Source organism: Phalacrocorax carbo (genome assembly GCF_963921805.1).
Source record: "Phalacrocorax carbo chromosome W unlocalized genomic scaffold, bPhaCar2.1 SUPER_W_unloc_8, whole genome shotgun sequence".
Classification (NCBI taxonomy): Eukaryota; Metazoa; Chordata; class Aves; order Suliformes; family Phalacrocoracidae; genus Phalacrocorax; species Phalacrocorax carbo.
Genome location: NW_026990259.1, coordinates 282,653 through 426,831, shown reverse-complemented (window position 1 = coordinate 426,831; position 144,179 = coordinate 282,653). Strand labels below are relative to the sequence as shown.

Sequence of the window (144,179 nt, the reverse complement as noted above, 5' to 3'; positions counted from 1 at the left end):
TCTTCCAGCTTCAATAAACTAAAGATCAGCTCCAGAGAAGCACTATGCATATGAAGAACAGATATTTTTATCTATATCTAGATAATTAAAAATATTTTTTTGAACTAAAAGATGAAAAGTTGTCAACTCATGCTAAATGCATACACGGAGGAGACTGAGCAAATATTGCAACAGCTCTCTCAAAACTGAGCATCTAAATGCATGCCAAGCAGAAGAGTAGCACTGCATAAACATGTGAATGGAACTCCAGATGGAAGCGTGACAAGTCTCATTATCACTCATATCACATAAATGCATATGAGAATATGTCATGCTTATTAGAGCAAGCCTCTTCACAAAGCTAAGAGAATTAACAGCCAGCCCTTGCATGTTACGATAGAACTTGAAAATAAAGGAATCTGCCTCACAACCATTCTCAAAAATCTACAGGTAATACCAGCAATTAAAAAGATAAAATAAAAAGAATTAATGAAAACCAATTTAAACTCACATTTTTATATCCCTGAACTTCCAGACTTACTATGCACAGCATTACAGAGACGCGTTTCAGCTATACACAGAACTTCCAACAGTTGAATTAAATTGATTTAAAACAATTAACAAATATATACTGACTGACTTAGAAGTGGCTTATTTTGGTTGACCCAAAACAGTTTAATAGACTCACAATTAACAAGAGTATCACCTGCATCAGGCAGTTTAAAAATCAAGCTTATGTCAAAGCTTATACAACACTCTAGTAGTACTAAGATTTAAGTAAGTCAATGATAACAAATACTTTTTATTCTACTGTACCAGTATGAACGTAATCAAAGTGACAAAACCTAGCTACCTATAATGGAAATAACTTACAAGAACACTTTAATGTTTCAGACCAGCTACGGTCACAATTAAAACAAGTTTCATTTCATGCAAGGTTCAGTAATCCAAATCCAGATTTTAAATCTTTCTCCATGTATAACTACTCAATTAAAAATATTTATATCTGCACAGAGATGACTGACAAATTACATTTCTAAATCAAACTGGGAGAGTCTGTTGTTTCTCTAGCTGGCTGCTGTTCAGGTTGTACCTTCTATCATGCAGACAGAAATGAGCTGTCAGTACAAAAACATGAAGTTCTGAAATGCAGTTTTGCTTTTGCATGATACAACTGTAAGTTGTTACAATTAGTACCATTCCCCCAAACCACCGCATTGTATGGGAGGCTTAACGAAAAGAGATCAGACTGTAGTAGAAGCCCCATCTACGCACCGCAGTGGCTGCGAGAGCAAGACCCCCTAGCAAAAGGTCTCCCGCTCGTATCTGCACATCCCTTGGCTCAGCAAACCCTCTCCTCCATCGTTTCTCCCTAACAGACCACTGAGCGAGGCAGGGGCAGTGCGCTTCCCCCACGGCCCGGCCCGGCCCGGCCCTGCAAAGGCGAGGCGAGCCGCGACAGGCACAGGAGGCCGCCGCAGGAGGCATAGAGTGCCGCGGAGGGGACGGCGGCCACCATCCTTCCGTCGCGCTCCCCACGGCAAGGCCCAAGCCCAGTCACCAGGGTGGCATAAGAGTCAAGGCTGCTCCCGCGGAGAGTATGCCGGCTGCTCTGCGCTGCACTGCACTGCACCGCACTGCGCCCTGCCCGCCCCACCCGTGACACGGAGGAACCGGCCCGCGGCACTTCCCTACCCAGAAGTTTTCCACGAAGTACGCCATCATCGTCCCGGCCCTCAGCGAGCCCGAGCCCGAGCCCGAGCCCGAGCCCGAGCCTGAGCCTGAGCCTGAGCCTGAGCCTGAGCCTGAGCCTGAGCCTGAGCCTGAGCCTGAGCCTGAGCCCGAGCCCGAGCCTGAGCCTGAGCCTGAGCCTGAGCCCGGCCGCCTCAGCCACCGAAACACAACGGAGGAAACAAGCACCGCCACGACACGTTACCCTCCCAGTTACGACCCAACCACCTCCTTCCACACAGCTTGACCACCCCCCGTTCTGCGCATGTACCCAGCGGACGCCAGGCGCCGCAGCTCCTGCACAGGCGCGTCGCATTCCCCCCGCCCCGGGCGGAGGAGCGGCGCACGCACGCCCAGAGCGCCGGCCCCACCGCGGCTAAGTGCAATCTCAGAAGTGAAGAAACCCTGATCTCTATAGAAATATTAATATACTTGCAGAAGCCAGACTCAGAAATCTTGAGAAAAATCCCCTTTAAAATATTCAGTAACCACTAAGGACTGACTATACTGAAGGCTAGAAAGCATGCAAATTATTTGACAGACAGGAGAACAGATTCGTGCTCTTTGAAGTGGCTTCATAAACAAGCATCCTTCCAGCCACATAGGATAGGACCCTTTAAGGCAGCTGATGACTACTAGGCACTTTATTAACAAAGTGTAGCTTACCCTCTCCTGTACTTCCTCTTACAGGGTTTTACAGTTTCAGTGACAGGCTGTTTTTAGGAAAAACAATACATTTCTAAAGTCAAAGAGGCTGGAAAAACTGTTTATTTCAAACCTTTATCTTCTTCAATGATAGTTCAGTTTTCCAGACCCTTCTTTTGCTTAATGTAGATTATTAGCCAGTTGGGATCATTTTTATTGCTGGACCAGAATACAGATCCACTGAATTTCTGTCTGGGGCCAGTCTGTACCTGGACTGCTGCTTTTCAGTAACAATATCTTTAGATATTCTTCATTGCAGAGTCAGCACCACTGGTCTCTTTCTGGGACCCCAAAAAGTTCCTATTCTACCTTAATGAGATGATTCGCTGTTCAAGACAGCAGTTAGCTTTTCATTATTGACTAAAAATAGAGGACCAGGTCTAAGCAATGATGTGAGGGGCTGCAGCTTGCAGTCCTATGCACACAAGTGGTTAAGTGCTTTATCCAAATTTTATCTATGATTTTGTCAGCACAACACCAAATTAGTATTTATATCAATATGTCAGCATGACTCATTCAATAATAATAATAAAAAACAAAAATTCCTATTGCATATTATTAGCAGCTTTCATGGAACATTCAAGTAGCTTTCTAGATTACTAATTTTTTAGTAGAGTTAAAAAATTCCTTTCCCATTTTTGCCATCTACACAAGTATGAGGTTAAAGAACCACAACAATATACCTCACAGTAAGGGTATGAAGAACTAAAGAGACTTCTTGGCTATACTAGTTAACAGTTATATTTAATGAATACAATTCTCATTTTGAAGTGATGCCATTTGACATTAATATGGGTTCCATATGTGTGAAAGGAGGTATTTAGCTCAGAGTTCACCTCTCAGAAAAGCATCCCTGATTGCACAGTTTGCTCTCTGCATATCCATTTAACCATCCTTCAAGAAGGAAATCTTGCAGGTGCAGGAGCAGGCTGTCCCATGTGCTGCTAGACAAACCAGCAGGGAAGACAACCAGCCTGGCTGAACAGAGAGCTTTTGCTGGCACTCAGGAAAACAAGGAGAGATTACCAGTTTTGGAAGAAGGGGCAGGCAACACAAGAAGAGTATGGGGATCTCCTTAAGTCATGCAGAGAGAAAATTACAAAGGCAAAAGCCCAGCTAGAACTCAACCTGGCCACTGTTGTAAGGGATAACAAAAAATGTTTTTACAAATATGATAACAACAAAAAAAGAACCAAGGAGAATCTCCATCCTCTATCAGACATGGAGGGGAACATTGCCACCGAGGATGAGAAGGCTGAGGTACTAAATGCCTTCTTTGCCTCAGTCTTTAATAGTCAGACCACTTACCCCCAGGGTATTCAGCCCCCTGAACTGGAAGGCAGGGATGGAGACCACAATAAACCCCCATAATCCAGGAGGAAGCAATTTACGACCTGCTGAGCTACCTGGACACTCACAAGTCTATGGGGCTGGATGGGATCCACCCAAGAGTACTGAGGGAGCTGGCGGAGAAGCTTGACAAGCCACTCTCGATCATTTATCAGCAGTCCTGGTTAACAAGGGAGGTCCCAGATGACTGGGAGCTTGCCAATGTAACACCCATCTACAAGAAGGGCCAGAAGGAGGATCCAGGGACCTACAGGCCTGTCAGCCTGACCTTGGTACCGGGGAAGATTATGGAGTGGTTCATCTTGAGTGCACTGTCCTGGTTTCAGCTGGGATAGAGTTACATTTCTTCGTAGTAGCTAGTATGGGGCTATGTTTTGGATTTGGTCTGGAAACAGTGGTGATAATGCAGAGGTGTTTTAGTTGTTGCTAAGTAGTGCTTACATTGGTCAAGGACTTTTTCAGCTCCCCATGCTCTGCCGGGTGCACAAGAAGCTGGGAGGGGACACAGCCAGGACCGCTGACCCCAACTGACCAACGGGATATTCCATACCATGTGACATCATGCTCAGTATATGAAGCTGGGGGAAGAAGAAGGAAGGGGGGGATGGTCAGAGTGATGGCATTTGTCTTCCCAAGTAACTGTTATGCGTGATGGAGCCCTGCTTTCCTGGAGATGGCTGAACACCTGCCAGCTGATGGGAAGTGGTGAATTAATTCCTTGTTTTGTTTTGCTTCTGTGCGCAGCTTTTGCTTTATGTAGCTGTACGCTTCTACGGGAGAACTTATCTTGGGCCGCATACCTCCGGGACACAGGGCTCTACCCACCCTGGGGACAGTGATGCACAGACATCAATATGATGGATACAAAATGTCCGTTTATTTAGCTGCGTCACACGCTTATATAGCTCTTGCGCTTCCTGTTCCTGCCACTCCTATGGGGAGGAGTCTATCTTTCCGTCACATCCCGTAATCTTCCGGTCACTGATCCCTGTCTATTCCCCTACAGCTTTATCTATTAAACTGCTTTTATCTCAACTCATGAGTTGCCTCACTTCTACTCTTCCGATTCTCTCCCCTGTCCCACCAGGAGGGAGGGAGTGATCGGCTGTGTGGTGCTTGGTTGTTGACTGGGGCTAAACCACGAGAGCACTCACCAGGGACGTGCAGGACAACCAGGGGATCAGGCATGACCAACCTGATCTTCTATGACCAGGTGACCCGCCTAGTGGATGAGGGAAAGGCTGTGGATGTTGTCTACCTGGACATTAGTAAAGCCTTTGATAGTGTCTCCCACAGCATTCTCCTAGAGAAGCTGGCGGCTCATGGCTTAGACAGGCATACTCTTACTGGGTAAAAAACTGGCTGGATGGCCAAGTCCAGAGAGTTGTGGTGAATGGAGCTAAATCCAGTTGGCAGATGGTCACAAGCAGTGTCCCCCAGGGCTCAGTTTTGGGGCCAGTCTTGTTTAATATCTATCAGTGATCTGGATGAGGGGATCGAGTGCACCCTTAGTAAGTTTGCAGACAACACCAAGTTGGGCAGGAGTGTTGATGTGCTTGAGGGTAGGAAGGCTCTACAGAGGAATCTGGACAGGCTGGATTGATGGGCCGAGGCCAACTGTATGAGGTTCAGCAAGGCCAAGTGCTAGGTCCTGCACTTGTTTCACAACAACCCCATGCAACGCTACAGGCTTGGGGAGGAGTGGCTGGAAAGCTGCCCGGCAGAAAAGGACCTGGGGATGCTGGCTGACAGTCGGCTGAACATGAGCCAGCAGTGTGCTCAGGTGGCCAAGAAGGCCAACAGCATCCTGGCTTGTATCAGGAATAGTGTGGCCAGCAGGAGTAGGGAAGTGATCGTGCCCCTGTACTTGGCACTGGTGAGGCCGCACCTCAAGTACTGTGTGCAGTTTTGGGCCCCTCAGTACAAGGACACTGAGGTGCTGGAGCGTGTCCAGAAAAGGACAACGAAGCTGGTGAAGGCTCTGGAGAGCAGTTCTTATGAGGAGAGGTTGAGTAAGCTGGGGTGGTTTAGCCTGGAGAAAAGGAGCCTGAGGGGAGACTTTATCGCTCTCTACAACTACCTGAACGGAGGTTGTAGTGAGGTGGGTGTTGGTCTCTTCTCCCAAGTTACTAGCGATAGGATGAGAGGAAATGGCCTCAAGCTGCATCAGGGGAAGTTTAGGTTGGGTATTAGGAAAAATTTATTCACTGAAAGAGTGGTCGGGCATTGGAACAGGCTGCCCAGAGAGGTGGTAGAGTCACCATCCCTGGAGGTATTTAAAAGATGTGTAGATGTGGCACTTCAGGGCATGGTTTAGGAGACATGGTAGTGTTGGGTTGATGGTTGGACTTGATGATCCTAGAGGTCTTTTCCAACCTTAATGATTCTGTGATTCTATGATCCTCCAATATTTTCAGCTTCTGGTTTTATAAGTGTTAATACTAACTTATTTTCAGCAATCAGTTATCTAAAAGGGTATAGGTCATCTGAGATGTATCATTATATATGCTAAGTTGCTACATGAAAGAACTTGTCAGATATGATACTAAAGATACAGTACATCTAGACTACAGACATTAATACAAATGAAATATAAAGATTGTGTATTGTATTTTTACCTACAGTAATTAACTTAATACGCCCTATGTCTAAGCTATTTGAAAATGGATTATGAGCTCTGGGTAAAATACATGAACCTACAACTGAACACAGTGATATTTTAAGATGAAAATAGAATGAAGATAAAGTATCCAAATAATCTGAAATATATTTGGAATTACATTATTTCATATCATAATGAACTGCCAAAGAGCCAGTTGATATTTAAAGATCTCTAGAAGCTACAAAATTAGTAAGAAACCAATTCAGGTAAAATATATAATCTAACACTGTACTTTAAAGAGAACCTGAAGAAGCAGATGGAGGTAAAGCCATTTTATATACCAGGTTGAGGATATGCCTTGAAAAATGCATTTTCTTTACTGTCCTTGTTAAAAGAACTACACAAAGAATCTTGATAGGTAAACAGGTATTTATACTACCAGTTGAGATAGGTTCCAAAAGATTATGAGCACCTGAAGAAGATATAAAAAAACCAGAGCTGTTTACCACTGTGGTGGAAAACAGAAGATGGGGAAAGAAGATGACAAAGTGAATTGTTAGGTAAATCCCTTTCAAGAGTCATTTAACTTTGCTAAGTACTGTCAGGTTATGTTGTAGGATTTCAACAACATCAGGAGTATGTTCTAAACAAATAATTGTACCTGAATACTTGCAGACATTACCCAGAAGTTTCATAATTCACTTGCTTAAGACCTACACATTACCTTCATGACTAGAGATTTATTGCAGCCTTTTTTTCATACAAAAAGTGTAATGAAATCCCATAGACAAAAGTTAAAGCTAGAAAAGCTTAGGAAAAAGATGTCTAGAGTAAGATTGTAAAGTTAGCAGTGAATACAGCTAATTTGAAATAATTTATTCAAAGTGTATTGGGAATTCTCTAACAATCTTTAGACAGGCTATGCCCTTTTCTGAAATATATACACAAACTGAAATTATGGCCTGATGAGAGATCACTGATGAGATGATGGCCTACAATACAGTTCTGGGTAGGATGAATGTTTTAAACATTTTTTTTCTGAATTTAAGATAAACAAAAATAGTTGTGCACACAGTTATAGATAGCCACATTTATTACATAAGTCAGCTGAATTTTTTTTCAGTTTTGTGTAATACCTCATCAAAGTGTTACCTGTAAATTAAAATAACTCCTGAAACAGCCAAAGTATGTTTAGAGAGGAGACATTGTTTTATTCTGCACAGAGTGTAAGGTGGAATATTTCCACAAATCAAGCACGTCTACTGGAGGTCATTTTGACATTTATACATGACAGTTAACACACCACGCCTATCTAATACATAATCATTGACCTGACTGAGCATCCTCTTCTTCCATTGGTCTCTATCTTTTCTGCTTAGTTTTAAAGCTGCACTGTGATTTTAATTCATTGTGTGTAGGGGAATAGACAGGGATCGGCGACCGAAAGATCACGGGATGTGACGGAAAGATAGACTCCTCCCCATAGGAGTGGCAGGAACAGGAACCGCAAGAGCTATATAAGCGTGTGACGCAGCTAAATAGACGGACATTTTGCATCCATCATATTGATGTCTGTGCATCACTGTCCCCAGGGTGGGTAGAGCCCTGTGTCCCGGAGGTATGCGGCCCAAGATAAGTTCTCCCGTAGAAGCGTACAGCTACAAGTGGTGACCCCGACGTGATTAGAGGGGAGGCTTGGCAGGTTCGCCGGGGGGAAAAGAGAGCTTGGGGCAGGCAGGGGCGGGACGGGGAGCCGCAGGTCGGCGGGCGTGCCATGGATTCAGTCGTAAAGGTACTGAAGGGATTGGGGAAGGAATATGGTACTTCGATATCGAAGACGCCTACCTCAAAGGCCATCCGATGGATGATTACGCAGGGGCTCATACGAAGTCCCGCAGACATATTTAATAAGGATAAGTGGGTGAGGATTAAAGAGGAGTTAGCCGAAAGGGCTATGATGGGAAAAACCCAGTACATACAGCTCTGGGGAAAGATACACCGATTACTATTGAAAGCTCGGGATGATCAGGAGACGTGGCGGCAGGCGCGGCTGTGCCTGCACGGTGCTACAGGCGACAGTAGCCCGGAAATAGACCCAGGAGGGGCAGTGGGGACGCAGACAGGGGCAAGCATCGCGGGGGATGGGAAAGAAGGGGAGAGTTCGGACGGAGTAGCCTGGCCAGCGACTCAGTCTGAGGCTCCCAAGGAGGTGGATCGGGAAGCGGCGGTGTTCCCTGTTGAGCCAGCAGGACCCTTGGAATGCCCCCCCCGCCCCGCATACCCCTGGGATGATTTGGCACGGGCGCGGGAGCCCGCGCGCGGGGAGAGTGACGTGGCAGCGGACGCAGCGGGAGTGACGGAGCGGAAGGAGAAAGATGACCAGCGCCGGAAGCAGCGCCGGCAGCGGCACCGCCCTCTGCCTGACCCCCGAGACTGGCTCCCGGGGCAACCCTTGAGATGGGAGTCGGACGAGGAGGGGGATTGGGGTGCCTGGAGGGGAGGACAGGGGGGAGTATAGAACAACTTCGAGTAGCAGCGAATCAGAAGTTGGGGGAGAAACCGATGCCCACATGTGGGAAGAGAGAGCAGCTTGCCTGCGGCGCGCAAAAAAGAGGCACAAAACAGCAGAGACTCGGAGGACCAGTCAGAAGGAGGGAGGAAAGGGACCGCCAAAAGGGGAGGTCCGGGGCGCTGCAGCTCCGGAGGGGTCTGCGGAGGACGTGCTGCGGCAGCTGCAGCAGGCTATGCGCGCACTAGGGGAAGTAACTCGGCAGCAGACAGGACTCTTAACGAAGGGTGCACCCCAGCGACAGTCAGTTGAGTTACCTAACTGGCGGCTGATAGCCAGAGATTGTAGCCTCGATGGAGTAAGGATAGAGATGCCCGGGATCTTCCCTGTCCGATTAGCTCCAGGAGGAGGAGTGGAGTGGACGCCGATAGATGCCAAACTAGTGCGAAGTTTATGGCGAGAAATTAGAGAAAAGGGGCTCGAAGTACCCAAGAGTAGCGTAAAGCTTGGAATATTGTATTAAAACACGGCATTGCTTACAATAGCACAGGGCAGGCAATAGTAGAACGCGCTCATCGCACCTTGAAAGCAAAAATAATACAGCTTGGGGAGGGGGAAGGGTATAAGGAAACTATACCCATAGCAGCTCAGCAAACTATTTTAATGCGTGCATTATATTCGCTTAATCATTTTATACGTGGGCAGGAGCAAGTTACAGCAGTGGAGAAGCACTTTGGCAAAGCTCAAGCAGGCAAGCGCTATCCGCAGGTACGAGTAAGGTTCCCAGGCAGTGAGCAATGGGTGAGAGGATGGAAACTGAGATGCCTGGGGAGGGGCTACGCCGCGGTTGAGAATGAGGGGCGCATAGAATGGGTGCCTGCAAAGTGTGTGAAAGCAGAACTGTGCAAGGATGTACAATGAATAATCCCTTTCTGAGTTGTCTCTTGCAGGGTCTGCTGACATGGATCCTCATGCTAGCCGTACCATTGGGAAAAGAAATGAGCTCCTTGACAAGATCGCAAGCAATATTGCAACGAGAGCAACACTGGAAAGGGTGGCAAAAGAGAGATATAAACTAGAACTGGATAGTAATAATTGGGGGGATCTTGTTGTGTGTAGTAATCATGGTTACTTGTGGGCTGCCATTGTTATGCTGTGTTATAAGACAAATCAAAGAGCGCCTGCGAGCGTTACATGAATATAGACCTGACCGCAATATGTATCCGCTTACGCAAGTAGCTTTGTAGAATTTTAGTAGCATGGGGAGGGGGAGATGTAGGGGAATAGACAGGGATCGGCGACCGGAAGATTACGGGATGTGACGGAAAGATAGACTCCTCCCCATAGGAGTGGCAGGAACAGGAAGCGCAAGAGCTATATAAGCGTGTGACGCAGCTAAATAGACGGACATTTTGTATCCATCATATTGATGTCTGTGCATCACTGTCCCCAGGGTGGGTAGAGCCCTGTGTCCCGGAGGTATGCGGCCCAAGATAAGTTCTCCCGTAGAAGCGTACAGCTACAATTGTGCATGCTCAGAAGGACCATGTGTGGGGAGGGGTAGTCCTTTCGTCCCTCAATTGAGTGGTTGCAATCTTCCCCTGAAGGAATTACCTTTCCCAAAGTTACTGTGCTTCTGCAATTGTCTAATTTTTCAGTGCCTTCTGGGGCAAGATGTTCCCTTTTATCACTGGTGACTTCACATCTGGCCTTCCCTTATCTTCACAACCTTCTTTATATGAGGATGTTTCCACTGTCAGTCCTTGAAGTTCTACTAATTTGTATTCTTTTGAGAAGATTCTCATTAGTGAGGCATACATTGCTAATACCCTCTTATATTTCGTAAGCATTATTTACTACCTTGAATATTCTAAAATTCTCAGCTGTTAGTCTCTACTCCTAACTGTGATCCTTTCTTAACTGCTACTAACTCCTATGCTATTCCATTTTATCCAAGAAGAATATACACATTTGAGGCAACAAAAGTCCTTTCAAAGCTACTAATGATTTTTGTGTTTTATTGAAACATTTACTAGCAAGTTTTAACTGCATTGCTTTCAACATTCTTGGAATGATGTATTCAATTAGGCTGCATCATCTGGCTCACTGTATACTTCAGTGTGCACTTCTACTCATCTAGTCACCAAGCTTGATTGCATCCCATTGTGGTGGGTTGACCTCGTGTAGCTGTACGCTTCTACGGGAGAACTTATCTTGGGCCGCATACCTCCGGGACACAGGGCTCTACCCACCCTGGGGACAGTGACGCACAGACATCAATATGATGGATGCAAAATGTCCGTCTATTTAGCTGCGTCACATGCTTATATAGCTCTTGCGCTTCCTGTTCCTGCCACTCCTATGGGGAGGAGTCTATCTTTCCGTCACATCCCGTAATCTTCCGGTCGCCGATCCCTGTCTATTCCCCTACATCTCCCCCTCCCCATGCTACTAAAATTCTACAAAGCTACTTGCGTAAGCGGATACATATTGCGGTCAGGTCTATATTCATGTAACTCTCGCAGGCGCTCTTTGATTTGTCTTATAACACAGCATAACAATGGTAGCCCACAAGTAACCATGATTACTACACACAACAAGATCCCCCCAATTATTACTATCCAGTTCCAGTTTATATCTCTCTTTTGCCGCCCTCTCCCAGTGTCGCTCTCGTTGCAATATTGCTTGCGATCTTGTGAAGGAGCTCATTTCTTTTCCCAATGGTACGGCTAGCATGAGGATCCATGTCAGCAGACCCTGCAAAGAGACAACTCAGAAAGGGATTATTCATTGTACATCCTTGCACAGTTCTGCTTTCACACACTTTGCAGGCACCCATTCTATGCGCCCCTCATTCTCAACCGCGGCGTAGCCCCTCCCCAGGCATCTCAGTTTCCATCCTCTCGCCCATTGCTCACTGCCTGGGAACCTTACTCGTACCTGCGGATAGCGCTTGCCTGCTTGAGCTTTGCCAAAGTGCTTCTCCACTGCTGTAACTTGCTCCTGCCCGCGTATAAAATGATTAAGCGAATATAATGCACGCATTAAAATAGTTTGCTGAGCTGCTACGGGTATAGCTCCCTTATACCTCTCCCCCTCCCCAAGCTGTATTATTTTTGCTTTCAAGGTGCGATGAGCGCGTTCTACTATAGCCTGCCCTGTGCTATTGTAAGCAATGCCGTGTTTTAATACAATATTCCAAGCTTTACACCATTCTTGGGTACTTCGAGCCCCTTTTCTCTAATTTCTCGCCATAAACTTCGCACTAGTTTGGCATCTATCGGCGTCCACTCCACTCCTCCTCCTGGAGCTAATCGGACAGGGAAGATCCCGGGCATCTCTATCCTTACTCCATCGAGGCTACAATCTCTGGCTATCAGCCGCCAGTTAGGTAACTCGACTGACTGTCGCTGGGGTGCACCCTTCGTTAAAAGTCCTGTCTGCTGCCGAGTTACTTCCCCTAGTGCACGCATAACCTGCTGCAGCTGCCGCAGCACGTCCTCCGCAGACCCCTCCGGAGCTGCAGCACCCTGGACCTCCCCTTTTGACGGTCCCTTTCCTCCCTCCTTCTGACTGGTCCTCCGAGTCTCTGCTGTTTTGTGCCTCTTTTTTGCGCGCCGCAGGCAAGCTGCTCTCTCTTCCCACATATGGGCATCGGTTTCTCCCCCAGTTTCTGATTCGCTGCTACTCGAAGTTGTTCTATACTCCCCCTGTCCTCCCCTCCAGGCACCCCAATCCCCCTCCTCGCCCGACTCCCATCTCAAGGGTTGCCCCGGGAGCCAGTCTCGAGGGTCGGGCAGAGGGCTGTGCCGCTGCCGGCGCTGCTTCCGGCGCTGATCATCTTTCTCCTTCCGCTCCGTCACTCCCGCTGCGTCCGCTGCCACGTCACTCTCCCCGCGCGCAGGTACCCGCGCCCGTGCCAAATCATCCCAGGGGTATGCGGGGCGGGGGGGGCATTCCAAGGGTCCTGCTGGCTCAACAGGGAACACCGCCGCTTCCCGATCCACCTCCTTGGGAGCCTCAGACTGAGTCGCTGGCCAGGCTACTCCGTCCGAACTCTCCCCTTCTTTCCCATCCCCCGCGATGCTTGCCCCTGTCTGCGTCCCCACTGCCCCCCCTGGGTCTCTTTCCGGGCTACTGTCGCCTGTAGCACCGTGCAGGCACAGCCGCGCCTGCCGCCACGTCTCCTGATCATCCCGAGCTTTCAATAGTAATCGGTGTATTTTTCCCCAGAGCTGTATGTACTGGGTTTTTCCCATCATAGCCCTTTCGGCTAACTCCTCTTTAATCCTCACCCACTTATCCTTATTAAATATGTCTGCGGGACTTCGTATGAGCCCCTGCGTAATCATCCATCGGATGGCCTTTGAGGTAGGCGTCTTCGATATCGAAGTACCATATTCCTTCCCCAATCCCTTCAGTACCTTTACGACTGAATCCATGGCGCGCCCGCCGACCTGCGGCTCCCCGTCCCGCCCCTGCCTACCCCAAGCTATCTTTTCCCCCCGGCGAACCTGCCAAGCCTCCCCGCTAATCACGTCGGGGTCACCACTTGTAGCTGTACGCTTCTACGGGAGAACTTATCTTGGGCCGCATACCTCCGGGACACAGGGCTCTACCCACCCTGGGGACAGTGATGCACAGACATCAATATGATGGATACAAAATGTCCGTCTATTTAGCTGCGTCACACGCTTATATAGCTCTTGCGGTTCCTGTTCCTGCCACTCCTATGGGGAGGAGTCTATCTTTCCGTCACATCCCGTAATCTTCCGGTCGCCGATCCCTGTCTATTCCCCTACAACCTTGGCTGGCCACCAGGTGCCCACCAAGCTGCTCTGTCACTCCCCCTCCTCAGCTGGACAGGGGAGAGAAAATATAACAAAAGGCTCATGGATCAAGGTAAGGACAGGGAGATCACTCACAAATTACTGTCACAGGCAAACCAGACTCAACTCAGGGAAATTAATTTAATTTATCATAGAATTATCATAGAATGGTTTGGGTTGGAAGGGACCTTAAAGGTCATATAGTTCCAACGCCCCTACCATGGGCAGGGACACCATCCACTAGACCAGGTTGCTCAAAGCTCCGTCCAACCTGGCCCTTCAACATTTGAGGGGTTGGGGCAATTTATTGCCAATTTACAATAGAGTAGGATAATGAGAAATAAAATCAAATCCTAAAACACCTTCCCCCCACCCCTCCCTTCTTCCCAGGCTCAACTCCTAACTTCTCTACCTCCTCCCCCCAAGTGGCACAGGTGGATGGGAAATGGGGGTTGTGGTCAGTTTGTAATGCTTCATCTCTGCTGTTCCTTCCTCCTCACACTCTTCCCCTGCTCCAGCGTGGGGGCCCTCCCACAGGCTGCAGTCCTTCACAAACTGCTCCAGCATAGACCCTTTCCAAAGGGTGCAGTCCTTCTGGAACAGACTGCTCCAGCGTGGGTACCCCACAGGGTCACAACTTCCTTCAGGGCACATCCACCTGCTCTGGCGTGGGGCCCTCCACAGGCTGCAGGTGGATATCTGCTCCACCGCGGACCTCCATGGGCTGCAGGGGGACAACCTGCCTCACCATGGTCTTCACCCGAGGCTGCAGGGGAATCTCTGCTCTGGCACCCAGAGCACCTCCTCCCCCTCCTTCTTCCCTGTCCTTGGTGTCTGCAGAGTTGTTTCTCCCACATATTCTCACTCCTCGCTCCCAGCTGCTGTTGTGCAGCAGTTTTTCCCCCTTTAATATGTTATCACAGAAGTGCTACCACCATCACTGATGGGCTCAGCTTTGGCCAGCGACGGGTCCATCTCGGAGCTGGCTGGAACTGACTGTTGGACATGGGGGCAGCTTCTGGCATCTTCTCACAGAAGCCACCCCTGTAGCCGCTGCCCGCCCCCACCCTCCCCCCGCTACCAATACTCCACCTTCATCACTCTTCTGCTCTGTTGCTACCAAAAGCATGTTTCATCAAATCAACCATAAATCAAATGGAAGGATTAGAAAGCATTAGTTAACATCAGTAGCTACAAACTGCTACAGTTTACTGGCTGTAAATTCCATTTTGACTCTTTCCAGTCACACTTCAGCCCTGCATGAAAAATCCTTTGCAATTTGTAATATATTCAAGGAGATGCTTTACTACAGATACACCATACTAAGTTTTCTCATCTATATGCTACATAAGAGGGGAAAACAACATGATAAATTATTATGCTGTAATAATATCAAGTACCCATGTACTCCTGCTCAAATTTTGGCTAACAGCTCATGCTAAGGCCTGATGCATGCTGGGAGCGGCACCATTAGGTCAAAGCGAGGACACCAGGTAGGCAGGACAGGGGGCCAGAAAGAGCTAAAGGGCCATGATGCAGCCATTATCACCTGCATATTGGTGTCTCTTGCAGCCATCATGTTTGCATATTAAGTGTTTGGCAGTTTCATCAGAATCTGCTAGCTCATGGAAATGGTATAGACCAAACCTCCAAGCTTACCCAAAAAGCTTTTCCAGTGGATCCAACAGCAGCTGGACTGCTGAAGCTTTCCTGCTTCCCAATGTGATAGAGGGAATGCCTGCACCGTGATGGAGGAGGAAGGATGGGCACTCTCACTCTTGGCTAGGGAACTAATCTTGCTCATAGGTGCACGAGTTAAGAGTTACGGGTTATGAGTTGCAAGTTATGAATTGGAGAACTTGCAAGTGAGAAACCTCATAACTTGAGGGGTGAATAACTTAATTCAGGTGATAGACTAGTCTGGGGAAAGGGGACGGAGCCCTTGTTTGTTGTGTTATATTTCTTAATGAGCTCATAAAATAAAGTTTAATTTACAGAGTATGTTGGCCTATAAATTTGAGAGATCTAAATGGACCGTGACAACCCATTCAATGGCTAGCTGAATTTATACTGTTGATGTATCAATATATTTGATATTGCATACATATGCTTTAGGTACTTACCTTCAAATATGTCAGTTTGAAGCAGCTTATTTGCAGTCAACTAATAAAAAAAAACTAAATGAAGAGACTTAAGTGTTTAAAGGATTTGAATTAAATGAAAAGCAAACAAACGAAGTGTTCAGAAGAGCAAGCTCTGATTGTATAACTTCACCTAGTACCAAAGTGCTCCATAGTACATACTACACAAGCAAAATGTGGTGTCCTGATCACAAAGATCTCCAGTCAGGTTATAATATATAACAGAAACAGAAAAGGTAACTTCTGTCATAAAGGTCTGAAGCTACACTAGTAAGATTACATGGTACCTCAGGAAGGTATTCTTAGTACAGCATAGTGGAATAAATGGTGCTTGTGTTTTTAATTGGACCAAATAGAGCTTTTAAGTTATTACTATACTAACAAAGAGCAAATGCAATGGCTCAGGATTAAGTTTTATGAAAGATAGTAAATGAAATAATGAAGAGATATTAGCCTGGACAGAATTTTTAGCTAAGTAAGAAGCTGCCATTTGAAATGCTGCAAAAGAGGTAAACCAATTTGCTTATACAGGTACTGAAGTAGGATTGCACATTAACAATCAGAATGGCAGTACGGAGAGGATAGGCAGTAAATGGGTCACATTTGGACAGAAGTCATGCTATGTGAAAAGAATTCTAACCTTTGATTCTTCACAACATCCATAGGTGTACATACTAGTGCTTACCAATGGCAGTCGCCAGCTTGAGCAGCTGGAAGACACACATAAACTTCATAGTATCCTTATCACCCTGACAAAAAACTTAAAGCCTAAGTGCTTATGGAGATGACTTGTATTAATAATGATTTAGAGGACCTCCTGCCTCCACACACATTGAGTAACATCCTGTTATTTCTGCCAAATTTGAAATTAAGATAATGAGGTTTTTTTATTTTAATAAATAGTCAAGATGCCCATGATTCTTAATTAGACAAGCAAAGCTCTGAGTTGTACCATTGGGCAATTATTTGACTAAACCCTCTGTTAAACATTGCCATTTTATGGACTGAGAAACAGCGGTGGTCCAAGGTTCCAGTTAGCTTCCATCTGGTTTTGGCCCAAAGACAACAGTTTTGGTGCGTAAGCAAAACTAAAATTAGCTACATTATCTTATAGCAGAGTACTGGAGAACGTGATGCAACTATCTTACTCCCTTATGCTAAGGTATGTAAAGAATTAAAGAAAATGGATACTTGAATTCTTACTTTGTCATGCGATTCATCCGTTCTTCCAAAGTATTTCCAACACTAGAAGGAAAAGGTGCACACATTTACAGGCCTAGGGTTATTTTGGACATGGCTCCAAAAATGTTTATTTGAGCAAGTACATTTCAGAATTAAAAAAAAAATACATACGCAAGACCGTGACCATTATTGTGCTAAGGAGAAAAAAAAATAATATGCAAGATGGCTCAAAGTTTCCTTTTGAGAGATGATCAAGTTAAAGGAAGGCACTGAAAGATGCCTTGTGTCAAGATGCAGTTCTGGGAAGAAAAATACCACTTCAAAATTTAGTTGTAAAATATTTTGCCTTTTTTTGTTGTTGGTTTTAAATCAAATCCCTTTTTCAGTTTTGTGTTGTTTTTTTTTTTTTAATGGCCTCATTTACTGTTTGAGTTTTCAAACTAAGGAACCCTTCAGGTTCTATATTTGCAAGCCACAGAATCCCCTGAGGTAGTCAACATGAATGTAAATCAGAAAGATAACTTGAGAAAACTGCAAATTAAATGTGTCCTACATGTAGGGCATTCTTTGACAATCATTTCAAGGTAAAAGGACTGGCAAATTACATTGCTTCTCATTGCGTACGGTACTTTATCAGAGAAACAAAATTCTATTTGGCATTTGTATTAAGCGCTGGGGGAACAGGGACAATTAAAAAATATTGATATCCGTGATAGTAATACTGCAGTAGTTATGTATCCAAATTAACCTGTATGCTGTAAACCCAGGGGAAGACTAAGTTTCCCTGTATGTTTAATAGAGGAAACATGGCTATCCATTTTGCCAAGGGGCAATAAGAAAAGGAGACATGGGTAAGACTGTCAGTGTAACACTTTGAGAGTTTTACTTTCATATTTTAAATATAAATTAAGATTTGACAAATTATTTATATCTGAAGCTATAAAATAAATACCTCCATTTTTACTTTTAGGATTAAAAAAAAGTCTGGCAAAAAAGTTAGTGACACAAAAAACCCTGAAAAACTGTATTATTCAAAAGTAATTCCTTACATGCCATCACTTTTATATATATGTTAATAAATGTGCAACATACTTGTATCTGTTTTCCTTAAAATGTAGGCTGATTATTGGAAAAATGCTGCTTCTTAAGCCTGCCATTAATCAGGTTAATATTTGTGTGTCTTTGGGGAGGTTTCAATGGTATATATTTCTCATGTTACGCAAAACAAGGGCAAATGCCTCTGAAAGAAGTGCATTTTACATATTAATACTTTATATAATCAGTATGTTTCATTGAGTCATTCAGAGATAACAAAAGCTACCAACACCTCTTCTGTAAGCATTTAACATATATGAGATTAATTTATGCACACAATATTCCTATTGAAATGCTTTATTTTTCATTCAGGTACATCTTTAAATGAGATGCATTTTTTTTCCTGAGAAAAAGTAATAGCATGACATGTCGAAAAGACAATCCTTTGCACTGTTGCAGTCTGACCACAAACTTAAATAAGTGAAATGAATGTTATGATTAAGATGCTAGTACTTACTCTACTCATTTGTATATACAAGTAGTAATTAACCTCAGACTCAAAAGTAAAAGCCGTAGCTTAATATCAGATTCTGAGTCAAGAGGCAGACGCTTTGTTCAAGCCTCCCACTGACAGAATGGGAGTGGGGAGGGCTATTTGAAAGAAGACACCCCACCACCCCCAGTCACTGGTGTACTCATGTCTTATAGCCAACAGGAACTGATCTCTCTTCTAATCAATTTGGTCTCTACACACCTACATTGCTGTCAACAGCTATTCCATGGCCTTCTCTTTCTGGAAGCAGAAATCAAAGTTCTTAGTTAAGCAGACTTTCAGCCAAGTATGCAGCAATTAATTTCTACTATAAATTTTATTATGAATTTACTTAGCAGTTATATAATGACAATGCATTTTATTAATCATTACAATACAGAAGCTACCTGTGCTACACATATGCAATTGTCTAGATTGTCTATGTGTTATTGACCAACTGTTAAATATTGGAAGTGAACATAAAAGATTCAAATCAACATGGGTGGATTTTGTCTAGAGAGCTACTACTGTTTGTTTCATACTTTCATTTTAGAGACTCATGTATCAGGAAGTTATGTAAGTTGAAGAACAGACCTTTAAACAAGATTTGGTTCAAGGTCTTGAATAGTTTTCATTTATTGTTAGTTTATTCCTATGCTTATTCACAAGTAATGAGAATGATTCCCTCCCCCCCCCCCCCCCCCCCCCATTTGGTCAGACTTAGCAAGCATCAGGTGTTCCAAACAAAAAATACAGTTAATGTCGCATTTCTCAGTAGTAGAGCACTTACTGGTATCACCCAAACATTAATTTCAGTTCAGGCAAACCTCCTACGTCTACATTTATCTGCCCCCAAGCAGCATGAAACATCTAAATTGAATTGACCTGAACTTATCTAAAGATCAATTTCATTCAGATAAAATGAAAATCCTCCTCATTCAAGAGATTCCAGAACTGACACGTGAACCAGAAGAGCACCCTACTGAGTCAGGCAAAACATAAACTGAACATGAAGTTTTCATCTTTCATTAACAATTGGAATGAAACATCTATATTTAAACAACTTTATTAACATAGTCAAGCAGTGATTAACATTCACATCTATTATGTCACAGCATACAAATGTAAATACAAAATTACTACAGTACAATATATTTTCTCTGCATGATCCAAAATATTTGGTGGCCCCAAAAACTCTTTAAAATTCAGCAGTTTATAAAAAATTAAGACCATATTCTATTTAAAATCAAGTTCTGTTAGCAAATAGGCAGACTTCAAGAAATATCACTCAGTTTAGTACAGTTTGAGAGGTTGCAGGAGGATGTTTGAAGGAAACATTCCAACATTGTGACAGATACAGAAACATCAGTTTCAAAGCTTTCAAGCAAGACTCATACAATCTAAGTTGTCAGCAGAAAGATCAGTCATCTTTAATTTTAAACTATTTTATATACAACATCCAATAAAAAATTTTAGAAGTGTTTAGTATTAGTAAGTCAGACATACATAGCTAGCTATCTCTTCCCATGAAAAAAGATAGTATTACACTGGAGATTTCAACAGCCAAATAAACCTGCTTATAACCCATCTTTTTTTCTAATCACCATCCCTGTAAAAATCACCCAGGCCTTCTCAGTTTTATTGCTCACCCAAAGTAAGGAATTAGATACCTAAGGTGAAAGTAGCACAATAGAACCAGCTTATAGAAAAGTGATAGTATAAGTGTTGAATTTTTGAGACATGGATTTGGCTTACTTAAAAAGTACACTGTAACACCACACAGGGATTCATCTTTTATAGAGCCATTTTAACTTCCCTCACATAAATACATTCAAGTAAGTATCCATCCTTATTATTTTAGCAGAATATACTCTACAAGGCAAGCAACAGGAATACTCATCTCAGAATTTCCCATTTAAACTAATTATCTAAAACTGGCAAGCTCCAAGCATTAAGTGCAAAGAGCAAGCATCAGCAGCAGACCAAAAAAGTGTCTGTTGGAGAAGAATACTTAGTAGACTGATTGATGCAAGTCATTCTGGCACATGTATAGGTGAGTGAAATACACAGCTACTGATTGAGCTTTATTTACTCAAGATGAGGTTACTGGAAATACATAATACATCACAAATACATATACAAACTACATCAGCATCTATCTGAAATAACTGCAGGATGTTTTGCAGTTTACTGCAGTCATTTCACTGTAGAGCTTAACCTTTATTTAAGATAAAAAGTTACTCTTTAGACCCTATATAGGAGCTTTATGCATTTATCCTCATGAAAGAGATAAAATTGAAGCAATTACTGTTAAGTTGCAACTTCTTTCCTTGATAAAATCCGAAACAAGATTTCCAATACAATGTTACATTTAAAGCATTTTTCAAGAAATGTTTCAGTTGTTTGAATATGGATACATTCTCATCAAGGGAGGAATGTTTTTGCACTTTTATCTATTAATACATTCAATATGAATAAAACAGGTGAAGCAAACGTCATTATTGTCCAACAGTAGAAGGTTAGAGTAAGTTTAAGACAGAGGAGCTGCCTAATATGAAATACATAAACTGATATAATTAAGACACATTTTTATAAGCATGTGTTCTGAACAAAAAGGGTACAAGAGTATTCACCTGAGATAATGTTAGCATTTGAATATTTCTAAGTAGCAATGAGTTTCACTTGAGGAAAGCCACTTGAAGCTTTAATATACATTTTACTATTATACAATATATGCAGTTTAAGTAATTAAGATTGATGCTAAAATAAGAGTCCTAAAAAAAGAAATCACAGTATCAATATTGTTAGTTTCAAAATTTATGCTACTTCATAAGTTTAAATTATAATGATTATAAATTTTAAACCCATTCTTCCAAAACTGATCTTTTGAGCACAGGCTTTAAGGAGCAATAAACTAAAGCATAATAATTAGCTTATTAAAATTTATACATATTCACCAATTTAGAAAATAATCAAGCTTCGGGAAAAATTTACAAAATTCATTATTTTTGCTTGCACTGATTAAAATAATGAACTATTTAATCTTTTCTCCTAAATGAAAAGAGCTGTTTCCTGAATGTGGAATGAAAAAAATTTAGTATTGAACTTCTAATTTAACAGCAAATTAGAACTGCCAAAAAGATGCATTTCATAAGGATTTTAAATACCCTTTCTGTTACCAACTTAGGTTGATCAGCAGCTTTTCTTCACTCTCTGAATCCTTCAAAAAGGGAAGCTCAAAACAGGAAAAAGGCATATATAACAACAGCAAACACTGACCTCCTGAGGTTCCTACAACAAAAATATTCAAGTAGAAAATCTACGCCGTTACTTAACAGCAGCTATTTCTGTAGTTTAGCAGACTAACAGCACTTTATTCAGTGTGTAAGGAATAAAAGAAGCCATGCTTTTAGCATGCTAAGAGGCAGAAACACTGGAATGTAACAAACTCAATTGTACTAGTATAAACATTCAGTCAACATTCAAGAACTGTCAAGAGTACACCACAAGAATTAAAATACTTTTTATCTATCCCATTATCGAATTATAACTGTTAACGTCGATTCAGAACTTTTCTTACCTCAGATTAAACCCTAAATGGCTTCTGCAATCTCTGCGCTATATTATGCATTAGGAATACGGTTTATTTGCTTTAAAATATAGCACAAGAGAACTTACTGATACAAAAGACTATTTTGTCAGTACAGTTTATTTTTGCCTTAATTATTTTCCTTGCTGTTATACCATATCATTTCACATCTGTACAAATACCTATTAAAATACTATGTATAAAAGGGGCATGCTAAGCTAATCTGAGGTGGCGTGGTTTTGTTTGGTTAAAGAGGCTTTCTGAAATTTAAAAAGTTTAACTAAACTCAGATTCTAGCTGTAATGCTACAGTATTGTTTGGGTAAGTTTCCTATTCTACAAATTTTTTAAAATGTAATTTCTCTGAAACTCTTCCCTAATGTTCAAACACGCTGAAAGTTAAAGCAAGTTTGCATCTAAAATAATACCGTATCTTGCTAAATTTTAAAGTTTGGGTTTTTTTTCTCTTCTTTCAGAATTTGGTTCTGAAGTGTTTTTAGTGACTAAAGCTATTATTAATTTACTTCGGCGTTATTAGTTAATGAGGAATTTTGCATTTGCTACCAAAGCAATGTAATTTGAAAGCAAGTTATCACATGCAATTTTGACACCCCCCCCCCCAAAAAAAAAAAAAAGGGTGGTGGTGGTGAGAATGGGTCACATTTAAAACGTGCATGCTATCATGCATTGAAAAAAACCAACACTCTTTAAACAGCATCTATAAGTCCACACTCATACAGCTCAAAATTCAGTGCAATGGCTAAATCATTTAACACTCAGAGAACAGCACCATGCAAATAGCAGCAAGTTCTTAAACAAAAAACACACCCACCCTAAAAAATCCAAAACAACAAAAACCCCAAAACACAAACAACCCCAAACTGTTATCCAATATTCAGTTTGGCAATGCAAAGGTGAGAAACTAAATCTATAAAAAGGCCGTTATGGCTTAGTTTTGTCTTGCAGGTTAATTATGCAGCACTTGAAAATGGAAAGGTGCGGCTTCACCTCTGACCAGCAGAGTTAAAAATCTCTCCATTTTCCTTTATCATCATGGGCTACTCTTTAGGCAGTCTAAATTAATAAAGACTTGCCACTTTCAGATGAACAGAAGGATCAAGTGTACCAGTTAGGATTTCACATTCACAGTACATAAGAAAATACACATGGAAAGAAAAGTAAAGGGTTAACTTAAGGATTTATTCACAGGAATACATGTAAGTAGAGAAAGGAAAAAAACACAAACAAAAACACCCAAACCAAAACATCAACAGAAAAGCTAAACAAATGAAGATGATCCAAATCAACTTTCACTCTGTAGCTTTAAACTTGCACCCATGTGCATTTAACTACATCAAAGGGCCACCAACATGCGCAGATACATTTTAGATACCCTGCATTTCATCCAATAATTTAAACATCTCTAAGATCATGCTGTGAACAAAAAGAAAGCATAAAAGGTAATACATTGAGTGGGAATAAACACAAATATAGCAATCATGTAATTAACTTCTACAATTGTCTTTATGTGCTAACACTTATGCAGCCTTTAATGGGTTTACCACGTAACTAATTTTTAGAGATTCTGCTAAAAATCACTAATATATAACCGTGCAGAAAGCACATTACACTGACAGCACAGAGGCAAATATTTTGCAGTTATATCAGCTTTCCACATTGTGCAGGTTACACACAATACAATATCAATCTGAATCTTAACAGATGCTAAAAAGGTATTTCAAGGCCTAATTGTTAACTACAGCACTTTATATCTATATTCTTAATAAAAATAAGATCCACAGAATCTAAGAAAGGAATTTTAAATGCAGGGCTATATTGAATTGGTAAACTGCAACACAAGACTGGCGCAACATAGGTAAATATATACCAATTTCACTCTATGTGATGCAAAAGCATGCTACTTTTCCACTAATTTAAATGACTTCTGATCACTATGAGCCAGAATTCATGCCTGAACCCTAAACTGCACGTTAAGAATAATGCCTTACTCTAGAAATTAAATCTAATGAAGTATGATAACCAAATCATATCCACTACTTTAATTTTTTTAAAAAATGTAAAAATTAATATGTCAATCTTTCCTTTGAAGTGTCTCTCCCCTTACCCCAAAAATAAAAGGAGTGACTCTTGGCAGCTTGCAGGTTGCTTCATTTTGTTCAAGTTAACCTTTATTAATTTACAACAGGGTTTCTATATTGTACACTGCAAGTGCCTGCTCCTAATACAGACACAAGCTGCATTTTAACTGTACTAACTTAATTTGTTCAGTTATTCATTAACATGCAAATTACCTAGGAAACCCATCAAACAGGATGAAAAAAATGTAGAAAACCGTTACTTAAACATAAAAGAAAAAAAGAGAAAGCATTTTACTGTTTGTGACCCCCATTCTTAGGTTTCCTTTATTGTGTGCAAAATAGTTTTCTTCTTCATGTATCCCTATGGTTCAATTATACGGATCTTATTTTGGTACAATTCCCCACAATAGTCCAGAATGTGCTCTTTTATTAATATTTTTTTCTTCTTCTTCTTCACATCCAGTGCAGAGCTGTAACAGGAGACAGATTTCTACCCACAAAAGCTCCAGATGTTAAAACATTTCCCAACATCGACTTAATACAGTGACAGCAACACCTCCCTCCCACCCCTCCCCAGTAGGGTTGGGATTGTACTGTATTCCCTACTGGTTTACCCTTCCCCCCGTAAAGGGTAACATTTTCCCTGGGTGCAGAGGCTCCCTCATAGTCTCCCAGACTGAGGGACCTGTAAAAGAAAAGACAGAGGTATTAGTTAAATCTTATCTTGAACCTTAACTGACAGATCAGTACGTAAACAGAGAACTTTTTTGCCTTTTTTTAAAGCGGTAGGTGCCAACCTTTAACTTCAAAATGAATTTATGCCTAGATTTTCCCTTTTAGGTCTGTTTATTTAAAGCTACACTGACAGTTCCACTATTGTGGCTAAGCTTATATTTAAGATAAAAGCAGTCATATATTCGAACAAGCTTTTGCCTTTTTCATACAAGGTTATGAGGTAGTTATGACATGGAGAAATAATATTAAACATACCTTCTACTGACCTAACAATTTAACTTTTAGGTGGATTAAACAAGATAGCCATAGCGTCTCCTCAGTACAAACTGAGAATAATTGACAATTTTACCACTTTGGATTCTTCTTCATTAGGATAAAAACCTCCCACTTATTTCAGAACTAAAATCCCCTCATTTATAAATATGTAAATGTTTGAAATTGGTTTATTTTTAATCCATTGTTCAGATCAAATGTAATTAAAACAATTTCTTACGTCACTGACTGACAAATCTTAGGCTGACTTTTTAGAAGTTGTCCATTCAACAATAAAACAGAATTGCATGATTCACTCCCATAATTTCAGTACAAAAATTCTAGAGCAAGTATCAAATTTATATAAAGATTGAATGATTAAATTTAATTTGCCCTCTTTTTTGGGTAGCATAATAATTTCTTCACAGTATCACAGTACTTTACACACAGGAACTTTGCTTTATACAGTGCGCACAAAACAGCATACAAAGCAAGGTGGTATAATAGTACAAGTATTCTAGAATGCACAATCACTGCCCTTTGTTGAAGTTGAATCATTCCCCAGACAGAACTGTAACAATTCTGAATTGGTGCATAAAGTGGAACATGGCAATAATAAACACATCAGCCTCCCCAAAACATCAAGCTCAACAGTCAATAGAGTTACAGATTAGCATAACATCCTTTATTCAGTGCAAAGATCGTCTAAGTATGTGGTTATGAATATATTCGAGTTCTCATGGCTAAAGTGTCTTAACAAACTTGCTTTCCTATCCTAGGGAAGTATTCCTGCTTAGACCACATCTTCCATCTACTAATTCATAAGACATAAGGGAGCCTGTAACTTTAGTAAGACGGCTTGAGGATTTTGCTTATTAAACCTGAACAGGCACTTCTGAACACTTCTACACTTCCAACCTTATCTTGATACGCTACTGTGCGTATTGTACACTCTTTCTCTCTGTAAAAATAAAAGAGTTGGACAAATGCTTTTGCTACAGCTACCACCATTTAGGTACAATATGCTTTTTTCCCCCCCCTTCTTATAGGAAGGAAATATATCTGTTCCAGCATATCTGAAAGATTTTAGTCTAATGAACTAATTATGTTTCATATAATGTAAACAGGGAGTAAGGCTGTTATACAGCTCTGTTTAGCAAGGAAGATTTGTGTGCTTACCTCCAATTATGGGACTGCAGCTACAGTGCATAAGGTTAAACTCCGTAGTAAGCTGCAAGGCGCTCTTTTAAGGGAAGAGGAAACTGGTCAGAGAAACGCCTCCAATTCTCATCCCCAACTTGATTCTTAAATCCATGAAGAATCTACAAATGGGGGGAGGAGAAGTCAAGATAATTATTAATCATTAAACAGTAGATACACGATCATTATTTACTAACAACATATGCAGTAAGCCACAAACTGCTGGATTGTGCATCCGTCCATTTGAATTCCCCAATTTAATGTTACTAAGAAACAAAGGAAGCCTAGTAATGTCTGTCTTAAAAGAAAAAAACCCATAACATTTCAGTTAAGGGTGACATATAGAATACAGCTACACACCAAATTAGTATAAAATATATATTCTATTCTATATAAATATACATCCATGTGTGTATGTATTTTTAATGACTATGGTGACTTACAACCTAGAGTTAGGCCATTTCAGAATGCTAAACATTTTGTCAGTTGACACAGTTTATATGTTAAGATTACTGCATTCATGTTTATTTTTCTTTTAAAGGTATACTATGTTCTGGGAGGAAAGTTGAACCAGAACCACAGCCAACATTTGACAGAATGAATGCCTGTCAATTTCTGGCACAAATACAAAAGCATCCTGAAGGATGTGTTTTTTCCATGGAACATGTAGACAACTATTAATCTAAAAAGGAAGCTTTTAAAGTCTTTTGTGTTTTGAAAGAACAGGGATCCACAGCAGTCAAAAGCCAGCATAGGAGGGGAAGGATGAAAAAAAATTTAAAAAAAAAAAATCACCAAAACAACCTACAGGTTTCAGTCTGGACCCTCCAATGTAATAAATTAACTGAAGACTGCAAAAAAAATTTTGAATGATGCTGTCAAAAACGTCTGTAGTATTTTAGCTTGAAAACAGCAGGTTAAAAGGCAGACATACAAAAGAAAAGCAGATGAAATGGCTCTTCCTAATAAAAAATAATGCAGACAGCCTCTAAAGTTTTGGTTTGTTTTTCTTTTTTAAACTCAAGGATACTGAATCCTGGAACTGTCTGTCATGAAAACATCCTCACAAAAAAGGCAATGTCAAGGTTAAAGCTCATGGTATTGAGTTCACCCTCAACACAACTTTCTCAAGCAGAGCTGTTCTTAAACAGCATGTAGCAATAACAACATTAGTGTCACCAGTTAATTTACTGCTTCCACAGGCAGATTCACCTCTCTTTCCGAACCCAAGGAGTCTGATTAGCCAGCTGCCAAGAAACTGCTGAAAAAAATCTAAGAATGTTCAGGTGCAACAAAAGGAACACTTTTTAAAAATAATCTTCCAGTACAGCAAGTGAGCTTCAGCTACAGTCTTCAGATATCTTGCTTTTATAAAACATGATACAATTCTTAGTGTATGTATCAGATCTCACTGGCAGCTCATCTACCCGTGCTCTTGGAATGGGTATTTTCTCTCAGCTCTAGTGCTCCAAAAGCAATAAATCAACCAACCCACCCACCCCAAAAAACAAACACTGGACAGCCCACTAGCAAGAGAAAGACCTCATGGGACTACAAAAAGTGTTTTTTCCATTGTTCTTAAAAGGCACAATTATTGTTGGAAAAACATGTTACTGGACTACAGTAATCATGTATTCGGCTAGCATAAAAACTCACTCCAATGAGGAAGTAATGTAAAAAAAGTGCATGCTATCACTTGAAGAAAGCTTTGTCTCCTTTCTTGCATGGCAAAAAGCACAAAAGGGTACATTTTAAAAAGCAAGGACATCCTTATGCCAAGTGACCAAGAAACATTGTCTTTAGTTTGAATGCATTGGATCCCACATAGATATCCTGGAAATAATCTGAAAAAAAGATGAGTGTAGCTTATTGAAGCAAGTATTGAATACTGAAGGACCAGAACAGAAACATGTACTGAAATTGCTTTGGACAATCATCACAGACAGCATCCTAGACTTTCTTTTAAGCTTGTATTTACCATTTCCTTCAGCTGATACTCACAGCCATGCATTTCCTGACCCTGATGTTCCTTTGAAGCCTCTCAGATAAATGGTTTCCTAACTAGGACAGCGAGATTTTTGTCTTTGCTCCTTAAGATGGGATTAAAAAGTTCTAGATTCTGTTCTGATGTTCACATGTGGCATTACATGAAGAAAAAAGTGTCAATACTGACCCATGATCCAAGTATGTACTTAAAGCTAAAACAGAGCATATTTCTAAGAGGACCATTAACTTCTGACATACATCCTCCCTAAAAACAGAGATTTCACAGCATACAAGGGGAGCCACACTACTGAACAGTAATGGCATCTGTTTATGAAACTGAAATAAGTATATCTTGTTCTGTTTTTTCAACCTAAGACACCAGGGCCAAAACACAATATATTACTTTCTGGGTGGGGTTGTTTTTTTTGTTTTGTTTATTTTACACAAGGTAAACAGTCCTTTTGCTTAAATTCTATTGACACTTTGTCTAGGGATGCATTCTTGGCTATCACTGTACATTAGTTTCTTGAAGACTTGCTTATCCAAGAGGAATTCTGAGGAGGATTAAGCAACCCCAAAAACTTATTTTCAGCCAAAGCAAGATCAGAATACCACTGGAAGACTTTTCATTTGCAATTTTCTAGATATTTCTCCAAAAAAAGTGTGTGTGTGAGAGGAGTCAGTCTTGAACCACACAGCTCTCATTTTCTAGAAAAGAAAAAAAAACACCACACACAGGAAAAAAAAGTCTTATATGTGGTATAAAAAACCCAAACAAACACCTGTTATCCCAAATGCAGTCAAAACGTAGTAGGCTGGACATTATGAAAAACTTGAAAGGATAATCATCCTCAAGGAGCAAGATCTCAAGTAAGCCTTTCAAGACTGTTAAAAAGAATTTTGGAATAACCTGAAAGCATGTAAGAAGATATAGGTAAATGAACTTCAGATTTCTATGTTTTGTCTGAAAGTTTATGACTTTGCAAGAAAGCCTTCATGACCACACACACAGTAAGTGCTAATAGCAGAAACAGAAAGCAAGAAAGAAACAGAGGATCCAAACCAACCACAGTTCAGATATACTGTCATACTAGAAACATTACCTTACAGAACATGTCTCTGAGATCATCTTTTGGGCTAATCCAGGACGCAACAGCATCACAAAAAAAAATGAAGTCCTATAAGATTAAACAATCACATAGGTTAGAAGCCTCAATTTATAGGTCTGAAAACAATACTTGATGTTTGTTCTATGAATTATGCAGGGTATTTGATCCTAATTCACAACTGCTTTCGGTTTTATGTCTTTATTTTCCCGTTAATTAAGACAATAATGGTAAGTTATTGTATGCTTAAGTGTATGGAAATAGAAATAGCCGAGTGTAGGAATAGCTTTGTTTAATCAGGTTTTTGATTAAATAAAGCCACAGTTAAAAAAAAAAACAAAAACAAACCCAAACCAAAAAAACAACACACACACACACACACACCCCCCCTCCCCTCCCACACCACACTTGTCTAATTCTTTCAGTACACATATTGAGTTTGAGAACCAATCATCTTAATAACAATTGACAAACTCAAGACCACACTCGCAACTCACTCTCACATATTTCCAGTTGGGGAAAAAAAGCTGCTGTATTTCTTTAAGCAGAGCCAGAAGTTGTTTCTGGGATATGCAGAGTGTTTATCATACAGGTTCAAAACTAAGGCCACCCCAAAATCCCTACATTTAGTTCATCTGCTGTCATGCATTACCTCCTACACCATTAAAACATCAGTCTTAATAATTAAGTTGATAATGCATATGGTTTTGGATAGGAACTGAGTATAACAACTACATAGGAGGAGAGCTGGGATAATGAAGAGTCCTTAATTACTCCCTCCCTTTAAGCTGTGTGAAAGAACAAATGGACAGCAGAAGAGGGAAATGTTAAGTACAGAACAAGGGATAAGTGAAACGAACTGAAAAATTCAAAACAAGATAGAGGCTCAATTCTTGTGTTTCAGGGTGAAGGATTCCAGGCAGAGGAGAGGAAAATTCACCTTCATTTTAATCTTCGAAAATATTACATTGGTACAGCTTTACTTTGGAGCTGCAGACACTAAAGAGCAAGCGATATTCTATTCTTGAGATGTACCATTTATTTTAGAGAGATGCATCTTCCTTGTCATAATGACTATTTAAGCAATATATCCAAAGCTGAAACAGAATCTTCCCTACAGAAGTTTTAAGAATGAAGGAGTTGTTATTGATTTTGTTCTGTCTCTTTTTTTAAGAGCCTAGATTGCGTCTGAAAAATAGGTTTTAGTATGTCAGGTTTTGCCTTGTATTTTCATATATGTCCTCAACATAAAAGACTGACAGAAGTATCAAAACACAGTTAATCAAAGTTCATTATTTACATATTCTTTGTATGTAAGAGACAAAAAAAATGAATTTAACAATACTGTCCTTTCCTTTTCATAAGTGATAATTACTGAAGCAGAAATCTTGAAGTATCATGATATGTATCATTTGAAATATAAACATTTTGGCCTCCTTACCATCAAAAAAACAGCTACAGCATGTACTACAGGGAATCAACATCAAGCTAAACTTTTTCATGCTCCATATACAGCTTTCACTAAATTTCACGAGGAAAGAAAAAAAAAGTTAAGATCTATTTATGTATCTTACTTGGACTACTCCACTGGGATTGACAGAGATCATGGTACATATGCCACGGAACGCTGAATCCTTTTCCTCATTGTCTCTTATGTTTCGCAGAGAGGTGCACCTAGTAAGTTGGAGAGCAAAACTTAGCTGATTCTATTACTTTTTCATTCAATCAAGTCAGAACTAGATGACAGTATTTGATGGAATAAGTCACACTGATAAGATTATATGAAACACTATTTTAAATGCTTAGAAAGATACTTGTTGCAAACAGTTTTTATAAGTATATTCCCATTAGGCATTATCTCCGGAATCCTGATTTCCTGTTGCACTATATACAGTTAGAAAGTGTGACCTGTATTCCATTAAATACAAAAGAAACATGTATATGAAATATTTATAGAAACTATCATTGTTAGAAGCAGAACATATAACACTACGACAGTATGAATTATGTCAGATACCACTTACAGAACAGTTATTTAACTTTTATAGCAAGCAAGCTATTTTATACATAACATAAGTCTAGAAACATATTTCTTACAGCAATTCAAGCTTCAGACTGAATTTTAAGTAAAGTAATGCAGTTTAAATTTTACAGAATTCACATGCATTGTATCATCATTCTGGTGGATTTCAAAATGCTCTTTTGTAGTCAAGCTTTAACACGCAAGCATGTGACAATCTTATCCCATGCATAAATTAGTCGTTAGCCACAACATAAAGAATAAACGATGGTGCTACTAAAAGCTCACAAACCTGATAAGACAAGATTAGTCACATGGTTGGCAATGATTAAGGATTGAGATTTTGTAACCAGTGAAAGGGGGGGAGAGAATTAAAACAAGAATTAAAACAAGAATTAAAACAAGAATTAAAACAAGAATTAAAACAAGAATTAAAACAAGAATTAAAACAAGAATTAAAACAAGAATTAAAACAAGAATTAAAACAAGAATTAAAACAAGAATTAAAACAAGAATTAAAACAAGAATTAAAACAAGAATTAAAACAAGAATTAAAACAAAAGATTGAATAATACACACCAGGGTCTTATAAACTGCTGTAGCATGGGGGCCACCTCTTGAGGACAAACGTAACCAAGACGACCAATTGTTATTGCTAAGGTAACGCAATCACGGTTATACACCACCAAACGCCAACCAAGACATGAGCAAATGAGGGGGAAGGAGAAAAAAATAAAGAAAAAACAACAAATAACTCAGAAACAGAAGCCAACAGAATCTGTGTATGATAGTAAACATAAGATTTCACCAGTGCTGTTTATTACCACCCCCTAAATAAGAGGCAGCAACATATATGAAGAAAATGAGAGAACACCGAAAAACACAATTTAAAATCCAAAGGCTTTCTGATGTAAGCAGTCATTCTGCCCTCTTCAGAATCATCTCTTACAGTAAATTTACCTACCATACACTTCAAAGTTTTTATTAAAAAGTACTATTATGGATACTCTTGACAGAAAGGAATTAACCATTTTCAGTTTTAGTATCGAGTAGTTCTAAACATTTTATTTTTTTCAATATTTTGAATGCAGGATTTTAATAGGCTTACTATCTATCAGTAAAAATACATTAATAAATACATAGCATTTATTGGATAGACCACAAGATAAACACTTCTCAGAGAGCACCAAATATTTGTTTTCTTCATAATCTTGTAGAGAATTTAAAGTGGTTGCTAACTCACAGCAACTGACTACAGAAAATTAATTATTTAATTGCAATATTTCTCCTGTTCAGAAAAGGTTTCTTCATAAAAGTTGTATAAGAATCTGACTTCTGATACAAAAACATAAGGACATATGAAAAGCAAACTCGCTTCTTTGGGTTACTATTAGGCAGTGTAGTCCTTTGTTCTGAGGGACAGACTGAAGAAAATATCATAATGCAAGTGTGTTTTAATGGTGTTTACTCAACTCAGGAAAGATTAATCTTTAGAAAAAGGAAAAGGTGGGGAATAACATATCAGGATTACTTGAAGCAAAATATGTGAATATTGCTGAAATCCAGTGGGTCTATATGAAACAGATAAAGGAAACCTATGTTCAAGGGACATACTATGCAACACTAACAGGCATTTGTGAACAGCTTCATGAAACATGCAATCAAGCAGATGATGCTTTCTCCAATAAAAGTTTAGTGTAGGATATACTAGCAGTTTGAAACATACTCATTCCATGAAAGCTACGGCTCACAGGTAACATACTATTTTGCCAAGACATTACTCAATTTCAATATGCAGCATCTCAAATTTTCAGCAGATCTAACTTATAAAACTGCATTTCAAGTGCTACTTTCAAATGAAAATACAGTTACAGTCTGTACAAGGCATAGTAACTTCTGTCAAAGCTTAACTTTTTGGCATGTACTCGTTATTTTCTATGCAACTACTTTTACTTAAGGTGGTCTTGTACCCTCTTGTACTCCTTGTACCACAGGAGAAGTGTTTTCACAGCTAATTACATAACAACCTAAAGCAAAAAGCAGTAATGCTCTTGCACATACCAATGGCATGCAGCACAATATCCCACAACAAACTTATTTTAAGTACAGCACACTCAACATTTGTTTGCAGTTATTCATCCACATTTAAAGTAACTATTAAGATACAAAAAAAAAAGGTCAGTGTTTGGATGCTTCAAAAAATTCTCTAGCTGTGATGGAAGCAAGCATTTAAGTACTGGATGCTTCTCAGTTCCAGGTATTACACATCCATCAGTGCAGATGAAGGGGGTTGGGGCAGGGGGAAAAGAAAATTTGTATTGCTATACTATTCCATGGTGTATTTCATAACAAGCAGTTATTTGCTCCAAAAATACTTTTTCAAAAAGCAGTACCTATAATATGCCAAACAGCTAGGCAATTTTTCCTTAAAGTTCACCTTCCATATTAAATGAGGGGGTGGGGTGGAGAGAATACTGGAGGAAAAATATGCATTAAAAATATATCTCCAATTTATCTCATACTTGCTCAAAAAAAAAAGTAACTGTAGCACTGAATTTGCATCATTTTCAATTATGTCAGGTATAATAACTAAACTATAATTTTTCTTACAAGACAGTTTTCAAACAGAAAAAAGTCAAAAGATTCTCAATTAGTAAAATAGTAAACCAGAACCCTGTTAAATTAGTAATAAAATTTTGCTGAAGCATGGAAGGTGCTCTTCATACCAGAACATGCCCTCTATAAATGTGAAAGAAACAAGCCTCAAGAATTCAATTTCAATATGGCATTGGGACTGCTCCCAATTTGGAAGGCAAAGCTGCTGGCCAGAACATAGAAACGTGCATGCCACTGTTAGATGACTTTTCAGAAATTTGTTATTAAGTGACCAGGTAATAGAAGTTATATGTAATTTTAGTTATGCTGTGGTAAAACTGCCATCACAGATCTAGATTTTTTAGCATATTAATACAAATTTATCTCAAAAAAAAGTGAATTTCTTTCAATTTATAAGAGTTCATTATTTGTTTTATATATGCCAGTTACATTTGTTTCAAACACTAGAGATACATATATACACACACAGTACACATGTAAGGACATGCATATATTAAAATCCCTGTAAAGCCATTAAGTCTTTAAGTGTTACTGCATACATTTGTCATATTGTATACATAAACAAAGCCAGAAGAATACTTAAAATAGATGATAAATATAAAATGTTATAAAGGTGAGAAAGCAATAACTTTACTAATCTAGATATATGATAGATGTTTTGCTGCAAGACAGACTTGTAAGAGCTTCTGCAAAACAGTTGTGTGTGCTTATAAAAGCCAAATACATAGCAATAAAATAAGTTCTATGTAATTTTGTAAATCATTATTAAAAAAAACCCTCTAATTCCCTTCACCATGAATGGTTGGTTTTGGGTACCTGTGTTTTCTAACAATGTCTTTGGTGTGTTGGGTCTGTTAATTATTTCTACAAGCTGGTGCAACACCATTGGAATATAAGGCTGCATCTCTATACCTGAAACAGCCAAAAAGAAACACTCAGAAGAAAGTTACCATTAATATACATAATCTATTTAGAACTGGTACATTGAACTTACTGTCAAGGACAATATAAAATTTAGTTTAAATTTTAACATGAAAGTATCACTAAAAAAACCCAAACAACCCCCCCCCCCAAGAACCACCAAAACCACACCCCAACCCCAGACAAACCATTCTAAATGTGCAAAGATTTAAAAACAAAAACAAACCACAAAAGAACCAAAACCACCAAAACAAAAAACAAAAGCAAGCAAACAAACCAACCAACCAACCACATAAAATTTAAAAGTTTTACCCATCTGGATGGAGATTTCTCCAATTGCCCAGGTGGCATTGTTACACACAGAAATGAATTCAGGGTTTAGGTTGGTTCCCAAAACAGGCATGAAATCAGCTAGAAAGAACAACATTTTAAAATCTCATTGCACAATACAACCATCTTCTTCCATTACTGTAAGATCACAAGGGGGTGGTGGTGGTGGTGAGTTTTCAAAAAAATTGTGTAAGCATATTTAAATTATTGTAAAACATTACACCTGAATTAACGAGAGCTGTATTCCTGCTATATATCAGATTATCCTGGACTTTACAACCTAAGCAGATCAATGCAAATCTTTTCAAACTATGATTTAAAAATATTTCTAATAGGCTTTACCTTTATGTAACTCTAGAAACCTTTTTTCTCCCCTTTCCAGGGATGGGAAAGAAAACACACACCTAGATAGCTATGTATTCAGCTGTGCTAAAAAATCCAAACAACCCCCCCCCCCCAAACAGCCAACAATAAAGCCTAGAAGGCAAATCACAGCCTTGATTAAATTTTAATAAAATATTAGTCACAAAGTTAGATTATAACATCTGCCAAATAAATTTTAGATTCCAAGCCTATCCAGGCACGTTCATTTGTCAAGTTAAGTGTATCTCAAGTACCTGAGGGAAGAGACAGTGAATATCATGGAAGTGTATAACTAAGGCTACTTCCCTACTGAAATTAAAAACAAAACCAAACCACACCACCCAAAACCTACCCTCTAAACAAGTTTTCCAATTTCAATATATATAAGTTATATGTAAACAACAGATTCTAGTAGAACAAAAAATAAAGCTACAAATTCAAGAATTTATCAGAGAAAGCAACTGTTCTAATTGAAGTCTAAGTACATCTGTTTTACTGTATTCCAGCACAACAGGAAGCATAATACTTTATAAAAATGAAGCAGCAAAATGAACTTTTGCACTGTCTGCAAAAAGAACATGTCTTAAACACACAGTTCAAAGGAGAAAAGACTACAGACCCTTGCTGATACAGGAAAATGAAACCTTACAACACCATGACAAAGCAGTCACAGAAAATAGAATTTAACAATGCCTAAACCAATCTCTTATCAGTTTGTAAAACGTGTTAATTATTTAATATGTAAAAGAAACATACCGATGCAAGGCTTAACATGCTGAAAACACGCCTTTGTCAGATCACCTAACAATGCAAAAGAACTCTGCCGTACCTCAGGCATTTTATCCTAAAGAGAGGAAGAAAAAAACCCTGACAATTCTAGAAGTGTTTCCGATTCTCTTAAGAACAAAAAAATCCTTGGATTTGTGGCAAGTTGATCTTGGCTGGATGCCAGGTGTCCACCAAGCTACTCTATCACCCCCTTCCTCAGCAAGGGGTGTGGGGGGAGAGAAAATAAGATTAAAAAACTCGTGGGTCAAGATAAAGGCAGTTTAGTAAAGAAAAGCAAAGGCTGCGTGTAGAAGCAAAGGAAAACAAAATTATTTATTCTCTACTTCCCATCAGCAGGCGACATCCAGCCACTTCCTGGGAAGCAGAGCCTCGGTATGTGTAGAGGTTGCTCCAGAAGTCAAACACCTTAATAACAAATGCCCGCCCCCCTTAGCTTTTATGGCTGAGCATGATGGTATGGAATACCCCTTTGGTCAGTTTGGGTCAGCTGTCCTGGCTCTGTCCCCTCCCAACCTCTTACCCACCCCCCGCCTACTGGCCTTTGTGGCAGGAGGGTTGGAGAGACAGCCTTGATGCTGTGGGAGCACTTCTCCCAGTATCCAAAACACTGGTGTGTTATCAACACCTTTCTAGCTACCAATACAAAGCACAGCACTATGAGGGCTGCTATGGGGAAAGTCAACTCCATCCCAACCAGACCCAATACAGGATTAAACAGGTTACTCATCTCACCTGCATGCATTGGTACATTAGTGTCAGGATATTGCTGTGAGCCACTAGCTGTTCAATGTTGCCTCCAAGTCCTTCAGCTAAACCACTGAGTAAATCAAGAGCCACAATCATGAAATCTTTATCTGGAGCCTCATATTGGTCTGGCTGAGCATTGTGCAACTGCAACAAATAAGTATGCACTTTCAAAATAAATATTAGATTTTCTCAGGGGTATGCATAAAACCAAACAAAAAATTAGTTTCAGAACTGCAGCTTCATTTAAATATTAAATGGTTAATACTACAAATCTCTCTGCAAACCCATAACTTTACATAGTTTATACATTGGTTTAAGGATATATTCTGAAAACATTGGAATAGCAATAGAAAATTACCATGGCTTGTGCAAGAGTCTTCTGCACCAGATTTACACAACGCTGGTACACAGGTTCACAGTATGGAAGAAAGCCAGATTGCAAGGCAGTAGCAACTGATGACAGGCACTGGAATAAAATAAAAATAAAACAAACAAACAAACAAAAAGCAGAGAGAGTGAGAGAGTGAGAGAGTGAGAGAGTGAGAGAGTGAGAGAGTGAGAGAGTGAGAGAGTGAGAGAGTGAGAGAGTGAGAGAGTGAGAGAGTGAGAGAGTGAGAGAGTGAGAGAGTGAGAGAGTGAGAGAGTGAGAGAGTGAGAGAGTGAGAGAGTGAGAGAGTGAGAGAGTGAGAGAGTGAGAGAGTGAGAGAGTGAGAGAGTGAGTCACATGCACTCACGCTCTCTCTCTCACTTTCCTCACCTCCCCAAAGTGCCTTTTACTTGGGAGAGGTAAATTAAAAGCATTTAAAGTATAACCCAGAAGTAACTGATTAAGTAAAAACAACCTAGAAAGCTGGTACCAATTAGCTGAGCCAAGGCAACTGTCAGCTAATTGTTACTCTCTCCTACATATGTCAGCTGAAAAAATTTCTTAGAAGCAGCAGCATCTTAGAAGTGGCCAAGAAAGTTCATATGAAGAGTTACTATAATTCAGCTAGCACTTACACTAAACTTCAGTATCTTGACCACATACAAGCATTATGAAATTCATTTCTCTAGAAGTGTTTTCCTGCTTCACACTTGGAAAGTGGAGAGAATAGACTACGTGGTCTGGTTCATACCTTCAGCCTGTCTGATAATAGTTTTAATAGAGGAATGAAGGGAGAGCAAGTAGAGAGAGAAGACAAGAACAGGGGGATGGAACAATTAAAAAAAAGAAAAAAAGAATCCCAAAAGAAAATACTCAAGAATGGTAGAAAAAAAAATCTAAAAGATTTCTGCTAAACCTAATGACATTTCCTCAGTCACAATATTTTCTCACTACAGTCATATTATTTTCTCCATAATAGGAAATACCTAGCACTGTCAGCTTTTATAGTCATGCTTCCTAGTAGGAGCATCTTTAGTAACATATTCAAATTTTAACATTTACCTCTAATAAAGGGAAGAGATCTTTATCTTCATCCTTCAACATGTTCCACTTCTGGATTAATGGAGGCATTAGCATCTGAATATATTCCTGTTTAGGATGAAAATGCATCAGCTACTGAAACACTTCATCGCATACTAGTTTATTTCAAAGCTAGAAAATTGATATATTAAGAATTTATATATTCTACTTTTTCAGTATTCACTCACAATTCATTGTTGCAATATGTAGAAGTAGTTTAATACTAGATTTTACAATTTATGTCTTAAAATTTTTTTGCTGAGGCATTTAAGTACCTTTGCAGAATGAATCTTTTCCTCCAGGTTTGGCTTCATTCTAGCAACTTTTAATAGTTGTCTGGGTTGTTACAATTCTATAGGATTGCTCCAGGGCCTACAGAAAATGTTTCTACCAGCAATGCAATCTGGCTGCACATCTCCCACTACCCTGATGCTACAACCCTATCCCCCCAAGTTCCTGAAACCTCTACCTCAAGCCATGAAGAAAATAATTTTCTATCCCTCCAGCAGGGCGCACTTACCAATTCTGTATAAAGATGTTACATCTTCCCTGCCACTGCTGTCACAAGGACATTAAGCAAGGCATCCCTGTAGCACTGTTGCTCCCAGAAAGCATCCAAAGAGCCAACAGATGCTGCCAGCTAATGCTATGTCCAAAGATACAATATTCTAAGTGACTGAAGAAAGTCCCACCATCACCAGGAGCTCCCATTCAGCTTCCTCCTGGTGCTGTCAAATGTCAAGCTGGCCAGGGCCAGAGAGAGATAGAAAAAGATATCCTTTGATGGTGTGGAGTCTTGGACAGCAAGTAAAATGCTATGGCAACGCCCCAAACTTTTATTCTAGTGTGTCTATGTCATGTGAAGCACTATAGATAAATAAAGCAAATTTCAATAGCCATAAGATGCACGATGCACACATATCCTATTAATGAACATATGTACACTACAAGAAACCCACTATATTTGCCTATGTGTTATCTATGCTTTGTCCAAATGATTCTGTGTTTTTATATATGAAATGCACATCTGGCTTACTCTCTGATAAAGCAATTTCTAATGATGATGTGCTCCAATACACTGGAAAGACACAGAGTAAGTAGCTTAGCTATACTGAAAGCAGTTAAAAAAAATAAATTAGTCATTAGAAATTAGCACACACATTCCACCAATTTATCTAAAGTCCCATTTCATATCTATATTGATATATGTATCTCCTCTGAGCTGAAAAATTCTGAGAATGAGATAAAAATAAGTAATGATAATGAGAAGCACATTTCACAAGCCACCACATACACAATTGTTTATTCAAAATGGGGAATACTTGTGTAGTGGGAAAATTACATGCAGTCTATATATTTTACATGTAAATATTTATTATTATTGAAGCCTACACAGAAAGGTCAGCATTTCTGTTTTATAACACGTAAAGCACACTACAAAAACCACCGAACCAGTATTTCAATACATATGACAAGTACTTCTACAGAACATAAGGTATACTCACTGGTTTATTTAGATGATGTCCTACAGAATCTGCTAGAGTTCCTATAGCATCATAAAGAATGAGCAGGTTTTTATGCTGGTATTTACTAAATGCGAAGACCAAAGTGTCAAGTATATATGCAAGATAAGGAACAAGCTCTGTACAAGCCTCCTCTTCTAGAGTAGCAAAGGCACTGAACAACAAAAAACCCACCCCAAACAGGTCAGTCAGTATATTGGAAAAAAACAAAACAAGACCACCCCAAAATGCCCCACACTACCCATTTCTGTTTAAACATAAAACTGTATTTAGTCCTCAAATTCATCCAAGCTATGTTTTAAAAATGGTATTACTGAGATAAACTCAATCTAAACTCAGCTCTTACATTGTGATGAGCAAAATTTACAAATATTCCTGTAAAATCTGTTATGTATGCATATTACAGATCTAATTCTGCTTTATGAAGAAGCTTTCTTGGTAGTCTGCTGTGTACACTCTTGCCCCACACAAACTGACACATAAAAGCTTTATTTGCTGAGCTTCCTGCACAAGAGGTGTATCCATTCCATTAATTTTTAATATCATCAGACAAAGGGAAGAAGGGAACCTTACCTCCAAGGATCTCCTTTCAAAGGAAAGAAAGTATCCCTTGAAATAACTGTAACCCAAATGTTTTGGTAATCCTGAGCTAAATATAAACATCATCACTAATGCAAAGATAGGATAGCTTTCATTTGTCATCAGTATTGACCTTATTCATAGGCCTATAAAAGCCATATTTCTGGTCAGTGAAACTTCAAACAATCAAAATAAACAGGTGTCACATACAGATAATTTCTTTTATTGCAATAGATTGTTTTGTTTGGTGATTCATATACTCTGAAAACAAACTGGACAAGTTAAATACAAATTAACTTCTTAATTTTATTACAACTCTGAGTAATTTGTGGCTACTTCAGAAGAAGCTGGACCTACTCCAATTTAAAAGGAAAAAATAAAAGACATTAAGAGCTAGAAATGGAATCATACATTAATTGATAAAGGCATTAAAACAGTTTCCCATGAAAAAGCAGCGTCATGGATGGTGTTTTTTTTTAAGCTTTGGCTTACCTGCAAGCAGCTTCTTGTACTCTTTTGTTGCTATCCAGAATACGCTTTAGCAATTCGGTCATTAACGGCTTCAAGTGTGTGTCTGGGGGCTGACTAACTACCCAGTGTGCATAGCGACTAAGAGTCCAGCATGTAATGGAGCGCACAAGAGCCTTTTTGTTAGAGAGGCACTGAATAAGGTGAGGGATCAGCTCAGGAAGATATGGAATCATACCCTGCATGCAGCCTAGAAGGAAAAATATAGCTATTACGGTACAAGAATTAGAAAAAGTAATAGAACTATTTGTTATTTCCTAGAAGGGACATATTTTCATCCTCTATCATGTAAGTAATACATTTTAACAATACACAAATGAAGCCTACCTAATTTAAGTCCTAAAAAGAAACCTCACCATAAACAATAATTAAAATCCCCAATCAAATTTACATTAATTTCAACTATGTTTCTACTTCAGTGCTTCCCCAATCCCTAGAAGTTCTGCTTTATTAAAGGGAGTATAGCAAGAACATTCAAATAAAACTAGTTTATTGTCATCGTTTCACCCCAGCTGGCAACTAAGCCCCACACACCCACTCGCTCACTTCCCCCTGGTAGGATGGAGGAGAGAATCAGAATAGTGAGAAAACTTGTGGGTTGAGATAAAGACAGTTTAATAGGGAAAGCAAAAGCTGCGTGCAGAAGCAAAGCAAAACAAGGAATGACATTCCTTCCCATGGGCAGGCAGGTGTTCAGCCATCTCCAGGAAAGCAGGGCTCCATCACGTGTAACGGTTACTTGGGAAGACAAACGCCAGCACTGAACATGCGTCCCCCCCTTCCTTCTTCTTCCCCCAGATCTATATGCTGAGCATGACATCATGTGGTATGGAATATCCCTTGGGTCAGTTGGGGTCAGCTGTCCCAGCTGTGTCCCCTCCCAGCTTCTTGTGCACCCCCAGCCCACTTGGTGGTGGGGTGATGTGAGAAGCAGAAAAGTCCTTGACTGTGTAAGCACTGCTCAGCAATAATGAAAACATCGCTGTGTTATCAAGACTGTTTTCAGCAGAAATCCAAAACATAGCTCCATACTAGCTACTGTGCTATCTCAGCCAAAACCAGCACATTTATAAAGCTTGGAAGTCTTATGCCAGTCTACTCAGAGTGACCAAGACAACAAACAGAGAAAGATTAGGCCTTGATAACAAGTCATCATATCATTAAAAAGGATTCCTTAAGAAATTTAATTTTCTTCTTGTTTTCTCCTAATATCATACAAATATTGACCAGCAATAAAAGCTACACACTTCAAGTCAGCAAGGGCAGTAATACACTGAGATTTGCCAGAAGTACTAACTTTTACCTTGCTTGACTTGAAAACAAAAAAGTTTTCTAGCAACAAAGAAAATGTTTACTAGGCACTGTAGGAAAAGATAGATAATCCAGGCATGGCCCCAAACATATTCCTTCAGTTTGCAAAATGGACCAAGATGCTGGAAATACAGGCAAAAAGCCAAGGTTGTGAGTAAATACAAAGAAATAGAAGTCATCACATTTAAATCAGAGAACCATCCACAAAAAGCAGCTCAGGGCACTGAAGTTACAGGACCAGTCTTCTCCATTTCTGAAAACACTGAATGAAATGTAAGGCTCAAATTCCTCTTGTATCAAATCAAGGTAGTACTTCATAAGAGACCAATAAATATATGCTGCAGAGTTAAGAAAGGAAGGAATAAAAGAAATTATCCAAGTTATTTAGCCTCCAAAACATGCATAGATTTGAAAATGAAAAATTAAACCAATTAGTAGATGTAGAGATTAATCACTAAAACCAAATCAGCTAAGGACATATACTTGTTTGCACAAGTAAATTCACCTAGAAGGAATCAGAGAGCTGCTTTAGAACCAATCAAAAATTCAACCTGATATGCACTGCTGCCTTACCTTCAGCAATTGCTCCAAGAACAAGGATACCAGATTCTTTAACTATCCATTCAGAATGGAAGAGCAATTCCTTTAAAAGGGGCAAGATGTGTGGCAGAAGTTCATCACGAAATACATTAGCCAGGACATCTAGAGCAGCAGCAGAACATTTCCCTGAGGGGGATTAAACAGTGTTAATCTCTGCTTATTATACAAGCAGTTGTAGTTAGACAGTATAATACTCATTTTAACTTTGAGCTGCCAGGGCATTAGGAGGAAAGATATTTCCATTTCATCACAATACACAGGGGTCTGTTGTGCTCTGGTACAAAGCCGCAGCTCTTAGAAAGCCAGTTTTGTGGCATTTTTATAGCCACCAAAAGGACTTGTACACGGGGGATATTAAAACACTCACTGACAGGAACACCACCATTATACTGCAACATTATACACACTACATAATTTCAGGATGGTGTAACACTACAGAACAGGGAAGGTGACATGAATGTAACATACTGGAGAAACTAAGGAGAAATAGCCTAAAAATATTAGGAATTGATTAAGACGACCATGGTCAAACATGACCCATGTCTCAAAAAGGCAAAATCAGCAATCTCTAGAGACTGAAAGAAATTCGCTGGCCTCTGCTCTGAGCTTTTATATCTTACTCTCTTACTCCTAATTCTGTGATGCACCAATACAAAGAATACCACCTCAAAATTAGTTTTGAAGCTTTTAATCTCATAAGTGCACAAAAGCTCATAAAAGAACAACTTCAAAACATGATTCATAAATCCTTACTCTGGTTTTCTGCTGTGGTGTTGTCATGTCTAGAAAAATAATACTAAGATGGATTTATAAAGAACTCTCATATTACAGAATTTATACTGCACTTTTTTTTGCTTATTATGATCTCAGTTTCTTCTTAATCTGTCAGAAATGATCCAACTGGGACAAAAATATATACAAGACAGGTAATCAGGCAAAATATACATAGCAAATGTAACATGCAAAAATCCTAAACTGGACCTAAACTGCTAGTGGGCCCAAACAGGACACAGATTTTTCAGCTGGGAGGTAGCAACTACTAGAATAGATAAATACAAAACTTTTTCTGCTCTTCTCCTAGATGATGTCCAACAGGTTTGAATAAAACAAAACATGAGCCCTCAACTCAGAGCAGATCTCTACTGCAAAGCAATAATAAACAGCACAGACTCCCCAAGACCAGCACCTGCTGCTTTCAGCTAAGACTATTTCAGTTTTCTACTAGAGGAAAAAGAGGCAGGCTCCCATATTTAATTACCAGGTCTCATTAGTAAGCAATGCTGCTAATTGTCAGGCTGTGCTAGTTTCCTCTGTTCAAATTGGAAGTCAAATATATAACACTGGATAAGAAATAGGGCACACAATTCTGAATTTCAGATAATCCAAATTCTCTCAAGTCCAGATGACATACATCAAAACAGATTTCTTAACTGTTCTGTTCTGTTCTCTTTCCTAGTCAGCTTTAGCTTCCTCACCATCTTAACTGAAACAGTGGACCACAGGGTGCCCTACGTAATTTCAGCTATGTTTTTCAGAAAAATTGTATTTAATTCTGCAATCTCTACACACAGTCACGACTACAAGAACAGCATTATGAATTTAAAACTATAAAAAAGATACTTTACAAAAGCAAGCATACTTGTGCTTATTTTCTTCTAAAATACTAATAGTCATTTTAAAAGTTTAGATATGTCTCAAAGTTCTTTGATCCATAAGCTTCAAGGTACATTCATCTGTACTGCTGTACTACATCTGAACTACTGGTAGTGGCTCTTAGTAGTAGCATGTTCAAATGGAGGGGGGGAGGGGAAATCAAACACACAATCCAGATTTAGAGGAAAGACTGAAGTAAAAGAAAGCATTATTAAGCTTCTTCAAGCGAAGAACAATGTGTAAGACTTTTTTGTTTGTTGTTTTTTTTAATAAACAGGTGATTCATGATTTGTATTATCTTGTAGAATGAAAACTCAAAATCCAAAGTTTCTGTTGAATTGCATCCAGTAGGTGTTTGCAGCTCTACCAGCCATATTCGAAATAAGAAATAAGCTTACAGATGGCTAGCTTTTGTCAATACAGTTACATAGCCAAAACATCACCTGAAAGACTCCCCACTTTGCCCCAACCACCAATTATATCAGCAGATAGTTCTTTTCCTATTCAAAAGCAATGCCTCAATATACACAAACCCCTCTTTTTACTGTGGTTCTTGTATTATGCAAGTAGCTATAGCTATATTTTAAAACATTTTACACATTACTTTGACATACTTAAATTCCAGTCAGAAATAGTATCATCATCATCAAGATCATCGTTGTCATCATCATCATCTTCAATACCATCTTCTTCATGTTGCTGAGCTACCGTCCGTGAACGATGAAAACGAGGTCTTATGTCCTGTTCGCTATCTGGAATAGCTTCATCTTCTTCAACATCCCCCTATCATCAAAATGCTTTATCAGATAAACTAGTGCAACTATATTGCTCAAGGAAGTTAAGAATGTAGTGTAAATTTTAGTTCAAGATTTTATAAGCATATGAAAGATTCACATCCCACTTGTGCTGCCCAGCTAACTAAAAATGCCATTGTTCCTGCATTCTGCTACAATATTTGCCAGAAAAACAACAGGAAAATAGAAGCAAGAGAGGTAAGCTCACACAAAAGCACAAAGTATACTTCTTATTAAGAAATTACTCTTGATGTGAACGAATTAAAAGGAAGAGATAGAGAAATTCTAGTATACAGACACATTCCAAAATGTTGTGATGGAAAAAGCTGTCTCGTTCAAGCTAGAAGGGCATTAGAATTAATTCTGAACATTTTTTAGGATGCATTGCTGCAGTAGTTCATGGGTAAAAGTATCCCAGCTCTGCCAAAGTTGGGTGGGAGGGGACGGGGGAAAAGCAGGAAAGCCCACATATTATTTTCCAACAAATATGGCAGCAGTTGCATTTAGTTTTTGGAACAGCACACCTTGCCCCAGAAAACTAAATCTCCATTGAACAGGTGGCAGATCAGACCTGGCCTACCAGCTCAATCATTCTGATTTACAAGTCAGAAGCTAAACAGATATTCTTACTGAGTATAAAAGAAATCAATGCTTACCTTCAACAGAATAATATCGATCTCTGAATATTTCATACCATTTACCAGCACAGGTATCAGTCTACAAAGAAATATTGGTATATGTCAAGAAGGAAGACCCTGGTAATTACAGGCCTGTTTGTTTCAATTCAGTGCCTGGCAAAATTATGGAGAAGGCATTTCTGGGAGTTATTGAAAACCACTTGAGGGACAATGCAGTCATTGGTCATAGCCAGCATGGGTTCATGAGGGGAAAGTCCTGCTTAACCAACTTAATTTCCTTTTAAGACAAGGTCACCATCTAGTTGACCAAGGGAAGCCAGTACATGTGGGGTTTTTGGATTTTAGCAAAAGTTTTTGATACGGTCTCTCACAGTATCCTTCTGGACAAGATGTCCAGCACACAGCTAGACAAGTCCATAATATGTTGGGTGAACAATTAGCTGACGTGTCAGGCTCAAAGAGTTATAGTAAATGGGGTTACATCAGGCTGGTAGCCAGTCACCAATGGGGGTCCCCAGGGCTCAATTTTAGGGCCAGTGCTCTTTGATGTTTTCATAAGTGACCTGGACGCAGGAATCAAATGCACATTAAGTTTGCCGACGATACTAAACTAGGAGGAGCTGTAGCCTCCCTTGAGGGTAGAGAGGCCTCAGAGAGCAATCTGGATAGACTAGAGAGCTGGCCAATCACCAAGTGTATGAAACTCAACAGGAACAAGTGCCAGATTCTCCACCTGGGACGGGGTAATCCTGGGTATACATATGAATTGGGGGATGTGCAGCTGGAGAGCAGCCCTGTGGAAAGAGATCTGAGTGTTTGGGTTGATGGCAAGTTGAATATGAGTCAACAGTGTACCCTGGCAGCCAAAAGGGCCAACCGTGTCCTGGGGTGCATGAAGCACAGCATAGCCAGCTGGTCAAGGGAGGTGATTGTCCCACTCTACTGGTGCGGCCCCACCTCAAATACTGTGTGCAGTTTTGGGCACCTCAATATAAGAAGGACCTCAAACTATTAGAGTGTGTCCAGAGGAGGGCGGCCAAGATGGTGAAAGGTCTCGAGGGCAAGACTTAGAAGGAGCAGTTGAGGTCACTTGGCTTGTTCAGCTTGGAGAAGAGAAGGCTGAGGGGTGACCTCATCACAGTCTACAATTTCCTCAAGGGGGGGCAGCGGAGGGGGAGGTGCTGATCTCTTCTTTGGTGATCAGCAATAGAACACAAGGAAATCAAATGAAGCTGCATCAGGGGAAGTTCATACTGGACATTAGGAAAAGGTTCTTCACTGAGAGGGTGGTTGGTCACTGGAATGGGCTCCCCAGGGAAGTTGTCATGGCACCAGGACTATCAGAGTTCAAGGAGCATCTGGACGATACTCTTGGTCATATGGTTTAGTGTTAGGTAGTCCTGTGAGGAGCAGGGCATTGGACTCAATGATCCTTATGGGGCCCTTCCAACTCAAGATATTCTGTGATTCTATGTCAAAATAACACATAAAGCAAGCAAGCTGGTTTTCAGTTACCTGGGCCATAATTTAGGTTGTAACCACCTCCCCCCCCCCCAAACCAACTACCACACAAAACCAAACATTAACTTAGCCTGATAAGAAAAGCTAGTACCTTAACTATACTTCATTTCATGAGGTTCATCAATACTTTGTAATCTGAAAAAGTGTTAATTTCTAAATAGAGGTAGCCAAATGGCACAACCAAATTTTACGCTTTAAAAACAGGATATTCTTCCATACAGTGAAATTTATTCTGAAGCACCTTTCAGAAACTAAGTCTAAAGCTTTTCAGTAAGAATTCAAACTCCCAAAACATGCTTGATAAACAAATTAAGTTGACTCTCACGAATAGTATTTGTTACTTTATTTACCTGTGGCTGAAGGCTCTACCTCACTACTGTTAAGGATGGAAGTCTAACTACATTAAGCCTTCCTATCCTTTTGTGATTACTTCAAGTATCACCCCTTTAATACAAGTCCTCAACATTGCAGAGATCTTGACATTAGTCAAGTCATTAGTCTATATTAGACCTTTACTTAGTTATTAAACTGGTTATGGCTACAGGACTCCAACGGTACTGATGTATGGCAAAAACAAAGGGGGGGGAGTCAAATACTTCACATAAAAAACACATTCACTACAAAAATAAATCTATAGAAATAAAAATATGCATTACAAGCCAAATCAAGCTAATACTGAAATCACCATGGACTGACCCAGCACCAGTGACAGACTCAATCCCTGTATATTCTGCAGCGAAGAAGTACTGTCTCTGAAGGTACTCAGGCCAGCAATAATATACACACATCTCAATAGCACATTAACTTCTGAACTTTTAATGAAAGAATAGTAAATATTTGGATTAACACCCATTCATTGGCATTTCAGCAGCATACCTCATGAAGTATGTAGGAGCTATATATTTTATAAGAAAGCCTACAGGAGCAAAATGGAGCAAGATATTCAACAAACAGGTTTTTAGATTAAGTGGGACAAGAACTTCTAATATAAAAAAAAAAATCTAAGATTATCATCAAGTATTGGCAAATTTATATAGCTCCCTAGTCAAAAAAGGACTCACCAACAAACAAGTTGTTTTCAACAAATAGGACACTGAAAGATGATATATGTAGTGTTACTCTTACCCGTTTTTCTAAAAATTTAAAAGCTTCTTAAAAAAAACCCAAACAAAAACCAAACAAACAAAACAAAACAAAAATCAAACAAAAGAAAAACCCACAAAACCAAACCAAACCCAACCCACAGCTGAGGATGAAGCTGTTGCAATGTCAATGTTCATGTAGGCCAGAAGAGGTTTAAGTTTTATACTGAGGCGACCAATATTAATTTGTGTTGGAAAGGGAGTAGGTAGAATCAAGAACTGTGCTATCATTCTTCTGAGCTATAAGTGTAGGAGTTAAGTAAAAACATTTTAAAACTTAAAAATAATTTCTCATAACATTGGTTCTCCTGTTTTCAACTCCTATTCTTGTACTGCTACAGTAGGTGTTTTAATATCAATTCTCTGCTTTCTAATTGCTTACGAACACTGAAATTTTGACACACACCCCCTTTTTTTTTTTTAATTGCTTTACATCTAAAATGGTCATATTTGCTGAAAAGTATGCATCTCTCCTCTCAACATCTTGACCAGAAGAACAGAATTACAGGCAGAACTACTCTAGTATTTTAAAAAAACTTCCATGCATATGTCAAAAACAGAGTCTCCATTTACTGGGAACACTGAAATATTGGTTCCCTATTGCAAAAGTCTTCAGATTAGTCTGGGAAAAAGTTACGAGCACTGTTGCAGACATGCAGTTGTTTAAATCTCAAACATGGATATTAATTCCCGTTCAATCAAGGATCTATATTTTAAGGCTTAGGATAACTTTCTGAAAAACTTAAATCTAAATGATCTTGTCATTTTCTTATGTTCTTCAAAAAGATGGGAAACCCTTGGCATGACTATGCACATAGAAGCATTGCATAGAGATGCTCACAATAGCAGTTGTCAAGACAACATATTCATGGTACACCAGATATTACAGGTAACGTCACATGGTGATGTTTAAGCTTTAAGTGCACATTAGTATATCCTTGCATCCATCTGATGCTTAACAGGCTGTTAAGCTCAAGTTAAAACACCAGTGACACAGCCTAGGTTGCTTCTGGAGCTGAGTCTGAAATACTCAAGTCTTTTCAGGGACCTCTGTGCTACAGCCATTTTTAATATGCACAAGAACTAGCTACAGGAAACTCCTAAGCATACAGCAATCTAGATACAGTCTCTATAAGAGTAACCAGGAACAAGTAAACTGAAGTTTAAAGATGGCTATTTCAAAATAACTAGGAGTTGTAATTCTTAATACTTACTTAGTAAGATGCTGACATAATACATCTTTACAAATTGGCTGTTCAGCCAAAGTCAGCCAAAACTCACAAGCTTCCAAAGCCACATTTTCATCTTGGTCCTGGGTCCTTTGAAGCATATACTACACAATATTAAAAAAAAAATAATTACTTGTGTAAGTTTTAAGTGCCCAGAAGCAGCTGAGCATTGAAAAGTGCATTTGCAAAAACAGACTATGCTACCAGAGTAATTTTGGTTGTTTGGGGCGAGGGGAAGAAACAGATATGAGAGACTACTTAAGGCTATGGTGAGAATAAGCCAAGAGACTTGGTAGACTTTGGTAGGCAAGTCTGCACTAATCTAGGATGATAAAGGAACTTATCAAGTGACACATCTCTACAGCTGAATGCAATGACAGGCAGCTTCGTTAGTAGCTCAAAGAGCATCTCAGCTATATAAAATAACATTCTTTATCCTTGTTGCGGTCAAAAGATGACAGAAGGTGACAGCTTCGATGTGTAAACTGTAGCAGTATCAGCCCTAGAACTAAGATTTTTAATGTGATCTTCTCACTTGTGGTCAGGCAATGCCTGGCTGCTCCATGGTATAGCTGATCCCGGCCATTTCAGGATCAATTACCTTAATGAAGAACGAACAACTGCCATATGCCTTGTCTGTCAAATACAATGTCAAGTTGGCAATTAACTAAAAAGAAGCTTTTGCAACCTCAGTCTTGAAGGAAAATTAAGAGTAGGCAAGTGCAAGAGTAACGTACCTGTTCTATGAATGCTTTTAATTTGTTATTATTTCTGCAACCCCAAACATATTTCAGCATGCAATCTGGGAAATGAGACTCACCTCAACTATACTAATCATATGAGGAAGCAGGCGATCCATTCGAACTTCCAGCAACATTACCAGAGCACGGCAAACATTTTTGCGTACTTCAGGCTCCTCATCACCAGCCAGTGCAAAAAGATTCTGTTGGAATGTAATATCAGTTGAAAAGCCTCAATTCATCTAGTTCAACTTGTATTTAAATTGACATCACTGGCAAACTAAAGTATGCAAACATGTACTTCTGTACCCTCCCCCACCCCACCCCTCAGAATACCATATTATTTCTTAAAGACATACAGTTTAGCAAATTAATTCTTCAGACTCTCAACGTGTACTGTTACCCAGTGTTTTGGTCATGTGTACATTAGGTACAGGAATATTATTTCTTGAATTATTCCCCCCCCAAACATTAATGATGTTCTGAAGCTAGAAACTCCTTCAGTACATAGCAGCAACAAATAAAATACTCTAGATAACTCAAAATATCACCCTTCTAATCCACATTCAGTAGTAGTATTCAGAGAGACCCATCATCCAGACTCAGTGACTTGATCCCCATACTGAACTCTCCATCACAGGTAAGTAACAGACTGCTGCCAGTACCTTTATGCAACAAGAGTTTCCTCTATTTATGAAAAGGAAGCATCTTTCAAAATACTATTTCTTGGGCTCAGAGAGTGCTTAGACTAATCTGAGCATAAGCATACAGAATGAACTTCAATCCATGGGGACTGAAGCTAAGAATGGGAAGCCAGCAATGTGGAGTTTGGGGGTAGTGGTCGTTGAAAAACATTATTCAAAGCTCTTGGTAAGTCAGATATGTAATTTGACTTAACCCCCCCAACCAAGAATGCATACTCACCTCAATAAAAGTATCTATGTGCAACATAAGAGCTTCAGTTCTGCTGATGATAAATTGATTGACGCATGCAACAGCATGAGACCTACAAATGGAACAGTTAAAATACACAGTTTTCATGACTTAAACATTTTCTAAACCATACGTAGGCATCAAAAACATTAGGAAGCAAATCACATTGTCCAAGCATCTTCTAGAGGCAAAAGGCAACAAATCTGCACATCTACATTGTTACCAAGAGAAATTACTAAACCACATTTTTAAGTACCACCTTAAACTCCGATATATCTAATAAATAATTTAAAATAAAGTATTTAGTAAATAAAAACCAGAGCAAGATGACTATACCTGGCACATTTGTTCCAAAGAGTATGTAAGGATGTTCTTTTTCAGTATATTATGATTGTTGACTGTCTCTGATATTAATAATTCCATACAAGTCAACATGGTGAAATTTTAGCACGCCCTTCTTTGTTGCTAAGTATCCAGCTGCCTTTGCAATATTTTTAGTATTTAATAAGACCAATATGCATCAGTAATATAGTTGTAGCTTTGAACAAATACACACTTGCATTAGGATGCATACTAAAACACTTGTTGTAGAAACATACTAAAAATGAAAAATTGGTTCTTCTATCCCACATCATGCAAAGCCACTACTTACAAGTCTTTCATTCTCAGAGGTACAAAAGCCAAATTACATAAGTAACGGCACAAGGCAAAGCTACCTTTAAAAGCCTTTGAAGATCCATTCAAGTATTGTTACTAACGTAACTCCCAACGTCTAGTTTGTTCAGACATTTCTTGGAAGAGTCTCATAAAACAGTGTTTAAAAGTTGTCTCTTGACATATTTAAATATAGAGTATTTTACTGACACTACTAATACTCTTCATACTTCAGCACTATGTACTGAAACCAGGCCACGGGTCAGCAGGGGATCTGCTTTAAAATTGAAACTGGTTTAACTATCTCAAAGCCACAAACATCACAGCATACAAAAAGTGAAAGGCTGTTTAATGTGATAAGGAAAACAGGAGGTTTTTCTCCATTTTCCCAGCTCCAATGAAGTATTAAGCTTATCTTTCCACAAGTGCAATTCATGCTTTGTTATATATTTTTCTTAGTGTGCATCTAATATAGGTGAGTTTCTAAGTCTTATTTAAATCCTATCATGATATATTCCTCGTTATACTCTTCCTTTTAGTCTTCACCATCTACTACTGTTGGCAACAATTGCTGCCTCCAAGTTGTAGAATCTTTCAACATATTTCAATATATTTTTCAAAAACACATTTCACAGAATCACACAGGTTGAGGTTGGAAGGGACCTCTGGAGGTCATCTGGTCCAACCTCCCTGCTCAAGTAGGGCCAACTAGAGCTGGTTGCACAGGACTACATCCCAACGGCTTTTTAATATCTCCAAGGATGGGGGCTCCACCACCTCTCTGGACAACCTGTGCTAGCGCTTGATCACCCTCACAGTAAGAAAAAGTGATTCCTAATGTTAAGGCAGAACCTCCTGTGGTTCAGTTTGTGCCCAGTGCCTCTGGTCCTGTCACTGGGCACCACCAGAATGAGCCTGGATCCATCTTCTTTGCACCCTCCCTTCAGGTATTTATATACATTGATGAAATCCCCCCTGAGCCTTCTCTTTTCCAGGCTGAACAGTCCCAGCTCTCTCAGCCTTTCCATATAGGAGAGAGACTCCAGTCCCTTCAACATCTTAGTGGCCCTTTGCTGCACTCCCTCCAGTAGCTCCATGTCTCTCTTGTACTGGGGAGTCCAGAACTGGACACAATATTCCAGGTGTGGCCTCACCTGGAGGGTGAGGGGAAGGATCACCTCCCATGCTGGCAACACTCCAGGCCAGGATACCTTCTTTGTGGCAAGGGCACATTGCTGGCTCATTTCAGGGTAAAAGCTACTGTTCTTATTGATAAATATTAGCAATTACAAATTAATTCTGGAATTTTTCTTTTATCCTATACTTATGTTACTTTGGAGAGATTGATACTGTAAAAAGATATTGAACCCATTTAATTTGATCCTGTTGAAAGATAAAGAGGCTTTCTAAGTTTTGGTGCAGTTAAAGCAGAAGACTATTTTGCTGATAAATATTTTTCTGCAAGAACTCAAACTATTTTTACTCTCCCATTGCTGCAGTCATTACAAAATGAATGCAAGATAGCTTTTTCTAATGAGAATATGAAATTCTAAACACAGCATTGAAATGTTCATAATAAGATACAAAAATCTTAAAAAGAAAGTTTGATTTTCAGTCAGACAGATTCTAGATTTGGAAGATGTATAAAGAGGTGAGGCTGATCTATTAAATAAGCAGATAAGCGTGAAAATTACTGATGCATGAAATATCTGTGCCTTCTCACATTTGCACATGCAGGACTCATTTTAAAAAAGTGCATGTTTTAAACTGATCTACAAAATATTAACCTCGCTGCTCATGTAAATAAATTTTTAACTGGTAACTTTAGGACAACACCTAAACCTACCTTATTTTTGGACTGCTGTGCTTGAAGAACTGCAAGAATTTAGGTATCATGATATTGAGTGGTCGGTCCAATACATCGCTATCTAAAATTTCAGCAGAATCTTCACATATCTTCTGAAGAGCGCCAAATGCACCCTGTTAAAAAAAAAAAAATCTGTTCCTTTATATTTTGAAGAAAGCAACATTTCAGGTTTTCTACAGAACAGGTAATTTTAGCACACCACCACAGTAAATGTGGCTAATTAACAAAGTAAATGTAGTTAACTAAATATGGAGTTCAATTAAAATAAAAAGCCTTTAAGGATGTTTAAGCACTTTATACTGTCATCTGTGAGCTATCAAGCTGGATAAGTCTATAAGAGAAAAGTAGTAATTTTAATTTTAGCATTCAATGCTCATTTATTCAATCATATTTGTAAAAATGCTTAAAAGCAAGATCTTATTTGAAAAAATAAATTACAAATTGCAGAAGCATCAAATTTAACTTTATATACAATTTTATTTCCTTTAATGGTTTGTTATAGAGGAAAACAGAACTCTGGACATGATGGTCAATTTGTTTTTCAAGTATGGGTTTTTTGGTTGGTTTTTTTTTTGTAAGAAAACACTAACACACTACATAACAGCATGACATCTTGGACCACTGTCATTTCTAAAGATTATTTTATACAAAATGCTTCACACACTTATGGAGACAGCATTAAATAATTAAAATTGTGTGATCACAGATTTTTCGTTTTTAAAATCAGACAAGACTTTTTTTTTCCTCCTCATAGCTTAAAACAGTTGAGTTGGTATTTATTTTCCTTCATAAACACCAAGCAAAAAAATTCATTTCACACTAGCCTGATACAGCAGTGACAGATCACATCTCCAGATTAAGTTTTAAGAAGAATGAACAACACTACTATTAAGTAAGAGAAAATTCAGGGTCAACTTGACAATGCCTAAAAGACTGGGCATCACAAAGTAGTAACTTTAGGACACTTCTCAACTGAGATGCTATGACTACCCATCTACAGTCTTATTATGCTTTTATGCAAAGAAAACAAATTCATTTGAATGAACACTAAGAACATGGAATGCAGGTAGAATAAGTAGTATCAAATCTGAGCCGCTGTTCTCTGAAGAGATTATATACATGTGTATACACACACACACAAAAAATACTATATATAGATATATGAAGAGAGACAAAAAATAATCAAATTTAGATGATAAACCATTTCAAAAAAAGTCTCCTTACCTCACAGGTATTGTAATCTTCAGAATCCAACAGGATGCAAAGCTTTGGTAAGAGTTCGGGCCAATTCTGTAATTCCCCTTTTGAAGCAATGGTTGTTATCAGAATGCCTAAGTGAATCAGATGAATAAAGGAAACGAAATGTCATATCTTCAGAGGTTTCACACTAATTTTTCTCATTTTACTCCTCTCAAAGATCTAAGGAGTTAAGAAATCTCTTGTTTTATTAAGAACTGGGAAGGATTAAAAAAATTACAAATATTATTTGAAGGGCTTTGAAATGCAAAGGCAGGTTGTTCCTTCCTGCTACCATGAAGGGCTCAGATGTGAGAAGTCAAGCACAAAGTAATTGCAGTTAACGAAATAAGTAATGCCCAAATAGCGCAGAGCAGTTTCTGCTCTAAGTTTACTAAAACACAAATCTTGACCTCCAGTAGAGAGAATATCCACCTCAGGTCACCTCCTCTTTATTATGATACAAAAGGATGAACATAGGAAGCTATCATTCAATAAATTTATAACCCAAAGGTAAATTATGCGTTCACAACTTTGTTTACACAAAACATTAAAGACACATTCTAAGACTAAGATACCTACTAAGAGGTTACATACTATAGCAGGTCATCCAGTGATCAGCTGTAGGGGTTGGCTGATTCAGATCCAGAAAACAGATAGGATGGCCCAAAGAGTCACTAATTCCATTTCCAGCACATACAGAAATCGCAGGAAAACCCAATTAGGTGACAGGAATGGGGAAGACTCCTTATAAACTAGGACCAATTATAAGTCCATTTTGCCTCAACTAGTAATTGCCCAAGTGACAACTGATGAAAAAAGTTTTCCTAAGCTAATCACCATATATACTTTTTCTTTGTATCATGGTTTTAGCTGGGATAGAGTTAATTTTTCTTCACTGCAGCTGGCATAGTGCTGTGCTTTGGACTTAGTATGAAAACAATGTTCAGATAACACACAGATGTTTTGGCTGTTGCTGAATAGTGCTTGTACTAGTCAAGGACTTTTCTAGCTTCCCATGCTCTGCCAGGTGCACAAGAAGCCGGGAGGGGAGGGGGCGCAGCTAAGAGAGTGGATTCAAACTGGCCAAAGGGATATTCCATATCATGTAACGTCATGCCCAGTATGTTACCTGGGAGGGGCTGGCCGGGGGAGGGAGGCAGCAATTGCAGCTCCAGGACCAGTAGCATCGGTCAGCGGGTGGTGAGCGGTTATATCATTTGTGTTTCTGGTTTTTTTCCCTTTTACTTTTTATTATATTATCATTATTGTTATTATTATCATAATCAATATTCTCATAATTATTATTTTATTCTAATTATTAAACTGTTCTTATCTCAAGCCACAAGTTGTTTTTGCTCTTCCGATTCTCTCCCGCATCCCACAGGGGTGGGGGGAGTGAGCGAGCGGCTGCGTGGTGTTTAGTTGCTGGCTGGGGCTTTTTGGTGCCCAACATGGGGCTCGAAAGGTTTGAGATAATAACAGTTGCTGGTCACAGCACAGACTCTGTTCTCAATATTAGTTTATCTGATCTGCACCATGCTCTTGTATTTCCTGTGTCTGTTAAAGATTGGTGATGGTTTTTGTGGTCTGCTGTGCTCTGCAGCGATTAGAGATGTTTTGCCTGGGAGAGTTGTTTTAAAAACATTGGCCTTGAGGTTTTTTTGGTATTTGAAGTTTATATTGAAACCGTTACTGTACTTCGGGTACCACATCATGGAGACAATTAGCAATTATATCTCCTCCTCTGAGAGTTGTTTATGGAGGAAATACAGAACAGCATCTTTGCTACCTTCTTCTATGATGTCTCCACCTTCACTGCAACAAAGTTTCTGTATGTTGAACATCCTTGGATAGTTCAGATATATCTGTTGATACTGCTTTGGCAGACTGTTTTCAGCTCTAAGGTTAATGAGCAATTTAAAAATACCATCCAGAGATCTGCCCCAAGGCTCGATAGCTATGCGTGGCAGGGTATGTGGGATAGTATGGGCAAATGCCTAAGACGGTGGGCACCCCCAGTGTTGCGGGACTTCACCCCTGAACAAGTGCAGAATCCTGAAAAATTAGTAGAATATTTGGAGGAAGTATGTTGTCACCCTGGCAATTCCAGAGAGATACAAATCACTGCAATGTGCCGGGGCCTGGCCCATGCCTATCGAGCCCTATTTAACACTATTCAGTACCCGCAAGGGGAAGAGAAGGCCTCTGGATCTGAAAAGACAAAAAAAAAAGAAAGCGAGAAGCACTGCGGCCACTCAAACCCCCACAACAGGCACTGCAGCTGAATCAGAGGATCAACCCATGCCAGTATCAGTCACCCCCACACGCAAGAAGAAATCTTGGAAGGGAAAGTCAGCTTGTTTAGGAGATGATGGCAGAGCAGGACCATCACAAGGAGAGGAGGAGGAAGAGGAAGAACTCGTACAAGAAATGGAAACTACCTGATCGCTATCCCAGAGTGAGCTGGGATATGCAAAAAGATTTTGGCCGTTGTTCAGGTGAGCACATTGTTACCTGGCAGCTCTGATGTTGGGATAAAGGGGCCAGTAGCCTGGAATTAGAGGGAAAAGAAGCCAAACAATTGTGATCCCTCTCTAAGGAAGGGGACATTGACAAAGCAATTGGAAAAGGGACACAAGCCCTCAGCCTCTGGAGACGACTCCTGTCCGGAGTGAAGGAAAGGTATCCCTTCAAGGAAGATGTTACATATCGCCCAGGAAAATGGACAACCATGGAGAAAGGGATTGAGTACCTGAGGGAATTAGCTGTGCTTGAGATGATTTATAACGACCTAGACTATGAACAGTCATCCAAAGATCCAGGTGAAGCCCCGTGCACACAACGCATGTGGCAGAAGCTTGTACAGAGTACACCATCCTCATATACAAACTCATTGGCAGTAATGTCCTGGAAAGATGAAGCAAATCTCTCTTCCTCCCTCGTCTCAGCTGTAGAGAAACTGTCCCAAGAGGTCCAGCAACTCAAAGACGATATATCCTACTCCCCACCTCTACAGAGTAGTGTCTCAGCTGTTAGGAATAAGCCTCCCTTTGCTCAAAGGAGAGGATACACACCACAGGCCACCCTATGGTTCTACCTGTGTGACCATGGAAAGGACATGAGGAGGTGGGATGGCAAGCCTACCTCGACCCTAGAGGCACGGAGAGCTGCAAGGAAAAACAGTCACTCAGGGGGGTTCCTCCAGGAAAGCTGCTGGTCCAGTTTCCAGTAACCAATTCCCCAGAGAGAGGAGTAGAAGTGATGATATTCTTTCTGATCCTAGTAGAGACACTTGTGATTCATATTTACAAAAAATGAGTAACAAATACTATGATCAGGACTAGAGGAGCCCTGCCTCCAGCCAGGTGGAGAAAAGGGATAACCGGGCTTACTGGACTGTGTGGATCCGATGGCCTGGCACGTCCGACCCACAAGAGTATAAAGCTTTAGTGGACACCGGTGCACAGTGCACCCTAATGCCATCAAACTATATAGGGGCAGAACCCATCAGCATTGCTGGAGTGACAGGGGGATCCCAAGAGCTAACTGTATTGGAGGCCGAAGCGAGCCTAACGGGGAAGGAGTGGCAGAAGCACCCCATTGTGACTGGCCCAGAGGCTCCGTGCATCCTTGTCATAGACTACCTCAGGAGAGGGTATTTCAAGGACCCAAAAGGGTACAAGTGGGCTTTTGGTGTAGCTGCCTTGGAGACGGAGGAAATTAAACAGCTGTCTACCTTGCCTGGCCTCTCAAAGGACCCTTCTGTTGTGGGGTTGCTGAAGGTCGAAGAACAACATGTGCCAATCGCCACCACAACAGTGCACCAGCGGCAATATTGCACCAACCAAGACTCCCTGATTCCCATCCATGAGCTCATTCGTCGACTGGAGAGCCAAGGAGTGATCAGTAAGACCCACTCACCCTTTAACAGTCCCATATGGCCAGTGTGGAAGTCTAATGGGGAGCGGAGGCTAACACTAGACTATCGTGGCCTGAATGAAGTCACGCCGCCACTGAGTGCTGCTGTGCCAGACATGCTAGAAATTCAGTATGAACTGGAGTCCAAGGCAGCCAAGTGGTATGCCACAACTGATATTGCTAATGCATTCTTCTCAGTCCCTCTGGCAGCAGAGTGCAGGCCACAGTTTGCTTTTACTTGGAGGGGGGTCCAGTATACCTGGAATTGACTGCCCCAGGGGTGGAAACACAGTTCTACCATTTGCCATGGACTGATTCAGACTGTACTGGAACAGGGAGAAGCCCCCGAACACCTACAATACATTGATGACATCATCGTGTGGGGCAACACAGCAGAAGTAGTTTTTGAGAAAGGAGAGAAAATAGTCCAAATCCTTCTGAAAGCTGGTTTTGCCATAAAACAAAGTAAGGTCAAGGGACCCACACAGAAGATCCAGTTCTTGGGAATCAAGTGGCAAGATGGACATCGTTAGATTCCAATGGATGTGTTTACACTTTAGAGTAAAATATTAAAATTCTTATGAAATATATAAGAATACAGGACAAAATTACAAACGAAAGGACATTCTGGGCAAGACACAAAGATATTTTGCATTGTGTTTCCTTTGATGCAATAAGGCCAGAGAACCCAAGACGACAAAGGACAAAAATGAAGACAGGTGAAATTTTACTATTTTTACAGCTCCATAAGTAGTTTGTATCCAGTTGTCTTCATAGTTGCACCTTAATAGAAAAGATTCCCAAAAGCCTATGGATATTTATGGAGTCTTGAAGACTATTTCCCCTGAATATTATGGTCCTGCAAAGAATATCAGATGCATTAAAAGAAAATACATGTTTTATTGTTGCTAGACCATAATGACATGCTTTTATAAAAAAACACCTTAAACTAAATTTCATAAACAGAACAAAATAAATGAATGTAGACAAAGTACTTAAATTGCAAAACCGTCTCCCTGACTTAGATCTGGCACAAGTTTGTAGAATTAACATGAATTGAGAAACAATCTTAAGAATTAAATTCCTGGAACTCCTCTAGACCAACATGTGAGATAAGTCATACGTCTTAAAGGAGTTGGCAGTTTTGGAAGAGTTGCTTTAAAAATATTTTAAAGATCCTAGAAGTTTTCAGAAGATCCAAATGGTCTGGTTGGGTGGTAGTTTTGTTTTGTTTTTTTTTTATTTTTTTTTTTTTTAAGTGATGAAGAGACACTTTGGTGGGGACAAAAATTAAATATCAGACTATCAAGAACTTAAAGAAACAATACATATAGCATTTGAAGCTTTGCAAAAGGTTTTTAGAACAATGAGGGAACAGCTATATAAAATAAAGTTTTTAGGCACTTATGTTCATGTTAAAAAAAATCTACATGGGCTTCTAATGAGCTTCATTCTCCTTTCAAAATGTGAAATATTTTCCACTTGCCTGCTGCTTTACTTAGCCAGCAGGCAACAGTATACACCAGAGATTTGCCTTTGTGTCTTTCTCTGAAACACAGACATCAGAACAATAATCAAAGTAAAGAAATAATCAGTTTAGTAGCTTACAGCTGTCTGACAGGTTTGGGCTAGAGTTGACATTTAAACAAGGCCTTTCCTTCTGACCAACATACTAAGCTGCAAGGTTAGAAATTGGAAACTGAAAATCTTTATAAAGGTGGTCTTTGATGTGTAATGAACTTAATTACAAATCAGTGTTACAGAATCTGTTGATATTTCACTTGACAAATGTGAAAACTAACAAGTACAGCAGTTGAGCTAATTGAGCAGTAAGAGGGCTATCGGAAATTGGTAAAAACAGAATTGTAATTGTCATGACAGCATCTCTTATGTCACTATTAAAATTACAGGCAATCCCAGTTTATAGCATCAACTCTGCAATAATAAATCTGAACATAAAGAAAAAGAAACTATGCTTCAGTATTTCCATGCCAATAACAGGACAGAAGAAAGATTGGGGGTTTTGGGGTGGTGTTTTGCCTCTGTAGCTCTGTCATGGTTTAGCTCCAGTTGGCAACTAAGCCCCACACAGCCACTCGCTCATTCCTCCCACCCCAGTGGGACAGGGGAGAGAATCAGGACGAAAGTAAGGAAACTCATGGTTTGAGATAAAGACAGTGTAATAATTAAAATAAAACAATAATAATAACAATAATAATATAATGAAAAGCAAAATAATGAGGGAGATATGAAACGGGAGGGGGAAGTGGTGCAAAAAAAACGAACAAATGATGCAATCGCTCACCACCCACGGACCAACACCCTGGCCAACTCCCCCCAGTTAATACATGGGGCATGACATTATATGATATGGAATATTCAAGCACACTGATGGTTGCTGGAAAAGCAGCATGGCAAGGCGTGCACAATCCAGGACGTTCCTACAGAGCATCGAGGACAACTTTCTGATGCAAGTAGGGGAGGAGCCAATGAAGCAAGATGTGCTGCTGGACCTTATACTAACAAACAAAGAAGGACTCATTGAGGATGTGAGGGTTGGGCATAGCCTTGGCTGCAGCGACCAAGAGAATGTGGAGTTCAGGATACTGTGTGGTAGAAGCAGGGCAAAAAATAGGATTTACAACCCTGGACTTCAGGAGAGCCAACTTTGGCCTCTTCAAAGACCTGCTTGGAGGAATCCCATGGGCTAGGGCTCTAGAAGGTAGGGGGGGTCCAAGAGAGCCAGACAGTATTCAAGAACCACTTCCTCCAAGCTCAAGATTGGTGCACCCCTATAAGGAAGAAGTCAGGCAAAGGAGCCAGGAGACCATCATGGATGAGCAAAGAGCTTCTAGAGAAACTCAAAAGGAAGAAGGAGGTTCACAGTATGCAGAAAAAGGGACTGGCCACTTGGGAGGAATATAGGAACGTTGTCAGGGTATGCAGAGATGCAACGAGGAAGGCCAAGGCCCACTTGGAACTAAATCTGGCAAGGGATGTCAAGGATAACAAGAAGGGCTTCTTCAAATACATCAGCAGTAAAAGGAAGACTGGGGGTACAGTGGGCCCACTGCTGAACAAGGTGGGTACCCTGGTGACACAGGATGCAGAGAAGACAGAGTTACTGAATGCCTTCTTTGCTTTGGTCTTTATGCTAAGGCTGGCCCTCAGGCATCTCAGCCCCCAGAAGAGAGAGAAAAAAAACCTGCAGAAAGGAAGACTTCCCCTTGGTTGAGGAGGATAGGGTCAGAGGTCACCTAGGCAAACTGGATCCTCGCAAATCCATAGGCCTTGATGGGATACACCCATGAGAGCTGAGGGAGCTGGCGGATGTTCTTGCCGAGCCACTCTCCATCATCTTTGAAAGGTTGTGGAGGACAGGAGAGGTGCCCGAGGACTGGAAGAAAGCAAATGTCACTCCAGTCTTCAAAAAGGGCAAGAAGAAGGACCTGGGGAACTATAGCCCAGTCAGCTTCACCTCCATCCCTGGAAAGGTGATGGAGCAGTTCATCCTGGAGGTCATCTCCAGGCATGTAGAGGAAAAGAAGGTTATCAGAAGTAGTCAACATGGATTCACCAGGGGTAATCATGCTTGACCAAACCTGATAGCATCCTACGATGGCATGACTGGCTGGGTAGATGAAGGGAGAGCAGTAAGTGTTGTTTACCTCAACTTCAGTAAGGCATTCGACACTGCCTCCCATAACATCCTCACAGACAAGCTAAGGAAGTGTGGGTTGGATGAGTGGACAGTGAGGTGGACTGAGAACTGGCTCAACAAGAGAGCTCAGAGGGTTGTGACCAATGGTGCAGGTTGGAGGCCTGTAACTAGCGGTGTTCCCCAGGGGTCTGTACTGGGTCCAGTCAATGACCAGGATGAAGGGATAGAGTGTAACCTCAGCAAGTTCGCTGATGATACCAAGCTGGGAGGAGTGGCTGATACACCAGAAGGCTGTGCTGCCATTCAACGAGACCTGGACAGGCTGGAGAGCTGGGCCAAAGGGAACCTGATGAAATTCAACAAGAGCAAGTGTAGGGTCCTGCACCTGGGTAGGAACAACCCCATACACCAGTACAGGTTGGGGGTTGACCTGCTGGAAAGCAGCTCCGCTGAGAAGGACCTGGGAGTGGTGGTGGACAGCAGGTTGACCCTGAGCCAGCACTGTGCCCTTGCGGCCAAGAAGGGCAACGGTATCCTGGGATGCATTAAAAGGGACCGTGGCCAGCAGGTCAAGGGAGGTTATCCTCCCCCTCTACTCTGCCCTAGTGAGACCACATCTGGAGTGATGTGTCCAGTTCTGGGCCCCCCAGTTCAAGAAGGACAGGAAACTGCTTGAGCAAGTCCAGTGGAGAGCTACCAAGATGATCAGGGGACTGGAGCATCTCCCTTATGAGGAAAGGCTGAGAGACTTGGGGTTGTTTAGCCTGGAGAAGACTGAGGGGCAATCTCATCAATGCTTATAAATATCTGAAGGGTAGGTGTCAAGAGGATGGGGCCGGACTCTTTTCAGTGGTGCCCAGCAACAGGACAAGGGGCAATGGGCACAAGTTGGAACACAGGAAGTTCTACCTGAATATGAGGAAAAACTTCTTTACTGTGAGGGTGACAGAGCAGTGGAACAGGCTGCCTAGAGAGATTGTGGAGTCTCCTTCCCTGGAGACATTCAAACCCCACCTGGACACAGTCCTGTGCCCCCTGCTCTGGGTGTGCCTGCTCAAGCAGACGGGTTGGACAAGATGATCTCCACAGGTCCCTTCCAAACCCCTATCATTCTGTGATTCTGTGAGTATCTCTTTGGCCAGTTTGGATCAGCTGTCTTGGCTATGCCCCCTCCTGGTTTCTTGTGCCCCAGGCAGAGCATGGGAAGCTGAAGTCGTCCTTGACTAGTGTAAGCACTACTTAGCTACAACTAAAACATTGGTGTAATCATCAACATTATTTTCATACTAAATCCAAAACACAACACTATACCAGCTACAGTGAATAAAATTAACTCTATCCCAGCCAAAACCAGGACAAGCTCCTTAAGTTGAATTCTGAACTCTGCAGTTCTAAGTTGAGCTTCATGACAAAATTCCCTCCCTCATAGGGCAATCATTAACTTTCATTTTCCTTCTGCAATGAAGCTTTCCAGTCCTGCCACTACTCTTAAGCAGGGGAAATAGTTTGAGTGTTTAAGAGTCAGACACCTCCTAAATAGATGCATTTATTTCCTGGTAAGTTTGTGGGTCCTCAACACATGCAGCCATCTTTTTTTGAACCTGAATCCATATTTCAATGTTGACACAAAGGTTTTTAAAACCTGTACCACACAGCACAGAGAAGTTCCACACCATTACTCATTTGGGGGTTAAAACGGGGAAAAGCTAAGTAAGGAAACAACAATGTGTATTTACCATTTGGACTCAAATCACAGTTCTAAAATAAATAGACTCTTATTGCCATCTTCACTGTCCTCAGTGAGGTGACTTCTGAGAATGTGATTGCCTCCATCTTGGTTAGAAGGTATCAGCTTTTGTCTGGTTAGCACCAGATGCCAGAGACCAAAGGCTGCATTACTTTTCCCCTGATGCTGTTTTGATGTACTCGCTCATCTTCCTTTCAGAATTCCAGAGATCTTATTTGCAGTTGGCTAATTAAATTGATAGAGCTTGAACATCAAAAACATGTACACGTCTCAAAGACCAGCTATGACTAGTACATGACAACCCACATGCTACCAAGGCAGCCTAGGCAGGTAGCAATATATTTATACCTAGCTGGTATCAAGAGACCAGCAAGTACTGGACCAACTTCACTATTAAGACAGAAGCCTACAAAGATCCGACATTTAATTACTTCACACAGGAGGGTACAAAACACACTATAAATATAGTAACTCTTATTATGCAAGCATACAGTTCATCAGTTGGTACGCATCTTCAGAGTTTATATATGCTTGAATAATCCCTGCAAGGACCACTTAAAGCTCAACAGTGATTGAGCTACTAATCCACAAATGTTTCCTACTAGGAGAAAGCGAAGAATAAACTGCTCAAAACCAAACAACAGCCCACACCCCGTCCCCTCCCCCAGCTGCCGCCACCACTACCCAACCACCCTAAGACAGCAATCCAAACAGAGCTGTAATATATTTCTATATTCTTTAGTCAGCTCCATTGTACTCCATTAACAACTCCTATTAACAAACAAGCAAGCACAACTCTTCTACAACCTAAAATCACAAGAGTGCCTGCCACTAAAAGACTTGTTTCTACTGTCATTAAGGAAATGGGGCATTATTAAAATTCACAGTAAAGCAGCTTCACAAGGGATGAGACAGCAGGAAAAAGCAGAGAGATGGACATTTTTCTCTAGTCCCAAGTCCTTAAACCCAGATGCCTGAAGAAGGAATCCTATAGAAAAAGCCAAGTATTCTAAAGGAGCAATAACTGGTAGATTATTTTATAACAGAAAGCAGCTGATATAAGCTGAATTCCTTTCTGAACTTGCACCCACCCTGGGTGCAAGTTTTAGCTGGGATAGAGTTAATTTTCTTCACTGCAGCTGGCATAGTGCTGTGCTTTGGACTTAGTATGAGAACAATGTTGATAACACACCGATGTTTTAGTTGTTGCTAAGTAGTGCTTACACTAGGCAAGGACTTTTCCAGCCTTTCATGCTCTGCAGGGTGCACAAGATGCTGGGAGGGGAGGGGGTACAGCCAAGACAGCTGATCCAAACTGACCAAAGGGATATTCCATATCATGTAACGTCATGCCCAGTATATTAACTGGGGGGAGTTCACCAGGGGAAGCAGTGATCGCAGCTTGGGGACTGGTGGCGTCGGTTGGCAGGCAGTGAGCAGTTGCATCACTTGTTTAGGGTTTTTTTTCCCTCCTCCTGAGGTTTCACCTCTCTCATTATTTTCCTTTTCATTATATTATTATTACTATTTTATTTTAATTATTAAAAACTCTTCTTATCTCAACCCATGAGTTTTCTTACTTTGGCCCTTCTGATTCTCTCACCCACCCCACAGGGGTGGGGAGAAGCAAGTTAGCAGCTGTGCGGTGCTTAGTTATTGACTGAGGCTAAACCATGACACATCCCCATTTTCTTCTACTGTACTTAAATATACATGTATTTTACTTTTTCCCAGTTTTTGGAGTGGACAAGGAAAATTATTATGATTGAGAATTATTTCCTCCAGTTACTACAAAGAGCAGACAGGAAAGCAACATTACCCAGAAATAAGTAAAAATACCGCAAATGTGCATGTTATGGAAGAAGCATACTAAAACACAGTATTTAGGAAATCAGAAATCCATGCAACAAAGCTGTTTCTAGCTGATGTTCTGACCACCACGCTTTATCTACTGTTTTCTGACAGAAGGTATTTAACCTAATGAGTTTCTGTTTTTTAATGTGTGTCACTGTTGTGGTTTAGCCAGCAACTCAGCCCCACACAGCCGCTCACTCGCTCCCCCACCGGTGGGACGGTGAAGAGAATCAGAAGGGTAACGCTCGTGGGTTGAGATAAGAACATTTAAATAATTAAAATAAAACAACAACAACAAAAATGCAATGGAAAGGGAAACAATGAGACACACGAAACCCGGGGAGGGAAGGGGAATGAACCACTGAAACAAACCACACATGACACAGCCGCCCACCAACCTGACACCGCCAGTCCCCAAGCCGCAACTGACCCCCTCACACCAACTGCCGCCATTAATATACTGGTCATGGCATCACATGGTATGGAATGAATATCCCGTTGGCCAGTTGGGGTCAGCTGCCCTGGCCGTGGCCCCGCCCCTCCCAGCCTCCTGCCCACCTGGCAGAGCATGGGAAGCTGGAAAGGTCCCTGACCACCGCAGGCACTACAGTGAGGAGAATTAACTCCTCCTCAGCCAAAACCGGCACAGTCACACATGGTACAATGATTCCCTGAAGGGGTGTGCATATGGGGGGGAGGCAGGGAAGAAATCATTTAACAGAAGTCTTTCACTGATGCAAGTAGAGTGCTGAAATAGTTCTGAAGTCAGACCTTTACCTTGTTCTTGTTTTTAGGTATAAAAATTGGCAGCAAGCTGAATTTCAGTAGATTCAAGTAAACTTATGTTCAGTGATGTTTCAAGAGATATGAACTGAATTGCTAAATCAGTTTTAAGACAACAGGAAGCAAAAATAAGTGTGACTTTCATATATTCACACTGAAGATTAATATCGGCATCAAAACATGGTGTAGTTGTGACAATTATCAGAAGCAAACAGTTTTAGAAGTTTAATAACTCTCACTAGTGCAGCTTTCACTTATATCACTAACATTTTTAGCATGCAGAAGACAGCAATAAGAGTAAACTTACCTACAGTAGCTCTAATTAAGGGGGAGGAATCACCAATGTTGTTCAGACATTCACTTTTAATGAAGTCAGCTACCCCATTTGGAAAGTTGTGAAAATGCGCTTTTACATTATTCTTCAAGATGAGACCACTCAAGGACCGTGTCGGTTCATCTGCAACAGAAAATAGTTACATTCCAACTTCGATCAGCTCATAGGATAAAGCAGATTTCCAGAACAATGCAACAAGATCAAAGCTTATAGTAAGAGATATTAATCTTTATTACCTTATCTCTCCTTCAAAATATACCCATCAATTCACGCAGCAAAGTTTTTTAGTTTCAGAGTTCACTATTTCTATTTATTTAAAATTAGAATATTGGTATTGCAAATTCTACATTTTAAGAAAGTTTTTTATAGATCTAAGCAAGGAATAGATCTGAACTCATGGGACACAGGAGACTCATGAAAGACATTAGTCAGCCACACACATTCGGACATTCTGATTATACTGACAGACTTGCTGTAACACTATTACTCTATGAAATAGATGACAGCCCAGCTTTCATCAGATAAGACCTACAAATGAGGTAGGGACTATGCAGTAAGTCTGTCACCCCCTACTCCCACAAAAACAGTGTTAAATTTTTCTACAAAAAAAATTGTACTCCCTTCAGATATCAGCTATTCTATTAATCTATTAAATTATTAATTAGAGAAGAAAAAAGGGCTTTAAACAATATTAACAAGTGTATATATAGTATGAACCGTAAGAAAAAAAGCCACCATAATTGAACTAAACAGAGTAATAATTTAAGTTTAGGCAACAGTTTTGAGTTCTCTTCACTGAGCTCTTTTTGCCTGCAAATTCATCTAAATTACTGGGACAAGGGGAGGAATGGAAAAAACAGCCTAGATTTTTCAGTTATACTGGAGCAGAATCATGTTTAGTTCTCCAACAAGGGCATAAGTAACTTGATGTTACTTCAGAAACATGCTGAAAGCAAGATCTGTATGTTCTACATAGAAAGGATTAGTTTATAGTATAAGAAACTTGAAATTTACAGTTTATAGCAATCCTAATCAGCACATGAAGCTAATTTTAATTAGCATTTTAGCCACTTGTTTGAATTTTTTTTTGTATGAAGCTGATGATCTTTAACCCCGGTAGGCAGCTAAACACCATGCAGCTGCTCACTCACTCCCCTCAGAGCGGGATGGGGGTGATAGAGTTAGAACTGTTATGACTAAAACTTGTTGCTTTGGGGGAGTCAGAAAGGCTTCAAGACAAGAAGCGCCTAAACAAAAATTTATGACAACAACATTTGACCTTAGAAAAACAGATGTACAGAACCATAAAGATAAGGAGCTGCAGAGCAAACATTAAACCAGAACAGACTATCCCTCAAGGACAGTATATACGTGAGCTCAGAACTGAGTTTGTGCAAAAGCAAAAGTTAACTAGTGGGCACAGTGAGGAAGAATATATCCTTCATCCAGAGACCCCTGACGACCACCCGGAGACACCAACAGGCATGTGCAGAGGACATTTGCACATGATAATGAGTTCTTGGAACATTAATGAATATGTATATATTTTGTTAGAAAACTAATGAATATGTATGTCGAGCTTGTATAAATTATGCTACTAACCCTGTGCGGGCACGCGCATTAGGAGGAGTGATCCCCTGCACGTCCAGTGCTGCAATAAAGAATACCTGCTTAATAGTCATTCAGACTATTGAGTCCTGATTTCGGCTTTTCACAGCATCAATTTGGCACCCCAGATGGGACCGGCTCTACTCAGCTGCAGGACCTGCTGAGAACAGGACTCCCTAGGGTACCTCCAGGATTTCCCGGAGGGACTCCTCGCCTCAATTGGATCACTGCAGGAGCAGACAAGGACCATCTAAAGAAATAAAGGTATTCTTTAAATAGTTCTGGTTTTCTGTTTTGGAATTTGGGACTGGTCATTTGGGATTCTTGTAAGCCATAGGAGACATCCTACGCAGAGTGCCGTGTATCCAGGCTACTAGTGCCTGAGGGATACATCTGGTGGTGCATGCTCATCGTGGGTAGTGTACTTTGGTTGTTCTGTATTGGGTACAAAACTTTTATAAGTGTTTGTATTTTTGGTTTCATGCACACTCGTCGTGAGTGGTGTACTCTGGTATTTAGTACGTGGGTACAGGCGCGGGTTAGGCTTTGTACTTCTGCAGTAGCATACTTTTGGTATTGGTACAGTTATGCGGGTTACATAAGTATTGTACTCTGGTGGTAGGGATTTATTGATACTGAACTCAGATACTGGCTTGTTGACATTGAATTTGGATATACCCGTCAGGCATTGTAAAATTGATAACTAAGTATGAATGAGCTGAGTTAACTCTGTTGTGACTGGTGAATGAATGAGTGACTGAGACGCAGCATAGCTGCAAAGCAAGTATGGAGTTCTGACCCTCGGTTCCGCCGTCTCGCAAAAGGTATGACCGGAACGAAGCAATTGTTAACTTCATTACGGACCAACATTGTGCTATCTACGTACACATTAACATCCTGTGTGTCTCGTAAATAAGAAAACGGAATGGGGGGGAATCAGAGCAGCAAAATTCCAAAGAAAAGCCCCTAGGATGTATCCTAGCACACTGGAAAGATATAGGGGGACCGCCGGGTGGGAATGTGAACAAGAAAACACTGTATTGCAGCTGATGTTTTTAAGGAAAGAAGGAAAGTGGGATGAGGTTATGTATGCAGATATGTTTTCCACTTTGCGGAATCATCCAAGTGTCAGAGAGATTGCGGTATTAATATCCCACCAGAAGATGCCCTGGTTTTATCTTCAGAAAAAAAAAAAAAAAAGTGAAGTGAAAAGAAGGAGTGGGAGAAAATAAGGAGATGCTGTTCAGCATGTAGTATTGGGCAGAGATGTTTGAAAATAACAAACCCCAGAAAGAAAAGGGAGGAGATAGAGGATCAACCTCAGGATTTGGGATTTCCCCCTCCACCCCTTAATCTGTCTCCCCCTCATCCATCATTGTTATCTGAAACGGATGATAACAGCGAGGAGGAAGGAGCAATAAGTGCTTTTACTCCTGTTACAGCACGGACCAGGAGCAGAACAGAGAAAGCTCCACAACTCCTGGCTCCATTACGAGAGGTAACAGGGGCAGGAGGACTGGCTAGAGTAAAAGTACCCTTTTCCACTACTGATTTAGATGCCTGGGAAGAGGTAGCTAGGGGATGCCAGGATGACCCCTCTCAAGTGGCAAAACAATTTGAATAATAATTTTAAAAACCCAGGACCCTGAGTGGACAGATGTAGATTTGATTTTGGGGGAAGTGACAGAAACAGAAAAACAATTAGTATTAAAAACTGCACAAACTCACGTGCAGGCCCAAATTACTGGGGGAACCTTACAAGGGAATGTGGACAATTACATTCCCCTGACTGACCCACATTGGGACCCCAATGACGGGCGTGATTATAGATTATTAAAAAGATACCAAGATTGGATAAAATTGGAATTAGAAAATGCAATTCCAAAAGCTGTAAATTGGTCAGCATTATATGCTGTCAAACAGGGGCAGAAAGAGACCCCTAGTGAATTTCTGGATCAATTGAGAAATGCCATGCGAAAATACACTACCCTGGATCCCTCCTTGGATGTGGGACAAGAACAACTTGTTTCTCTATTTTTGGGGCAATCATCTACAGATATAAGAAAGAAGCTACAGAAGTTAAAAGAACTGGAAATAAGAGACTTAGAGAAATTGCATGAGGAGGCATGGAGAGTTTAGAGGGATCAGGAGAACGTGGATAGAGGAAAACTGATGAAAGTGATGGCAACAGCTATGGTGGCGGCCTTGGAACAGAGAGGAATGGTAAACAGAGGAGGATTTAGAGGATGAGGAAGGGGAAGGCAGGCCCTTTGGAAATAGAGGGGGACTGGGAAAGAATCAGTGTGCATATTGTCAGGAGAAAGGACATTGGAAAAATGAATGCCCAAAGCTCAAGGAGACCCCACAGACCTTGATAGCTGAAACAGAGTTCGATTGACAGGGACCTAGGGCATCTACCCTAGCGGATCCACTGGTTAAAATAAAGCTAGGGAGACAAGAGAAAAAGGTAGAAATCGAGTAGTACAAGATTTAAGAGGAATAAATAAAATTGTTAAAGATTTACACCCTGTGGTAGCTAATCCTTATACCTTACTTACTAAATTATGGGATAATCAAGTATGGTTTACAGTATTAGATTTAAAAAACGCATTCTTCTGTTTGCCTTTAGCCAAAGAAAGTAAAAATTTATTTGCATTTGAATCGGAAAGCCCTACCACTGGCAGGAAAACCCAGCTTACCTGGACAGTGTTACCCCAAGGTTTTAAAAACAGTCCAACAATCTTTGGAAATCTATTAGGATGAGAACTTCAAACGTGGGATCCTCCCTCCAGGGAAGGAGTCCTTTTACAGTATGTGGACGACTTATTAATAGCAACTGAAACAAAACCTGACTGTATACAATGGACTATCAGTTTGTTGAACTTTTGGGGACTAAATGGGTATCGAGCCTCTCAACAGAAAGCTCAGATGGTGTGGCAACAAGTAACCTACCTTGGATATGAATTATCTGGAGGACAACGGGAATTAGGAACAGAACGAAAAGAAGCCATCTGCAGAACCCCCCTCCCTCAGACGGTAAAAGAACTCAGGACCTTTTTGGGAATGACAGGTTGGTGCCGGTTATGGATTTATAATTATGGAATAATAGTAAAACCTTTGTATGAACTTTTGAAAAACAACCCCACTCGATTGGTCTGGTCCAAAGAAGCTCAAAATGCATTCAAGACACTTAAAAGGACCTAATGAAGGCCCCGGCCCTGGGCCTACCTGATGTGACTAAACCTTCTGGCTGTTTTCCCATGAAAGACAAGGTATAGCTCTGGGAGTCCTAGTTCAGCGGCTAGGACCCTACAGAAGAGCTGTGGCCTGTTTTTCTAAACAGCTTGACAAAGTAAGCAAGGGGCGGCCAGGGTGCCTGTGAGCTGTGGCGGCTGTGGTCCCGAATATTCAGGAAGCCTGGAAATTCACCTCAGGCCAAAAGATCGCAGTACTGGTTTCACACACAGCATCACCTGTGTTGTAAACAGAAAGGGAATCACTGGCTTTCCCCATCCCGATTTCTACAGTACTAGGCCATTTCAATTGAACCAGACAATACTAATAATGAAGTAACTAATGTTATGAACACAGCTTCTTTCCTCAGTGGGGTGACATCTGAGTCATTTACACACGATTGCTTAGAGACCATAGAGACTGTATAGTCTAGCAGATCATATTCGAAAGAACCACCTCTGGAAGATGCACAAGATTCCTGGTTCACAGACGGAAGCAGCTTTGTCCAACAAGGTACTCAAAAGGCCGGATACACGGTGACAACAGCGAACAAAATAATCAAATCTCAATCACTACCTGCTGGAACATCAGCTCAAAAGGCTGAAATTATTGCCCTAATGAGGGCCCTGGAGCTGGCAAAAGGGAAAAAGATAAATATATGGACAGATTCAAAAAACGCCTTTGGAGTTGTCCATGCTCATGGAGCAATTTGGAAAGAATGAGGACTGCTAACTGCACAAGAAAGGCAGATTAAGCATGCTGAGGAAATACTTCGCCTATTAAAGGCAATTCAACTGCCAACCAAAGTCACCATCATGCACTGTCAAGGACACCCAAAGGGTAACACTGAACAGGAAAAAGGTAATAGATTGGCTGACTATGAGGCTAAGCAGGCAGTGGAGAGAACGCAAGAAATTTTAGCCTTATGTGCTGGTTTTGGCTGAGAAGGGGTTAATTCTCTTCACTGTGGTGGTCAGAGACCTTTCCAGCTTCCCGAGCTCTGCCACATCAGCATGAGGCTTGGAGGGGTGGGACCACGGCCAGGGCAGCTGACCCCGACTGGCCAATGGCATGTTCATTCCATACCATGTGACACCATGACCAGTATATTAAGGGGGCAGTTGCAGCTCGGGTAGGTGTGGTGTTGGGTCAGCGGGTGGTGAGCAGCTGCGTTATGTGCGGTTTGTTTTGGTGGTTCATCCCCCTCCCCCTCTGGGTTTCACACCTCTCATTGTTTTCCTTTCCATTGCATTTTTTTGTTTGTGTTTTTTTTATTTATTAATTTTAATAATAAACTGTTCTCATGTCAACCCACGAGCGTTACCCTTCTGATTCTCACCCCCATCCCACCGGTGGGGGAGTGAGCGAGCGACTGTGTGGGGCTGAGCTGCCGCTAAACCACGACAGTCTTTTTGGCGCCCAACGTGGGGCTCAAGGGTTGGAGATAACAACAGCTGCTGGTCACAGCACCATGTTGTCCTTTTTGCAGTTGGTGTTAAAGATTGGTGTTGGTTTGTTGAGTCTGCTGTGTTCTGCTGTGATTAGTAACATTTTGCCTAAGAGATTTGTTATGCAAACACTGGTTATCAGCTTTATCTGGTATTTGGGGTTTTTGCTGAAACCCTTACTGTACTTTGGATACCACCTTGTTGAGGGAATTAGCAATTATACCTCCTCCTCGGAGAGACTTTATATGGATAAATATATAATAGTATCTTTGCAACTTTGTTCTATGATGTCCCTGCCTCTATTACAACAACCTTTTTGTATCCTGAACATCCTTGGGTGGTTAAGGTGCACTTATTGTTAGTTTTTGGGCATGTTGTTTTGGTTTTGACTAAGCAACTTAAGAATATCACCCAGAAATCTGCCCCAAGGCTTGATAGTCACGAGTGGCAAGGCATGTGGGATAGCATGGGCAAATACCTAGGGCAGTGGGCACCCCTAGTGTTTTGGGGTTTCACCCCTGAATAAGTGCAGAATCCTGAAAAAGTAATAGAATATTTGGAGAAAGTATGTTGTTATGCTGGGAACTCCAGAGAGACACAGATAACTGCAACGTGCTAGGGCCTGACCCATGCGTACCGAGCCCTGTTCAACAGTATTCAGTGCTCCCAAAGGGGAAGAGGAGGTCTCTGGACTGAAAGGCAAAGTGACAGGCACTACAACCACTCAAACCCCATGACAAGCACTGTGGCTACTCAAACCCTCATGACAAGTACTGGAGCTGACTCAGAGAATCAACCCGTGCCAGTATCAGTCGCCCCCATACACAAGAAGAAATATTGGAAGTGGACGTCAACTCATTTAGAACGGGATGATGAAGAATCAGGGCCATCACGAGGAGAGGAGGAAGAAGTCATAAATGAAATAGAGACCACCCGATCCCTGTCCTTGAGTGAGTTGCGAGATATGCGAAAAGATTTCAGCCGTTGTTCAGGTGAGCACATTGTCACCTGGCTGCTCATGTGCTGGGATAATGGGGCCAGTAGCCTGGAACTAGAGGGAAAAGAAGCCAAACAACTGGGATCCCTTTCTGGGAAAGAGGACATTGACAAAGCGACTGGAAAAAGAACACAGGCCCTCAGCCTCTGGAGATGATTCCTGTGAAACTATATCAAACTATATAGGGGCAGAACCTATCAGCATTGCTGGAGTGACAGGGGGATCCCAAGAGCTAACTGTATTGGAGGCCGAAGTGAGCCTAACCGGGAAGGAGTGGCAGAAGCACCCCATTGTGACTGGCCCAGAGGCTCCATGCATCCTTGGCATAGACTACCTCAGGAGAGGCTATTTCAAGGACCCAAAAGGGTACAGGTGGACTTTTGGTGTAGCTGCCTTGGAGACGGAGGAAATTAAACAGCTGTCTACCTTGCCCAGTCTCTTGAAGATCCCATCTGTTGTGGGGTTGCTGAGGGTCAAAGAACAACAAGTGCTGATCACCACCACAACTGTGCACCGGCGGCAATATCGCACCAACCAAGACTCCCTGATTCCCCATCCATGAGCTCATTCGTCGACTGGAGAGCCAAGGAGTGATCAGTAAGACCCACTCACCCTTTAACAGTCCCATACGGCCAGTGTAGAAGTCTAATGGGGAGTGGAGAATAACAGTAGACTATCGTGGCCTGAATGAAGCCACGCCGCCACTGAGTGCTGCTGTGCCAGACATGCTAGAAATTCAATATGAACTGGAGTCAAAGGCAGCCAAGTGGTATGCCACAACTGATATCGCTAATGCATTCTTCTCAATCCCTCTGGCAGCAGAGTGCAGGCCACAGTTTGCTTTCACATGGAGGGGTGTCCAGTACACCTGGAATTGACTGCCCCAGGGGTGGAAACACAATCCTACCATTTGCCATGGACTGATTCAGACTGTACTGGAACAGGGAGAAGCTCCAGAATACCTACAATACATTGATGACATCATTGTGTGGGGCAATACAGCAGAAGTAGTTTTTGAGAAAGGAGAGAAAATAGTCCAAATCCTTCTGAAAGCTGGTTTTGCCATAAAACAAAGTAAGGTGAAGGGACCCGCACAAGAGATCCAGTTCTTAGGAATCAAATGGCAAGATGGACGTTGTCAGATCCCAATGGACGTGATCAACAAAAGCAACCATGTCTCCACCAACTAGCAAAAAGGAAACACAAGCTTTCTTGGGCTTTGTGGGTTTTTGGAGAATGCATATTCCAAATTACAGTCTGATCATAAGCCCTCTCTATCAAGTGACCTGGAAAAAGAATGATTTCAAATGGGGCCCTGAACAACGACAAGCCTTTGAACAGATTAAACAGGAGATAGTTCATGCAGTAGCCCTTGGGCCAGTCCAGGCAGGACAAGATGTAAAAAATGTGCTCTACACTGCAGCTGGGGAGAATGGCCCTACCTGGAGCCTCTGGCAGCAAGTGCCAGGGGAAACCCGAGATTGACCCCTAGGGTTTTGGAGTCAGGGATACAGAGAGTCCAAAGCCCACTATACTCCAACTGAAAAAGAGATATTGGAAGCATATGAAGGGGTTCGAGCTGCTTCAGAAGTGGTTGGTACTGAAGCACAGTTGCTCGTGGCACCCCAACTGCCAGTGCTGGGCTGGATGTTCAAAGGAAACATCCCCTCTACACACCATGCAACTGATGCTACGTGGAGTAAATGGGTTGCACTGATCACCCAGCGGGCTCGAGTAGGAAACCCCAGTCGCCCAGGAATCTTGGAAGTGATTATGGACTGGCCAGAAGGCAAAGATTTTGGAATATCACCAGAGGAGGAGGTGACACATGCTGAAGAAGCCCCACTCTATAACAAACTGTCAGAAGATGAAAAGCAGTATGCCCTGTTCACTGACGGGTCCTGTTGTCTTGTGGGAAAGCACCGGAGATGGAAGGCTGCTGTATGGAGTCCTACATGACAAGTAGCAGAAACTGCTGAAGGAGAAAGTGAATCAAGCCAGTTTGCAGAGGTAAAGGCCATCCAGCTGGCCTTAGACATTGCTGAATGGGAAAAGTGGCCAGTGCTCTATCTTTATACTGACTCCTGGATGGTGGCAAATGCCCTGTTGGGGCTGGTTACAGCAGCGGAAGCAGAACAACTGGCAGCGCAGAGGCAAACCCATCTGGGCTGCCGCACTGTGGCAAGAAATTGCTGCTCGGGTAAAGAACCTGGTTGTAAAGGTACGTCATGTGGATGCTCACGTCCCCAAGAGTCGGGCCACTGAAGAACATCGGAACAACCAGCAGGTAGATCAGGCTGCCAAGATTGAAGTGGCTGAGGTGGATCTGGACTGGCAGCATAAGGGTCAACTATTTCTAGCTCGGTGGGCCCATGACACCTCAGGCCATCAAGGGAGAGATGCAACATACAGGTGATCAAGGGGTGGACTTGACCATAGACACTATTGCACAGGCTATCCACGAACGTGAAACGTGTGCTGCAATCAAGCAAGCAAAGCAGGTAAAGCCTCTGTGGTATGGGGGACGATGGCTGAAATATAAATATGGGGAGGCCTGGCAAATTGACTATGTCACACTCCCACAGACCCGCCAAGGCAAGCGCCATGTGCTTACAATGGTAGAAACAACAACTGGCTGGCTGGAAACATATCCTGTCCCCCACGCCACTGCCCGGAACACTATCCTGGGTCTCAAAAAACAAGTCCTGTGGCAACATGGCACCCCAGAGAAAACTGAGTCAGACAATGGGACTCATTTCTGAAATAACCTCATAGACACCTGGGCCAAAGAGCATGGCATTGAGTGGGTGTATCACATCCCCTATCACGCACCAGCCTCTGGGAAAATTGAACGGTACAATGGACTATTAAAAACTACACTGAGAGCAATGGGGTGGGTAGAACATTCAAGCACTGGGATACACATTTAGCAAAAGCCACCTGGTTAGTCAACACAAGGGGAAATCTGCCAACCGAGCTGGTCCTGCCCAGTCAGAAATCCTACATATTGTGGAAGGGGATAGAGTCCCTGTAGTGCACGCAAAAAGTACACTGGGCAAAACAGTCTGGGTTCTTCCTGCCTCAGGCAAAGGCAAACCCATTCGTGGGATTGCTTTTGCTCAAGGACCTGGGTGCACTTGGTGGGTGATGCAGGAGGATGGAGAAATCCGATGTGTGCCTCAAGGGGATTTGATTTTGGGCGAAAACAGCCAATGAACTGAATGGCACAATGCAAACTGCTATATAATATTGTGTGTCACCTCTGTGTTGTATCAATGATATCAGAGTACGAGCCTCCCAACCCATGGAAGATAAACTGTGAAATAAGCAAAGTGCAGCAGTGATGGAACGATGGCTGACTCAGTATGCAGCAACCCAACACCACACACACCATCTCTCCCACCCTGAAAGACTGATATGACAGATGGAGCCCAGAGTCATGGACTGGGTGAACTCAATGGACATTTTACAGGGAAGGTCTATGAACTAAGGGAATGATGTCTGTGTATTATGTTAAAGGATGGGAAGGGGAGGGGTGGTGGTTGGTAAGGTTGTATTGGATGGTATGGGACCTGGGCATGGTGTAAACGGTATGGAATAAGGGGTGGAGAATGTGCTGGTTTTGGCTGAGAAGGGGTTAATTCTCCTCACCGTGGGTGGTCAGCTACCTTTCCAGCTTCCTGTGCTCTGCCATGTGGCAGGGGGGCTGGGAGGGGAGGGGCCATGGTGGGGGAGGCTGACCCCGACTGGCCACTGGCATGTTCATTCCCTACCATGTGACACCATGACCAGTGTATGAAGGGGGGGCAGGTTGCGGCTTGCGAGTGGGTCGGCAGGCAGTGAGCGGCTGCATCGCGTGCGGTTTGTTTCGGTGGTTCGCTCCCCCTCTCCCCTTCCTTCCCCCCTCCCCCGGGGCTTTGCGTCTCTTGTTGTTCTCCTTTCCATTGCATTTCTGTTGTTGTTTCTTTTAATTTTAATTATTAAACTGTTCTTATCCCAACCTACAAGCGTTACCCTTCTGATTCTCTCCCCCATCTACCAGTGGGGGAGTGAGCAAGCGACTGTGTGGGGCTGAGCTGCCGGCTAAACCACACCACCTTAATTCCATATAACAGGAGTAAGAGTCTAGGTGAGCAAGAAAATATTGAATATTCTATGGCTGACAAAGAATTAGCAGAAGAAATGGGAGGGTGGGTTCCCTCCAGATGGGCCCACTTCAGTGACAGACGAATTATAATTCCTGCCAAACAGAAATGGGGAATTGTTAAAGAACGTAATAACGGAACACATTGGGGGGCAGACTCCCTGTATAACTTTTTTAATCAGAAATTAATAGGGAGAAATGTATATACTACACTCCAGCAGGTGACTCAGCAGTGTGAAATATCACAGAACCACAGGTTGGAAGGGACCTCAGGGACAATCTGGTCCAACCTTAGTTTAAAATATGTTTGAAAAATCATCCTAACACAGGCAACCGGGTACAATGGGTGAATATTGGGAAAGGAAATATACCAGGGGACAATTGGAAAATTGATTTCTTGGAACTTCCAAGAAAAGGGGGGTATAGATACCTATTGGTACTCACAGACACCTTTTCCGGATGGCCAGAAGCATTTTCTTGTAGAACAAATAAAGCGAGGGAGGTTACTAAGGTACTATTAAATGAAATAATACCCCAATTTGGGGTACCTATGGTAATTTCATCAGACAGGGGCACACATTTTTGTGCAGAATAGCGCAGCAAGTCAGCAAGCTACTGGGAATCAATTGGCAATTACATACACCTTACAGACCACAAGCCAATGGACAAGTAGAAAAAATGAATCCCATGACAAAACAACAAATAGCAAAGATATGCCAGGAAGCAAGCCTCTATTGGTACCAAGCGCTACCTATTGCACTACTCCGAATACACATAAAACCTAGGGCTAAAGAAAATTTGAGCCTTTTTGAGATACTATATGGAAGACCATATCAGGCTAAATACCAATGGGAGGAGCTGAACCAGTTGGGAGATCATTACTTAAAAATTATGTTATATCCTTAGGAAAACAATTGGAAAAGATTAATAAAAGTGTTTTTGGAACCAGGGCCAAAGGGTTAGATCATCCGATCCACCCATTTAGCCCTGGAGATTGGGTTTATGTTAAGAATTTTTCAGGTAATCTGCTGAGAGAAAAGTGGAATGGACCTTACCAGGTGTTGCTGACCACCTTCACTGCAATCAAGATTCAAGATTATAAAGAATTTGCAGGCGGAGGTGTCATCCCTTAGTAAAGTTGTGTTGCAAAATCAAATGGCATTAGATTTATTGACTGCCAAAGAAGGGGGCGTATGCATGATCATTAGTACCAGCTGCTGTGCATATATCCATAAAGATAAGCAGATAGAAGCAGATCTGAATGCACTTTGGGAAAAAACACAACTATTCCATGATGTATCTCTAGATGACACTTCTTTAGGGTTTCAAGATTTGTGGGATAAATTGACTTCTTGGCTTCCTCATCTAAGATGGTTAAAACAATTATTCATTGGCTTGGTTACGCTAATGGTTTTAGGAATGCTTGTTTGTGTGTCTCAGATGTTTTCTCTGGTGTTGTCGAAATTCAGCTGAGACATACGGTGATTGGAAAAGAAATAAGATTAGACACCAAGTGGAAAAAGGGAAATATTTTACTCGGGCCCTTGAAAAGGATGAATTATTATGAAATTTGCAAACAAAAAAAACCATTTCTATAATAGTCTCCATTTGAGACTTAGTAAATTCTTATATTGAGAACTGTAGCAGGTAAGCTACAAGTCCCCAAAAGAAAAGGAGGGATAGATAAAGTTAAAACTGTTGTGACTAAAACTTGTTGCTTTGGGGGAGTCAGAAAGGCTTCAAGACAAGAAGCGCCTAAACAAAAATTTATGACAACAACATTTGACCTTAGAAAAACAGATGTACAGAACCATAAAGATAAGGAGCTGCAGAGCAAACATTAAACCAGAACAGACTATCCCTCAAGGACAGTATATACGTGAGCTCAGAACTGAGTTTGTGCAAAAGCAAAAGTTAACTAGTGGGCACAGTGAGGAAGAATATATCCTTCATCCAGAGACCCCTGACGACCACCCGGAGACACCAACAGGCATGTGCAGAGGACATTTGCACATGATAATGAGTTCCTGGAACATTAATGAATATGTATATATTTTGTTAGAAAACTAATGAATATGCATGTCGAGCTTGTATAAGATATGCAACTAACCCTGTGCGGGCACGCGCATTAGGAGGAGTGATCCCCTGCACATCCAGTGCTGCAATAAAGAATACCTGCTTAATAGTCGTTCAGACTATTGAGTCCTGATTTCGGCTTTTCACGGCATCGGGGAGAGAATTGGAAGGGTAAAAGTGAGGAAACTCATGGGTTGAGATAAAGACAGTTTAATAGGTAAAGCAAAAGCTGAGCACACAAGCAAAGCAAAACCAAGGAATTAATTCACTACTTCCCATGGGCAGGCAGGTGTTCAACCATCTCCAGGAAAGCAGGGCTCCATCACACATAACCGTTACTTGGGAAGACAAAACGCCATCACTCCAAATGTCCCCCCCTTTCTTCTCACAGCTTTATATGCTGAGCATGACATCATGTGGTGTGGGATATCCCTTTGGTCAGTTGTGGTCAGCTGTCCCAGCTGTGTCCCCTCCCAGCTTCTTATGCACCCCCAGCCCACTCGCTGGTATGGTGGGGTGAGAAGCAGAAAAGGCCTTGACTCTGTGTAAGTGCTGCTCAGCAATAACCAAAACATCCCTGTGTTATCAACACTGTTTTCATCACAAATCCGAAACATTGCCCCATACTAGTTACTCTGAAGAAAATTAACTTTGCCCCAGCCAAAACCAGAATGGAAGCCCTGATTTGGGAAAGAAGGAGGATGTTCAAAGTTCTTTTGCACCAAGAGTTACAGTTTACACACAGTTCTATTCTAGGCCTTCAAGTCTATTAACATCCCAACAGAAATAAGCAAAATAAGAGATATAACTTCATATTTGAATGTATTTTAAAACTAGAAGTTACTGCATCACAACACTAGGACTTTCTAGTACACCCTTAATGACTGACTGAGGGCCATTAAAATATTTTCTATCATGATCTGTGCTAGTTAGAACAGAAATGGCACTTTTCAGAAGAGGGGGGGGTGTTAAAATTCATTGTAATCAAATTATTTTAGTTGAGCTCCAAAACTAGAATGCTATCACATGAACATAAAAAACAAGATTAAAAATATATTTCAGTCTTCCTAGAGAAGCATTGTTTTTCATGCTCTGTAACTTTAAATTCATTGATTTACAAACATAGCTTTTACATAGAATTCAGTAACTTTATAAACCAGGAGTCTACCCTATGCATATATGTTTAAAACCATTCTATAACTTCACCTACACTATACATTTTAAATACCCACCAACTTCTAAACAATGTAGAAGTGAAAGTTCTTCCACTTGCACAGCACTGCATTTCAAGGACCAACAACTTTTCTGGGAGAATGGATTTATTTTAAATACAAATATTAAAGACTACATGAGTGGACAAACCTCTCTCAACTACAGAACTTGGTTATGAGATGTGACAAGTATTACTATTATTATTACTTGGCAAGTCAAAATCAAGTAATTTTGTAATTTTGTGTAGAGTTTGAAGATGTCAATAACAAAGGTCAGGTGGAGAATGACTCATTTGAACTCTTGATCAGTCTCAGGTTTGCCCAAAATACTCTCTGAATTCAAAGGAATATCTCTACATCTACTACTACACGAATTTAATATCTCCAATTATAATTTCTTTACATAACTATAATCCACTGATAGGTACGCCCATCTTCAAGAAATCCAGTCCTCCAAAAGCAATTATTAAGATTTATGTTGTGTCTGGCCAGGAAGGAAGCCAAAGGAGTTCTCCGTTAATTTCCACATTATTTAAAGCCCTTGCAAGTCACAAAGAATGCATTATCTTTAGCACAGTTAGACACAGAACACAACAGTTACTCCTCCTGTATCAGCCAGCAGTATCTTCTTGGGGTGGGGGGTGAAGGAAGTCAGAGTTCCAACCAAGGTCTGATTAGAATATGTTACATTAGCCACTATTAGTATAAACTCTAGTACAAAAATATTAACAGTGTGTGAGAAAAAAAAAATTAATCCTTTAGAATGCATAGCTATGATCACAAAAGAGACAAAACAATAGCTTCAATTTAACCAAGCAGAGATACAGACACCACGAAGCTCATTGTGTCAGAAATACGCAGATTAACCAGCTGGTTTAGATAAAAGTCAAGGGCATGTTAAGGTGAAACTTCAGCACTCTTTTTTCTTTATGGACTATCCTATGGGACCCTGTAGTATAAAACATCTTAAAGCCATTCCTTTAGCCAAAATAAGAACAGAAAGACTATTCTTCATAGTAAGTGTTTATCCCACAGACTTGCAACAGAGATTCGGGGGTGGGTGTGTGTGTACGTGTTAGGGGTTCCAATGTTCTCCACAGCTCAGTTTTATTTACAACAATGTCTTCAGAAGCATAGCTGTTGCTACTTATTATTCAATAAATATGCAGCACTCAGCACCAGCTACCCTCATCCCAGTTGCCCAGTTCTTTTAGCAATCCAGGAATTTACATTCCAAGGAAGAAAGGATAAAAATGCATGGTGAAACAAACACTAGGCTTGAGTGCCTCAGAACTGCACTGAATCAAGTACTGCTTGGTGGACAGAAGCACATTTAGAAATCACACTAGCAACACCTTCCTTTTCTCTAGGGAAACACCACACAGGGATGCTTGATACTGGCATTTTAAGTACACTTAGATCTGACATGAGAACAAAGCAAACATCACTGAGTAGGAGAGCTGACTTAAAAGTATATTAAAAAAATGCCCCTTGCAGCAAACTATGTTCAGCTCTTAAGTTATATTAAGGAAAGGCTTCAAAGAGCTAGCTAAATACCTCCAACTTGAAAAAAAGAGGAGAGGAGGAGAGGCGACAGAGAGGAGGAGAGGCGACAGAGAGGAGGAGAGGCGACAGAGAGGAGGAGAGGCGACAGAGAGGAGGAGAGGCGACAGAGAGACCTTACCCAAGAATACCTGAACTTCAGAAGGCAGCACAGCAAACCAGACCAAACAAAGAAGTCTGATAACCTTAAGAATCAAGGGAAAACCTGAAAACAACTGTCCTTTCTGTCCACAAGCCACTTGAGAAAACATATTTCAAGGCTCACCCCCAAAATTACTTTGCTTACAGTGAACTACACCTTTGAAGAACCTAAACTAATATGATTAAATACATTAAGGCACTAGGCTAGTAAACAGGTACTACAAATCAAGAACCTTGTTATTGTAACTGATTTTTCAGTGCTTTCCTTTTATGGGCTTCAGGGATAGGGAAAGAGATAACAGAGATCCCATACTCCACTTATTCTGGATGCTCAGAATAAGGAATTTCAATAAAGTATTCCTGAATTGAATCACATAACACAATCCACTGGATAGCTTCAAAGTTTATTTCAAGACTCTTTAATTAAGAAATAAAAATTTGTCACTTCTCACATGTGGTATGTATCCCATAGAACGACTTAGGAGAAGTATTTTCCTTAAAACTGCATTACAATATCTATACAGAAGCATGGAAAGGAAGAGTTAGCCATTGGGGGGGGAAGCCCTATGGAATTTTTAGTGGTCTGATCTGACCAAATTCATTATCTCATAACTTAGTTTCCCTTAAGATATTTATGCACCTCAATTACTTTATGCATTAATTACTAAAATTCAGTCAGGCTTAATTTCTGTTTGTAATTCTTAACATATCTGAATTTAAGGGAAAAAAATATGTTTCGCTGCTTAAGTAGGACACTACATATGTTATACAGCATTTTAAACTGTAAGAGTACATTAATCTGACTTGACTTCTGAATTGTAATCCAATCAGATTCACTCCTTGGCAGTTAGTTTAGTCTATTTAAGAACGACATGTGGGATGGTGGTACGGGGTCGCTGGGCAGTAGGGGGGTATTTGTTTTAGTTACAGTTAAAGCTGCTGAACCACTTTTCAGGATTAATCCTGCTTATCAAATATACCCTCCTGAAACTGGAAGCTAGTTAATCAACACCTGACCTCACACAATGGTCTTTCTCTTGCTCAGCTTCAAAAGATCTTTCAACACCAACACACCAAGAAAGTTCATAATGGAATAGACTCATGAAAACTGCTGTCCAGATCAAATTTAAATTCCAACGCTCATCAGAAAACATTCACATCAAACCCACAAGACTACTTTGGATCCCAGTAATATTTTATAAAAAGCCATTTCAAGTTCTACTTGCAGAGCTAGTGTCATTATTACCAGAAAAGAAGTTACCATCTGTGGTGACTTCTATTGAAACAAAAACTTGGGGGAGGATGGGGACGGGGCCTTCCTCCATGGTAATATTTTATGTCAAAGTAAGGTACTCTGAATGACTAAGTCATCATATGAACAAGATCAAGAGTTGCAGAGACACTACTCTATCCTCAACTGATTTTAAAAATCCAAAGCATTTTAGAAATAAACTTAAAAGACCATCCTTAAAGCTAATGACAAAGGCAGTACTCAAGCAGTGTTCTCACCCAGCTCATCCACCTTCAGACTAAAAGTTCATCTTGAGGAGTCTGATCCTCGAGTGTGATAGCCTCACACCGGGCCATGATCATTCTATAGTAAGACCAGAGTTCCCACCTTAGGACTGGGTCAAGAATCAGTCACTAAAACACAATCCAAGATCAGGATCACAAGGAATTTGTACAGCTGCAATAAGACAGATAACTATGGCTATATGGGCCAGCAGAGAACAACCAGGAACACCATGCATTTGTCTCACTATATGATCCTGTTAGCCTAGGTCCTGCCAAGAGCCCAGCAACATTCCTAAATGACAGGGGGAAAGAAGCCAAACTCAAAACTTTACAAAAACCGTGTGCAAACTAACCATGTCCTCTATCTCTTGTCTAAGGATAAAGGTAGATCTGAGAAAGGACATATATGTTTTGTCAATAAGGATGGACAACTGGAATCTTAACTAAAATAGATCCTCTCATCAGTAGTTCTGTTCTTTTTTCACCACATAGAGGGACATTAGGTATGTCATATCTTACCTAAGAAGCGGTAAGCTTTGACACCATTTCTGTTATTGCAATTTTCGTATAAAACATCCACCAGCATGAAGGCCATATTAGACTACGTAGAATGCCACATTAGTTCTGACACCATATAAAGACAGCTTCCTTTTCTGCTCTCTGAGGTCTGAAGACCTCATTCAAGGAAAGGATACAGGCATAAACATAGTAGGAATAGTTTGCAGAGATTAAGGATAAACTAAATTGAGACTTTGTAGAATTCAATAGAGAAATGTTCCCAGGATGCAACACAGTAGTCTCTGCTGATGCAAGTAGACAGCATCATTTCAGTGTATGCTGATACAACCTTGAATCAACAAAATATCATAGCAAGATTATGATAGAGTCATCACACCCAATACTCCCTAACTGACAAGCTGAATTTCTGAAGATTAGAAAGTATTCTTGGTGAATAACAATGGCCATCATCTTTTGATAATTTAGCGTATGCCAGATCCACCTCTCATTCACAAAGTTCAGGATGCTGTGTGAGATAAAGCAAGGTGTAGTTCCAGGTTAAAAATAATAAGTCATCCCAGGGAATTGACAAAATTGTCCTACTGTCAGGGGTTTCTGTGACAAGGTCTTTGGTAGCAGGTGGGCTACAGGGGTGGCTTCTGTGAGAAGATGCCAGAAGCTGCCCCCAGGTCCAATAGTCAGTTCCAGCTGGTTCCAAGACAGACCCACTGCTGGCCAAGGCTGAGCCCATCAGCAATGGTGGTAGCACCTCTGGGATAACATATGTAAGGAGGGGGAAAAACTGCTGCACAACAGCAGCTGAGAGAAAGGAACGAGAATATGTGAGAGAAACAACTCTGCAGACACCAAGGTCAGGGAAGAAGGAGGGGAAGGAGGTCCTCCAGGTGCCAGAGCAGAGATTCCCCTGCAGCCTCGGGTGAAGACCATGGTGAGGCAGGTTGTCTCCCTGCAGCCCATGGAGGTCCATGGTGGAGCAGATATCCACCTGCAGCCTGTGGAAGGCCCCATGCCAGAGCAGGTGGATGTGCCCTGAAGGAAGCCACGAACCCATGGAGAGCCCACACTGGAGGAGGCTCCCGGCAGGACCTGTGGACCCACAGAGGACCCATGCTGGAGCAGTCCATTCCTGAAGGACTGCACCCTGTGGAAAGGACCCATGCTGGATAAGTTCATTAAGGACTATCTCCCATGGAAGGGACCCCATGCCGGAACAGGGGAAGAGTGTAAGGAGGAAGGAGTGGCAGAGACAACATGTGATAAACTGACCGCAACCCCCATTCCCCGTCTCCCTGCGCTGCTTGGGAGGAGGCAGTAGAGAAGTCAGGAGTGAAATTGAGCCCGGGAAGGGGGGGGGGGAAGGTATTTTTGGATTTGTTCTTATTTCTCATTATCCTGCTCTGGTGATAATTGGCAATAAATTAAATTTTCCCCAAGTCAAGTCTGTTTTGCCCCTGATAGTAGTTGCTGAGTGATCTCTCCCTGTCCTTATCTCAACCCACTAGCCTTTAGTCATATTTCCCCTCCTCAACTGGACAGGGTAGAGAAAGATAGAGCAGCTTGGGTGGGCACCTGGTGGCCAGCCAAGGTCAACCCATGTCACACATAAAAAAGTGATCTGAGAAGCAGCAGCACCAACATGCACACACTCCAGAAAATAACTCATTAACAGAAGAAAGGCCTATAGGATTCTGAGCTCAGCATAGGGGATACTGAACAAAAAAACCCCACACACAAAAATAAGGCAGGGCAGTGTCACTACATTATCTGCCAGGTTTTATGCCTGCCAAACCAAGAAAGAACAGCTACACTAACAGTGCATCTAAATTATAATTTTCATTTACAAACAAATTCATAGAACCAAACTTCCTTCATTCAGATATTTTTCAATTAATCTGGACTCCATCTCACCCAACTAAGGAAGATCTCTGGGTACCATACCTTCTAGAGGCCTATACCTCAATCTTTAATGTCTTGGTAAGCTGATGGAATGATATATGTTCCCTACTGTCTGACCTCCAGGACTGCATGCTCTTTTATCAATATTTTTGTATATTCTGTGATATTTGTAACATCAGGGTTTGTCTTTAGAAATGCACAGTAGCTTAAAGAAAAAGAAAGGAAGTGCTTAAAGCTAGGGCATACATGTGCCATAGCTGCAAGCCAGGCCATATTTCCACTGATGAAATCATAGCAGTGCAATACCTGTTTCCAGGAAGACCCAAGCTTAACAAGTTTTGACAGCTTAACAAGGCCCACAGAAGTTTAAAAAACAGAAAAAACACCATAGAGACCTAAATCCAGCAAGTCATAAGCATTCAGACACAGGAGCCTGACAAAACTAACACTGGAAGAAACAAAAAAGTTAGTGCTGGTTTTGGCTGGGATAGAGTTAAATTTTCTTCAGAGTAGTTAGTATGGGGCAATGTTTTGGATTTGTGATGAAAAGTGTTGATAACACAGGGATGTTTTCATTATTGCTGAGCAGCGCTTACACAGAGTCAAGGCCTTTTCTGCTTCTCACATCACCCCACCATACCAGTGAGTGGGCTGGGTGGGGGTGCACAAGAAGCTGGGAGGGGACACAGCTGGGACAGCTGACCCCAACTGACCCAAGGGATATTCCATACCACATGATGTCATGCTCAGCATATAGAGCTGGGGGAAGAAGGAGGAAAGGGGGGGGACACACGTTCAGAGTGATGGCGTTTGTCTTCCCAAGTCACCGTTACGTGTGATGGAGCCCTGCTTTCCTGGAGATGGCTGAACACCTGCCTGCCCATGGGAAGTAGTGAATTAATTCCTTGTTTTGCTTTGCTTGTGCGCTCAGCTTTTGCTTTCCCTATTAAACTGTCTTTATCTCAACCTACAAGTTTTCTCACTTTTGCTCTTCTGATTCTCTCCCCCATCCCACTGTGAGGGGAGTGAGCGAGCAGCTGTGTGGGGCCTAGTTGCTGGCTGGGGTTAAACCACAACAATTATCTATCAAACCACCTTAAGTTCCACTGAATAAGCTGTCAGTGATGTTGGAAGCTTATTTCCATAGCTGCTCCTGCTGGGATAGTATGGCCATAACAAAAACATGTGAACTTCCAACAGTACAAGTATCTCTATTTTGGTCTGCGGTATAAAGCACACTAGCTCTTTCCCCTAGCCAACAATCTTGGCAAAGCTGTAGGATAGACTGCCAACAGAACCCTCTTCAGGAAGGGAGAGGAAAGAATACTTTCCCAGTCATGCTGAAGACAGTTATCTACCTGGTAAGTCCACATTTTCCCCTACTGGTCCAAAAGAGGATACAAGAATATTCTAACTACTGAATAGGAGTTCTAAAGGTCTCTTTACCTTGCTTAGTCAGGACTAATGAGGGAAAACAGAGGGCTGCCGGTTGGATTCAAAGCAAATCAGTCCTACCCAAGCAAGGTAAAAAGTTATTTGGAACTTGACAAGTACCATGAAAAGCACCAACACTGGACTCAATTATGGCACCTTCAATAGTCTGCAAGTTTCCTGAACTAGAAATACCAAGCTAAAACCAGCTGCCTTGGACAAAAGATTATGACTAAAAACATCACTGATACAGGACAAGAGCTTCTCTGAAGCAACAGCTGCTTCTCAGCAGTCTCACAGAAGACCTACCTGATGTACCTATGAGAGATATCAGTGCAGTCTAATCCCAAACACCTCTTCTTAGAGGTTGACTTGCTACTTCTCCCCAACTTGCTTGCCCCCCCTCAACCTGCCAGATCTTAATTTCCCTCCCCAAGATTTAATATTTTAAAACAACCATTTTGCAACAGTTAGCATCTCCTACCCTTCATTTCATTCCAGACAGATCCGTGTAAACATTAACAAGGGGGGAAAAAAAATACTATTGGATAATCTAAGGAGATCTGTTGCAAAGAGATTCTGACACATCATTAAACACACATCAGTATCTAGAACCTCAAGCTCAAGTGGTGAACAGACTGAAGAAAGGGAAATTGGCAAGTAAGGCAGTGTTAGAAAAATGGGGGGGTGGGGGGTGTGTGTGTGTAATGGAGCAACCCTCTTGCCGCATCCTTTGTACAAACTCCAAATCCCACTACCAGACTTACTCAATTTTTAATTTTTCTGTTAACGGTATAAAGCACATGAACAATTAAAGTATGATAGCATACTCATTAACAAGTATTGAATACTTGATATCTACACTAGTACCTTGCTCAAAAATTTAATATCCTGGCCGATTCAGGTCTTGAAAGTGCGCTCTCTCAAACTTGAGGTATTCCCCCAAGGCCTTAAAGATTATCAGGAGATTTCCTACATAGGACACACAAAAACATTTGGATATACTCCAGCCGTCAAATATGAAAATATATTTTCCACTTCCTCTCTTTCCTCCCTCCTGAAGTAAGTTGACAGCACAACCAAAACACTAGTTCAAACATAATATAAATACTCTTGCTGATGCTTTGAATGCTACAGGGCCACATATAAGTAAAATCTAATTCAAAGTGGAAAAAAAAGCAAGCATTCAAAAACTCAGAGGCGAAGCACCAGAAGGCAGAAAAAGCACTGGTAGCGGGACACTGCAGAAAAAACCAAACCCCCAAAAAATTAAAACAAAAAACCCCACACAAACCCCCCAAAAAACACACACACAAAAAAAAAAACAACAACACACCACACACTAAGTACAAACAAACGTAAAGACAGAAGATGCACCAAAACAGATCTTGAAATAAGTCTCTCTCACTAGCAAAGATCCCACAAATCAGTAACTGTAGTACACTAGAAAGAAAGCATTTCACACACCCTGATCATTACTAAGGAACTGCCTGAATTTACCAACTGGAAGAGGCTACACAGTATGCCATAAACAGTTTGTACTAACATCCATAAGAATAAAACAACAGTAAGTAATTACATTTTATTAGAATTAAGACTTCAGAATGAAGATTCTGACAGATATAATCTTTGGACAACTCTAGTATGTGATCTTCAAAATACTTAACAGGTTGATTACTAGGGAGATCATAGTCACAACTGGATTTAGCAGCACATTTTATAAAGTTTATAGTCATGATTTATCACCATGAAGTGCAAACTTATTCCACAATTTCACTATAGTCTGACAGAAGTATTATGCTCCCACATTTCTGAGAAGATTTCCTAGAACATTTAGAATGGAATCTATTCCAAGACTGAAACTACAAGCAACAACATGTTATCAGATCTTTTTCCACAGACTCCTGAGAGGATAAAAAGTGTTCTACATGACTATGGAGATCAACCAGCCAGCAAACTGACTACAGAAATCAGCTTCCTATTTCTTTCAAGCTAAATAAAATAAGAAAAAATATAATAAAACAGTCAATATCTCAAGAACTTACCTTCAGACTTCAACTTTGTAAGAACAAAAATCAGGTAGTTGTTGAAATCTGAATACTGATTGAGTTGTTCTAGTTTCTGAAGAGAGAAACCATTAAGGAAATTTGAATCTTCACACACAGCGTTTATAGCTTTCTGGATACTACGATTATTGAGTGAGTTATGTACTTCAAACAGCTGTGACTAAGCTCACAACATACAGAGTATGAACAATCTGAAAACAGTTTCTGTATTTTTCATACTGAAGCAGTAGCTTTTAGTTATGTTGAAAACTGGAAAAAAGAATCCAGGGACAGACACAGAAATTAACAGATCCTTAAAAATATTTTAAGAAAAAAAAAAAACACACCAAAACACCCCAACACCACAACCAAAAACACCAAACAAAAAAAACCACCACAAACACCAAAAAAACCAAAACCCACCAAAAACCCCCACCTTCCTCTGTTCAGTTTTAGATTTCAATGTTTATACTTCAAAGCCAGCCAAACCTAAGGAATCCAGAGACACAATCCCATAATATGTCAAATTTTTTCTCCACAATAAATACAAGCATTAAAATACAACAGCTATTATGATTTTGATAAGCTACTCACTTTAATATCAGTCATATACTTTTTAAATTATGCTAACTAGCCACAGCCTGAGCTTTCAACAGTGAGAATCTGTTTAATTGTAAATGCCCAGATATTCGTATCAAGAAGTTCATGCTTATCCATGGTCTCTAAAAAAAAAAAATTTCCTTCTGTACACAAACCAATTTTCTAGAGTGATACCTCTCTGAATAAGTATCTTACTAGCAATACCAGCCTCTTCACTATGTCCTTGGGGAAACTGCAGGAAGAATTATGTTTTTGAACAGCTAGAAGGTAAGTAGTAATGAGTAATGACAAATTTTAGAAAAACTTCTGCCTCAAATTTCTAAGTATTCTGCCACTGCTTGGCTAGAACAGTGATCTGGCATTCTCTTTGTATCCTGTTCTCATAATTAGTATTATGCTCAACAATATTTTAAGTCATAAGTATGCAGTGTCATCTTTAAGTTACTAAACCTACTAGACATCATCAGTATGGCAAACAATCAAGACACTTAACAAAAAAATATTTTTAGAAGTAGTAATATTATTTGCTTCATAGGCATTTACTTTACTTGTTGCATAGCTAAATCTCTAAATATTCAAAGTTGCTAAACCTTAGCCAAATGTATCTATGTTAGGACATTGATGGCCTTTCCAATGACCAACAGCTAGCAACTCAATCACAAACTTAAGAAACTTCGTTTAGGCTTATTTAGGCTGCTTGCATCAAGTAGCAACTTTGCTAGAGAAACCTGCCCTCTTTCCATTTAATAAAGTAAAGTCTACTTATCACAGCCACAAGCTCCTTTGCTATGAATCACACAGGAGATGAAGTGTAAGCAGAAGGATGGTCACAGCAAGTGAAAATAATAAAGAACATTCTACATGGCCCCTAGAAATTAAGAAACACACATCCAAAGATTGTTGTCAAAGGTGCCATGCCAAAGAGCTCTTTCAGGAACAGCCAAGAAGTAGGGTAGTGCATTTTGAATTTTTTTTCTTCTCCTCCAAGCTTCAGAAACATAATCACCAAAACAGTCAGTTGAATGTTACTAACAACCATTAATTCCAATGGCTCAAATAAGAAGCAGCAGCAGAAGCAAGCAGAAAACTGAAAGAGCAGTATTAAACAGAAAACTAATTAGAAAACACCTAATCAGTCCAGGAATCAAAGAATAGCTTATAGACCATATTTTCTTATCAATTTCTTCACCCACTAACTTTTTTTTACCCCAAGAAACATCTATTTCATTTGAAAAATGCTTAAAAGCCTTACTAATTCATAACTTTAACAAAGGGTTTTGGCTAACCTATGCTCCTCACTTTATTACACTTGAGTTCTAAACACCCAAGTATGCCAAAACTCTGTCATAAAGAGCATGAGAGAGTCAACACACTGATAATCTTATTTTAAAAAACTACAGACTGAAAGTACTTTAAATTTGAAACTATTAACCACCATCCTACTTGGACATGCTACTAAGTAGCATTCCACAATACAACAGCCATCACAATTTTTTGTGGAAACAGTCTCAAAAGACATTTTTTTAATTATAGGACAGGGCCTGTCAAGTTGTATTAGAACATTTTCCCAAACTGATAATACAATGGTAAAAACGTGCCACTTATCTAAACTTTACAGGCCAACATATGAGGATCTCCTTAAAAGCACAGTTATTTCAGCACAGCAGAGAGTTACCACTGCCATTTAAGAATTTCAAACATCAGTTAACAGCACTTTTGTTCAGTAAATTTCTACTCATCTTCAAGACAAACAGCATCACTTATACTGCCCATCCTGCACATACACTGCTATTAAAAAAAAAAAAAGAAAAACAAAAAACAAACTATCAAGAGAGACTTGGGGGGTGGCAGGCAGGTGGACAACACACCACAACACTAACATAAAATGCACTGCAAAGCTGCACAAGAAGCTACATACAGGAGATTTCCCCCTTTACGTGAGACGTGAAGAGTGTAATGAGCAGTATTTCAAGTTCAGCAGGCAAGCAGAAACATCTTCACAACGAACCAAAACGCAGTATCAGAGCCAGGCAGGCCAATGACAGCATGCAGGCAGCGGCTCCACCAGGGACACTCCTCCCACCAGCTACAGCTTTCGCCTTGAATCCCAGCACCGGATTAGTTTAGGAAGCCCCTGCTCACCCCCGCTTTTCCGCAGGGGCGATGGGTACCCCGCACCGAACCACCAACTCGGTGCTTCCCCCCCACACTCCAGCCCTCTCAGCGCGATCCGCCACGGCGAGGGCTGGACCCTGGCAGCAGCCCAGCGTGGGGTAACCTGGGAAAGCAGCAGATAATGACGCAGCTACGCCAAAGCCAGGGCTTTAAAAAGAAAAAAAGCAAGCGTTGGCTCCGGGCTTGCAACAGGTGCCCGGGCTCCCGGCGGGGGAAGGCGGTCCCGCAGCCCACAGGCCGCCTCGGCAATTCAAACGCCGCGCCACGGCCACACGCTCCGGCGGAGGCTCGGCCCACAGCGCTCGCTGCGGCAGCTCCCCGAGCAGGCCCAGTCGCCACCGCCACCACCACCACCACCTGTCGCAACGCCGGCCTTTGGCCGCGCTGCCCCCAGCCGGCGCCCCCAGCCTCCCCAGCGCCTGTTCGGGTCGCCGCGGCCCCGCTCTGCCTGCCCGCCCCACCCACACGGCGTAGGCCTCGACCAAGGATACGTGTTGCACGGCTCTCTGCGTGGTGGTGTCTGGGGACTGGGACTCCTTAAGCAGCTGCAGGATCTGCTGAAGCCCCTGTTCGTCAGGCTTCCACTCGTACTCCATCTTGGCTTGCTGAAAAACACCAAACAAGCGGCCGCGGTTAGCGGCGCAGCAGGCCCCAGGCGGGGGAGGGAAAGGAGCGAGCGAACTAACGAACAAGCAAGCTAGCTAGCTACGCGGCACTTAGCCCATTCTCACCCGCACACCCCGCCGAGCCAACCCTATAGACGGACAGCACTAACCTGCTCCTGCCGCCGCCTGCTGTATACCGCACCAAGCGGCCCGAGTCACCGCGAATTTGCAACCTGGCCCTAAGAGCCGCCTCGCGTCCTACTGGGTCCTAGCGCCGGGCACGCCTCCGCCCGCCCAAGCCGCCTCGGGCCTGCCGGCGCCACCGTCAGCCTTTCCCCAGTGCGTCCCACACAGTCAGGAGCCTGGGGACGACAAAACACGATCCCTTCAATCCCGGGCGGCAGAAAACGGGGTGCCTCCTCCACAGTCCCTCCCCCCCAATCACCCGAAAACAGAGAGAAAGCTCCAGCAGCCCCAGCCCGGCCTCCTCGAGACAGCTGTGGCCGCGCATCCGCAGCGCCTGGCAGCAAGCTAAGAGGCTGCCGCCCACGGAGGAGAAGCGGGGATACGAATGCAGACCCAGGAGTTCGGAATGTGGTACCTGCTTTGTCGTCTGCTTTACTTCTACGTGATTTGGTTTAATGCTGGGTAGATTTTGTAAGGTCTCAATTTAACAATTTTTGTGTATACAGGATAGACTAATTCAGTTGGAAGGGACCTACAACGATCATCTAGTCCAACTGCCTGACTAATTCAGGGCTGACCAAAAGTTAAAAGCATGTTATTAAGGGCATTGTCCAAAGGCCTCTTAAACATACAGGCTTGGGGCATTGACCAACTCTCTCGGAAGCCTGTTCCAGTGTTTGTCCACCCTCTTGGTAAAGAAATTATACCTAATGCCCAGTCTAAACCTCCCCGGTGTGGCTTTGAACCATTCCCCTGCATCCTGTCGCTGGGTCCCAGGGAGAAGAGCTCAGCACCTCCCTCTCCACTTCCCCTCCTTAGGAAGCTGTAGATATGAGCAATGAGGTCACCCCTCAGCCTCCTTTTCTCCAAACTAGACAAACCCAGTCCTCAGCCACCTCTCATAGGACATGCCTTCCAGCCTTGTCACCAACTTTGTTGCCCTCCCCGGATGCATTCAAGTCCCTTAATGTTCTTCTTAAATTGTGGTGCCTAGAACTGCACACAGTACTCAAGGTGGGCCGCACCAACACTGAATACAGCGGGATCATCACCTCTTTTGACTGGCTGTTTATGCTGTGTTTGATGCACCCCAGGATGTGGTTTGTACTCTTGGCTGCCAGGGCACACTGCTGATTCCTATTGAGCCTGCTGATGACCAGCACCCCCAGGTTCCTTTCTGCAGGGCTGCTCTCCAGCCACTCCTCTCCCAATCTATACTTGTGCCCGGCATTATTCTGTCCCAGGTGCAGAATCCAGCACTTGGACTTGTTAAATTTCATGCCATTAATGATTACCCAGTGCTTTTATATATATAATTACATATGCATTACATACATATTATATATATTGCTATTTTATATCTATTATACATATGCTACTGCGCAAAATAACATACACTGCTTAAAACTGGTCTAAAATATGAAAATGAAAACCAGTAATTCCTTAGCTTTTTAAAATCTTTTTAGTCACTGTGTTTGTAATCATCCTGCTTACATGCTGCTTTAACTGAAAATTAGTTTCACTTTCTCCTTCCTCTGCTGCAGCACAGTACTCAATATGTGCGCCACACATGCTGCACATCACAGCCTCTTCAGAGGCATCAAGGACAGGGAACATTAGTGGTTCCTAATGGTGTGGCCCAGGTAATTTGCTGTGCAGCTCTTCATCTCACCTCCCCAGTGCTTTCAATTAAATCAGTATTTAAGTTACATTCAGCTGTCCAGTCTCAGGATCTAAGAAAAATCCTGAGCCAACTTTCCTTCTATTACTGTGAACTACCACTCTTGAAGGAGCCAAAACTAGTACCCACAGCATAGCCTCTAGCAAAACAGCAAAGGGGACCATCATAGGCAACTAGTAAGATGGGCAGTGTACTTATAATACCTACATATCTGGATAATGAGGACAGTGAAAGAGGGTACTTGATGAATCAGGAAAGTGTGCACACCAGAATAAGAAGCAGGAAACAGCTACATAGCAAAGAAGTATGCAGCACAGCACATGAGAGAACAAAAAACAGCTTAAAAAAAAAAAAACAACCAAGAAACGGGACATGTTTCTTAACCTCTTCTGTTTAAGCAATTGCCATAGTTATCACAGGGCTGATTGGAAGACAGACAGCTAATGCAGCACACCTCTTGAAATACCTACAAGATTAAGGTAGGAGTGTAAAGACTTGCTGCCAGTTAGTAGGAAAGGATGCGCACAAACGTTTATACGATACTTTTGTGAGCAGTGGGAATCTCCACTAGTTTCCCTCTAGTACAGAAGAGTGTCAAGCAGAGGATCTGGGTTAGCCAGACCTGGGTCATTAAAACCTATGTTCATGGCTCACAACCATATGGGCAGGAGAGCTCCCCATAGTGATGCTTGCACAGATGGAGCAGATGAAAGGTGAGATCCAACAAATCAAGGAAGTGCTAATTTCAGTCTCATTAGCCTAACTGCTACCTTACCAGGAAAGCTGTAGAAATTCTATCTTTGAGACTTTTGGCCCACTGTCAAATTTGGTTGAAATTGATTAGAGCTTCAAAAGTTACTATTCAGAAATTATGACACAAGGATTACATCTGTCTAATTTTATCAGGAAACCAAGTGCACTAGACAAAAATAAGATTAAATATGGAAAACATGGGAAGAGACCAGAAAAGAAGGTTGAGAGACAGAACAGGAAAAAGTGGGAAGAGAAGGCGGCTGTGGATCCATAACTAAGAAAAACTGACATAGGTTTCCTTTTCATGAACATGACCAGAATTAAATCCCAGTAAGATCTTTCTGCAGTAGAAGAGAGAGAAAAAGGCCTACAAATCAGAGTATGAATGGGAGCCTCTACAATTAGCTCTTCCCTTCTCCACTGATGTAGTCACTTCATCATAGAAGGCCACTAGGTTGGTCAGGCAGAACTTGCCCTTGGTGAAGCCATGCTGGCTGTCTCGGATCACCTCCCTGTCCTCCATGTGCCTTAGCACAGCTTCTAAGAAGATCTGCTCCATGATCTTCCCCAGCACAGAGGTGAGGCTGACAGGACGGTAGTTCCCCAGGTCTTCCTTTCTACCCTTTTTAAGGATGGGCACAATGTTTCTCTTTTTTCTAGTCCCCAGGGTCTTCACCTGACTGCCATGACTTTTCAGATATCATGGAGAGTGGCTTGGCAACTACATCAGCCAATTTCCTCAGGACTCTGGTGAAAGGGGGAAGGGGCTTTTAAGATGCAAAAACAAAAGTTAACTGTTCTATTGCTGAATGCTTATCCAGCTGAAAGTTAATTGTTGCAGAACGCTTATCTAGCCGCTGTGTAAAATAATTAGCAAGGAGGCCTGGAATCCACCAGCGAAGGACAAATTCCTGATAAGGATAGAAAATTGTCTCAAGAACCAGCTAAAACTGACTTTGCAGTTTGGACAAGTGTCAAGGGATAACTGAGTCTGCGCAAAACCAAAAGGTTACTAGCAGTGATGAAGAGGAGCCAGCAGCCTTCATCTTTACGACCCCCGACGACCACCACAAGGAGGCACTGTGCAAGCTCAGTTGGGAAAGATTTACGGAAATAACTTTTTTTGGCTAATTTTAATACGAAGCGGGGAAAGGTCATGCATATGTATAGGCGTATTGGAAAATCTTATGTATATGTAATGCTTTACTGTAAAAATCCAAGACAAACTATCACACAGGCGCACATGACTTTGGTGGGACTACCCCCCGTGCTGCCCAGCGCTGAATAAACATACCTACTTTACAATCTTACAGATTGTGGAGTCTGCTTTCTGCACGTCACTGGGATGCATCTCATTGGGTCCCATAGACTTATGGAAGTTCAGGTTCCTCAGGTGGTCTCAAATCTGATCTCCTATGATGGGAGGGACTTTGCTCCCCAGTCCCTGCCCTGAGGTCCATCCACTTGAGAGGTATGGGAAAAGAGGTTGCCAGTGAAGACTGAGGCAAAAAATGTTGTTGAATACCTCAGCCGCCTTATCCGTTGTACCCCCCGATGAGCAAGACTAGCAAACTGGTGATGCTTTCTTTGACCTTCCTTTCTGGCTGACATATCTTCTCATTATTCTTTGTATCCCTTGCCAAGTTCAGCCCCAGCTGTGCCTTGGCCTTTCCTGACCCCATCCCTACACAACCAGGCAGCGTCCCTATACTCTTCCCAGGATACCTGTCCCTGCTTCCACTGCCTGGGCAGTTCCCTCTTGCCCTTTAGTTTGACCAGCATGTCTCAACTCATCCATGCCCGTCTCTTGCCTTCCTTTCCTGATTTCTTACACCTGAGGACTGAGAGCTCTTGCACTCTATGGAAACCATCCTTAAAGTTCTGCCATCTCTGTTCTGGTCCCTTGTCCCTGAGGGCAGTTTCCCAGGGGGCCCCACTAACTCCTTGAACAGCTAGAAGATTGCTTTCCTAAAATTCAGGGTCCTGACTTTACTCTTCACCTGTCCCATATCCCTCTGGACTGCAAACTCCACCAGTGCATGGTCACTGCAGCTCAGGCTGCCTCCAATCTTGACATAGAGCAATACAGTTTCCATACATACAAAGGTGCAAAACCACCACACCACTGCAGATAAAACGGATGATGGGCCACAGCATGCACAAACATTTGATGTTTTGTAGAATAATTAAGACAATGCAAATTAAGTTTATAAACATCAACACATAGCACAGGCTTACATACAAGTCGGAACTGAAAACTAAGTCTGCTGCAGTTTTTGGGTTCAATTAGATACACTATACAGTCAGCTGCAGAGACAGAAACCTGTTAAGCTTTCACCAATTTGGAAATCATCAGGAATGCTTTGAATTCTATTTTGATAGGATGAAACACTTTTCTTATAATTCATTATGAAGTCCAGCTGACTGAACAAGTGGTATGCATAATGCAAACCTACAAAGATCTCTTGATTTAAAATACTTTTGATCCAACTAATCTTCTGGACAAGGATACATTTGGATGTATCATCTCTCAAATGTGCTGTTATTTCATTTCCGTAGATAGAGATACCAAATGGAAAGCTCTTGTGTTGCTAATGCTTTGCCCCACTGTAATCACACATGCAAGTTATTAAAATGGTAGTATATATTCTTATTGCTGACAGTTATAAAACATTCTGAAACTGAATGGAGGTCTGTTTGAGATCACCTACTGAATTTGTGACAGAAGATATCACATCTATCAGCTGAAGTCTAAAATAGCAAAATCTTCTCTTCATTCCCCCCAGGACATAAGCTTCTTTCTTCAAATTCTAGAATACCTTACTTGGATCTTCTACGTGAAGCATATGAACCTCATTAATTGCCTAACATGAGAGGGATCTTGGAAGACATGGAAAATAAAGGATAAATATGGATTGGGAGGTCAAAGTAGAACACACTGCCATGGGTAACAAGCCCCACTCATTGTAACAGGCCAAATATATTCCAAGGGGGTAAGTGGATATTCAAAGGCAGGAATCATGCTTGAGTCACTGTAATTCAGTGTGCGCTTTTTGTCAGCTTAAAAGTCTTTCAAGGATACCAATATTAGTGTCAGGTGCACATGAAACGTATTCAACTCCCTATTTGTTCCTCAGGGCTCAGTTTTGGGGCCAGTTCTGTTTAATCTTCATCAATGATCTGGATGAGAGGATCGAGTGAACCCTCAGTAAGTTTGCAGATGACACCAAGTTGGGCGATAGTGTTGATCTGCTTGAGGGTAGGAAGGCTCTGCAGAGGGATCTGGACAGGCTGCATCGATGGGCTCAGTGCCGGGTCCTGCACTTTGGTCACAACAACCCCCATGCAATGCTACAGGCTTGGGGAAGAGTGGCTGGAAAGCTGCCCAGCAGCGAAGGACCTGGGGGTGTTGGTTGACAGCCAACTGAACATGAGCCAGCAGTGTGCTCAGGTGGCCAAGGCGGCCAACAGCTTCCGGGCTTGTGTCAGCAATAGTGTGGCCAGCAGGAGTAGGGAAGTGATCATGCCCCTGTACTCAGCACTGGTGAGGCCATACCTCAAATCCTGTGTTTTGGGCCCCTCACTACAAGAAGGACATCGAGGTGCTGGAGCGTGTCCAAAGAAGGGCAACGAAGCTGGTGAAGGGTCTGGAGAACAAGTCTTATGAGGAGAGGTTGAGGGAGCTGGGGCTGTTTAGTCTGGAGAAGAGGAGGCTGAGGGGAGACCTTATTGCTCTCTACAACTACCTGAAAGGAGGTTGTAGCAAGGTGGGTGTCAGTCTCTTTTCCTAAGTAAAAAGTGATAGGATGAGAGGAAATAGCCTCAAGTTGCATCAGGGGATGTTTAGATTGGATACTATGAAAATTTCTTCACCAAAAGGATTGTCAAGCACTGGAACAGGCTGCCAAGGGAAGTGGTTGAGTCACCATCCCTGGAGGTATTTAAAAGGTGTTTAGACATGGTACTTAGGGACATGGTTTAGCAGTAGACTTGGCAGTGTTAAAATCACAAAGTCAACCATCAATCTAAGGGTCTTTTCCAACCTAAATGATTCTATGAAAGTTGCTCAGCATGGATAAGACCCTACATGTAGATATATTTGGTTCTAATGTAAAAATCTAAGTATCTGTTATTTGTGAATCTAGCAGCTCGGATTACTAATAACTCACAGACCAACTTTTAAAATTTATATCATAATATAAGCTCAACTTGTACGATCTCAGATAATTTAGGACAGTTATTTCTTTTCAAGGGTATGCTCTTTTTCCAAAGCTTCAAGAAATAAGTGTGGTAAAGAAAGTTTTAAATCATCTGTATGTCCAGTTAAATCTGCATTACTTCTGAATTTAGAAACATCCTGAAATATGCTTATCCAAAGCAAGACCTACAAGATGATCCTCAAAAGGCAGCCTCTGCTATGTTATTTTATTTGTTTATTTTTTAAAAAAGAAGGAGAGTTCTACCCCAGTGGAACTGAGGTTATCACTATACTCTATTAGCCCTGTTACCTAGCATAAAAGAAACAAAGCCATGGCAATAATCTCAATGTCTGCTGATTCTCAATCTCATGCACAGATTGTAGGGGAATAGACAGGGATCGGCGACCGGAAGATTACGGGATGTGACGGAAAGATAGACTCCTCCCCATAGGAGTGGCAGGAACAGGAACCGCAAGAGCTATATAAGCGTGTGACGCAGCCAAATAGACGGACATTTTGCATCCATCATATTGATGTCTGTGCATCACTGTCCCCAGGGTGGGTAGAGCCCTGTGTCCCGGAGGTATGTGGCCCAAGATAAGTTCTCCCGTAGAAGCGTACAGCTACAACAGATAAAGTCCGTATTCTAAAAAGGGAAAATATTAAAACATGCAGCTTCATATATTATATTCATTTTTTTCTTATCTAAAAAAACCACTATCTCATCTTTCAAACAGATTGTACAACTATTAATGAAAGAGAGACTGAAGTCTGTGGTGGTTACACTGTCGTGGTTTAGCGGCAGCTCAGCCCCACACAGTCGCTCGCTCACTGCCCCACCGGTAGATGGGGGAGAGAATCAGGAGGGTAACGCTTGTGAGTTGGGATAAGAACAGTTTAATAATTAAAATTAAAAGAAAACAACAGTAGAAATGCAATGTAAAGGAGAACAACGAGAGGCACAAAACCCTGGGGGAGGGGGGGGAAGGGAGGGGAGAGGGGGAACGAACCGCTGGAACAAACTGCCCGCGCCGCAGCCGCTCGCCACCCGCCGACCCGACGCCGCGCCACCTCCGCGCTAGCGCTGCAACTGCCCCCCCCTCAATATATTGGTCATGGTGTCACATGGTATGGAATGAACCTGCCATTGGCCAGTTGGGGTCAGCCGCCCCCACCATGGCCCTGCCCCTCCCAGCCCCCCCCCCGCCACGCGGCAGAGCGCGGGAAGCTGGAAAGGTAGCCGACCCCCACAGTGAGGAGAATTAACCCCTTCTCAGCCAAAACCAGCACATACACGCAAGATTCACCTCCGTCTCATAAAATTCCCTTATCAGTATAATCTTTTCCAATCCACATTTTAAATGATTGCAAATGTAAGTAGCAAACAAAACAAAGCACACCTTGAAATGTACACTGCAAATGAAGGAAGCTGTGAAAATACTGCCAATTGTGCTTTATTTAATTTTTGTTTGCTATTTTGATTCTGTGCAATCACCAAGAAATTAAGAGAATCAGTAGAATGGACAGTGTCTAACCAAAAATATGCTTCCTTGCTAAACTGAAAGATATATTATCATCATAAATTGTAAAATATATAAGTACTCATTGGCTCAGAGAACAACTGTAATAGGGTATTCTCCAGAAGCAAAATATTGTGTGAAATTACAGTGCATTACCTAGATTTTAGTCGAGAAACAGAGAAAGACTATATAAAGTCTTCTATAGAGAGAAGGATTTTGGAAGAAAAGCTGTCTGAAGATATTTGGTAATGTGACCAAATGACCAACTCAATTTTTACATATCAAAGGTTAAAAGATTTTAAGATAAGCAGATATCTGAAGTGCGATACACATACACACGCATACTTGCACTAGTATATATACTTCTGTGTTAGAGAAATATGAAACAACCACAGATTTTTTCCTCTCATCAGTTTGTCTACTGTAATTCCTTTTCCATTGTGCTGGTCTTGGCTGAGAAGGGGTTAATTACCTTCACTGGTGGTTGGCTACCTTTCCAGCTTCCTGCGCTCTGCCGGGTCGGCGGGAGGCTGGGAGAGGTGGGGCCACGGCCGGGGTGGCTGACCCTGACTGGCCAATGGCATGCTCATTCCATACCATGTGACACCATGACCAGTATATTAAGGGGGGCAGTTGGGGCTTGGGGAGGTGGGTGATGAGTGTGTGTTGCATGCGGTTTGTTTCGGCGTTTCATCCCCCACCCCCCGGGTTTCGCACCTCTCGTTGTTTTCCTTTCCATTGCTTTTTTGTTGTTGTGGGGTTTTTTTTATTTTAATAATAAACTGTTCTTATCCCAACCCATGAGCGTTACCCTTCTGATTCTCTCCCCCATCCCACCGGTGGGGGAGTGAGTGAGCGAGCGACTGTGTGGGGCTGAGTTGTCGGCTAAACCATGACACCATGGGGCTCCAAAAGCATCTCTGCTTCAGACTCCAGTGTTTTCAACCTAGTGCTGACTCTCACATGAGTGAAGAACATAGTTACATGATTCTACTGTTCTTGTTAATGCAATTGGTTCTCGTTTGTTCAAAAGGTCCATTCAAACCTGATCTTGTTTGTTTTTAAGTATTTATGGACCTTATTCAACAACTGAAGCTTTCACCTCTTATGCCAACTCCACTTACCTACATTACACCTAATGGAGTACAGTGAAGTCCCTCCTGATTTCCAAACATGTAGCTCAGGGCTTGACTGCACAAGAAAGTTATACCAATTTAGCTTAAACTTGCCTATACATCAATTTGCAAAATCCTGTGCAAAACAATTTATTTAAATTTAAGGGTGGTTTATGGCCCCCCCCCCTTTTTTTTTTTTAAGGAATGAACTCAAGCTCAACTGATGTAAAACAGACTGAAATACAGGTGTCTATTTGGACTTTTGCATTGATCTTATTTGGTTTAAAAAGCAGACCTGTGCTTTTTATTCTCCGATGAAAATTAGACTCTTGTCTCTCCAAACTTGGCTGCTGCTGTCTTTCCTTGTTTCTCTATAGAAGAGGTGGCCAAACCGTAGTGCACATACCACTCACATCTGCTTTTGTGATGCTCAATGCTGAACTGAGCCACAGCTCCTGGCTCTCACCGCTCTTACACAGGCAGAAGAGTAGCTGCCTACTAGATCCTGTAAAGCCTCTGTAAACAGAGTTAGGAACTACTGCAGCCACCACCTGCATCCGACAATAATGAACAGCTCTGCTGCCCCCAGGCAGACCTGCACTTTGGGTTCAGAATATAAGAGGAGGACCAAGACATGGTGAAGTAGGAAGACCAGGATTAGGGTGATGACATGAACACAGGGGAAGCTGACATTCTACTTTGTACTTGCTGGAAGTGAAGATTCATTATTTGGATGTGTGCAGGGAAAAGGATGTGGCTGAAGTGCAAAATTAGACTAAACTTCTGCAGGTTCATGAATAGATGGGGAAGGCGAGTGTGAGCATTGGACTGCGATCCTAGCTTGGAAGATGAGAACATGCACCAGTAAAGCTGGGAGGAGAAGAGCCATAGATGAGGCTCTTCTTTTGTGTGGTTATAAAAACATGTGACCCTGGATGCCAGAAGTTACCAATGATGATCACATAACCACTAACTAGGTTTGGAAACCCCTGGTCTGTGCTATCTCACCAACATTTCCGCAAGTATTTCCTTTTCAGGTTCTAACAGAATAACAATTTTCTTGCATCTGTATACCTACTCACCTACTATTTTCTATTCTCTGCCAAAAACATTTTGTCTTGCCTTTCCCTCTGCTTTTATATTTAATGCCATTAAACCCTTAATGGCAGGTTCTTCATAAACAGCACATTTTGAATGTTTAAGGGATTTCACAATGGCTTGTAGAAAATGCTATATAAAATTAAGTTATTTAATAGGGGAATAATTTAACAGAAACTTTATATTCTATACTCAAGGCTTAAAACCCGTAAATTTTCTTTACACATGAATTTTGTTTGACTTCAGGCCTTATCTCAGATTTGACTCATTAAAAAAATATTGTCGTGGTTTAGCCCCAGTCAGCAACCAAGCACCACGCAGCCACTCACTCACTCCCCCCTGGTGGGACGGGGGAGAGAATCGGAAGAGTAAAAGTGAGGAAACTCATGGGTTGAGATAAAGACAGTTTAATAGGGAAAGCAAAAGCTGCATGCAGAAGCAAAGCAAAACAAGGAATTCATTCACCACTTCCCATGGGCAGGCAGGTGTTCAGCCATCTTCAGGAAAGCAGGGCTCCATCACGCATAACAGTTACTTGGGAAGACAAATGCCATTACTCCAAATGTCCCCCCTTCCTTCTTCTTCCCCCAGCTTTATATACTGAGCATGACGCCATATGGTATGGAATATCCTGTTGGTCAGTTTGGGTCAGCTGTCCTGGCTGTGCCCCCTCCCAGTTTCTTGTGCACCCGGTAGAGCACAGGGAGCTGAAAAAGTCCTTGACCAGTGTAAGCGCTACTTAGCAACAATTAAAACATCTCCACATTATCATCACTGTTTCCAGCAAAAATCCAAAACATAGTCTCATACTAGCTACTACGAAGAAAATTAACTCTATCCCAGCTCAAACCAGGACAAATATATATATTATACACACACAAACTCAAAATATCAAAAGCATTCAGTACACAGGAAATTAACAGTTAATTTCTTAATTGTTTAAATTACACTTTGTATTCTGGTTTAGAAAGGAAAGCCTTCTGGAGGCTAAAAGTGATGTTTGGAAGTTTATTTCTATATCATTAAAAGATGCCACATTCCATGGCATCCATATGTACATGCATAAACAAATTATTATGTACACTGGTTTATCACATATATGATCACATACATAAACTCAACAACACTGGATCTACACAAGTATATATCTACCAATGAGATATTTTAAAAATAAAATTTCAGTATGAATTGCAGCCCTGATCTTGGGCCCCTATAGCTTCTGCATATTATACATACATATATATATAAAAATACATTTTTTAACTATCATATAGATAGTAAATCTATCAAGAGATATAGAAAATCTACCCAAGCTATTCAAATCAATACTGTAAAACAGTTTAAAGAGGTGGAATAGGTGATCAAAACATACTACTGTTACATGTATTTAAACATTCATAGAATCTGGGACTGAATTAACTAGTAAAATTAATTTCTGTGGTCAAAACTAATCAAAGTCACAACATAAACTAAGACATGAGAATAATAAAAAAAGCACCACAAAACACAGTCCTAGCCCTTTCAAAAACAAAAAGTAAAGAAAAATCCTCCCCCTGTTGCATATCACTGGCACAACTCTATTGACAATAATGCATTGATCAGTGCATAAGTTTGACAAACCTGTGGTCCAAATTTTTGTGACTGACAACAACAGCCTACAAAAGGAGACCTCCATCAATGAAACATTTAAAAAATAAAATCTCAGTATTGATTTCAGCCCTGATCTTTAAACTGTACAGATTCTGAATATCAGCTTTGATGAAGGAGGATTATACTTGGCCTTCTGCCATCCTCCTTTGTAGCTATAGCATCTTGGTGTGAGTGAAGCAGAAGCAGGAAGGAAACTTGATTGAATTAAACTCTGCTCCAGCTCTGCCAGTCTGCTGGACAGTTTTGTGCGTACCTATCACCTAATTATAAGGTAGTTCAATCCCTGGAGTTGCTCCGATTTACACCAGAAACATAAAATTAAGCACATATATCTGTTCTCTTGAGTATCTACATACAAGCACTCCTGAACCGGAATCTAAATTAATATACTATAAAAATATATGTCAGATAATCCAATAAAAGCCTACATTCATAAACCCATCATTAATGTTATTTTCACCTTCCTGCCACAAGGCATGCTTAGCTCAATTTAGCAGCTGTGCTTACATCTATATCAGTTTTGGAAGTCACTGAAGTCTGTGTCACTGCCTATATCCAATAGTAAACATGGTCCTTAGTCACGTGGTGGTGTGTTTCCCCATGTAAGGAATAACTACTAGTGGGTGTCATGATGGCTGCATCCAGCTTACGCTGGACTTTGGGGACAGATGACAACATAGTAGCCAAGGGCTGTGTGGAGCAGTGATCCAAACATCTTGCTGGTATGCAAGATGTGGATGAGGGGAAGGCTGTGGACATTGTCTACTTGGACTTTAGTAAGGCCTTTGACACTGTCTCCCACAGCATTCTCCTGGAGAAGCTGGCTGCTCACGGCTTGGACAAGTGCACTCTGCGCTGGGTTAAAAACTGGCTGGATGGCCAAGCCCAGAGAGTGGTGGTGAATGGAGTCAAATCCAGTTGGCGGCCAGTCACGAGTGGTGTTCCCGGCTCAGTGTTGGGGCCGGTCCTGTTCAATGTCTTCATTGATGATCTGGATGAGGGGATTGAGTGCACCCTCAGTAAGTTTGCAGGTGACACCAAGCTGGGTGGAAGTGTCGATCTGCTGGAGGGCAGGAAGGCCCTACAGAGGGACCTGGACAGGCTGGATCGTTGGGCCGGAGCCAACGGTATGAGATTCAACAAGGCCAAGTGCCAGGTCCTGCACTTGGGTCACAACAACCCCATGCAACGCTACAGGCTCGGGGAGGAGTGGCTGGAGAGCTGCCTGGAGGAAAAGGACCTGGGGGTGTTGGTTGACAGTCAGCTGAACATGAGCCAGCAGTGTGCTCAGGTGGCCAAGGTGGCCAATGGCATCCTGGCTTGTATCAGGAATAGTGTGGCCAGCAGGAGCAGGGAGGTGATAGTGCCCCTGTACTCAGCACTGATGAGGCTGCACCACGAGTACTGTGTTCAGTTTTGGGCCCCTCACTACAAGAAGGACATTGAGGTGCTGGAGCGTGTCCAGAGAAGGGCAACGAAGTTTGTGAAGGGTCTGGAGAACAAGTCTTATGAGGAACAGCTGAGGGAGCTGGGGTTGTTTAGTCTGGAGAAGAGGAGGCTGAGGGGAGACCTTATCGCTCTCTACAACTACCTGAAAGGAGGTTGTAGCAAGGCGGGGGTCGGTCTCTTCTCCCTAGTAACAAGCAATAGGACAAGAGGAAATGGCCTCAAGCTGTGCCAGGGGAAGTTTAGGTTGGATATTAGGATAAACTTCTTCACCAAAAGGATTGTCAAGCATTGGAACAGGCTGCCCAGGGAAGTGGTTGAGTCTCCATCCCTGGAGGTATTTAAAAGAAGGGTAGATGTGGTGCTTGAGGATATGGTTTAGTGGTGGCCTCGGCAGTGATAAATTAGCGGTTGGACTCAATGATCTTAAGGGTCTTTTCCAACCTTAAAGATTCTATGATTTTATGAAATATGACTATAAGTCAATCATCTTACTCTTATAAATAGAGGACAACCCAGGATCCCTTGAGAGATCTCCTGCACAGCAGCAGGCTGCATGCCAGGATCTCCCCTTGAATAGGGATGCCTCTCAAGGTTACTCCTCGAGGCTGAGAGATTCCTTGCCACAAGAGATCCTCAGTAAGTGACTAATTGCATGCTAAACTTTGAAACCTTAGTTAAGTGATATAAAGGATTGATTGCACATATATAATCCTTCAGACATAAGCCGTTGACCAAGTCTGGGACTAGGACTGGATCCAGCCACAGCTGGAGTCCTCCCTGAGAAGGAGTTTAGAAAGCAAGGGGGTCCTTTCTGAACCTCATGACTCAACGGGAGTGTCTCCCTGACAATTTTGTCTGACCCTGTCCTCTATGCAGTAAATAATCAAGTGTACCTTGCCATCAAATCTTGTTAAACCACTGTTGCATTTACCATTGTACTTTAACTCACTGTATTATATTAATAAAGTATATTGTTGCTTTTCTCTTACCAGTGAGGTGCACTCTCACTCCATCTGTGACAAGTCAATATTAATTCTAACCAGAGCATTCCTCTAAGACAGAGGGTAAACGGCTTTTTAACCCTGTTTTTGCAGGATCATAGTTATCCCTTTGTATTATACTGCTTTGAGTATGAGCTAGCTAGATATTTTGAAGAAATGCATTCTAAAGTAATTCTGGTCATACAGAAACTATTCTTCCCAACTGTGGGCAGCTCTCCTCCATCCTCCCACATATAACTCAAAAATAACTACAGTTCACACAGCAGATGTAGAGTGAGGACTTTTAGAAACAGACCATATACTGTCATTTTTAAATATAGCTGAGGCTCTAGGTTAGAAATATGGGCTCAGTTTCTAATTCTACCAAAGTCTCCTTGTATGATTTTGGGCACACGATTATTTTTTTCTGTTTACTCACATACTGAAGGGACACAAGTTAACTTTTTGTTCAGTGAGTGTTGTAAGGATTGAACAATATCTGTGAAGTATTCGAAGACAAGCAAACAAGTTATGAACCTGTGGTGGCCAGAGTGCATAGCAGAACAAGTCTCGCAGTAGGAGGATCTCTCAGGTCCCGAGCATAAATTCAAAGGAAAGGAATTGTTACCTTCACAGCAAGGAGATAAAGAGCTCGAAGACTGAGCAAGCCATTTATACCAACCCAAAAAGCATTTGGGCCCTTTATACAGTCACCCTACAAAGGGTTTACAAGTTCCATCGGCTCCATTGAGCACCTAAATGAAAAACCTCCCCAAGCAAACAAACACAAAAGTGTTGCTGTACGCTTCTGTGGGAGAATTTATCTTGGGTCGCATATCTCCGGGACACAGGGCTCTACCCACCCTGGGGACAGTGATGCACAGACATCAATATGATGGATACAAAATGTCCGTTTATTTAACTGCGTCACATGCTTATATAGCTCTTGCGCTTCCTGTTCCTGCCACTCCTATGGGGAGGAGTCTATCTTTCCGTCACAGCCCGTGATCTTCCGGTCGCCGATCCCTGTCTATTTCCCTACATCTCCCCCTCCCCATGCCGTTAAAAGTTCTACAAAGCTACTTGCATAAGCTGATGCATATTGTGGTCAGGTCTATATTCATGTAACCCTTGCAGGCGCTCTCTGATTTGTCTTATAACACAGCATAACAATGGCAGCCCACAAGTAACCATGGTTACTACACACAACAAGATCCCCCCAATTATTACTATCCAATCCCAGTTCATATCCCTCTTTTGCCGCCCTCTCCCAGTGTCACTCACGTTGCAATATTGCTTGCAATCTTGTCAAGGAGCTCATTTCTTTTCCCAATGGTATGGCTAGCATGAGGATCCATGTCAGCAGACCCTACAAAGAGACAACTCAGAGAGAGATTATTCATTGTACATCCTTGCACAGTTCTGCTTTCACACACTTTGCAGGCACCCATTCTATGCGCCCTTCATTCTCAACCATGGCGTAGCCCCTCCCCAGGCATCTCAGTTTCCATCCTCTCTCCCATTGCTCACTGCCTGGGAACCTTACTCATACCTGCAGATAGCGCTCGCCTGCTTGAGCTTTGCCAAAGTGCTTCTCCACTGCTGTAACTTGCTCCTGCCCGCGTATAAAATGATTAAGCGAATATAGCGCACGCATTAAAATAGTTTGCTGAGCTGCTACGGGTATAGCTCCCTTATACCCCTCCCCCTCCCCAAGCTGCATTATCTTTGCTTTCAAGGTGCGATGAGCGCGTTCAACTATTGCCTGCCCCGTGCTATTGTAAGCAATGCCATGTTTTAATACAATATTCCAAGCTTTGCACCATTCCTCGGTACTTCGAGCCCAAAAGCATGGTCCATTGTCTGTTTTTATTTCGGTGGGCTTTCCAAGCCACGCCATCACCGTGGTCCAATGCGCAGCCAACTGCGTTGCGGTCTGCTTCTGATGTTGAGTAGCCATGATGACTCCACTATATGTATCAATTGTAATTGCCAGGTGCCGTCCGGGGGCCAACTGTGGACATTCAGTAAAGTCAGTCTGCCAGATAGCATTTGCTTCCAGTCCTCGAGGGTTGACTCCTGCCTCCCACAGTGGCGAGTGCTGACAGTAAGGACAGGTGGCTACTACTTCTCTTGCCGCTCTTATTGAGATGCCACACTCCTTTGCCAAGGCTTTAGCACCCAGGTGCAGTTGTTGATGCAGTTTCTTTGCCTCCGTCAATGTCCAGACTCCCGCAGCTACCTCATCAGCCATGCGATTCCCCTCAATCAGTGGTCCAGGCCCCGTCTGATGACTGCCAATGTGAATTACTGTCACAGTTGCTCCTCGCTGCGATAAAGCAACCTCTAGCATCAAGGCAATTTCCGTGTGTGGCACACCCTCTCGTTTCATGGACGTGACTAATTTATACACGTATAAAGAGTCTGTGCACACATTTATATGCCGATCTATATCCTTTCGCAGGGCCATCTCTAGCGCTTTCGCTTCTAGCCACTGCACACTTTTACCCTGCTCCTCATACGTCTGGCGCATCCAACTATTCTCTTCTTTCCACACTACCGCCGCTCTGTTCGTCTTCGAGGAAGCGTCTGTGAAATATGTTGGTCCTGGGTGAGAGGTATCCAAAACTCTACTATCCACACTTAAATCCACCACTTTGGCTGTCTCGGCCCACCTCTGTACCATGCCTGTGACGATTTTCCCTGGGTACGAGTATACTGCCAATTGTATATCCTCTTCACTCTCTACCACCTTCCGCCATTTCTCCCCATTCCACGGCACTGTGTGCTTATCTGGCTCCTTCCCAAAGATTCCCTTGCTTTCCCTTCGCAGATGCCAAATCATTCCCCCAGCTACCTTGACTTTTGTGGAGAACGCATCCTTGGGAACCTTCTGATATACCCATCGCAGTGGTTTTTCTTCCCCCACCCATATTTGATATAGCAATCCTAATCCTCCACCGGCGGTTAGAATCCAACCTGCGATTAATTCCTCCTGAGGGTCCCACTGCCATGCTCCTTCCTTTTGCATTCGACGTTCTATCATCTGCAACTGCTGGACTGCCTCGGCGTCTAAACTCCTGGGCTCCCATGGGTCGGTCCCTTTCAGCAATGCATAGAAAGGTTGCATCTCCTCACCGGTGATGTGCACAAATGTCCGCAACCACTGCAGTGCTCCTACCAGCTTCTGTACATCATGTAAATTTTTAACCTTAGGTGTAAGTTTAATGGGCTGAGCTTGTATGCAATCCCCTTCTATTCTAGCACCCAGAAATCCACACACTGGTCCTCGCTGTACCTTTGCCTCAGCTATCCTGAGGCCCTGTCCCTCAAGGCCCCTTTGGGTGTCTGAAAAGACTTGTTCACATAACGCCTTGGTGGGCGCAGCTATGAGGACATCATCCATGTAGTGGATCATGTAGATTCTCTCCCGATACTGTCGCCTTACTTGCTGCAATGCAGAAGCCACATACCTCTGGCAGATCGCTGGAGAGTTTTTCATCCCCTGCGGAAGTACTGTCCACTGCCATCTACTACCTGGTTCTGCGCGGTTCACCGCGGGCAGAGTAAAGGCAAATCTCTTTCTATCATCTGGATGTAGCGGAATACTGAAGAAGCAGTCTTTGATATCTAAAACAATGACTCGCCATCCTTTCGGGACAGCACTCAGATCTGGTAGGCCAGGTTGGAGAGGCCCCATGGCCTCCATTTGCTGATTCACTGCTCTAAGGTCATGCAGCATCCTCCATTGGTTTTTATCTTTCTTTTTTATAGCAAATATAGGGGTGTTCCACGGGCTCATTGAGGGCTCTAGGTGCCCCGCTTCGTGCTCTCGTCTTACTATAGCTCTTACAGCCTCTGTTTTCTCTGTTGTCAGGGGCCACTGCTCCACCCAGATGGGCTTCTCGGTTTTCCACGCCAACTTGTGGTGACGAAGCCCCTCTGAGGCAGTGGCCCTTATGCTAAATTTTTCAACCCGATCCCCATCTGGGCAAGGGCGTCCCACCCCAACAAGGGGCTTGCTACACCATCTGCTACTAGTATTGTCACTACGGCCTTGAGGAGCTTCCCTGCCTCCTCGTCCATGACTTCGAGTTTTACAGGGCAAGTACTAGTCCTCGTCTGTTGTTCTCCTCCCACCCCTATTATACGTTTTCCCATGGCAAGGGGCCAAGTTGGTGGTCACTGTTCGAGTGGCATCACTGTGACATCCGCCCTGGTATCCACTAACGTTCCCAGGTATATCCGTGCTGGACAACTCGGCTCTTGTGGGGTAATCATCACCGCTGCCATGGGTCTTTTGTTACAGCCTATGACCAAGGCCACGCAGGGACCGTAACCTGCAAGTCTCGCTGGTTCTGCTCCCCTGCCTGAAGGTTCACTCCCCCTTGGCCCGCTACAGTGGGCCAAGCTCCTGGCACTGGCACCATGATGGGGGCCATTTGACTCACAGGAGGCGTGAATCCCCCTCGCTTCGCCCTCCTTTGGCCGTTTCCTGGCTTTGTGGTTGGACAATCTCTTGCCAGGTGTCCTGGCTTCCCACACACCCAGCACCTCCCTACTGGGTGCGCTCCTCCTCCATTACGTCCTCCCCTTTCCCCTAGCGGGCACCCAGCTTTAAAGTGCCCTTGCCGTCCACACAAATGACATCTCGGCCCCGCCCCGGCCGCTTGCACCATCACCCTTTCTTCGCTTCCACAGTCAGGGTTCTGGCAGATGTGCGCTCCCACACCGCCATGCTGATTCAACGCCTCCTGGCGCAAGACACGCCTGATGGTTTGACCCAATGATGCCCCCACCGCCAGGGTGCGGAGGACATCTTGTGTCTGCGGATTTGCTTGACTTCGGAGGCAATCCATAAGGACTGCCTCCTTGGCCGCTGGCGGCAATTCTGATTCCATGATAGCCTTCTGCAACCTGTCACAAAACGTTGTAAATGGCTCTGCTAGTCCTTGCTGTATCTTTTGCCAAGGTTCTCCTTTTTTTTTATTTATTTTATTTTTTCTTCTTTTTTTTTCTTTTTTTTTCTTCCCCCCCCCCCCATACCTGCCCACTTCGCTATACGCGCTACGGGAACTCTCCATCACCACTTGCAGCTCCCTGCCCCTCCTCCAGGAGCTATTCGGACAGGGAATATTCCGGGCATCTCTATCCTTACTCCATCGAGGCTACAATCTCTGGCTATCAGCCGCCAGTCAGGTAACTCGACTGACTGTCGCTGGGGCGCACCCTTCGTTAAGAGTCCTGTCTGCCGCCGAGTTACTTCCCCTAGTGCGCGCATAACCTGCTGCAGCTGCCGCAGCACGTCCTCCACGGACCCCTCCGGAGCTGCAGCGCTCCGGACCTCCCCTTTTGGCGGTCCCTCTCCTCCCTCCTTCTGACTGGTCCTCCGAGTCCCTGCTGCCTTATGCCTCTTTTTTGCGCGCTGCAGGCAATCTGCCCCATCTTCCCACATGTGGGCATCGGTTTCTCCCCCAACTTCTGATTCGCTGCTACTCGAGGTTGATCTATAGCCACCCTGTCCTCCCCTCCAGGCACCCCAATCCCCCTCCTCGCCCGACTCCCATCTCAAGGGTTGCCCCGGGAGCCAGTCTCGAGGGTCGGGCAGAGGGCGGTGCCGCTGCCGGCGCTGATCATCCTTCTCCTTCCGCTCCGTCACTCCCGCTGCGTCCGCTGCCACGTCACCCTCCCCGCGCGCAGGTACCCGCGCCTGTGCCAAATCGTCCCAGGGGTATGCAGGGGGGCATTCCAAAGGTCCTGCTGGCTCAACAGGGAACACCGCCGCTTCCCGATCCGCCTCTTCGGGAGCCTCAGACTGAGTCGTTGGCCAGGCTACTCCATCCGAACTCCCCGCTTCTTCCCCATCCCCCGCGATGCTTGCCCCTGTCTGCGTCCCCACTGCCCCTCCTGGGTCTATTTCCGGGCTACTGTCGCCTGTAGCACCGTGCAGGCACAGCTGCACCTGCTGCCACGTCTCCTGATCATCCCGAGCTTTCAATAGTAATCGGTGTATCTTTCCCCAGAGCTGTATGTACTGGGTTTTTCCCATCATAGCCCTTTCGGCTAACTCCTCTTTAATTCTCACCCAATTATCTTTATTAAATATGTCTGCGGGACTCCGTATGAGTGATAGAGCCCCTGCGTAATCATCCATTGGATACCCTTTGAGGTAGGCGCCTTCGAAATCGAAGTTCCATATTCCTCCCCAATCCCTTCAGTACCTTTATGACTGTACCCATGGCGCGCCCGCCGTCCTGCGGCTCCCCGTCCCGCCCCTGCGTGCCTCAAGCTATCATTTCCCCCTGGCAAACTTGCCATGTTGCCCCGCCGATCACGTCGGGGTCACCACTTGTTGCTGTACGCTTCTACGGGAGAACTTATCTTGGGCCGCATGTCTCTGGGACACAGGGCTCTACCCACCCTGGGGACAGTGATGCACAGACATCAATATGATGGATACAAAATGTCCGTTTATTTAACTGCGTCACACGCTTATATAGCTCTTGCGCTTCCTGTTCTTGCCACTCCTATGGGGAGGAGTCTATCTTTCCGTCACATCCGGTGATCTTCCGGTCGCCAATCCCTGTCTATTTCCCTACACAAAAGTACAAGACAAACACGGGATTTCACCCCTCTCGAATATTTCTTAGGGAAAAAAAAAATTAAAGAAATCCCACCTAGCCAGATCTGGACAGCAGGGACTGAAAGGACTAAACCCCTGACAGTCCCTGACTCAGACCTTATTGTAAGCATCCTTGTTCTCTTGTGGTTTCCTCCCTTGCAAAGATAGTTTCAGGTATTTGAAGAATGCAAGTTGGTGCCTGATAGGATTAAAAAGATCTTGAATAAGCTCATAAATTCAGTGATAACATAGACTTGGGACATCAGTGCCGAGATAACTAGTTTAAATCACCCCCTTGTGATAGTCCAAGGCTAAAGGACTGATGAGCTAATTCAATGACTATATATGGGCAAAGGAAACCCAAAGTTCAACCAGTGGATAGGTGAGGAGGACCATCAGAGACCACTGGAGGACCCCAGAAGACCACTAAAAAGACAACTATGCATGCAGATTGAACTTTTACATATGTTAATGTATCCTCGGGAACCTTATAACTATGTATGACTTTATAGCATATAATCTTTGGAAGTTTACCGAATCACTGGAGCACTCATGGAGGATCAATCCCCAGTGCTGCCCAGCGCTGTAATAAAGGATGCCTGCTTAATAGTGACTTTGTTGCTATTGAGTTTTATTTCGGGAACTTTCTGGATACTCCGCTTCCTCTTACAGGGAGGTTCGGACTTTGAAGGATAGTATCCGCGAATTTTTGTATCAGTTTTGGCGACCCAGATGGGATCATCTCTGTCCGGCTGCAGGACCCCCTGAGACGGAGACTCCCTTGGCCGCCCCCAGAGAATTCTCTGGAGGGACTCCCCGATTCGGTGGATCTGTGTGGGGGCAGACAAGGACCTCTGGTAAGAATAAGGCATTCTTTTTTGTTTTGGGGACCAGTCATTTTAAGCTACCCATCAGTCGCAGTTCGTGAGAACCCCGCAGGGTAGCATACAATTGCATGTACTATTTGTATTAATCACTTGGTTACTACGTTGCATGGTTGTATGGATCAATTGATTAGTATGGTCGTTTGTTTGTGCATTTGTATCTGATTTTGGTTTACGTATGCGTGTGTGATATACGCTACGTTTGGTATACGCGTATTTGAAAGTTTCTGATCAGCCTATGCCAGCATTTGTTATCGGTGGGAGTAGTAGTGGTTATTGTGTCTGTGCTAGTAATTGTTAGTTGTGTGTGGTGTTCATGCCCTAGCCTTTGTCCTTGTCTTTGTGTTGTATAAGTTTTAGAATGGGGAACCAACAGGGTGGAGTTCTGAAAAAGAGCCCTTTGGGCTGCATTTTGGCCCACTGGAAAGATATCGGGGAAACACCTGGAGGGAGTGTGGATCGTAAAACCTTGATAAAATATTGTAATCAGTGGTGGCCTTTATATAAGCTAGATGAAGGAGAGAAATGGCCTTTTAACGGAACTTTAAAGTATAATACTTTGTTACAACTCATTTTTTTTCTACGCCGTGAAGGAAAATGGGATGAAGTGGATTATGCAGATATGTTTTTCACCCTGCGGAATCACCCTGAATGGCAGAAAGAATGTGGAATCAATCTAGCACCCCAAGACCCTATGGTTCTGGTGATAGAAAAAGAGAAAAATAAGCAAAAGACAAAATTAAAGAGGTGTTGTTTGGCATGTAGCATTGTTTAAAAGTTGGCTCACAGAATGAAAGGCTGGAGGATTATTTGCCTCTGCCAGAGAGAGAAGGTGATAGGGAAGGAGATGCTGGTGCGGTCGGGGTTAAAGAATCAGAGTCAGGAGTCAGGGAAGAAACTGATATTGGATTTTCTCCCATCACTGCCAGAACTCGGAGTAAAATGGGACCTATTATACAGGCCCCTCTAAGGCAGGCAATGGGAGTGGGAGGACCTGTTAGAATCAAAGTGCCTTTTACTTTAGCAGACTTGGACAGCTGGCGAATTACCGCAGGGAGTTATCAGGATGATCCCGAAAAGGTTGCTAAAGGATTTGAATTGATTGTGAAAACTCAGGACCCCGATTGGGAGGATGTGGATGCAATGTTGGATGTGGCGTTTAGTGAGTCGGAGAAGCAGATGGTTGTGAGAGCAGCCAGAGCTCAGGTACAGGCTCTGGTTTTGGCTGGAACCCTGCCAGGAATGGTGGATAATCATGTTCCAGTTACCAATCCTGGCTGGGACCCCAACCAAACAGGAGCCAGGGATTTATTAGTGAGGTACAGGGAATGGATTGCTTATGGAATAAGAAATGCTGTCCCAAAACCAGTAAATTGGTCTGAATTGTATGAGATAAAACAAGATAAAAAGGAATCTCCTACTGATTTTTTGAATCAGTTAAAAGAAGGAATGCAGAAATATACTCCTTTAGACCCTACCTCCCAGGAGGGAAAGGGCCAGTTGATATTCCTGTTTTTGGGACAGTTGGCGGATGATATCAGGAGAAAGTTACAGAAGGTGCAAGGAACAGATGCAAGAGATTTAGAAAAATTGCTGGAGACTGCTTGGCAAGTGTATCAGAACAGAGACAGACAGAAAGAGAGAACGATGGGCAGAACAATTGCTAATGCTACAGTGGCTGCCTTGCGCACCACAGGGGGTCAGATAAACAACACTAATGAGGGGAGAGGAGCTATGAGAAGTGGTGTAAGTGCCCCACCCCGAAGAAATCAACCCCTCTTGAGAAATCAATGTTCTTATTGTAAGCAAATGGGGCATCGGAAGAAGGACTGCCCGAGATTGGGCAAACCGGTGACAGTTGCCAACACGGAAGAAAGTTGATGGGGACCAGGGGAATCTTCCCTAGCAGAACCCTTGGTAAAAATACAGCTAGGGAAAGAAGAAAAACCTGTAGAATTTCTAGTAGATACAGGTGCCACGTTTTCAGTATTAAATCAGGATTTATTGCCCGTAAGTAAACAAAATGTTAATATTGTGGGAGCAACCGGACAGGTCAAGCTTTCTTTTTGAAACCCTTGAAATTAAAAATTGGGAAGAGTGTAGGGATTCACAAATTTCTCTACCTGCCTGAAGCTCCTAGACCACTTTTGGGAAGAGACTTATTAGAACAATTGAATGCTGAAATAAAATTTAATGATGGGGAAATTGAATTTAAAATACCAGAAGAAAACCACATGGAAATTTTAAGTTTGACCCTCACAGAACCACAAGTTAGGGGAGAGGAAATTATACAAGAAATAAAAGACCAGGTATATCCAGGAGTATGGGCCTCGGGAATGCCTGGAAAGGCCAAAAATGCAGAATTGGTTGTTGTTAAACTCAAAGAGGGAGCACAACCTGTCAAGGTAAAGCAATATCCCCTGAAATTAGAGGATAGGCGAGGGGTGAAAAGCATTATAGAAGAATTCATAAGATTTGAATTATTGATTGAATGCTCTTCAGAGTATAATGCTCCTATTTTGCCTATCAAAAGGCCTGATGGCAAAACATATCGATTGGTACAAGACCTGCGGGCAATAAATAAGATAGTTGAAGATTTATACCCGGTAGTGGAGAACCCATACACCTTACTGACCAATTTAAAAGAAACCTATGAATGGTTCACAGTATTAGATCTGAAAGATGTATTCTTTTGCCTCACTTTGGCCCCTGAAAGCCGCAATTTATTTGCCTTTGAATGGGAAAACCCTGATTCGGGACGAAAAACCCAACTAACCTGGACAGTGTTACCTCAAGGATTTAAAAGCAGCCCCACGATCTTTGGAAATCAATTAGCTAAAGAATTAGAGGCCTGGGAAAGACCTCCAGGAAATGGTACCCTTTTACAATATGTAGATGATATTTTGATAGCCACAGAAAAGGATGAAGAATGTAAAGAATGGACTGTGAGTTTGTTAAACTTTCTTGGGCTAAGTGGTTATCAAGTCCCATTACAGAAAGACCAGATCTTGAAGAAAGAAGTAACATACTTGGGATTCATGATTTCTAAGGGACAGAGACAGCTCGGGAATGACCAGAAAGAAGCCATTTGCAGGACTCCAGAACCGACCACAGTAAAAGAGCTTTGAACCTTTCTGGGAATGACAGGTTGGTGCCAATTATGGATCTATAATTATGGACTTCTGGTTAAACCTCTGTATGAACTGTTGAAAAATAGCCTGACACAATTAATATGGACTGATGAAGCCAGATGGGCATTCAAAGAACTGAAATTGGAACTAATGAGGGCTCCAGTTTTGGGCCTGCCCGATGTAACTAAGCCCTTCTGGCTGTTCTTGTATGAAAGGCAAGGAGTAGCTTTGGCAATTTTGGCCCAGAGATTGGGTCCTTATAAACAAGCTGTAGCGTACCTCTCCAAACAGTTGGATGAAGTAAGCAAAGGATGGCCAGGATGCCTTCGGGCAGTAGCTGCCGTTGTCTTGATTATCCAAGAAGCCCGAAAATTCACATTGGGACAGAAGATGATTGTGCACACTTCCCACACTGTAACCTCCATTTTAGAACAAAAAGGGGGACGCTGGCTCTCGCCATCAAGATTCTTGAAATATCAATCAGTTTTGATGGAACAGGATGATATAGAAATTGTCACATCTACTATTATCAATCCTGCTTCCTTTTTAACTGACAAACAGGAAATGGAGACTGTCGTGCATGACTGCATAGAAACCATTGAGACTGTGTATGCGAGTAGGCCTGACTTGAAGGAGGAGCCGCTTGAAGAAGCTGACCACACTTGGTATATTGATGGGAGCAGTTTTGTAAAGAATTGATTTCGAATGGCAGGATATGCGGTGACCACCACAGGCCAAGTAGTGGAAGCAAAGTCACTCCCTAAGGGCACATCTGCACAACGGGCCGAAATAATTGCTTTAGTAAGAGCATTAGAGCTTGCTGAAGGTTTGCAAGTAAATATCTGGACAGACTCAAAATGTGCTTTTGGTGTAGTTCATGCCCATGGGGCAATTTGGAAGGAGCGAGGACTTTTAACTGCTCAAGGGAAAGTCATAAAACATGCTGATATAATTTTGCGACTTCTAGATGCTGTACAACTTCTATCGGCAGTAGCGATTATGCACTGCAAAGGACATCGGAAAGGTAACACTGACAGGGAAGTGGGAAATAAGTTGGCTGATCATGAGGCAAGGCAAGCTGCGGAACAAGGTGAGGTATTAGGCTTAATTCCTGAAAAATCTTTGCCACTACCTGAGATAGTTGAATATGATGAAAAAGATCAGAAGTTAATTACCGATTTAAAGGCTGAAATTGGCCCGACGGGATGGGCAATGTTAAAAGATAACAAAATAGTAGTTCCCTTTAGAATATTATGGAAATTAATAAAAACAGAACATGACAAAACTCATTGGGGAACTGAAGCTTTGTACAGTTCCCTCACCAAGCAAATGATAGCCAGAAATTTGTTTCAAATTATAAAAACTATAGTTGATAGATGTGAAATATGCTTGAAGAATAATCCAAAGGTAGAGAATCGGGTGAAATTTGGAAGTATTGGTAAAAGGAATGTTCCAGGCCAGAACTGGCAGATAGACTTTACGGAACTCCCTAGAAAAGGGGGGCACAGATATCTATTAGTATTAACTGATACCTTTTCCAGATGGCCTGAAGCTTTCCCCTGCAGAACAAATAAAGCCCGAGAAGTAACAAAAATCCTATTGAGAGAAATTATTCCCAGATTTGGCGTGCCAGAAGTGATCTCCTCTGATAGGGGACCACACTTTGTGTCACAAGTAGTTCAACAAGTTAGTAAATTTTTAGAAATTAATTGGAAATTACATACAACTTATTGCCCGCAAGCAAGTGGGCAAGTAGAAAAGATGAATAATTTAATAAAGACGCAATTGAGTAAAATTTGCCAGGAGATGAATTTAAGGTGGGATCAAGCCCTCCCTATTGCGTTACTAAGGCTCCGAGTCAAACCAAGAACTAAGGAAAAACTGAGCCCTTTTGAAATTCTGTATGGGAGACCCTTTCAAACTAGATATCAAGGACAAGATCCCACCCAGGTAGGAGAGATTAATCTACAACAATATCTGATTGCATTGGGAAAACAATTACAAGAAGTAAATGGATTAGTGATGTCTACCAGAGCATGGGGGTTAGATTCCCCAGTGCATTTGTTCAAACCTGGAGATTGGGTTTATGTTAAAAATATTTCAGGTGATCCTCTCGAAGAGAAGTGGAGCGGCCCTTTTCAAGTTCTGCTTACAACTTACACTAGTCAAGCTTGAGAGGTTTGTTGCTTAGATCCACTATTCAAGAATTAAAAAGGCACCTGATGGACCATGGAAGTCCCAACCCGTAGGACCCACATCTATAAGGCTGACCCGAAACTAACATTAATATTGCTATGTATTTGTCTTGAATTAATAAATGCATTTACTCCCAGTTGGCCCCTGAAGAAAAGAAGCGAATCTGTTGATAGTCTCTGGTGGATTTGGGGAAATAACACCAATACATTAGTTCAGTTTGCTGAAAACTGCTCTTTGTGGGAACCCTATACTAGGAGTAATAAATTGATGGGATGGCATGGAATGACCTTTGTATTATGTTCAAATTTGACAAATGTCACTGTGATAACGAATGTTGCCTTAAAATGTTGTGCAATCAAAGGGATAGGGCCTCCACTGCAGATGAAGTGCTTTCTTCAAAATGATACCCCCATAAATGAGACACATACTTGGAAAACTGGTAACTGGGATACACTAATGTGTACAAATGGAAGCATTAATAGAACTGCTGGGGTGGCGGCCTCCTTAACGTTGTTGAATCCGCGACCTGCAGTGAATCAGGACCAACTAATTAGATTACCATCCACTTGTAGGAATGTGGCAAAGATAAGGCAAAATCATATGTTGTTCTTTAACATATCCTTCTCAGCCACCTCCCTGCAGAGCAAAACGAGCTTGGTATTACATTTTGCTTGGAGGTGCAGGAACTGAGTTAGGACTGCTAAATTCAGTAGATTTGGAAACTTTAAGGAATTGCGCTGGTTTTGGCTGAGAAGGGGTTAATTCTCCTCACTGTGGGGGTCAGCTACCTTTCCAGCTTCCCGTGCTCTGCCGTGTGGCGGGGGGGGGGGGGCTGGGAGGGGCGGAGCCATGGTGGGGGCGGCTGACCCCGACTGGCCAATGGCAGGTTCATTCCATACCATGTGACACCATGACCAGTGAAGGGGGGGCAGTTGGCGGCTCGGGAGCGGCGCGGCGTCGGGTCGGCGGGCGGCTGCGGCGCGTGCGGTTTGTTTTGGCGGTTCATTCCCCTCTCCTCCCCCTCCCCCCCCCCCCCCCCCCCCCCCCGGGGTTTTGTGCCTCTTGTTCTCCTTTCCATTGCATTTCTGTTGTTGTTTCTTTTAATTTTAATTATTAAACTGTTCTTATCCCAACCCACGAGCATTACCCTTCTGATTCTCTCCCCCATCTACCGCTGGGGGAGTGAGCGAGCAACTGTGTGGGGCTGAGCTGCCGGCTAAACCACGACAGGAATAAAGTTGGAACCGCAGGATTTGATGTAGCTCAAGCAATCAAGATTCAGGCTGAATGGATGCCAACCACCTTTAATCCTCAGCTACAGAGTTTAAAATATGATAAGGAGTCATTATATCTCTTTAGTAAGAGTATAATTGCCCAGATACAATCACTTAAAAATTTGACAAAATTTGTGGACTGGACTGTCTGTACCCTACAAGTTATGTGGCAATTGGAACAAAAGAATAAGGTGCAGTCCTACTTGATGAGTAATAATGACTTTATGTGGAGGAAATTATTTGGACAATGGGTTTTACCTAGACACTGGATAAAAGCCTATTCACAATTTGTGCAGCATTATGATAGATGGTGTGCAGGAAAATTAGTATACTATAATATAACTGACCCCAAAGTAATGTGTAAATATTTAATTCTGCCAACCCTCTTTTTGAGTCAAGGGAACCCAGAATATTGGTTACCAGAATTCCAAGGGAAGTATATTGGGAACAATAACAAAACATACGATTTAGATCTTTGTGAAACCACCTCTGATGGAATCTTGTGTGGACAACAATCTCGAGTATATGAACCCTGCTTATTAGAACACTCTGTTAACAATTGTAAATGGACGATCCTGTCTCCTAATGTGTTTGAAATGTTTGTAGAGGTTAATGCCAGATATGTGTGTTTAATAACTAACAATCAATCAGTAGTTGAAGAATACAATGTAACCACCCCATTCATAGGATGTCTTAAGAACATAACCCATTTAACTTGGCATGGACAAACATATTCATTTTTTTGCATATACAGAAGAACAAGTAGCAATGTTTTGGTATTATGAGAGCTTAAATTTAAGTCATGCAAGTTTATCTCTGAAGAAATTAAATGAAATCTTGAATCAATCACAGAAACTTCAAGAACATTTAGGAAAACGAAACAAGACATTAGCTGAATCTATTATTAAAACAGTAATAACTGGAGACAAGCTTGTCGGACTGTCTAGTCAAATTGGATCTGATACTGCCCATCATTGGTGGGATATCTTTTCAGGGTACTCACCCTCTGCAGAGAAAACTTTGAATATTTTAGTTCACCCGCTTTTGATATTGTTAGCATTTGTTATTATACTAACAGTCGTCAATTACTGGTTGTGGTATAAGCTAAAGAAATTGGCCATAAGAGTTTGGGCTTTGCCTAAGGTAATAAAATATGAAACTTTAGAACCTTTGTAAAGGAATTTACAAAGTTTAAAGAAGAGGGAGGAATGAAAGGACTAAACCCCTGACAGTCCCTGACTCAGACCTTATTGTAAGCATCCTTGTTCTCTTGTGGTTTCCTCCCTTGCAAAGATAGTTTCAGGTATTTGAAGAATGCAAGTTGGTGCCTGATAGGATTAAAAAGATCTTGAATAAGCTCATAAATTCAGTGATAACATAGACTCGGGACACCAGTGCCGAGATAAGCACTGGAGGAACTAGTTTAAATCACCCCCTTGTGATAGTCCAAGGCTAAAGGACTGATGAGCTAATTCAATGACTATATATGGGCAAAGGAAACCCAAAGTTCAACCAGTGGACAGGTGAGGACCATCAGAGACCACTGGAGGACCCCCGAAGACCACTAAAAAGACAGGCAGGCAGGCAGTGGCTGCCAGAGATGGGACGTCCCAGCCCACCCGTCGCAGCCCGAACACCTACCCACACCATCCCAAAACCTGACGGCAGAGAAAAAACGAGAGAACAGCCCGTCCACAACTCCGTACCCGAACCCGCTCCAGCCCCTGAAATGGCTGAACAAAGGGAACCTAGCTCACCTGCCACTACCCCTCCAATTGGCCGGGGGAAGCAGGGGGCAGAGCGGGGGTGCCACCGGCCGGTCACCCTGGCAACGGTGGCCTCGGCCCCGCTCTCGGCCTCTCCTGGGCTCCTAAGCACAGGGCCGCTTCTCCTTTCCGGCACCCTGCTTCCGCATTGCTCGCTGCTGGAGACACATGTACACAGGCCTCACGCCCATGCACTACCTCCTGCCTGGGGATGGGGGCGACATTTGCCACCCCTCAGGGGCACTCACACAGAGCCCTCTTTCTCCAGACCCACCACTTCCCTCAAAGAGGCAGTAGTGTGAAGGGCCACCAACCCCTCAGGCAGCACATACCCACCCATAAGAAGTTCTCTTACCTCCTCAGACCCACGGGCACGAATGGGCACTGCCAAGGCCCCCAGGCCGGGCTCCTCTCCCTGCACCCCCCACACCAGGGGGGGAATGATGGCAGCAGCAGTAGCAAGCTGCAGAGGCTCTACAGGAGCTGGTTGACACACATATCAAAAATAATAAAAATGAAAAATGAGGCTAAGAGCTAGGCAGCAAAGATGCATCACCCTGGATTTCATCTTGAGTTGGCAACACAAGTGCATAGCCAGGGTCTTCCTAGACTTCTCTGGGGATGAATGGTGTCGTGGTTTAGCCGGCAGCTCAACCCCACACAGTCGCTCGCTCACTCCCCCACCGGTAGATGGGGGAAAGAATCAGAAGGGTAACACTCGTGGGTTGGGATAAGAACAGTTTAATAATTAAAATTAAAAGAAACAACAACAGAAATGCAATGGAAAGGAGAACAACAAGAGACGCAAAGCCCCGGGGGAGGGGGGAAGGAAGGGGAGAGGGGGAACGAACCGCCGAAACAAACTGCACACGCCGCAGCCGCTCGCCACCCGACGCCGTGCGCTCCCTAGCTGCAACTGCCCCCCCCAATATACTGGTCATGGTGTCACATGGTATGGAATGAACATGCCATTGGCCAGTCGGGGTCAGCCGCCCCCACCATGGCCCTGCCCCTCCCAGCCCCCCCCCCCGCCACGCGGCAGAGTGCGGGAAGCTGGAAAGGTAGCCGACCCCCACAGTGAGGAGAATTAACCCCTTCTCAGCCAAAACCAGCACAAATGGATTAAGAGCAGCCCTGTGGAGGACTTGGGGATACTGGTGGACAGAAAATTGGACATGAGCCAGCAATGTGCACTTGCAACCCAGAAAGCCAACCATATCCTGGGCTGCATCAAAAGAAGCATGGCCAGCAGGTCAAGGGAGGTGATTCTGCCCCTCTACTCCGCTCTGGTGAGACCCCACCTGGAGTACTCCATCCACTTCTGGAGTCTGCCTGCCCACCCATCCCCACCTCCCCTTCTCTTTTGCTGAGCATGATGGTATGGAATACCCCTTTGGTCAGTTTGGGTCAGCTGTCCTGGCTCTGTCCCCTCCCAGCCTCTTGCACAAAGCACAGCACTATGAGGGATGCTATGGGGAAAGTTAATTCCATCCCAACCAGACCCAATGCAATCTACACTCCTTATTCCATACCATTTGCATCATGCTCAGGTCCAAGATAATTTGATTGTTGGGCACCAACACCGGCTTGTTTTGGGTCCCTGATGCACTCATCTGGTTTCTTGCAAAGCTTACTCTTCATCGGTTCAGGTAGTTCCTGCTACATTGCTTCCTACAACATACAGCTCATATCACAGATTATTTTTCCCCTGAATTTAAATGGGCTTGAGTGTTGTGGTTTAGCCTCAGCCCACAACTCAGCCCCACACAGCCACTCACTCACTCCCCCACCGTGGGGATGGGAGAGAGAATCAGAATGGTAAAAGTGAGAAAGCTCGCGGGTTGAGATAAGAACAGTTTAATAATTAAAATAAAACAATAATAACGTAATGAAAAGGAAAATAATGAGAGAAAGGCGAAACCTGGCAGGGGGGAAGGGGAATGAACAACCAAAACAAACAACACATGACACAGGCACTCGCCACCCAATGCCACCAGTCCCTGAGCCGCAACCACCTCCCCTGCATGCCAACTCCCCTGGTTAATATACTGGTCATGGTGTCACATGGTATGAAATATCACATGGGCCACTTTGGGTCAGCTTTCTTGGCTGTGGCACCTCCCCTCTTGGCTTCTTGCCCAAATGGCAGAGCATGGGAAGCTAGAAAAGTCCCTGACTACTATAGGCGCTACTTAGAGACACTGAGACGTTAATTAACAACAATTAAAGCATCAATGTGACATCGGCACTATACCAGCTATAGTGAAGAAAATTAACACTACCTGAGCCAAAACCAGCATATTCTCCACCCCTTATTCCATACCATTTATGTCATACCCAAGTCCCATACAATCCAATACAAACTCACCAACCACCACCCATCCCCTTCCCATCCTTTAACATAATACACAGACATCATTCCCTTAGTTCATAGACCTTCCCTGTAAAATGTCCATTGAGTTCACCCAGTCCATGACTCTGGGCTCCATCTGTCATATCAGTCTTTCAGGGTGGGAGAGATGGTGTGTGTGGTGTTGGGTTGCTGCATACCGAGTCAGCCATCGTTCCATCACTGCTGCACTTTGCTTATTTCACAGTTTATCTTCCATGGGTTGGGAGGCTCGTACTCTGATATCATTGATACAAAAAAGAGGTGACACACAATATTATATAGCAGTTTGCATTGTGCCATTCAGTTCATTGGCTGTTTTCGCCCAAAATCAAATCCCCTTGAGGTACACACCGGACTCCTCCATCCTCCCACATCACCCACCAAGTGCACCCAGGTCCTCGAGCAAAAGCAATCCCACGAATGTGTTTGCCTTTGCCTGAGGCAGGAAGAACCCAGACTGTTTTGCCCAGCATACTTTTTGTGTGCACTACAGGGACTCTATCCCCTTCCACAGTATGTAGGATTTCTGACTGGGCAGGGCCAGCTCGGTTGGCAGATCCCCTAGTGTTGACTAACCAGGTGGCCTTTGCTAAATGTCTATCCCAGTGTTTGAATGTTCCACCCCGCCATTGCTCTCAGTGTAGTTTTTAATAGTCCATTGTATCTTTCAACTTTCCCAGAGGCTGGTGCGTGATAGGGGATGTGATATACCCACTCAATGCCAGAGGCTTTACCCGCTTCGCTTGCTTGATGGAAGCGCATGTTTCACATCCGTGGATAACCTGTGCAATTGTGTCCATGGTCGAGTCCACCCCTCGATCACGAGCCCACCTGTATGTTGCATCGCTCCCTTGATGGCCTGAGGTGTCATGGGCTAACCGAACTAGAAATAATTCACCCTTATGCTGCCAGTCCAGATCCACCTCAGCCACTTCAATCTTGGCAACCTGATCTACCTGCTGGTTGTTCCGATGTTCTTCAGTGGCCCGACTCCTGGGGACGTGAGCATCCACATGACGTACCTTTACAACCAGGTTCTCTACCCGAGCAGCAATATCTTGCCACAATGTGGCAGCCCAGATGGGTTTGCCCCTGCACTGCCAGTTGTTCTGCTTCCACTGCTGTAGCCACCCTCATAAGGCATTAGCTACCATCCAGGAGTCAGTATAGAGATAGAGCACTGGCCACTTTTCCCATTCAGCAACGTCTAAGGCCAGCTGGATGGCCTTTACCTCTGCAAACTGGCTCGATTCACCTTCTCCTTCAGCAGTTTCTGCTACTTGTCGTGTAGGACTCCATACAGCAGCCTTCCATCTCCGGTGCTTTCCCACAAGACAACAGGACCCATCAGGGAACAGGGCATACTGCTTCTCATCTTCCGGTAGTTTGTTATACAGTGGGGCTTCTTCAGCATGTGTCACCTCCTCCTCTGGTGATAGTACAAAATCTTTGCCTTCTGGCCAGTCCATAATCACTTCCAAGATTCCTGGGCGACTGGGGTTTCCTACTCGAGCCCGCTGGGTGATCAGTGCAACCCATTTACTCCATGTAGCATCAGTTGCATGGTGTGTAGAGGGGATGTTTCCTTTGAACATCCAGCCCAGCACTGGCAGTCGGGGTGCCAGGAGCAACTGTGCTTCAGTACCAACCACTTCTGAAGCAGCTCGAACCCCTTCATATGCTGCCAATATCTCTCTTTCAGTTGGAGTATAGCGGGCTTCGGACCCTCTGTATCCCCGACTCCAAAACCCTAGGGGTCGACCCCGGGTCTCCCCTGGCGCTTTTTGCCAGAGGCTCCAGGTAGGGCCATTCTCCCCAGCCACAGTGTAGAGCACATTTTTTACATCTTGTCCTGCCTGGACTGGCCCAAGGGCTACTGCATGAACTATCTCCTGTTTAATCTGTTCAAAGGCTTGTTGTCGCTCAGGGCTCCATTTGAAATCATTCTTCTTCCGGGTCACTTGATAGAGAGGGCTTATGATCAGACTGTAATTTGGAATATGCATTCTCCAAAAACCCACAACCCCTAAAAAAGCTTGTGTTTCCTTTTTGCTAGTTGGTGGAGACATGGCTGTTATTTTGTTGATCACATCCATGGGGATCTGACAATGGGCATCTTGCCATTTTATTTCTCAAGAACTGGATCTCCTGTGTGGGTCCCTTCACCTTACTTTGTTTTTATGGCAAAACCAGCTTTCAGAAGGATTTGGACTATTTTCTCTCCTTTCTCAAAAACTTCTTCCGCTGTGTTGCCCCACACGATGATGTCAATATATTGAAGGTGTTCTGGAGCTCCACCCTGTTCCAATGCATTATGGATCGCTCCATGGCAAATGGTAGGACTGTGTTTCCACCCCTGGGGCAGTCAATTCCAGGTGTACTGGACACCCCTCCATGTGAAAGCAAACTGTGGCCTGCACTCTGCTGCCAGAGGGATTGAGAAGAATGCATTAGCAATATCAATTGTGGCATACCACTTGGCCGCCTTTGACTCCAGTTCGTATTGAAGTTCTAGCATGTCTGGCACAGCTGCACTCAGTGGCGGAGTGACTTCATTCAGGCCACGATAGTCTACTGTTAGCCTCCACTCTCCATTAGACTGCCGCACTAGCCATATGGGAGTGTTAAAGTGTGAGCAGGTCTTACTGATGACTCCTTGGCTCCTCAGTGGGTGAATGAGCTCTTGGTTAGGGAGCTCTGAGTTAGGGAGTCTCTGTTGATGCAATATTGCCGCCGGTGCAATATTGTGGTGGCGATCGGCACCTGTTTTTCTTTGACCGTCAGCAACCCCACAACAGAAGGGTCCTTCGAGAGACCAGGCAAGGTAGACAGCTGTTTAATTTCCTCCAAGGCAGCTACACCAAAAGTCCACCTGTACCCTTTGGGTCCTTGAAATACCCTCTCCTGAGGTAGTCTGTGCCAAGGATGCACGGAGCCTCGGGGCCAGTCACAATGGGGTGCTTTTGCCACTCCTTCCCAGTTAGGCTCACTTCGGCCTCCAATACAGTTAGCTCTTGGGATCCCCCTGTCACTCCAGCAATGCTGATGGGTTCTGCCCCTATATAGTTTGATGGCATTAGGGTGCACTGTGCACCAGTGTCCTCTAAAGCTTTATACTCCTGTGGGTCTGATGTGCCAGGCCATCGGATCCACACAGTCCAGTAAGCCCGGTTATCCCTTTCCTCCACCCGGCTGGAGGCAGGGCCCCTCTAGTCCTGATCATAGTATTCATCACTCACTTCCAGTAAATGTGAATCTAGAGTCTATTAAGCTCAGAAATAAAATCAGCGCTTCTACTCCTTTGTCTGGGTACCTGCTCACTGGAAACTGGAGCAGCAGCTTTCCTGGAAAAACGTCCCTGAGTGATTGTTCTTCCTTCCAGCTCACACACCCATGCCTCTAGGGTCGAGGTAGGCTTGCCATCCCACCTCCTCATGTCCTCTCCATGGTCACACAGGTAGAACCATAGGGTGGCCCGTGGTGTGTATCCTCTCCTTTGAGGAAAAGGACTATTTTTCATAATGTCTGAGACTCTACTCTGTGGAGTAGGACATATCTTTGAGTTGCTGGACCTCTTGGGACAGTTTCTGCACAGCCGAGACGAGGGTGTAAGAGGCACGTGCTTTGTAATCCCGGAGTTGATCAATCACATCTGCCACTGTTGGTGCCTCGCCATCTTTCCAGGACACTATTGCTAATTAGTGTACATGGGACAATGGTGCACTCTGTACAAACTACCACAACATGGGCTGTGTGCACTGGGCTTCATCTGGATGACTGTTGATCGTCCAGGTCACCATAAATCACCTCAAGCACAACTAAGTCCCTCAGGTACTGGATACCTTTCTCCATGATTATCCACTTTTCTGGACGATATGTAACATCTTCCTTGAAGGGATACCGTTCCTTCACTCTGCACGGGAGTCACCTCCAGAGGCTGAGGGCTTGTGTCCCTTTTCCAATTGCTTTGTCAATGCCCCCTTCCCCAGAAAGGGATCCCAGTTGTTTGGCTTCCTTCCCCTCTAATTCCAGGCTACTGGCCCCATTATCCCAGCATTGGAGCAGCCAGGTGGCAATGTGCTCACCTGAACAACGGCTGAAATCTTTTTGCATATCTCGCAATGGGTGGTCTCTGTTTCATTTATGCCTTCTTCCTCCTCTTCTCCTGGTGATGGCCCTGCTCTTTCATCCTCTTTTTCTAAACAAGTTGCCTTTCACTTCTAAGATTTCTTCTTGTGTATGGGGATGACTTATGCTGACACAGGTTGATTCTCTGATTCAGCTGCAGTGCCTGTCGTGGGGGTTTTATTGGCTACAGTGCTTGTCTTTCGATCCAGAGACCTTCTCTTCCCCTTGGGAGCACTGAATACTGTTGAACAGGGCTCGTTCGGCATGGGCCAGGCCCCAGCACGTTGCAGTTATCTGTGTTTCTCTGGAGTTCCCAGTGTAACAACGTACTTCCTCCAAATATTCTACTAGCTTTTCAGGATTCTGCACTTGTTCAGGGGTAAAGCTCCAAAACACTGGGGGTGCCCACCATCCTAGGTATTTGCCCATGCTATCCCACATGCATTGCCACTCGTGACTATCAAGCCTTGGAGCAGATATCTGGATCGTATTCTTGAATTGCTTTCTAACCTTAGCCAAAATCAAAACAATATGCCTAAAAACTAACAATAACTATATCTTAACTACCCAAGGATGTTCAAGATACAAAAAGGTGGTTGCAATGAAGGTGGAGACATCATAGAACAAGGTTAGCAAAGATGCAATTCTGTATTTCCTCCATATACTATCTCATAGAGGAGGAGGTATAAGTAGCAATTGCTTCAGTGAGATGGTATCCAAAGTACTGTCATGGTTCCAACACAAAACCCAAATACCAGATAAAGCTGAAGACCAGTGTTTGCATAAGAAGTCTCTTAGGCAAAGCATCACCAATCACAGCAGAACACAGCAGACTAAACAAACCAACACCAGTCTTTAACGCTTACTGCAGAAATGAGAGCACGGTGCTGTGACCAGCAGCTGTTATTATCTCAAAGTCTCTGAGCCCCATGTTGGGCACCAAAGAAGACACTTGTGGTTTAGCCTCATCCTGCAACTCAGCCCCACACAGCTGCTCGCTCACTCCCCCACTGGCAGGATGGGGGAGAGAATCAGAAGGGTAAAAGTGAGAAAGCTCATGGGTTGAGATAAGAACAGTTTAATAATTAAAGCACAACAATAATAACAACAACAATAACATAATGAAAAGGAAAATAACAAAAGGCAAAACCTGGGGTGGGGAGGGGGGGAAGGGGGATGAACAACCAAAACAAACAACATGTGATGCAGCTGCTCACCACCCACCAACCCAACACCACCAGTCCCTGAGCCACAACCACCTCCCCTGCACGCCAACTCCCCCTGTTAATATACTGGTCATGGTGTCACATGGTATGGAATATCCCATTGGCCAGTTTAGGTCAACTGTTTTGGCTGTGGCCCCTCCCCTCCTGGCTCCTTGCCCACGTGGCAGAGCATGGGAAGCTGGTCATGGTTTTAGCTGGGATAGAGCTGTGCTTTGGTCTTAGCATGAAAACAATGTTGATAACACACCTATGTTTTAGTTGTTGCTGGGCAGTGCTTGTACTAGTCAAGGACTTTTCTAGTTTCCCATGCTCTGCCGGGTGCACAAGAAGCCAGCAGCATGGGGCACGTGGCACACACTGTTTGGGCCCACAAAATATGCAGGGTTCCTGTTGATCCAAGGCCTTGACACCCTTGTACTGTGTTAGTGGTTTGTGGGGGATGGGCATTAAAGTAGACTAACTGGGCTATTCGTGAGCCTTGCACAATAGTGCAGGGTGGGGTGGGAGTCCAGGCCATAATTTTGATTTCACCAGAGTAATCTGAATCAATAATGCCAGGTAAAACAAATCACCCTTGCAGGGTTGTAGACAATCATGGGGCACCAGGGTAAAAGATTTCATGATTGACCCCAACATGTTCCTTGAATATGGGGATCCCAGTCCACACACTGATGTTTTAGTTGTTGCTGGATAGTGCTTGTACTAGTCAAGGACTTTTCTAGCTTCCCATGCTCTGCTGGGCGCACAAGAAGCCAGGACGGGAGGGGGCACAGCTAAGAGAGCAGATTCAAACTGGCCAAAGGGATATTCCATATCATGTAACGTCATGCCCAGTATGTTAACTGGGAGGAGCTGGCATGGGGAGGGAGGCAGCAATCGTGGCTCGGGGACTGGCAGCGTCGGTCAGCGGTTGTATTGTTTGTGTTTCTGTTTTTTTCCCTTTTTTCCCGTTTCCTTTTAATGACATTATCATTATTGTTATAATAATAATTATAATTATTATTTTATTGTAATTATTAAACTGTTCTTATCTCAAGCCACAAGTTTTTTTTTTGTGCTTTTGCTCTTCCGATTCTCTCCCCCATCCCACAGGGGTGGGGGGAGTGAGCGAGCGGCTGCGTGGTGTTTAGTTGCTGACTGAGGCTGAACCACGACACAGTGGTGATAATGCTGAGATGTTTTGGTTGTTGCTAAGTAGCACTTACACTGGTCAAGGACTTTTTCAGCTCCCCGTGCTCTATCGGGTGCACAAGAAACTGGGAGGGGACACAGCCAGGACAGCTGACCCCAACTGACCAACAGGATATTCCATACCATATGACATCATGCTCAGTATATAAAGCTGGGGGAAGAAGAAGGAAGGGGGGGACATTTGGAGTGATGGCATTTGTCTTCCCAAGTAACCGTTATGTGTGATGGAGCCCTGCTTTCCTGGAGATGGCTGAACACCTGCCTGCCCATGGGAAGTGGTGAATGAATTCCTTGTTTTGCTTTGCTTCTGCATGCAGCTTTTGCTTTCCCTATTAAACTGTCTTTATCTCATCCCATGAGTTGCCTCACTTTTACTCTTACGATTCTTTCCCCCGTCCCACCAGGGGGGAGTGAGCGTGCAGCTGTGTGGTGCTTGGTTGCTGACTGGGGCTAAACCACGACAAACATTAAAGTAGGTATGTGGGGATATGTCTTCCAGTTCATCCTTCTTGAGTGCAGAGACATAAGTCCTATCACTTATCTCCAGCTTTGGGGTTCTACATGCCAGCCACTGCTGCAGCAAGAAAGATGCCATAGTGCTAGGATTCGAATGTGCTAGTTGCAGTTGCTGTGGCTGGGAAAAAGGAAATAAGAGCCAAATTCTTGAGTCTCATATTGAAAACATGAGACTTGACAGGTCAGAGTAAAAGCTGCTGATAGAAATTGTTAAAATTGTTTCATAATACTCTATTGTATTGAAAGAAACAGAACAAATATTCCAATTTAAAAGAGGTTAAACAGTGCAGCAATGAAAATGCATTTGCAATATTTTTCACAGAATAAACTGTATGCTTTATATGGTGATATGTGGCATACATTTACATGGTGTACATTTACGTAAGTGAAATGGGCCCGTTTAACTTTTTTACTTTTTACATTTAATGCACAAAAACCAAGATAGAAAATCTAAATAGTCACTGCAAATACAGCAGCTACTTCGGATCCAGAGAACCACAGCTTTCACGCTTCTGTAGTTCATTCACAAAAGATATCTATCTAAATTTCCTATGGCGTCAGTCGAATCTTGGCCTGCTTTCTTCCTGACACAATGCTATGTGATTCTGATGTCTGCCTGGGTGCCCAGTCCTCTACTATTCTTTTCCTAACAGTTTTCAACCTGTTGGTCAGCTGCAGTCAAATCTGACTAATAGGTGGACGTCTCCACAAGATAACTAAGTTCAAGTCTTGTGACAGATAGCAGGGAGATGGGTAGAGGAGAGGGACTGTACTAATGAGGAGATGGAAGGGGTAGGAGGAAGGGATATTTTCTGTCTGATATACTGCCAGTTCATCAGTACCAACATACTGGCTAGTCCATCCCCCACATGTAAACTGAAACCAGCCTCATAATACTGTTTCTGATCTTGCTGTCAGTGCAAAGATGTGGGAAGGAGCTCGTGGTAACACAGAGGGTTTAGTGCATATAGGAGGGAACTAGAAATACTCAAGTTATGGTGCTACGTCCTGGTTCCTACTATAGGTTTTTTAAACCAGTTTATACTACAAGAAAGCTAGAAAAGTAGCATAATCAACTACTCGAGTATTCCTGCTAAAAGTGACTGGGAAGCCAGTGCGGCCATACTGCCCTCATACTTCATGATCTCCAATCGCCAGAACAGCCTTTTTGGTGGCTATCGCAATTGGAGTGATCCAGGCCCAGCATGGTCTTTCACTGGGTAGAGACCAAAGGAGGGAATGTCGTGGTTAACCCCAGCCAGCAACTAAGCACCACACAGCCACTCGCTCACTCCCCCCACCCCTGGGTGATGGGGGAGAGAATTGGAAGGGCAAAAGCAAGAAAACTCATGGGTTGAGATAAGAACAGTTTAATAGTTTAATATTAATAATAATAATGATGATAATGATGATGATGTAATGAAAAGGAAGACATCAAGAGAGAGAAGTGAAACCCAGGGGAAAAAAACCCCAAGTGATGCAACATCTCGCCACCTGCCAAACAACACTTCCAGTCCCTGAGCCACGATCACTGCTTCCCCTGGCCAACTCCCCCCGGTTAATATACTGGGCATGATGTCATATGATATGTAATATCCCTTTGGCCAGTTTGGATCAGCTGTCTTGGCTGTGCCCCCTCCCCTCCTGGCTTTTTGTGCACCCAGCAGAGCATGGGAAGCTAGAAAAGTCCTTGACTAGTGCAAGCGCTACCCAGCAACAACTAAAACATCGGTGTGTTATCAACAGTATTCTTATCCTAAATCCAAAACACAGCACTATACCAGCTACTAGGAAGAAAAGAGAGTTACTATCCCAGCCAAAACCGGGACAGGGAAGAATGAAAGATGAGAGCTACCTTTGCCTGACTTTAACCAGATTGAAGGTAAATACAGAACACTAACTTTCTGTCAACTTTCTTAAGATTTCTCTGCTTTAATAAATGGAAATATTATAAGCAAGCAATGCATTTTCAGGATCAATTAGCTATGCTACATTGAAATATACCTTTCGACTTGATACACCAGGCTTCTGTACCTAAACAAGGCCAATAAAACTGTATGTTATATTCCCTTTTTGCTCTAACGATAGACAGCCACAAAATGCATTTAAATAGCTTTGGCTTTCCACACATACTCAACATCATCTGTCTTTCATCCTGTCTTTCTAAACATCATCTGTCCTTCAAAGACATCTTCTGTACAAAGGAACGTTCTTCCCTGATGGTGCGTTTCAGATGGTGCTGATGTTCTGTCAGAAATGCATGATGGAAATGTGTTATTGAAAACTGAACTTTGCCTCCATGTTCATTTGGAATATACAGGCACTGCAGTCTGTCGTGATGGTGAGTTACCTGGGTAACAAACAGCCCAGCCATGATAGCGTATAGCATGAGCTAATTAACCTGTCTTCTCAGCAGAATAGGTTTGCCTGAGAAAGCCAGTCTCAAAGTTCCATGCTAGACAATTCCTGAATATATTTGGAAATAGCTTAACCATCTCTACATTGCACTAGATGGTGCATTACACAGATATACAGGGGTGCATTACACAGACAATCAGAGGCTTTTGATCAGAGGCTACACTTCTTTCTGTGCGACTGCAGACCTCTATTTTTAGAGATTTAGTTATTTTCACTATTGTTTGTTATCCTAATCAATTGCCTTTAAAACATCTGATTTCCCTTTGCAGGATCAAGCAGTGGAGATGAGTCATCTGGATGCAAGAACAGTTTTCTTAGTCATAAGGGTAGCTATGCAGTCCCCGTGCAGATTTGTACTCTAGCTTACAAGGAATCACTTAACTGAATTTTTGGTCTGTTCAACAGAGAAATAGACATCAACCTGAGGTGTTCTATGGATGGTGATAATGTATCCCATGATTGCTTCAAGTTTTTGTCCTCTATTTTTAAATAAGTTTAAAGTTATGACTGGAGAAAACCTTGAAATCAAATGTAAAAGTGTTGTGATATTTGCCTGAATTTGCAAATTCCAAAACAACAGGTGGAAGAGGTGTTACTGTCCAATTTGTATCAGTGAGATGTAAACTCAAATGTTCATGGACCATATTTCAATGTTAATGTTGACCAGCAAAGATTTGTTTTGTTGGCCATCAAAGTAAGGGGAAAACCAAAATTGTATTGTGTAATTCTCCATCATCTAGTAGCTGGGATGTTTATTCTTGCTTAATCTTGGTGGATCTGTCAGAGTACTAGAGTTATTGTGTTCCCTAGACAAGAAATGACTGAGAGAAAACTAGCAAAAATGAGAAATCTGACAGAACATTGCTGTCCTAAAAAGGGAGCACAAGGTACAAATGTATTTGCATTAATACACTGTTTTTAAGGCAAAAAGAAGAATAAGATGGATGGATGGATGGATGGAAGTTAATAATTAATTAATAAAATATATCATGATTTGTTCAACAATGTACAGTTTACATCTTTTGGAAGCATTATATGTGAGAACAAAGTAAGATTAATAACTTGGCAAAGACCTGGTCACTAACTGTGAGAAACACATGATTAACTGGGGGTGCTATTCAGACAGAAGTATTACAGATTAATTTCATAGACAAAATTTTACATTGATCTCCAGTATGTACAAAATTACTAACTTAACTAGTTCCTAGTCTACAAGAATATGAAAATATCACTGCTATTTTGCCTATCCAAGGAGTATTTCTTTTTAGTTAAGTTCATTAACTTTCTCTATTAGGCTGGGGACTTAAAGAACTCACTGTTAACAGAAATGACATGAACTTTTTACATTTGCGTCACTGCTTATGAGAATTTGATCCATGTTTTTCTAAACTAAAAATATTTTTTTCAACTACATATAGGTAAGATGTTGTTTAGTGTTGGCTGTTGAGATCTATCTCGAGTTCTTTTCTATTTTGTATCACTACAAAGGAATAAGCTGCCTTCCTAAAGGTTTTGGGTCACAACTGAAGATAAATTTAACAGTAGCAAATAAAGTTGTTATTGCCTCAAGCAATGACACCAGTCATTTATCTGAGATTAGTCATAGGATGCCAAGTACATTTTAAGTGGAATTTAAAATATAAATGCTTTGTAGTAAAGGTAAAAATGTATTGACATGAATGTGTTTAAGCTAAAACAAACTAAATATACCATATTAAGGATATAGTTTCACTGCACAGGTCAAAGGTCAGAAAGGTTAAAAGCTGGTATGTTAAATAAATGGACAGGGAAAAGGTGTGAAGCAGGCCATCAACACGTAAACCAAGACTGGTGACAGTTGCAGACATAATAAATTAATCATCTGTCCAGTTACCATTTTTAATAGAAAATTCTTTACAAGCATTTTCCATCATATTTGTGTTGTTCTTGGTTGGCCAGCCAAGTTTTTTCACTAGAACACTGGATCCTGTTGGATTCCTGTTTCATAAAGCCACTGGTTGCCCATCTGGAAACAGTAGGAATTCATAGATAGAAAATTTCTTTGGAGATCAAAGGAAGGAGTTGAACGAGTTACACTGAGAATGTAATTTGTTGCCACTAGCACTGTTTTACAAAAGTTTTCAATTTCTTTCTTGTGAGTGTAAAAGTGACAGTAGTAGAACCAGCAGAAAAGACATAAGTGCCTACCAGGCAAAGATTTATTATGTGGGGATGACAAAATTTATGAAGAGTGGGACAGAGACACAAGGCTGAGACCCCTTACTTTTGTCTTTACAGTGAGTGAAGGCAACAGCAGCAAAGGACTTCTGAAAGCTCTTGTTTTCAGGAGCAGTGCTGGTGACTACATTAACCAGGGAAACAAACTGGTGAAAGTCTGTATGTGGGTTATCTCCCAGATAGCAGTGCTAGAGGAAATTGAAAGAAAAGAAATACTGTGAGAAGTTAGAGACTGGCTAACTTAAGAAAGATGAAAAAAATTTGGTGAAGAAGAACTAGAGAAAGAAAAGGTACTAGAAAAAAGCAAAGGGTTATAAAAGAGAGAAAAAGATAGTGAAGATGTCAGGTAGATCCAAGACATAGAAGCAGTGGAACTGGGAATAAAAAGGACTCAGAGAAAGGCAAAAGAAGGAGGACTGCCAGCTTTCTCCTCCTTTTAATTTACTTAGTTCTTAGAATAAACTTGGTTGCTCCTTGGTTTCAATTATTATAAACTGCTATATGCTAAAGCACCAACTTGCTAATGGTGAGGTGTAAACCCAGGTGAGGTGCAGAGCATATCTGGTGAAGCTGTCTTGGCCCTGAAGAAGCAGCCAGGGTGTCACTGCGTGGTGCTCCTGGGACTGGTGTGCTGGGAAGCCAGGGCAGAGCTGGCTGTGATGCTGACGCAGGGTCCTGCCTGCCTGCCAAGCCTGGTTGGGTGATAGTCCTGCCAGCACCAGCAGCACAGCTGGCAGGGCAAAGGAGAGGTGGTGACAGGTCTCGGAGGCTGAACACAGTGATCTGTGGAATACCACTAATTTTTCAAAGAGTGTCTTTGGCTAAAAAAATTTTGGGAAAAGCTGCCTAGAAATTTCAGAGGTTATTACTGGTTTGTGTGATAGATTAGGTTGTGTTTCTCCTCTCTTTTTAATCTTTTTGTTATGCTCACAGATTTAAAGAAGTTGCATGTGTTTTAAAATTGCAGCTTAAAATATATCACAGAATCACAGAATGGCAGGGGTTGGAAGGGACTGCTGGAGATCATCTCGTCCAACCCGTCTGCTTGAGTAGATACACCTATAGCAGGGTGCACAGGGCTGCATCCAGGCAGGTTTTGAATGTCTCCAGGGAAGGAGACTCCACAGCCTTTCTGGGCAGCCTGTTCCACTGCTCTGGCACCCTCACAGGAAAGATGTTTATCCTCATATTCAGGCAGAACTTCCTGTATTCCAATTTCTGCCCATTGCCCCTTGTCCTGTCATTGGGCACCACTGAAAAGTCTGGCCCCATCCTCTTGACACCTACCCTTCAGATATTTATAAGCATTGATAAGATCCCCCCTCAGTCTTCTCTTCTCCAGGCTGAACAAACACAGGTCGCTCAGCCTTTCCTCATAAGAGAGATGCTCCAGCCCCCTGAACATCTTGGTAGCTCTCCGCTGGGCTCTGTCCAGTAGTTCCCTGTCCTTGAACTGGGGGGCCCAAAGCTGAACACAGTACTCCAGATGCGGCATCACTAGGGTGGAGTAGAGGGGGAAGATAACCTCCCTCCACCTGCTAGCCACACTCCCTTTTATGCAGCCCAGGATACCACTGGCCTTCTTGGCCACAAGGGCACAGTGCTGGCTCAGGGTCAACTTGTTGTCCACCACCACTCCCAGGTCCTTCTCAGCGGAGCTGCTTTCCAGCAGGTCAACCCCCAGCCTGTACTGGAGTATAGGGTTGTTCCTACCCAGGTGCAGGACCTTGCACTTGATCTTGTTGAATTTCATCAGGTTCCCCTTGGCCCACCTCTCCAGCCTATCCAGGTCTAGTTGGACGGCAGCACAGCCTTCCGGCATATCAGCCACTCCTCCCAGCTTAGTATCATCAGCAAACTTGCTGAGGTTACACTCTGTCCCTTCGTCCAGGTCATTGATGAATATGTTGAACAGGACTTGACCCAGCACAGACCCCTGGGGAACACCACTAGTTACAGGCCTCCATCCAGACTCTGCCCCATTGATCATGACCCCTGAATTCTGTTGTTCAGCCAGTTCTCAATCCACCTCACTGTCCACTCATCCAACCCACACTTCCTTAGCTTGCCTATGAGGATGCTATGGGAGACAGTGTTGAATGCCTTACCGAAGTGAAGATAGACAACATCCACTGCTCTCTCTTCCTTAATCTACCCAGCCAGTGATGCCATCATAGAATCATAGAATGGTTTGGGTTGGAAGGGACCTTTACAGGTCATCTGGTCCAATGTCCCTACAATGAGCAGGGACATCTTCCACTACATTAGGTTGCTCAGAGCCCTGTCCAACCTGACCTTGAATGTTTCTAGGGATGGGGCTTTCACTACCTCTCTGGGCAACCTGTTCCAGTGTTTCACCACTCTCATTGTAAAAATTTTTTCGTTATTTCCACTCTACATCTACCCTCCTTTAGTTGAAAACCATTATGCCTTGTCCTGTCACAATAGGCCTTGCTAAAGAGATTACCCCCATCCTTCCTATAGTCCCTCTTTAAGTACATTGTTGGCTCATGTCCAGCTTTTCGTTCACCAGTACCTCCAAGTCCCTCTCCGCTGGGCTGCTCTCAATCCCTTCATCCCCCAGCCTGTACTGATATCAGGGGTTGCTCTGATCCAGGTGCAGGACCTTGCACTTGGCCTTGTTGAACCTCATGATGTTCTCACAGGCCCACCTCTCCAGCTTGTCCAGGTCTCTTTGGATGACATCCCATCCTTCTGGCATGCCAACTGCACCTCTCAGTTTGGTGTCATCTGCAAACTTGCTGAGGGTGCATTCGATCCCACTGTCTATGTCTAGAAGGCTATCACGTTGGTTAAGCAAGATCTATTCTTGATGAATCCATGTTGACTATTCCTGATAACCTTTTCCTCTACATGCCTGGAGATGACCTCCAGGATGAACTGCTCCATCACCTTTCCAGGGATGGAGGTGAGGCTGATTGGCCTATAGTTTCCCAGGTCCTCCTTCTTGCCTTTTTTGAAGACTTTCTGAGTGACATTTGCTTTCCTCCAGTCCTCGGGCACCTCTCCTGTCCTCCACGACCTTTCAAAGGTGATGAAGAGTGGCTTGGCAAGAACGCCCACCAGCTCCCTCAGCTCTTGTGGGTGTATCCCATCGGGGCCCATGGATTTGCGCGGATCCAATTTGCATAGGTGATCTCTGACCCAATCCTCCTCAACCAAGGGGAAGTCTTCCTTTCTCCAGATTTTTTCTCTGTCCTCTGGGGGCTGAGATGCCTGAGGGCCAGCCTTAGCATAAAGACCAAAGCAAAGAAGGCATTCAGTAACTCTGTCTTCTCTGCATCCTGTGTCACCAGGGCCCCCACCTTGTTCAGCAGTGGGCCCACTGTACCCCCAGTCTTCCTTTTACTGCTGATGTATTTAAAGAAGCCCTTCTTGTTATCCTTGACATCCCTTGCCAGATTTAGTTCCAAGTGGGCCTTGGCCTTCCTCGTTGCATCTCTGCATACCCTGACAATGTTCCTATATTCCTCCCAAGTGGCCAGTCCCTTTTTCCGCATACTGTGAACCTCCTTCTTCCTTTTGAGTTTCTCTAGAAGCTATTTGCTCATCCATGATGGTCTCCTGGCTCCTCTGCCTGACTGCTTCCTTATAGGGATGCACCAATCTTGAGCTCGGAGGAAGTGGTTCTTGAATACTGTCTGGCTCTCTTGGACCCCCCCAACCTTCTAGAGCCCTAGCCCATGGGATTCCTCCTAGCAGGTCTTTGAAGAGGCCAAAGTTGGCTCTCCTGAAGTTCAGGGTTATAATCCTACTTTTTGCCCTGCTTCTACCTTGCAGTATCCTGAACTCCACCATCTCATGGTCATTGCAGCCAAGGCTACCCCCAACTCTCACATCCTCAGCCAGCCCTTCCTTGTTTGTTAGTATAAGGTCCAGCAGCACATCTTGCCTCGTTAGCTCCTCCAACACCTGCATCAAAAAGTTATCTTTGAAAGTAGTCTAGATAAAGGCATATTTGAAATTAATTTGGGAATGACTAGGTAACAACAAACCCCCTACACTAAGACTACTTTGTAGAGTCAGTGCAACATATTTTTAAAGGAGTTTAGAAATTTGAGTTTTAGAAGTCTTTTCATGCTTCACTGTATTAGTTATGAAATCCACACTAAAATGCGTCGTGACTTAAATACATGTAGGCCAACAGTTGTTATCTTGACTTAATAATAGCTTTTGTAAAATCTGATTAACTTTTAATTTGTAACACACCTACATTTCACAGCGGTAATTGCATAATCCTGCAATAACCTGGAGATAATCTGTTGATGACCCTAACCCAGCTTGTACTGTGTTATATTCTGTACGCCTGTCCATTC

The 144,179-nt window shown here is 42.5% G+C and overlaps 3 protein-coding genes and 1 long non-coding RNA gene across 10 annotated transcripts in view; 1 reads left to right on the top strand and 3 right to left on the bottom strand.

Annotated features, from left to right (window-relative positions):
• Window positions 1–1,779, bottom strand: part of LOC135310912 (F-BAR domain only protein 2-like) — a 64,942-nt gene extending 63,163 nt beyond the window's left edge. For all 5 annotated transcript variants that reach the window (XR_010370857.1, XR_010370858.1, XM_064440038.1 and 2 more), the window contains exon 1: window positions 1,675–1,779. Coding sequence is in view for 3 of the 5 variants with exons in the window: in XM_064440038.1 (XP_064296108.1) it covers window positions 1,675–1,704 (30 nt within the window). In the remaining 2 variants the exon portion in view is untranslated. The remainder of the gene's footprint in view (window positions 1–1,674) is intronic.
• A 21,583-nt stretch (window positions 1,780–23,362) lies between these two features.
• On the bottom strand, window positions 23,363–111,247 carry LOC135310909 (transportin-1-like). 3 transcript variants are annotated; one of them, XM_064440033.1, is made up of 25 exons: window positions 111,166–111,247; window positions 95,137–95,250; window positions 91,871–91,946; window positions 68,016–68,165; window positions 55,731–55,837; window positions 54,486–54,619; window positions 51,977–52,058; window positions 51,133–51,255; window positions 50,298–50,416; window positions 46,439–46,499; window positions 45,603–45,771; window positions 43,309–43,461; window positions 41,389–41,614; window positions 40,300–40,471; window positions 38,777–38,863; window positions 37,706–37,813; window positions 37,333–37,491; window positions 36,568–36,655; window positions 35,431–35,529; window positions 35,014–35,109; window positions 32,161–32,236; window positions 31,136–31,235; window positions 29,559–29,633; window positions 26,449–26,591; window positions 23,363–24,967 (listed from the first exon to the last, which is right to left on the bottom strand). In XM_064440033.1, exons 2-24 carry the CDS (start codon window positions 95,239–95,241, stop codon window positions 26,484–26,486), a joined length of 2,673 nt encoding a protein of 890 aa, XP_064296103.1. In that variant the 5' UTR covers window positions 95,242–95,250; window positions 111,166–111,247; the 3' UTR covers window positions 23,363–24,967; window positions 26,449–26,483. The 3 variants fall into 3 exon arrangements, 2 of the variants coding, with proteins under 2 accessions (XP_064296103.1, XP_064296102.1); XM_064440032.1 differs by lacking the exon at window positions 111,166–111,247 and adding an exon at window positions 95,421–95,567; XR_010370853.1 differs by lacking the exons at window positions 23,363–24,967; window positions 26,449–26,591; window positions 29,559–29,633; ... (5 more) ...; window positions 37,333–37,491; window positions 111,166–111,247 and adding an exon at window positions 95,421–95,569 and having other exon boundaries at window positions 37,784–37,813; window positions 40,300–40,340.
• A 2,351-nt stretch (window positions 111,248–113,598) lies between these two features.
• LOC135310906 (uncharacterized) lies at window positions 113,599–116,308 on the bottom strand. The gene is made up of 2 exons (XM_064440028.1): window positions 114,631–116,308; window positions 113,599–114,573 (listed from the first exon to the last, which is right to left on the bottom strand). The coding sequence occupies exon 1, from the start codon at window positions 116,033–116,035 to the stop codon at window positions 114,965–114,967; it is 1,071 nt and encodes a 356-aa protein (XP_064296098.1). The 5' UTR covers window positions 116,036–116,308; the 3' UTR covers window positions 113,599–114,573; window positions 114,631–114,964.
• Window positions 115,960–139,007, top strand: LOC135310907 (uncharacterized). Its single transcript, XR_010370852.1, has 3 exons — window positions 115,960–116,050; window positions 117,176–117,360; window positions 137,895–139,007. It is a non-coding gene; the product is annotated as an uncharacterized LOC135310907 (long non-coding RNA).
• The last annotated feature ends 5,172 nt before the right edge of the window (window positions 139,008–144,179 follow it).

Bases quoted from the DNA above. Each gene is read 5' to 3' on its own strand.
- LOC135310909 (XM_064440033.1), bottom strand. From the start codon at position 95,241: ATGGAGTACGAGTGGAAGCCTGACGAACAGGGGCTTCAGCAGATCCTG. The intron at 51,256-51,976 runs GTGAGTATGCAT...ACATTCCAACAG, and splicing joins ACATAGATACTTTTATTGAG to AATCTTTTTGCACTGGCTGG. The intron at 41,615-43,308 runs GTAAGGCAGCAG...TTTTCCTTCTAG, and splicing joins TCTTGGAGCAATTGCTGAAG to GCTGCATGCAGGGTATGATT.
- LOC135310906 (XM_064440028.1), bottom strand. From the start codon at position 116,035: ATGGATGATTACGCAGGGGCTCTATCACTCATACGGAGTCCCGCAGAC.